General features: G+C 43.5%; 9 protein-coding genes, 1 long non-coding RNA gene and 1 other non-coding gene across 18 annotated transcripts; 4 read left to right on the forward strand and 7 right to left on the reverse strand.

The window, feature by feature from the left end:
* Window positions 1–429: 429 nt before the first annotated feature.
* On the forward strand, window positions 430–4,625 carry LOC120828954 (kelch-like protein 10). Its single transcript, XM_040192652.2, has 5 exons — window positions 430–677; window positions 1,264–1,750; window positions 2,351–2,971; window positions 3,435–3,584; window positions 4,042–4,625. The coding sequence occupies exons 1-5, from the start codon at window positions 559–561 to the stop codon at window positions 4,384–4,386; spliced, it is 1,722 nt and encodes a 573-aa protein (XP_040048586.1). The 5' UTR covers window positions 430–558; the 3' UTR covers window positions 4,387–4,625.
* A 471-nt stretch (window positions 4,626–5,096) lies between these two features.
* On the reverse strand, window positions 5,097–28,137 carry LOC120829446 (uncharacterized). Of its 2 annotated transcripts, none has more exons than XR_013451400.1 (25): window positions 27,804–28,137; window positions 21,037–21,234; window positions 18,665–20,891; window positions 18,339–18,542; window positions 17,821–17,941; window positions 17,593–17,686; window positions 17,105–17,191; window positions 15,963–16,079; window positions 15,788–15,886; window positions 15,504–15,655; window positions 14,932–15,070; window positions 14,223–14,345; window positions 13,952–14,149; window positions 12,705–13,411; window positions 12,165–12,611; window positions 10,860–11,109; window positions 10,312–10,401; window positions 9,705–10,031; window positions 9,442–9,612; window positions 9,117–9,294; window positions 8,905–9,021; window positions 8,038–8,297; window positions 7,556–7,755; window positions 7,195–7,253; window positions 5,097–6,703 (listed from the first exon to the last, which is right to left on the reverse strand). XR_013451400.1 is itself a non-coding variant. In XM_040193546.2 (25 exons), the coding sequence occupies exons 3-24, from the start codon at window positions 20,490–20,492 to the stop codon at window positions 7,215–7,217; spliced, it is 5,973 nt and encodes a 1,990-aa protein (XP_040049480.2). In that variant the 5' UTR covers window positions 20,493–20,891; window positions 21,037–21,234; window positions 27,804–28,137; the 3' UTR covers window positions 5,097–6,703; window positions 7,195–7,214. The 2 variants fall into 2 exon arrangements, 1 of the variants encoding a protein (XP_040049480.2); XM_040193546.2 differs by having other exon boundaries at window positions 8,038–8,322.
* A 7,566-nt stretch (window positions 28,138–35,703) lies between these two features.
* kif5aa (kinesin family member 5A, a) lies at window positions 35,704–52,925 on the reverse strand. Of its 2 annotated transcripts, none has more exons than XM_040194300.2 (29): window positions 52,242–52,925; window positions 50,285–50,372; window positions 49,530–49,603; window positions 49,134–49,238; window positions 48,914–48,962; window positions 48,408–48,463; window positions 48,189–48,276; window positions 46,285–46,409; window positions 46,048–46,152; window positions 45,816–45,964; window positions 45,470–45,618; window positions 45,169–45,347; window positions 43,463–43,531; window positions 43,101–43,307; window positions 42,510–42,656; window positions 42,143–42,331; window positions 41,944–42,061; window positions 41,716–41,777; window positions 41,517–41,623; window positions 41,268–41,369; window positions 40,977–41,037; window positions 40,763–40,834; window positions 40,288–40,392; window positions 39,613–39,829; window positions 39,305–39,479; window positions 38,939–39,018; window positions 38,748–38,787; window positions 38,519–38,604; window positions 35,704–38,198 (listed from the first exon to the last, which is right to left on the reverse strand). In XM_040194300.2, the coding sequence occupies exons 1-28, from the start codon at window positions 52,368–52,370 to the stop codon at window positions 38,526–38,528; spliced, it is 3,126 nt and encodes a 1,041-aa protein (XP_040050234.2). In that variant the 5' UTR covers window positions 52,371–52,925; the 3' UTR covers window positions 35,704–38,198; window positions 38,519–38,525. The 2 variants fall into 2 exon arrangements, with proteins under 2 accessions (XP_040050234.2, XP_040050233.2); XM_040194299.2 differs by having other exon boundaries at window positions 41,517–41,626.
* Window positions 52,926–53,574: 649 nt separating this feature from the next.
* On the reverse strand, window positions 53,575–67,665 carry mbd6 (methyl-CpG binding domain protein 6). 5 transcript variants are annotated; one of them, XR_013451412.1, is made up of 14 exons: window positions 67,389–67,665; window positions 66,260–66,466; window positions 65,270–65,409; window positions 64,632–64,734; window positions 63,791–63,962; window positions 59,657–62,038; window positions 58,464–59,443; window positions 58,083–58,191; window positions 57,788–57,933; window positions 56,521–57,285; window positions 56,306–56,358; window positions 56,089–56,155; window positions 55,937–56,002; window positions 53,575–55,392 (listed from the first exon to the last, which is right to left on the reverse strand). XR_013451412.1 is itself a non-coding variant. In XM_078084429.1 (13 exons), the coding sequence occupies exons 3-13, from the start codon at window positions 65,383–65,385 to the stop codon at window positions 55,321–55,323; spliced, it is 4,965 nt and encodes a 1,654-aa protein (XP_077940555.1). In that variant the 5' UTR covers window positions 65,386–65,409; window positions 66,260–66,466; window positions 67,389–67,665; the 3' UTR covers window positions 53,575–55,320. The 5 variants fall into 5 exon arrangements, 3 of the variants coding, with proteins under 3 accessions (XP_077940555.1, XP_077940564.1, XP_077940558.1); XM_078084429.1 differs by lacking the exon at window positions 55,937–56,002; XM_078084438.1 differs by lacking the exon at window positions 55,937–56,002 and having other exon boundaries at window positions 66,260–66,321; window positions 67,389–67,662.
* Window positions 67,666–68,563: 898 nt separating this feature from the next.
* Window positions 68,564–73,759, forward strand: stac3 (SH3 and cysteine rich domain 3). Of its 2 annotated transcripts, XM_040194306.2 has the most exons (14): window positions 68,592–68,898; window positions 69,118–69,182; window positions 69,773–69,813; window positions 70,313–70,391; window positions 70,857–71,010; window positions 71,147–71,244; window positions 71,342–71,402; window positions 71,497–71,594; window positions 71,807–71,879; window positions 72,125–72,174; window positions 72,473–72,555; window positions 72,730–72,781; window positions 72,915–73,052; window positions 73,169–73,759. In XM_040194306.2, exons 3-14 carry the CDS (start codon window positions 69,806–69,808, stop codon window positions 73,274–73,276), a joined length of 1,002 nt encoding a protein of 333 aa, XP_040050240.2. In that variant the 5' UTR covers window positions 68,592–68,898; window positions 69,118–69,182; window positions 69,773–69,805; the 3' UTR covers window positions 73,277–73,759. The 2 variants fall into 2 exon arrangements, with proteins under 2 accessions (XP_040050239.2, XP_040050240.2); XM_040194305.2 differs by lacking the exon at window positions 69,118–69,182 and having other exon boundaries at window positions 68,564–68,898.
* A 1,188-nt stretch (window positions 73,760–74,947) lies between these two features.
* Window positions 74,948–75,061, reverse strand: LOC120829999 (U5 spliceosomal RNA). Its single transcript, XR_005713773.1, has one exon. It is a non-coding gene; the product is annotated as a U5 spliceosomal RNA (small nuclear RNA).
* A 2,341-nt stretch (window positions 75,062–77,402) lies between these two features.
* Window positions 77,403–79,203, reverse strand: LOC144384612 (uncharacterized). The gene is made up of 2 exons (XR_013451418.1): window positions 79,085–79,203; window positions 77,403–77,838 (listed from the first exon to the last, which is right to left on the reverse strand). It is a non-coding gene; the product is annotated as an uncharacterized LOC144384612 (long non-coding RNA).
* On the forward strand, window positions 78,384–88,702 carry LOC144383035 (uncharacterized). The gene is made up of 3 exons (XM_078084489.1): window positions 78,384–78,711; window positions 88,272–88,481; window positions 88,557–88,702. The coding sequence occupies exons 1-3, from the start codon at window positions 78,638–78,640 to the stop codon at window positions 88,591–88,593; spliced, it is 321 nt and encodes a 106-aa protein (XP_077940615.1). The 5' UTR covers window positions 78,384–78,637; the 3' UTR covers window positions 88,594–88,702.
* On the forward strand, window positions 82,406–84,866 carry LOC120829384 (neurexophilin-2). The gene is given in 3 exon segments (XM_040193424.2): window positions 82,406–82,595; window positions 82,597–82,752; window positions 83,834–84,866. Coding segments are annotated over 3 exon segments (1,047 nt in total). The 5' UTR covers window positions 82,406–82,550; the 3' UTR covers window positions 84,680–84,866.
* Window positions 88,703–92,032: 3,330 nt separating the features above from the next.
* LOC120829385 (NADH dehydrogenase [ubiquinone] 1 alpha subcomplex subunit 4-like 2) lies at window positions 92,033–96,775 on the reverse strand. Its single transcript, XM_040193425.2, has 4 exons — window positions 96,446–96,775; window positions 93,570–93,655; window positions 92,701–92,761; window positions 92,033–92,552 (listed from the first exon to the last, which is right to left on the reverse strand). The coding sequence occupies exons 1-4, from the start codon at window positions 96,488–96,490 to the stop codon at window positions 92,496–92,498; spliced, it is 249 nt and encodes an 82-aa protein (XP_040049359.1). The 5' UTR covers window positions 96,491–96,775; the 3' UTR covers window positions 92,033–92,495.
* A 3,361-nt stretch (window positions 96,776–100,136) lies between these two features.
* On the reverse strand, window positions 100,137–106,224 carry actr5 (actin related protein 5). The gene is made up of 9 exons (XM_040193422.2): window positions 105,069–106,224; window positions 103,557–103,795; window positions 103,194–103,363; window positions 102,808–103,025; window positions 102,364–102,528; window positions 101,877–101,981; window positions 101,564–101,703; window positions 101,290–101,422; window positions 100,137–101,092 (listed from the first exon to the last, which is right to left on the reverse strand). The coding sequence occupies exons 1-9, from the start codon at window positions 105,450–105,452 to the stop codon at window positions 100,754–100,756; spliced, it is 1,893 nt and encodes a 630-aa protein (XP_040049356.1). The 5' UTR covers window positions 105,453–106,224; the 3' UTR covers window positions 100,137–100,753.
* Between the last annotated feature and the right edge of the window lie 3,926 nt (window positions 106,225–110,150).

Below are 110,150 nucleotides of genomic sequence, written 5' to 3' on the forward strand. Positions count from 1 at the left end.
AATTCGTTGGGGACAATTGACAAAATGTCCTCCAATAATGTTGAAAAAAATTATAAAACGGTCATGACTCTTTCTCAAAAAGTCATAGTGTTGTATGTCAAAGAAAGTCTTAAAGTCATGTTATATTATTTCAAAAGAAAGTCTCAGTATACCACAAAATGTATTAAAAACAGGTCATGAGAAAAAAGTTTGAACAAGGTTGTGATTTTGATTTCCCCAAACGAATAACATTCATTATGTTCATAAGAGTTTCAGAGCAGCATTGTATGTCTGTGGATTAGCAGTTAAATAAACCACCTGGCTGCTGTTTAGAGGATTGCATCAACACAACTCAGTAAAGATTTGATCAATGTGCATTATGGCAAAAGCTGTCATCATAGAACCCTTTTTTATTAGAACTTTCTATTGGAAGGGCGGTTGCTGTTCTTCATTCTATGATGTCATAGAATTCCCTTCCAGAATTCTGCCATGAACTGAGAGTAGCATCAAAATAGTGAATTATAAGTGTGTTATAATTACAAGTCAGTGGACTCAGTGAAGAAACCCCCACACGGAAAGATGTCGGTGTACAATGAGCTCCGTCTGGAACAGCAGCTTTGTGACGCGGTGATCACAGTGGGCAGCGCTCGGTTTCACGTGCACAAGATCGTCCTCTGCAACTGCAGCCCGTACTTCAAGTGAGTTTTTGGATAAGCAGAAAAAGATACACAGGGAGTAAACACATGTGAATAGGACATTTTAAAAGGATGTACTCATACATTTTTGTTGTGACGGTCACGTTCACTGTCTGCACACGTTCAGCTCGCCGAAGGTGATTTGAAGCCACTGTTTCAGATAACATCCCTTTGAGTTGAATTTGTAATAAAGATGACTTGATATACGACATTACTTTACGAATGCCATCCAATCTGTGCAGTGACTGGTTATGGCGGCACACTGACGATTCTTTGACCGTATTTCCCAATGTCTTGATGTCTTAATGTGGTATTTCAATTTGATATCAATTATTTAGTTGTGAACAAATTGTTACATTTATCAACAAATCTGCGTGGCAAATTCTTGCCACAACTTAATCAATCATGTTAAACCCCCCCTAAAAAACAGACAAATATGTGTGACAGTGGGTTCAAGGGGGGAAATGCAATTGGATCACCCATCCCAATATGCGGTTTGCATGTATTACTATTTTAAGTGCTATTGTGAATGGAGTGAATGGACCTCCATCGTTTTCAAACCCTCATGTCCCTCGTTCCGGTCTCGCAGAGCCCTCTTCACCAACTGGTCAACCCAAGACAGGCAGGTCTTTGACATCCCCCATGTGTCTCCTGACATCATGAAGATCATCATCGAGTTTGCCTACACCGCCTTTCCCGCTGTGACGCAAGAAAATGTACAAGAGTCTTTCATTGCGGCGCACCAGTTCAACGTGACGGGCATCACTCAAGCCTGCTGCAGCCTCCTGGAGGAACATCTGGCCCCGGGGAACTGCATCGGCATCTGGCGGCTCACGGGTGTCTACCACACCCCTGAACTGACCAACAAGGCCTTCCTCTACACGCTGACCCACTTTGAAGAGGTGGCTTCCGTCTCAGAGGAGTTCCCGCTGCTGTCTGTGCAGGAACTGGTTCAAATCATTGAGGACGACCACCTCAACGTCAAGCAGGAGAAGACGGTGTTTGTCGCCATCCTTAGCTGGATCGCCTACGCCGCTGAGGAGCGCAGAGAACACATCTCTCTGCTTTTGTCCAATGTAAGTGACAGATAAATCATTTTTGATTTGTACGTTTGACATCTTGCTCTTGTGGGATCGTGAACAGCACGAGCAGGACTATTGTGGAAACAACCAAAGTATAGTCTGCAACGGTCAAAAGCGGATGTAGAGGAGAAAAAGCTATCGTTTAATCGTGGTCCAATTATTGAGGATCCTAGATTCTGCTGAATCCATGAGAAATTTTATGTTTAGGTGTCGGGATTATTATTTGTTCCTTTTTTTGAGTCGTCACAGTAAAACAGTGGTAAAGCCCGTGTTTAAATTAAGGAATTCATGATAAATGTAAATTGTGTCTAAAGGTAAACAGTCGCAAGATGAGCAATATTGAATGTAAGGTTTTTCCACATAATCTACCACAGTTAAAGTTACTTGATTATATATTGATATTTGAGAATTAAAAAAATCCAATTTGGCCTTTGGCCAATTTTAATTGGCAAACATAATTGTTTTTGATAATTATTTTGTAGATTCGGTTGTGAAAACGAATGTATCTGGTGTTAACAAAAGGCAGACATTTTTGTGTGTAATATCAGCCGTATTTTTAAACAATTTAATTTCTACTCATGTCTCCCTGTGTAGGTCAGGCTGGCTTTAACGAGTCTACAATTCATCACAAACAGTGTGAGAAACAACGAACTGGTGCTGGCGAGCACGGAGTGCCACACGCTTCTCAAACACTCCCTGGCGGCCATGCTTGAGCTCCATACAAGCAGGTTCTCTGACACTATTTTCTATAAGCCTCTGTCCCGCCCGCGACTGTCCCCGACCGTCCTGTTGGCTCTTGGAGGCTGGAGCGGTGGCCGTCCCACCGATGCCATCGTGGCGTATGATAGCCGCGCTGATCGCTGGGTCGATATCCCCAAAAACGGGGATTACACTCCCCGGGCCTACCATGGCGCCGTTTTCCTCGATGGAGCAGTTTACATTGTCGGTGGCTTTGACAATGTTGAGCGGTTCAGCAGCGTGCACCGGTTTGACCTGGCCACGCACACCTGGACAGAGGTGAAACAAATGCATTGGACCCGCTGCTATGTCAGCGTAACTGTGATGGACGGGTGCATATATGCCATGGGAGGTTATGATGGACTGGATCGACTCAGCAGTGCTGAGCGCTACGAGTCCAGAACCAACCAGTGGACTTTAATTCCTTCCATGCACAAGAAGAGGAGTGACGCCAGCTGCACGTCCCTCCGTGGCAAGGTGGGTGCAGCTCTGCAGGGATGACCTGGCTGTGTAGAGGCCAAACCTCAGTTAGCTTAGCATTGGTTCCCTCCACAAAAAGCTCATTGGAGTTTCAACTATTGCAGAAAACATCTTGCTTTTTAAAAGCCACGTAGAGGTTTTGGAATTCACCAAGGAAGGTATATTGTAGAACAAAACGTTAACTCATAAGCATTTATGAAGTCTCTCTGACTTTTAGTTGAGGGAACCTGGATACAAAACTACTAACTTATTTTCAGGTTTTAGGTGTCAATGCCTCAGCACTTTGTAACAGAGAGGGAGGGCGGGGAGGGAACAAGTGGATCTCTAGTTCGGTTATTTGAGCATTTGAGCTTGACTGAAAATCAGAAATGTAAATCAAGTAAATATCACATTATTATTTATAATATATACATTATTCAATTAAACTTTAATTACTTATTACCTCTAAAATTCCCCTCAGGTGTACATTTGCGGTGGCTTCACTGGGAGTCAGTGCCTGTCAACGGCTGAATGCTTCAACCCAGAGACCAACCAGTGGACACTGATTGCCTCCATGGGCCACAGGCGCACTGGAGTGGGGGTCATTGCCTATGCAGGCAAAATCTTTGCAGTAAGTACATTAAACATTGCTCAGACTGGAAGAAAACTCAAGAATGAAAAAAGGTTTTAAATAGATAAATATTTATTATATATAGGTACTTAGTTTAGGTTTTCCTAATGTTCCCACAATAGTGAACTAAATATCTTTTTGAGGATTTAAACGTTTTTTTCAAATCAATTTGGATGAGGAAATTGTGAAATTGTTACGCACTAAATACATGCAGTGTTTTTAAAAGATACATCTATATCAGGCCCTTTTCGTCTTGGTTTCCATTGGCAACTCCACCAAAAGCTGCCTTGAATACAACTTTGCGCAAAAGGGCTAGGTTTAGGTTCTACTTATTATAAATACTATGTAACTTTGTGTCCGTTGCCCTTCCTTGCAAGAGCGCTGCTGAGTATAAAGTAAGAAGAACAGAAAACTGGTTGAAGCAATACCGACATGTTAATCCTCTTCTCTCTTAAAGGTTGGCGGCTTCAACGGGTTCATCCGTCTAAACACTGCTGAGGCCTACAACCCCGACACCAACACCTGGCGCGCTGTGCCCTCCATGCTGGCCGCCCGCAGTAACTTCGGTATTGCCGTGATCGATGACCGCGTCTTTGTGGTGGGGGGCTACAACGGCTTCTCCACCATGATTAAGGTTGAGTGTTTTGATGGCGAAACTAGCATGTGGTCTGATGTCAGGTCCTTGAAAGTGGCCTGCAGCGCCCCGAGCTGTTGCATTGTGCACGGACTCCCTAACTTGGTCGAGTACTCGGCCCCGCGTCTTATGCAATGTTCTGATGTAGATGAGGATAAAATGGAATAATCCATTATTAGCTGTATTTTACTGTAAAAAAACTACAAACACTCCTCCGGTCTACTGATTCCACAAAGCTCAGTTCACACAAAGTACTAAACTAACACTGCAAATAGATATGTTGGCCGAAGGGGGTCTCCTGGTATTGATGACTTTGATATTGTTGCATCATTTCCAACTTTTTGTATCCTGTCTACTCTTTGCTGCATCCAACAAAAATAAAATATCCTAGAAATAAATGAAACAAATGAGCTACTTGTTCATAATGTAGCAGCCTAATCTTTACACATGCACAAAGAACACATTTCTCAGTAATGAAATCCCTTCATTGGTTCCAGTACAATACACCCAGCAGGTCTTGCGCTCTAAATTGAGCAAACTTAGGGTCAAAGGGTCAAGAGTCAACTGGGCACTTTTCCATTCAGGCCTATGATTACTGTGTGTAAATTCTATACTTTTTACTCAACATGTACAGAATGTAAAGCCTGTGCTCATCTGCAGTGTAACGGCCCCTCTATATATTTGCAACCTGATCTTGGCGCCCACATCTGACAATTTGTTGCACCACTAATTCGGTTTTTAATACTTCTAATACTTTTTCCCCCTTATTAATACATTTTACACCAACCTCCAAAAACCAAATCGGTAATCTGTTGTGTGTGTGGGTCACATAATATAGAATATAACACAAAGCAATAAACAGATCCACAGGTACAAGATGCCTTATAGTAGTTTTAGTCAATTATAGTCAACTTTTTCTGCAGCTGCACAATCTTCATCAATTTATGATTCAACATAAATAAAATACTATCATTCAACATTAATCACAAACTGTAAATTCTATAATGTAAAGAAGTAAATTACACACCATACATTAAACAATATCCGCAATTTAGCAGCTGTTTTTGTCGCAAGGCAGTAAACTCTGTGACATATCTCAGGCCATATAATAGGATTCTCCCTTTTACATCTTTCAACAACTGGGAGAAGTTGTAAAAAGGTCATGACTGCAACTCAATAGAGGAGGATGTGGGTTAATATCTCCTACTATTATTCCACAAAATGTATTAAAGCTTATTAGCCAGAGGAATACCCATAAAACATGAAATACAAAACTGAAGAAGTGATTTTAACTGCATTCGGGGTCCGCACCACAGTGACACCTGCACAAAGGAAATGAAAACTTTTGCAATAAGTGTCTACGGCGTCCTCCATGGAAATGACTGTCTGTGGAATAAGAAAGTGAAGCATCATCACAGTTTGGGGAATTATCTTCATTTTACTGCAGTCTGTCAGCTGAGAGGGAAGCAACCTCACATTACAAAACAAAGAAACACAAACTACAGTCAACTTGACTGCTAAATAAGCAAAAGTAATGTAACATATCAACAAAAGGAAAAAAGGTGAGTAGCTTGAAGATCAAATAAATAGAGGATGACATTATGAACTGATTCATTCATTCATCTTTTGTTAAGATAACAAAATAATCAGAAAAGATTCTTGTTGTGGGATGTTGGTATGAAACCATTAGTGGATCCTACAAAACTTAAGGTGTTTTTTCCCTGAAAGCTTCTCTTCATCTACTGTATCTGTCACTATCCAGAGAATACATGACAACCTGGTCTTTCAAATATTTGCTCTCTCTCTATTTACTTTCTGTATTAAATCCGTGGGTTACAGAGCAGTTAAAATCCAGATGTGAAAACACATATGCAAGTGGTCAATCCCATCTGGCAAATACAGAACTACTGTAAGGTTTCTAAAGTGTGGAGAAAAAGAAGTAACCTTCCATATACATGTATATAATTTTTACTTCTTTCTCTGTATCCACATGCCTCTCCACATCTTGTAACCATAACAACGTGATTGAGTTTTTAAAAGAATCATGTTGCTCTGCCTGATAACAAATGAAAAGGAGCATGCAACACAGAGCCATGCATGTGTGCTGATGCTGGTCCTGTGTGCTTCCCTCACACAAGCGGTTTATTTCCATCACAATAACAAATGCAACCTTTTGTGATCCCTGCACATTAATGACTGCACAGCACAGAAGATCCCACAAAATCCTTTCTCATGAGGAATCCGTCTACCACATCATCCATGTAGTATCCCCTTCTTTTCCTGAGTGTTGTTAAGTCCATAGGTGATGTAAGACAGCCACGTCTGAATGACCGACACGTGATACCAACACATCAAACCTCAATTGCTTCGGTAAATCATTAAAACAAGAACTTTTGACCAGACAAAGCTGACTTGTCTTGTGATCATCAAAGGACGTCTGGTGGCCACAGGATCTCCAACAGGACGAGCAGCTGCAGGAGATGATCTGCAACAATATTTAAGGAACAACTTGTGCTTACAGAGGACATTGGTAATAATAATAATGGAAAGCAAGTTTATCTGAGATGGATACTAGTATAAACATAGAAAGGATTCATTGGTTAAATTAGGACTACATCAAATAAAGGGGTTGGACTTACATTTGCAATATTTGAAAAGTCATCATTTCAATGTTACTGTGTGTATTGTTTATTTATAATAATAATAATGACAACACATATTTATATAACACTTTGAAAAGGCTGCCAAAGTCTCTTTACATGGTAAAAATAATAAAAACAATGACATTATGTACAAGGAGGATAATTTAGATTGTAACAGGAAGAAACAAAACGCAAAGATACATCAAAGCAGATTTAAACTTATAATTATATTCTACTTTTCAAGTGAGAAACTCAAAATTAAGATGAGATAGTGTATATCTCTTTTTTACATTACATTACATATCAATTTTTTCTTTTACATTTTCACTCTTACCTCCTGCAGGGAATCCAGTGTTAAACTTCTGTTGATTTTCCAATAATAATGTCATCCACCTGCAATGTAAGATTCAATATTACATCATAAGTCAAAAACATGGTTAAAAGAAAAAGAAACATGTTTAACTCTAATGGTTCATCTGTTTTGTGGATTTGATGTTCTAATAAAGCTACATTTTCATTGAGTATTATCTTGTGGGACTATCAAAGAGTTTTCTCATCTCATCTTGATACACATTCCAACCCTTTTCAAACAACCACAGCTTCGGAGGAACGACATGTGACTGGGACCCTTTTCAGTATTGACCCGTTGCTTTCAGTTGAAAAAGCGGCTGGTACGATTACACCTTCACCTGTACCTGAATGTTAGCCAGATGTGGAGGTTGGTGGACCCCTCCTTGATTCTTTCTGTTAACCAAAGGTGAGCTGTCTCTCTCCCTCAGGCTGGGGGTCCGACAAGGTGGTGGAAGGAGTTTTGAACTGTAGGATGCAGTTAGCTCTGCACCAATAGCAGACGGGCTGCTAAAGAGGTCGATGCATTCTCTGGATGGTTCAGATCCTTTAATAAACCATAGAAACAGAGAATTTCTCATTACTTGACACTTTGAGAAAAAGTACATTTTTCAAGCATCCAAGAATGTTCACATTTTCCATGGTCTAAAGCAGCGAGGACCTCTGCTAAAGTGTGGATGCTGCCAACAGGTGGAGCCAGACTAAAGAATTTTCAAATCAGCAGTGGTTTTAAAAATACTTTCTCCTATTCAAATGTCGTACTACTTTAGGTTGATAATCACATTAAATGTCACTGGAACTCATCTGCGCTATTTTTTTTTTAACCCACCCGGGGGATGATGACTCCTCCATTGTTCACAACTACGACAAAGAGGATGCTGACGAAGATGATGAATGTTGAGTTCATTTTCAGTTACACTCTCCGGGGAGGAGCAGACAGCGAAGCCGCTCTCCAAACCCTGGGACTGGTTCCCCGGATAACCGGCAGGGGGCAGCGAGCCTCGTCCAGAGGAGGAAGATGATTGGCTGAGGTTGGTGGAGGCGGTGCTGCCTGAGCCGACGGAGTGCGGCCTTGGATAGTCTATGCTCCTGTGTGAACAACAGGCCACAGGCACTGACCACACACACGGATAGATGCCATCAAGGAGAAAATGATGAGCGGGGTCAGTGATGGCACAAGCAGTTGTATCATGAAAAAGGATATATATTTTTGTATTTTAAAAAAATATAAAAATGGGAAAGAAAATAAATAAGGAAAAAAAATTAAATGAGTCTAGTCTAAAGCCCACTAGCTGCTCTGTGAGGGTGAACAGTATGTATGTAATCACAATGTTACCGTGCTGCTGCTGCTTAGGAAGTATACTGTTTTGATTTAGTACGTTAGCACGCTAAAATTGCAACCCCGTGTATCTTCAACGCATACGTCTAGCATGATTTGAGCTCTGCAGCAGTGGCCATTAAGCTCCAGAGGGAGACTTCGGTTTCAGTGTCTCGCTCAAGGACGCTCAGACAAGTAGGAGCTGTGGATTGAAACGCCAGACGTTGATCTATCCACAGAGCCTCAACCACCCATTGATTCACAGATATATTATGTAATACAAATGAAGCGTTACTAAACTCAGTTTGGAGTAAAAAATGTTTTCACTAATGTTGCCGGCAGTCTGATGGAAGTATTCTGTGTTGTTGTGCTTCTTACTTCTCCCGGGCGGAGCGCAGCTGACCGCTCGGTCGGAGATGGCAGCATCACTGGGTTGAATGTCCATGAAGGGCTTCCGGCCCGTTCCCATGAACACCCGCTCCTGCATGCGCAGCTCTGCAACGTGTAGCCCAGTTAAAGAAATCCTCCGCAGCACTTTGTAAACTTCATCATTATGCGAGTGCTTTATTCGTAAGACATGTTGTTAGTACCTCGACTGTGAGTGGCTTGATTCCACAGAATCCTCTCCAGGTCGGTGGTCCACACTTTCTTCACCTCCATGCTGGAGGCCTTCAGGGTGTAGGTGTCTTGCCGTTTTCTTCTGCGAAACCATATCTCAAAAGACAAGCTGTTCACAGTGGAGTTGTGGGTCATCCCGATGTCGCTCGTCTGGCAGATGAAACACAAACAGAAATTACAATGATGGAAACCAACATACGTGGTTTCCGTAGGAAGCTTTGCACCAAACGTAGACACGTTACAGTAGAAAACGCCTGTGATGTAGAGCAAACTGTAAGTATTTAGGCTGATATAAACCTTAAATGACTGCTTGTAGACATAAACATCGTTGCCAATATCTGTCCTCCTGGTCTTGCTGAAGAGGACGAGATCCTCAAAGAGAAAGACGCGGCGGACACATTTCTTCTTCCTAAAGAAAACGGTGAACTCATCTTGGCGAACGAGCTGGCCCTGCTCTTTTAAATTCACCTGACATATTGAGCACAGCAGAGAGAAACACTGTTAACTTAATTTAACTGATGTGAACCAGGTGCATCTTCTCGCTCCTTTTGATATCTTACGTCACACTCCTGGATGGCGTCCATGGTGAGCAGATCGTTGCCGTGTCGCATCTGAAAACGAACCAGATCTGCAGCAGCTTGGATCTCGGCCCTCTCCCGGTCCGGCTCGATGCTTGTCGGATCGGCCGCGCGTGAACCTGGGCCACACACACTTTGTGCGCACACACTGGATGCGAGCAGTGTGTCCTGGATCACGTCTTTTGGCCCGTACGAGCCAGCCAGGGCCAGCATGTCCTGCAGCAAGAGGCTGTACTTGCTGATCCTCTGGATGGGCCTCAGCAGGTACGATGAAAGGTCCATCATGTCGCCCAGCTCCTGCTGCTTCTTCTGCGAGGGGAAACAATATGGGGCTCTAAAGGCGAAAAGGTCAAGCATGACACTAGAACTCTACTGCAGCTAAAGTGAAACTTCTATAACAAACAAATTGGGTTCCAATGCAGGTTTAGTCCAGGAAAGTCTTACAATGAGATGTAAATCTCTGTGGAAGATGGAGCTTTACGTAGTGTAGCCACCAAAAATAAAGGGATGTAGAACATCTACTTGACGAATGGGAAACTCTCATGCTTTTATGTGTCGAATAAGAAAAAGACGAGACATGTGACCAGACCTTGAAAATGTCGTGGCGACGGTGGAGGATAAGAGCATCTGACAGAGGTTTGTTCTTGCTGTACAGAGCGTACAGGCCAAAGCTCTCACTCTGTGGAAACGGTTAAACAATGTAAGAAAAACAACCATTCACAAGCCAACCATTACTTTGGGTACCCACATATATCTATATTCATATCATGATAGTATGACTGAAATCCTTCTACAATAAATGTCGACTTCCCATCACGTCTTGAGAAGTGGGATGGGACTATTCTGGGATTTCAACTATACAATAATTAGAAAAATAACAAATACACAAAATATTGCTTAAACAAATCCAGTAAAAACTAGATTAAACACAAAAATCAAACATTACATAAGAAATAATATATATAGGTTTTTTTGTGATGTTCTCTCCGGGGTTGCATGCGTTCTCTCCGGGTTCTCCGGTTTGCCCCCACAGACCAAAGACTTGCTCAGGGGCTTAGGTTAGTTGGTGGGGAGGAGAAGCGGTATAGAAGATGACTGGCTGACATTTATATATTACAGTCGTACTGTTCGGCTCACATGTCTGAGGAAGCAGCGGGCCACCATGCCAGCCTCCCTTTGGCAGGCCTCCAGCTCTGGAAAGAAGTAATGACTGTGGAAGTCGTAAAGCTTCTCCAGGTTACCGAAGATGACCCCTCTCTTGCCCCTGAGGTCCTGGGGGATATCTGGTCTGTCCAGCAGGGGGAGGTAGTGGGTCAAGATGTAGCCCAGTGAGCGTACGTACTCCCTCTCTGTGAACACCAGCTCCTCCATGACGCGCTGCAGCCTCCTGGTCACACAAACGGAACAAATCTCCACCAGCTTCAGACACAGACAGTCACCTATGACACGACAGTACATCTCCAAAGGCTTTCTTACCATCGCTCCTTTAATATCCAACCAAGCGTCATCATTTATAACTCTTTTTTTTCCTCACTTCTGGTTCTCCAAACATGTTCTGTATTTTATTTATGTGTGTTGTGCGTTTTCTGTTGTGCACATTGTAATTGGGAACTTGAAAAGGGCTCTTCATTAATATTTCTTCTCATCCCTTGTTTTTTCTAATTTATTTTATATGTTTGCATCTGTACAAACCCCAAAATATTGAAAAAAGTCTCTTTTTAACTTTAAAAATGTCTAGGGTTGAAAGGATATTGAACAATTGACTTAAATAATACTTGGAGCGACTGAACACCAGGCTGAACAGCAGCGTTTTTGCTGCCTTGGCTGGGCCAAGTCTCGGAACGCCAGCAACAGTGATGTCAAGGGGTCATATATTATGTGTGCATCACTGCAGTCAGGTGAGAAGATAAGCCACTTTTACATTTCAGCACATAATACAGTGTCATGCTGTCATTTTACTCTCCGAAATATAATAAGTATGAATGGATTATGAGAATAGGTCCCTGTGCACAGACATCTAAGCACCTCTCGTGTCCTGCAGCTCTTCTGCCGCAAACATATTTAACTTGATCCACTAAGTTTGCTGTACACTGTAGCCCATAAAAATATGAGCAGCTCTATTCATTTGCAAATAAAAGAAGAAAAAAAACACATAATGCACATTCATTTGCTTGCTTCATTCTAAAGGTCTTCAATTGTTATCAGGTGCTAAAAATGTTACTGGGAAATTGCCAACTATCATTGATAGCCTTCACTGTAAACAGAGGGTCCGTGTCGGGTTCAAGTACGAAAAGAGAAGCAAAGAAAATCAGAAGAACAATACCTGTAGCACTTTACTGGAAGCTTACAGACAGAAAGAGCAAATGAAAAATCATTAAGAGTTACAAGATTAGTAAGATTAGAGGCATTCAACCACCAAAGTATTATATGGCAGCAACTTACAGGGCATTGCTGGCATTCTCCTGTGGAGTTGCCAAACAAAACGCCTCCTCGCATCTCCCGGCAGGCAGGCTGGCGTGTTTGCAGTATGGAGTCCTGTTACCCCCTGCAGCCCCCCCGTCGCTCGTACAGGACTCTGTCGAGCAGAAGCTCCCGTGGCGGGAGATCTGGAACTTCTGAGCCTCCTGGAGGATCCGGCAAGACGGCTGACCGTGATGGGAACAGGATGACGGGGGTCGAAGCGGCTGCTCCGGAGGAGCCGACGGCTCCTTCGTTGCTTCTCCTGTGGAGCAGGAGTCCTGGCTCGCCGACCTCGCTCTGAGACCCCGTCCCCATGGAAACCACTGGCAGCCGACAGTGTGGGACTGAGACAAAGCCGCCGCATCTCTCTCGCTCCTCGCTCTGCTCGTCTGTCTCCTCCTCGCCTCTCCTTCTGTTCGTCTTGCTGACCTATCGTTAAATGACATAAAGGCATAAGATGGGAATATTCTGTAAACATCAACAACTACCAAATTCTCCTTGAGTGAGACGGATAGAACTTACCTTTGAGGAGATTGTGGCGTGACGTTTGAGCCCTGGCTGGTTCCAGCATCGCTGTGATCCTCAGATGTGACGTTACAGCAGGCCGCATTTGTTGAGGTTGTGTTGTTCCTGCCCAGGATCGGCCGTCTCTTCCCCACATCCACCGCTCCCGACACGATGCCCTCCCACTGAGGGTGTCCAGGCCCGGGTGTAGATTGTACCACCAGATTCCGGCCGCCGGAGGAGGGCGACTGAACATTAGTGCTCACCACATCAACATAGTGAAGTTCACACAAGCTGCTAGAATCTGCTTGGTGTTGGGAAACGTCCTCCACACCCTGCATCCTCTCGTGAAGCTGCTGCCTGGCCTCCCGGCATCTCAGCCAGGCTACGTTCCAGACCTGCATCCCCCTGGAGCCCTGGAGGGCGCCGGCCTGGGCCTTCACCTCCTGAAATCGCTCCGTGCTGAACTGAAGGAACGTGTCTTGAAAAGCCTGGAGGACGGAGGTGTCAGTGCTTGGCAGGAAATCACTGGTGGCGGTTGGGCATGAGCCATGCGCTGCCTGGATATCAGGCGGGCAAAGGGATGCGGTGCTCAGTCCGGGGTCTTGGTTTTGACGCTGTATTGGCTGAGTGATTGTTTGATTGACAGGTGTTGTAGTCGGGTCACGGATTATGGGTTGAGTCTGATCCAGGTACTCAATGCATTCGCTGGCGAGAGCTGTAGCCTGTTTGAATATCAGACGGGTTTTCATTCATACATTTATATGCATTTACCGTATATATTGTGTCTCTGTGAAAGAGCAACAGAATGTGAATATTCAACCAATCTCTGTCTTAAGTGATGACCTAATTATTTTGAGCTTACTTTACACGACAAAGGAGCATCAAAGTAACATCAAATGCTTTACATGCTTCACAACAACATAACTGGTTTACTCAGCAATTATGGTCCATGCAAAAGCATTTGAGTAGATGTTCATTAATGTACTTATTTAACCAATAATTATTATTTTGGAAAGTTTTCAACATCTAGAACTTACAGTCATTAATAAATTACAGACAAACCGTAACCTAAAAGTCTCTGCTGCCAAAAAGGATATTGGCAAAAGAGTAATAAGAAGTTTTACATTATGAAAACCAAACAATGCTTTTGTTGGTTTGGGTCCAGAACTGGACAGAATAAAAGTTTTTGAGCGCACAAGCTGCATACTGATCTCTTTGAATACTCTTATGTATCTCTTGTATATTCAATAGCTTATACCAACCTGCTCACAAAAATCACACACGTTGACCATGATCTGAAGCTCCCTGCCACAAGCCTCCGCCCTGACCAGAAAGCTCTCCAGGCCCGACCTGAAGGTGCTGACTAGATCCCCGAAGGCCTCCGTCTCTGTGTACTGGGAGCCGCTCTGCTGGAGTCGCTCTGCCTCCGACACCAACGTCATGGCATGGTGCCTTCGGTCCTGCAGGGGGAGAGAGATTCAGACAGGCGGGCAGATAGAGACACATGGATACATGACGTGAAAACACACTCACATTTGCTTCAATGAGGAAACCAGTGAAGCTGTTGAGGATCTGCTCCATTTGTTCCCCAGAGTTGCTGACGGATTCGGCCTCCAGCAGGTGGCGCTCTCCTTCTATGTGAAACCACTGTTGCATCTGCAGTCATGAAAGAAGGAGAAAAATACGTACATTCAAGGGCATGAGCATGGGCTCAAATCAAATTGATCTCGTTCACTTTCCCAATTCAGTAAACAGCAGAGAGTCAGTTGGTGCTTCTTTTTTCCCCTCTCACTTTTGTTATGCGTTTCTCTTATTGATTATGCATATGTTTAAACAGCGTCAGTGTCCCATACAACAGCAACACGGTAAAAGAACATGCTAAGCAGCGTGTCCATCAGTCCCAGAAATAAATGCAATGCAGCATGCGCATTAGTGACATAAAACATACTACACACACAAACATATTACACACATAATGTCACAATTTATTCACATTACTAAACTGCAACATAAACATCAACACATCAAATAGTTATATAAAATATATTTTAAACAAAAATTACATTTGATCGACCCATAGCCATGACTACCTGATGGATATTTAGATCAGATCAGGTCGCTGGGTGTTCATTCATGTAATGTCCCATCGGTGGACAAACCAAGCCTAATATATTTTAAATGCAAGTTACATTCATCTGAACATCTGAAGGCAGTTATGAATGTCAGTTATTAAAAAAGGCACCTGCATTAAGTGTCCCTCCACCTCTCTGAGTTCCAGCAGATACTCCAGGTGTTCCAGGGACATGTTGGACCTCTGCACGAGGACATGAGCCTGCTCCTCCACCTGGTTGTACATGCTCGTCACCGAGTCCACTGCGTCACTGCATTTGGGGAAGAGACAGATTATACAAATAATAGATGAAGTAAACTGGCGTTCTGAAGGAAAGCTTATATTTAGGCAGCATATTTAGGCACAAATTGGTTTGGAAAACAATTGCTTTGGAGAGCGAACCAAAGCAATCCTTTGACCCTGACGATTCTTCCTTTTTTGTGCGTTAAGTCAGATTTGTAGCAGCATGATGGTGTTTCCTCTTCAACGGACAATAGGCTACTATTCATTTCTGTCCTGTGTATTGGAAATTCCCTTTTATCAAATTATACTCCTGGAAGTATGCTGCAGCTGCGCAATTGAATAATTTGTGCCAGGAATCATTGGTGTGGTGGACGGCTGTAATCCAGACGATTGTTTCTGAGCAAATACATGACAAGGTACCAAAAGTGCAAACAGAGAGCCTGTGGCTGAGCTGTGTTTACCTGAGGTTCTCACAATGCGGGTATTTGAGGTCGCTCTCCTTCCTCAGCCTCGCTAGGATGGCCCCGCCCTCCCTCTGCAGGCTGACTAACCGACTGTCCTCCAGGACATGTCTCATCAGAGTCCTCTGGTCCATCATGCACTGCTGCACAGTCTGTATGGCATAAAGACCTTTAAAGTATTTCATGTAGCTAAAATGGCTCTAAATATCATATATACACACCGTATTACCAATTGAGTTACATACTAAGGATAAAACAAGAGTGAGCATTCAGCTTTAAGGTACCTGTACAGTGTCCGTCCCCTGGGGCTCCTCTAACTCAGTGATGGCCCTCAGAAGAAGGCTGGCCGCCTCATGAAGATCAGACACAAATGGGAAGAGTTTCTAGGGGATAAAAGATGTGAGTAAATGATGCGTCAGTGCAGAGGAGGAGGGAGCTGTACCGATGCGACTGGCTCACCTGGTGCAGCTCTATCCAGTCGCTGTGGCTGTGCGGCAGAGTGCCACCCAGGCAGGAGCTCAGCTGACTCATCTCCACCAGCTTGAACAGGCCTTTCATGGATGTCACCACTTCAGTCTGCGTCGAGCCAAAAAGTCTCACGGTAGCATCAATGCGTTTTCACAGATACAGGGAGAATCTCACGTCTTCATTCACCCAGTAACCACTCTGGTCTTTACCTAACATACTGCCTGTCTGCAATGTTACTCCTTTTATTTTATTTAGCTGCTGCAATGAACTGGTATGAATTGGAACCGTAATGTTTCACTTTCATTTTTTTAACTTGCTCGTCAGCACAAAGGGAACACGTGGGGTCTGACTGCGCTGTTCCCCAGTAACTATGTTTATTATTATTAATCATTATTTTTCTGATTTTGTAGATCTTAACCTTCGGACCCTGACTTCTCAGGCCAGACTCTGTTGTGAAACCAAACTAATATCTTAGTGTCAAAAGTTGAGAGGGAAAAGTGACTTGTTTCATTGTATTTGTGTGCCAGGTTAAAACGGGTTGTTAGTAGCAAATTTTGTTTTCATTCATTCATGTTTCTCTTGCCAAAACAACTTTTCAAAAGACTGCAAAGGTATATCCTCAATGTGTATAATATATCAAGGCACAATTCTCCTGCCCATAGTGCTAGAGCATCCTTTGAAGTTAGAAATAGAAGCAAAGGATTTGATGGTAGTTTTTCACACAGAATACTAAAACCCAGTTGGGGCCTATTTTACATTGTTAATTTAGGATTTATTTGGATTAAATATTAATTATATATTGACAACTGTCTCAATATTGAATTCATATGTGATTAAATAGAAACAAAATCTGATGTGTTAATTCAACTGAAGACCTACTGTGGCTCCCAAAGTTGGTGTTCAGATGGTGTTGAGATATTTCACTGATCATTGTGTTATCGTTGTGGATGTGTTATCAAGATATTACAGTCTAGACTAAAGCGATAAGCCAATAAACAGACCTCTGTAGCTACACTGCTAAAAACACAGCTTGACCAAACAGATCAATGAAGCGTAGAGCTCGCTCAGATACATTATTGTTTATAGAGACCACAAAGAAAGCACTATTTGACATTAATATTAAACGAGCGGACCTGGATGCCGGGACACCTCTCTGGTCGAAGGCTGTTCTCCCTATTCACCAGCAGCACGAAGCAGTTTACTGCGTGGGGATTCTGCTCCTGTAACAGTAAAACACTCCATAAATCGTACCCACATTTGAGCATTTTTTGAGCAAGTATTTGTTTTGATCATCAAATACATTTGAGAATATTTTACCAAACTTAAATACAGGGGAAACAAAAGAAAATATTTTCCCTTTCAATGTCTTTTTATACTGTGTATTAAATGAATAAAAACAAACAACACGTACAGTACAATACACAATTAAGTATATTTTACATTTGATTACAAATGAGAGGATGAACATTGTATTACACTCTACTATTCCATAACCAGAGGACGTATATGCTGTTTATGCTCCGGAGATGATATATAATATAATATAATTTCACTCAGCAGTAAGCCAGGCGAAAATGAACACACAAACAGTCTGTATTATAGAACCTTCTGTGCTTCTTACCTGAAACGTCATCAAGGCCTTATAAAGTTGAGGCTGAGGATTTGTCCTCCTTGAATCAAAAATGAGCATCAGCCCAGCTTCTCTGATTTCTCTCCTAAAAACGGAGGTAGATAAAAAGTAAACAGGGGCCACAAAACAGACATGACCATAATGATGCTAAAAGTCCCTTCTACCATGAATTAGATCTACTGGTTGATTCCTTGATTCATTTGTGAAATACTGGCCTACCTGGTGATCGTGCGGAAGTAGAGCAGCATCTGTAAGAGCTCTTGACTGGTCACAGAAGATCTCCATCCCTGGTGGTGTCCATAGAGCTCAACTATCGCCCTGCCTGTCCTGTCTCTGCCACCTGGAAGCGAGTGCAGAAGGGACATACTCAGTCATTATTCTGTATGTTTAGACGCGGACAGATTCAACATAGAATGCAAACTGATACCAGCACATGAGAGGAAAACGCAGATCAAAGCAAAGGTGAAGAGAGGGTGAGAGCTTCTGCAGGTATCTGAGTTTTACTGTTACTGTTCAAGACTTGAGAAAAGACAGTTAAATAGTTGTTTTGCAGACTCTTTACTCTTAGCTTTTAAGTGAATCGATTAATGATTTACTTATTTAATAGATATATTTTATAGGTTTGCGTTTAACACACCTTAAAGAACTTTGTGTCTCTGCTTTTGAAAGGTTGCCAAACAATTAATCTTGATTATTATGATGATCCTGTTTTATTGTGTAGGTTTGTGGTGGCTTACCTGTGATGGAGGCCACTCCTAAGTAGAGGGGCTGGTCTCTGGGGTCAGGGGATCCCAGGGGAAGGTGGTCAGGTCTGGGACGACTAGAAGCCGGCGCGGAGACCTTCCGGGTCTCTGTTGCTGCAGGTGGATCGCTCTGTGAAGGGTTCTCCACCTGGTGGCCACTTCTACTGGTTATGAACTTCCTGCCAGGCTGAGCAGCGTCTTAAGAAAGTGGATGCACCGTAAGGGGGCTGATTTAAATGGTGGTAAATAGCAATGAATGAAACCCTACATGCTCAAGATCAAATTCAGATGAGATTATGAACAAGAACATTACTTTGTACCTGGAACGACCGTCTGCTTCCTGTTGATCTTGGGTGAAACCAATCCAAAGGCTGTGCTGTTCTTACATTTCACTACATGCAGCTGGGGAATCTCTGCACAGGACCCAGTATCGTCTCTTCTTCTAACGCTTTGACCTTCAACAATGACCAGCGCACACTTCTCTGAGGTGTCCACCACAGCTGTGGAGAGGGATGAACATCTTCCATCTGAGATGAATTCATATCTGCTCTGTGGTGCTGAAAGAGACTGAGGAAAGTTTGGACCAACTCCCTTGGAGTTGTTTCTACTTTGTAGCCTTTCACGAGGCTTGAGGGTCATTTTCATCTCCAAACCGTCAGTTGAAGTTAATGGTAATTGGTGGTGTTTGGCAGACGTTGCATCTGACTGGTTAGGATCATTCAAGCTCGTCCCATTCACATTGTGTGAATCCCTCGGTTCCCTGAAATGCACAGTGGTCCTTTCAGCTGTTTGTTCTGGTGGCCCACCAACTTTAGAAACATACGTCCCCCTATAGTCCTTACAGGGGGCAGCATTTGTATCTCCGGTTTTCCAATATGGAACTGTGTTCTTTTCTCCTGACTCCTTACCGAGGGCTCCACTGACAGAAGAAGGAGACATGTTTTGCATCCCAGAATCAAACCGCGTACCTGGAACCTTGCGCCCTGCGTTGGTCTCCAGTGCTCTTTTCTCCCAATGTGAGAAATCACCGCCCTCCTCCACCACAGCCAACATATTCCCCCTGTCCTTTTCCTGTCCAAAGGGGACGGGGTTTTGTATCGCAGCCTGGTAGGAGTCCCTGAATCGACACCTCAGCTCCTGAGATTTGGACGCCTTTGCGCCTTGTCTTCTCCTCATGCACGGCGTGCAGGGTTTCTCTGAGAAACGGACCGTACGGACACACTGGAAAGGTTCAGCGCAGTCAGGGTCCGGGTCCGGGTGATGGGATTGGGAATGGTGGAGAGCGGCTTCGGCGGACGTGTTGGGTTTTAATGAAACAGCAGCCTCTGATCCAGAATGACTTTGTGTTGGTGGTTTTGTAGGAAACTGCCCATGTGCTTGTAACTGTGCTTGGGGTGACGTCTGTGTGTTTGGCTGCCTCTGTGTTTGCCTGTATGACTCCATTTGTGCACATGGATGCATTTGAGCTTGTCTATGTGGATATCTTTGCATTTGCGGGTTGATTTCTGCACGCGATTGCATTTCTAATTTGTGTTGTTCCTTAGTTGCAGATTGAGCTTTACTAAAAAGCATAGTTGCCTGGAGGATGTCAATATACTCTCCTTCAGCAACAGTGCGGCCTGCTGGCTCTCTCCTTGTCATATCTTTAATGTTTGTATCTTTATGTTTATCTAGTGCTGTAATTTCTGAAATAATTACACCCTTATCTTCACGTTTGCAGGTAGCTTCTCCACTTGCAGGGGTGCTAGTACCTAAAACCATGCTCGGTTCATTTGTTGTACTCGGGCCTCTTCCAGGGAAGCAGCTGTCCCACGTATTAGGAGACACCCAGCCAATAGGCTTAGGCTCACTGCCAGTCTCTTTCACTGTAACAAGTCTAGATGAAGAAGCACCGCTAGTATCCACCAGGCAGAGTGACACAGCAATGCCGTGCCTCGCTGGACATATTCGCGTCTCCACAGAGAAGGCGGAGGGATGTGAGGAGGTTGATGCAGTAGAACTGGTTACAGGATGCTGCTTAGGTGAAGGTGTCTTTGGAGAAAGAGGGTGTGAACTATTGGACGAAGAAACCTCAGGAAAATGAGGAAGGGGTGGAGGATGAGGAAGCGGAGGCGGTAAAGGAGGATGCGTGTGAGGAGCAGAGGCCATACTACTCCCAGCACACAGTGGCACATCCACAAAATCAGGCGCGGCCACCCGTTCCCATGGCAACCTCACCACGCCCTGCTCCGAGGCGAGCAGGCACTAGCTGAGAGGCCTTCCATGGCGGCCCTGGTTGATCTCCTCTAACCAGTCGCAGGTAAAAAGACAGGGATAGGATGTATCAACGATCGGAGCCTCCTCTACAGCTTCCACTGTAAGGCCCTCCTCTTCCAGGAGGCTGCAGACCAAGATGCGAGCTGACTGGTTACAGAATGGTGCCACTCGGAGGTAGAAGTCGCCAGGCTGAAGTAGCGAGGGGTTGACGGGAGCGAGGTGGACGACAACTCGGTCACGCAAACACAGAGGCCAGCCCTCACACGGGAAAAGTACATCCGAGTACCGAGCCTACAGGGAGAGATGGACATTATAGGGGTTCAGTGTTAGAGGTCCATCAACATGTATGTGTATTGTTATTAGAAATGAAGTCCAGCAAGAACATCTTAGAGCAGCTCTATTTGAAAGTGAGAAAAATGTGGAGAACGTGACTTACGCATGCAGCCTGCTGCACGGTTTCTAAGATGCGTTTGGCTGGGACCAGAAAGTCCAGCAGGCACCGCAGAGCATCTCCCCGATAACGACTATCAATGATTTGGAAGAGCTGGCTGAGGAGAGTTGGGGCGGTGGCCTCAAAGGGCGCGTACAGCCCCGACAACAGGTACCGGATCGAGCCCTCCACAGAATCAAGGCTCTTAAAATGCAAGGAAAGAGAAATCAGATGTTTAAGAACAGCTTTGTTTGGTATCCTTCTGGTTAATTGTTGATCCCTGCTACACCAAAAACAAAAACAATGATCAGTGGTTACTGTATATGTACACCTGTATTACTTGGAAATCTAAACGCCGCAGCATTGATACAGGGAATACCATTATATGAAGGGAAATAGGGGGAAATGGAATTGCAATTCACGAAAGCCAGGGGAGAAGTCTTAAGACTTTATCCGACCAGCAAGAAATTGATTATTAAAATGTGTTATTAAACTATTCTTGAGACTGATTAAAAAGCATTTTTTAGATCCCTTGTAAGGTAGCAGTGCTACAATAGACGAAAGCTGAGGTCATTCACATTCATCTCACTGGCGTCTCTCACAGTAAATTACAAAGGCCCTTGTTCTCATCATTGTGGCCGGCTGGGGGAAAAGCTACACAAACACAAACCCTCTGTGCTCCTCATTAAACAGATCATCAGTCGGCCCGACAGCAAACATCCCAATAAACACAGTTTGTGACGGCTGGTCTCGGGGCCTCCCGGTTTAAAGCTTCACATTCCCTTTGACCTGAACCAGCGGCCCACAACCCGCTTTTAGGCTCTGCTTTATTTAGCGCCCGGCAAAGGCCACAGCCGAGGACCTCGGGGTTAATGTATACGCACGCATGGCCGCGGGGCTCTGTGGGGAGATATACGGCGTCAGGAAGGGTTTGCGTGTCAATGTCCACGAACAGCATGAATGTTGTTGCCCTTTCCACCTCCAAGACATGTGTTCAGTCTCATTTACTGTGTGAGAGGGCATCAATGTCGGAGTTGCTTCTTAGTTCAAAAATCTTTTGGTATACTGTAATCTTCCTCAAGTGTAGTAAATCATTACATTATACATTACATACACTTAATGCTTACTGGTGGAGTGAAATAAGAAGTGCGATAAAAGTCTTAAACATGTTTGTTAAAAACATTCTGCTGAAGTCACAGATTCCGCGGCTGAGGTGATGAAGAAAGACAGGGTAGGGTGTGTAAATGTGTGATGAGTTATGTCCTCTCAGATCAACACAACCTTCGCTGCACCTGCAAGAAAAAAAATGCAGGATCTGCAAGCAGACTCTGAATTCAATTTTCTTTTGTTACGTCTTGCTTTTAAGAAAAAAAAACAATTTTATAGGTTGACATTTTTTATGGTCATATGATTTACTGGATAAAAAACAGTGAAATGTTTTCTCTCTGGTGCAAACTCGGGCCATCAACCCTCTATCCCTCTGTCTCATCTCCCTACATTATTAGCACAAAATGCAGAACTCTCAGCCAATCGGCCCCCGCGGCTCCAGAAACATCACTGTGACTCAGCGCTTTCTGGTCAGTCCTGCCACAAAACGCTGGGACAAAGCACAGTGATGGTCATCGTGATGATGACACGAAGGAGGAGGAGGAGGAGGAGGAGGAGGGTGCTGGAAGGGGGGCAACGGGGGTTGTTGTTGAATGAGGACAGCGGTAGGCTGAGAAGCACAAATACAATTCAGTTTACAGCAAATATTGTTTTTACATCTTTAAGACGATATGCACCTCCTTCATCAGCTCTGTCATACGTTTTTTCTCAGATTTTTGGCAAAGGGCAGCTTGGATATTACTGAAATTTAAATGAATGTGACCTTAAGAAGAAGACTAAACAGAGATCTTGGGCTGGGTCCCCTTGCAGCAGCGATGGAACATGCAAATGCTTTTGGGCCTTTGCAGTGCTTACAAGAAAAGAACATATCTGTACTTGGAGAGTGTTTGGTAATACAAGTGAGCGGTGTGAGGTGCACAAGGGGGCCGCGTGGACCTGGATCAGCACCGGGCTGCTGCAGATTCACGAGGCCCTTTATAAACACACAGATCGCTCTCACTCAGTCACTGAAATAAATGACAACTCACATTACTGTGGGTAAGATGTCCCAGTGCGGGAGCTGAGCACAGTTTGAATGTCTCTGTCGGGTATTATGACACAGAAATAGTCTTTACACATTCCTGGGGTCAAGCAGCTTTCTGTCCGGACAACATCTAAATACTCTTTAAAAAAAAAATCCTGTGGGACATTTCTCCTGTAATAAAGTTTTACACTTTTGAACTACTTTTAATTTGAAACCATCTGGCAGATGATTGATGGTAAATGAGAGGTAAAGGCAATGAGTTGATTTGAGCGAGGTTACAATTACACAGTTTGCATCTTAGATCCCTAAACTATGACACCTATATGACCCCAACTGTGCCATTAGACGGCAACCACATTCAAACAGATCCATTCATATATACAAAATTAATGCTGGCAAGAATTAACACATTCACATTAAAGTATTAAAGATGTTTAACATGGCAGTATCAGGATTAGACCCTCAGTTCAATGAAGTGTGATATATTGTATACAAAATGCCTGAGAAAAATGTGAAGCACAATAAGCAATAAGTGATTTGACTTGGCCAAACTTGCCTCTACAGACACTAAATAAGCATGAACGGACCCATTTCCTGAGTTTATGTCTGCGGTTTTTCAGCAAACAAAAAAAGATTCCCCATTGGATTACACAGACTACTGCTGCCCACACAAAGGGAAGCTGACGGACATGGATTTATGTAAAGGGAGGAGTTCCTGTTTGTTATTACAACTTCTGGAAAATATGTATTTGAAACAATCGTGACTTTTCAGGAACTTTGAACAAAAGTCTTAGAAGTCATACTTCTAAGTTGTAACAATCTATTAATTTCAAAAGTGTTTAAAAAACAACGGTGTGCATATTATCCTCATACTGGACATGAAAATAGCCTCGACAAAAAGGTACAAGAGTTAAAATAACAAAACTACTCTGGTTAAACACATTATGTGAAGCTACTTAGTACATTGGACTTTAGATTGAATCTATGTATGTTAGCTTCACAATAGTCCTGTATCCTCCTGCTATGCCCTAAAAGCACAAATCAGACAAGGTGATCCTTAATGACACATTTAACCATCTGGAATATTCTTAAAGTACTGGAATGTCATTAATTTGCTTAAATCCTAATTTGCTTAAGTCCTATTCATTCAGTAAAATGTACTTCGTTTAGTCTAAAATCACAAAGTTGCTGTCTAGAATCTGTACACATGCAAGGCAAGACTATTTCATTTGTATGGCTCATTTAACAACAAAGTGCCACATAAAACCATTAAAAACATCCAAACATAAAGCAAGGAGATTTAAAAACAGTTAAGAACAACAATAAAATGCCAAAATGTACCAAAATGCAGAAATGGTAAATTAAAGGCAGCAGCAAACAGAGACGTCTTTAATCTGGATTTAAATGGGCAGAAGGACTCTGCGGAGAGAAGCAAGACCTGTGTGGCTTGAATGAGTGCGCTTTACGATGAGTTAACAAGGCAATTAGCCCTCAGGTTTTCGGTGTATAAATATTTCCTAAATATTGTGAGACAATTTGTGTTAATTAATCAGACTACGGTAGAGGTTGTGTCACCAAGGGATCAGCATGGTCGGTCAACAAAGCTCCCACATGGCAACGTAATTCTTCATCAGCTCTGATTTGACAAACAAATAAAAAGCGACTCCATCCGACAGTATTTGGTCATCAACCAGAGAAGCCGCTTTTGAGTAAAAGCAATTGACGACTTAATTTTATAAGTACTGTATGAAAACGGTGTGATAAACTGCTGTTTTCAGCTTGCTGCTCCGATGAGCCGTTCACTGAGAATAACAACTTCCTAAATGACAAAAGCTATCATGCCCGACCAGAAAACATCGACAGTGACAAACAACCTGAACTATTTGGAAATTTCGAGGACAATTCAATTGCTCAGTAAACAGATTAGTGAGTAACGCTGAAGTTGTGCGCAGAGGTCTGTGTAACAAAATATGTGGTGATGAAGAAACCCTTGTTAAAATACACTACGGCCAAATGCCTAAGAGTTAAGATTCTTTAAACGGTTTAGCAACAAGTCAAACCACATTTTCCAAACTTTTTCCTGCAGTAATAAATTACATGTCCAAATCTTTGAAGCTCCATTAATATAACACTGAATGTAATGAAGACTCCATATTTACAAAGGCTTTGTTACAGTTACAACTGATTCATTTTAGCGATTATTTGGATGTTTAATGCTACTCATTGGCCTCCTACATTGTTGCGACATCATGCAACAAGAGATTAGAGATCAGGATTCACACAATATGAAACTTCTTTTTTGTAAATAAATAGTGAATAATTATTCCGGTGCTGTTTACAGCTTGGAAGCTCCTTCATCAAGGAAGGCTGTACTTTTTGGGATTAAAGGGATGATACGGAAGTTTGTACCTTTCGGCGTAGAAAACAAGTTTTTTTTGTGAGTACATCGTTTTGTGGCCCTCTCCCTCACCGCCGCGTTGTCGTACGCTGACTTCCATGCGCAAGCAAAAAAAAACCAATTACACTGAGGTCAGACATAAACGCAGGCTGTGTGGAGGTACTGTACATGACCACACAGGCAGCGAGACGGCCAGACGGTGCATTTAGCGGCTTCACCGGGATCAGCGAATCGGAGCCTGCGGAGGGCAAACACTAATCACGATGGCCCGGATCTGCAGCGCGGTTTGGAGGCGGCCGTAAAGTAGCAGCCAGGAGGCCGCCAGGCACGTGTTTATGTCATTAAACACACGTCAGGGAGTTATGAACGAGCCGAGACTTTAAGCACATATTTAAACTCATCGTGAGTGAGTTAACGTGTATGTGTGTGTGTGTGTGTGTGTGTGTGTGTGTGTGTGTGTGTGTGCACGAGGCTTGTTATTATATCGAAGTGTGGCTCAGCTTTCACTGACACACTCATCTCATCTGTAATTAACCCACTGCTGTTGTTACTGTGCCGCACACTGGCATATATCATAGCAAACAACCAGAATCACTTAGATACAGGACAGAGGTAAAAAACACGATGATGAACTACACTCAGGTATTCTAATCAGACCTAACATTAAAATGTGTTGCATCAAATCTGAAAATGTATCTCGGTGAAGCTTAAAACTGTGCAAACACACACACACACACACACACACACACAGATAAAATCATTATCTCTCTAGTCTGTTTGAGTATATTCATATGTACATCTCCACAAAAACCTTTTAGATAAGTCTTTGATAAACTGAACCTCAAAGCTACGCAGGGAAATTCTCAGTGTATGTTTTGTTCAGGAAGTTGACGTTAACTCAACAGAGAAAACTAGTCAGCTCGATGTCACAGAAAATAAAAAGTGCTGCTGCGTAGCTACAATGTCATAATAAAATCTGCTCCATGTAACGGTGAGGTGACGAGTTGTAGTTCTGCAAACAGAGCTGTTGTCCATTTCCATTGAATCACCAGGACGACAAAAGACGTCTTTCTGCTGAGAGAAAAAGGATGCTCTGTGTAACCGGGTCAGCACAGGAACTAATAGCCAAACATTGAGGTCACTCCCAAAACCGGAGTAGTCAAGTTTATGGAATCTGGCTTCAACGTCACTGTAAATATGCAGGAAACAGGGCGGGAAAGGGACGGCGGTGCACACACACACACTCACTCACAGTATCCCGCCAATTCAAAGCTAGAGGAGAGCCGGGCGGGCATTTTAAAAGTCAGCCCCCTCCTTTACATAACATCCACACAGAGTGAACAAAATCCACTTTATGTGCAACCAGCCACACCCTCTGCAGCCCGGCTGCGACAACACACACATTCAGAAGCTTCCTCGAGACGATTTGCAGGCAGTTAAGTGAGTGTTTGTTTCAAATTCAAATTCGACGGCCCTGATTTCCAACATCACCTTCCTGCTGGTTTCTCCTCCTCTCCATGACTCACTCAGCCGATGGGCACCGAGGTTTGGGAAATCTTCCTCATCGCTTGGTAACCTGAGACCTTCACCTCAAGTCAAAATAGTCCAGCGTGGCGCGGCGGCCAGTGTGCGCCATGGCAGCTTAGTTGCACTCAGTCCGTGTACACGATGCGTGTTTCAACATAAGACTATTTTGTAAAAAACACCGGGCGCTATTTTAGGAGGAGGTCACGATGTAACTGGCAAGTCTTATATATTACATTGAAATTCTACAGAAATGTATCATTGGATATGTTGTGAAATATAAAAGGTGTGTATTATGAGATAATTAGGGCTATTTTTCAATAATTGATTAACCATTTAAAAATGTTAGAAAATAGGGTGAAAGGTGATGTCTTCACTAATACTTCTACTCACTTTGTCGGACCAACAGTTCAAAAACAAATTTAAATATCAAGATATTCAATTTGTATGAAAAGTGAAATGAAAAAGGGAAACAATACAGTAAGAGTTGAACTCCTGGAAGCTAAAAGTCCACAGGACGTCCAACACCTTTAGACAATTCAATCCAAGCTCAGTATCTGACAGAATTTGCGCTTATTTATATTAAGCTGTTAAATTGTTGGTAACGAATAGTAAGATTACGTTTTGCAATATAAATTGACAACTATACTATAATCCTGTTTTGAACAAACAGACAACAAAACAGAGGTGAAAGCATCTCAGAGCAGATCGTCATATTACCATCTTCCGTTGTGCACGCTGTCATCCCCATTCAATCCCAACAGCCGCCATGAAATAATCCAAAACCAGTGGCAGTAATTTACAGTTCTGCTGCTGCTCGGTGAACCAGGATGAAATCCCTTCTGCGACGCTCGCTCACAGCGCAGTGAGTGAGGGAAAACTAAAGCCAGTTGAATGAGCATTCATCAAGTCCTCAGCCGAGCTGCACTTGGTCCTTGATTTGTTTTCCTTTCCCTCACACGGCCTCTGATTTACTGTCCTGCCTCTGCTTTCTGCCTCTGTTTGCCCTCTCCCGCTTCCAGCACCTTGAGTGTCGGTCGCTGCGTGCGTCTGCAAGGGTCAGCGCGACCAAACATGAGGGGAGGCGGGGGAGAGAGAGAGAGAGAGAGAGAGAGAGAGAGAGAGAGAGAGAGAGAGAGAGAGAGAGAGAGAGAGAGAGAGAGAGAGAGACAAGCCTCAGTAAATCCAAATTATTAAGAGTTTGTCGTGGTGCATCTCCTTGGATTATGGGCTCACACATAAGCAAGCGACAATGACACAGTGTGTCCGTGTGTGTGTTTGTGTTTGTTTGTATTGTGGGGATGTAAATCTGGTCAAACGGTCATGTTTAAAATTGTCACCTTGAGGAAATTGTCACCTTGAGACAGAAATTGCAACCACAAAGAGCATCGTCCCCTTTCAGGCTGAGAGTAGAGCTCTCTGTGGCCAATGGGAGAAGAAACTAGGTTATGAGGTGTGACCTTGTGTGAGATTGATAATAATGGAATCCATTGTTAACATAGATGTAGTGATTATGGAAACTTTAATCTGTTTTTTTACATAATAAAACGGTAAATTCCATAATATATAAAAGTACATATGTACAGATTTTCACGGTAGATTGATATTTTTGCCATTTTGCCAGTTTCAGTTGAACCTATAAAGGTTCCACAGTTGAAACATAACAACACTTTTCTATGTGTTTTGGTGATTTCTAACCGTGATCATCTGCATTTTCTTTTAACTAGCGGTTGTCTCTCAGTAAAAGTGGCCCACTGCTTGGCCCGGTGAACCACTCATCAAAACAACATCAACACTGAGCGATACACCTGCTATGACGTACTTCTGTCAAGCAACCAGGCAGCAGCTACTTAAGTATACTCTGGTTCACCGGAAAAACCACAGGTCTGACTATAACGGTCAGAAACAGAGTTCAACACACAAAGCGGGTCTGCACAATTCCAAATGGTTGCTTTGTTTGACAGCAGTCCAAAACCCAAAAGACATTGGATTTACAATGATTGAAATGATGATAATCCTTACATTTGATACAACACAGATCATGTTAGTCTCATGAATGGCGTAGACGCTCTTTTGTTCATTCCATTTGATCAACTTGGTTAATCGGCTACTTGTTCCATCTAACGGGTGCTGAAACGAAGCTTATTATCATATCTAATTGATGCCTCGCTCTAATTGCGTGCATGCAACGGCTGCGAAAATGAGACTAGATGGAAACCTCCGCTGTTCTTTTTACCCGGCAACAGAACAACTTATGCACCCTAAAGCATCGGAGCGCAGCGTGTCCTCCGCCTCAACTTCTGGAGTTGAGAACATGCCTGGAGACAAACATGTGTGTCTTTGTTGATGCACTGGATCGTTGTTGTCCTTATGCTCCCCCATCCAACTCCCTTTCCTTTCATTTCTCCCTCCCCGTAGGCGGTCAATGCCCCGACTCTACTGTATGAGGATGGGAGGAGAACGCGTCAGGGAGGGAGGGAGAGGGAGAAAGGCTCGAGTGTGTGTGTGAGACAGCATGTCAGTGGTATTATGCTTGAGCAGAGCCAGCGTGTCCTCGCCAGAGGGGAGAAGCTCTTGATCAACTGGTCCCCGCCAAGGCCTCGTTGCCCTTGTCCTCATCCCCCTCTCTCAAAATCCTCTTCTTACCGAGTCACTCGGTTTCACTCAAATTACAAGCAGGACATTTTACTTAATCCCAAATCTCTGCCCCTCCTCTTTGTGAAATACAATCTGCACAGAACCGGTTTTCCTGGTTAGAAGGACTTAGAAAAAATATGTTTATGAAATTCAGTGTGTGTCCGCAGACAATAACTGGTCTCCAGAGCGGACGATGACGAACCCGTCGCCGGGACGCAAACTCAAAACATCCCCATTGCAACGAGGTCATTGCTACTGTTAAAAGCTTCTCGTTGTCTTTTTCTGCACATGTTTCGAACTCAAATTGAATGATAGATTTTTTTATAGCTCCAGATATAAAAAAAAATACAACAAATGCACTACTGTATTTGGAAGCATCGCAATCAGCGGTAGACTGTGACAAGACATTTTAAAAAGGCGCACACGTGTTCATGAGTTGTCCGTGTACTTTGTTACAGTAGCCTCATTGGAACAGAGTGTTTAAAAGCTGCTAATCCCAGCTGGTGATGGAAACAAACGCACCTCAAGCCTCAGCCTTCTATTTCTGCCTCTAGCATCCACAGCACTCCAAGCACGCATGGGCCCGAACTCCGGCTCAGGCACCTCATTACCGTTCTGCAAAGCAGTTAACACAGCTGAAGATGCCGTTCCTCCAGTGAGCACGCTGGAGTCACAGCCGGCTCAACAGGAAGTTCACATCTTTTACAGTTTTAGGAGCAATTGGTTGCTTCAGTGTTTCTTTCATTGGGAAAGGTATTTTTTGCGCTGTAAACAAAACAAACATATGATTCTGAATCCCATATAAACTCATCGTTTTGTTGATTTTTTACTTTATTCTGCCAACATTTAAAGGGAGCAAAAGCTCTACTTTCCCACTAGAAAGCAACATTAGATACAAGATTACTGGCAACATAAAATCAGCAACCTGCTCCAGCAATTGTTAAACCATTTGACGAAAAGAAAGAATGTGAAAATATTTGAGCTCTGACTCAAGATAAAACATACTAAACACAATGTTTCACAATCTGTAATCAGTGGTCGAGGAAAACAACTTGGAAAAGCAGCAACAACCACAGCTGGTCCTTCCATTGTCAGGAACATTCACAATGTGACAGATTGCTGAGAAAAAACACCAAGGCCTTGGTTTGGGGACTGAATAACCAAAATCCCCTGATGTTGTTTCCCATGGGCACCATTTATTTCACCATTTACTGAGATTTCACACCGTTGTCGGATTCTCCTTTTCAAGGAGACGTGGCACAAAAACAGTTATCTTCACTAATTGAAGGTAACGCGCGTGAGTGATTGATACAACAAATGGTTGGTTTAAGGATGAAGAATTTCTTTCAAGTTGATTTTCTAGCTCCAAAGAGGTCAATCCAAATCCAGTTTGGCACAGCTAGTACACAAGCAGCCCGGGGACAAACCCATACATGTCACGTACTGACACACTTTGCTAAGGCGCTTAACCGAAGGGCAGGAAAGTCATCATTATGGTCATTACCCCTACGTGACATATGTTACTAAACTGTCCGCTATTCCATTGTGTGCTAACATTCTGCACAAATGCTAAACTCTGAATGGACACAACGGCTCTAGAGTCCACAGTCTCTAGATCTTTTAAGGGTCTGAACCAGAGGACCGAGGCTGTGTGATTCAACACTTGTTTTACATTGACAGCTCTTGGTTAAGAGAAACGAATCGACCCAGTGGGGGAGAGAAGGAACGTGGTCTATTTTGGCCTTCCAACTGACCGCGTGACCCCTCACGGCTTCCTCGGGAGCCGACCCTGCAGGCCATAAATCACTGCTTGAGTCACTCTAAATGAAGTGCGAGGCTGCCTGGATTTCATTTAAACACATTGTTCTGACGGGAGCGTATGTGTGCCTGCATGTGACTGAAATACAGTGGCTACAGTAGACAGACGGACAAACAAAAGGAACAAGTAGGCATCACACCAGGACATTGAATAATAAGAATGAATGTAGCCTTAATTAACCAAAAAAAATTACCGACAATATAGGTCAAGATATTCGTGCTGATATAAGCTAATGACCAACTGCTGTCTAAGAGCCAAAAGCTTTGACCGAGTTCTGACCTGGTGGCGACGTCTTCTGGACCTTCATGTTTGAATCATTCAGTGCGTGTTCCCAGTGTTCTAATGCCAGAACTCCCGCATGATTAACATGCATCGCTGGCCCTGAATGTCAAGGAGAAAAAGCCGTTGATCATATCACCAACAAACTGCAGCAGCAGTACGCACATTTTCCTACAGTGCAATTTACTGCCCTGAGAGCAAAACGCTGACAAAAGGATGTCATCAATAGCACTATTTTTCTGTTTATACGTGAATGTGTCGATATCTCACAATGGGTGAATTGGATTGCAAATGGATGGAAAGAATAAGAAGATTCCTCACCATCTTTATCCATTAGATGAGGTTGTCTTGGAAAGGAAAACTAGCCATTCAGTGATACAGTAAATGCTTGATAATCACAACTCTTTTTTCTGCATGTTTTTGAAAACATACACATGTTAATACCATAATGCGAATAAATACTCTTTTCATACTCTTTCATTAGTAAAAACAAACAAGCTACGCTCTCTCACGTGGCTCAAAAGTGGATTGGACACTTTGGAGAAATTGAAAGATGTATATATATTGTTTACTTATTTTACAACCCTGATAAAGACTCGGTTTTTGAGAATTACTGCAGAACATGATAGAGACCAAGTCATGGTTTACACTGTGGATGTCATCAAGCTGTCAATATCTATATATATACATGTGACCGTCATTGCTGTTAGTTTTCCCTGCAACGTTGAGGCCACTTTCCCATGCTCCTTTCTGCACAGACGGAACTACACAACCACACACACACACACACACAACAAAATGCTGTAACTTTTCTTAGGGGAGCTGTTTTAAAGGTCAGAAATAGCACAAAGGGGGAATAGGACATCAAAAAAAACCATGAATAGACTGTGTGTACCATATATCGCCTGTCACGTGGCAGCTACACATAAATCGACATACAGGTTTTAAATGATCACACATTTGAAAATATGTTGCTGAAACAAGAGGAGCAAACTGTTAATTCACTCAACAGTAAAATATTTCATTCAAAATATCAATTTTTCAACAATACATTTCAAAAGGTCCCGGACGGCCAAAACAAAAGAGACAGGTTATGCTGAGCCAACACAAATAGACTAATCCTTGAGGTAAAAGCGGGACGTCACTCAGACTGCTGTCTGGGTGGGGACCTTAAAAAGGGCACGAGAAGAGCATCCAGGCCAGCGAGTACACCTGCATTCAGAGGACAGAGAATAACAAACCTTCCCAGCAGCTGGTTAAACAACACACACACACACACACACACACACGCGCAACAAACTCGAGCCTCTTATTTATAACCTCGCCCACACAGCAGAGAAGACACATCCACACAGACCGACAGCAACAGCTGGCTTTCGGTCACACAGGACGAACATTAAGTTTGAAAAAACAAACGGAGAGCAGTTTACGGTGTTTTACCATTATTATCTATTTATTATTTTTCCAACTCAAACTACAACCAAGATTAGTGTATGCTCCTGATATGCCAAACTACAGTATAATGGAATAGGTGAAGAACGATATATGACGGGAAAGTTGTTTCTTTACAAATATGTCATGTTCTGTAAATCCAGCAGAGGAAAAGAAGATGTAAAATGATCCAAATAATCATGCAACTGGGTCTAAGATACTGAAAGCTTGCAGCCATAAGAGTACACATCAAGGGCCTTTCCACCAACACCTCCTTCAGTAACAAAACTCTCCAAGCGGAATAACACCAGTCAACGATCAATATCACATATCAACCGTTTGAAGGGGAGTCAGACATTCAATCACTCTAATTCTGATTCGGATGAGTGACACTGGAGCACACTATCCTGCGCTGTCACATCATCTCACATTCATGTGACTGACTGCCTGCAGATCAAATAGTTGGGAAGGTGATCACCCTCTGGACTTCTAAATAAAAGGATATCTGCATGAATTATTCATCCACCATTGAAGTGCAACATAGTCCACGGGGTGTTGATGTGTGTTTGATACAAAACATAAATGAGTTATTATTAATAGAGGATCTGGACACAGACCTGCAGTACGTGCATTTGTAACGGACGGTTGTAGCTGCAGTTTCATTGTGACAAACACCACATTCCCCTTTTTTACAGTTCTGTGTGCACATTAACGCACAGCACATTGGGTCTTTACTAACTTTAGTGCCTCGAGACCACAAAGACGGTAACACATGACATAATGAAACCAACAAACCGAGACTTCGGTTTCGTTCTGCAATTAAATCTGACTTTGTGCGACTGACCAAAGGGCAAAACATCGCGGGTCCCCGTCATGCAACAAGTCACTATTTCATCAAATGTAAACACAACACACTATTCGGTGAAGGATTAGTGTAACAACTCGTTCCGTTGTTTAGCATTTTAAGATGAAATCACATCCATGAACGACCAGGTGCGCCTCTGAACGCGCTCACAGCTCATCCACCATCAGCGGCCACATCGCTTTCTCTCGCTATGAATGTGGGATCTCTGTACCTCGTCCTGCTCCTCGTGTCCGGGTGGAGGCCGCGTCAGTGGCGCAGGAACATGCGGGAGCAAACTTCTCCTCTCTGGAAGCTGAACCTGCTGGAGACTCTGCGGCACCAGGAAGACTACAGACTGCAGGGCTTGGCAGGACGCTCCCCCCCCCCCCTCACCCACATGCACACACATACACACACACACACACACACACACACACACACAGGTTGACACACAGAGGCACACAGGCGCCGATTATTTGAATCGGCGCCTGTCAGTTACAGAAGCTTTGCACATTTGAAATGCCTTATCTCCATAATGAGTCCGCATGGTTGACTGTAAAAAAGTATTACCTAAAAACTTATAACCAAACAAAATAAAGGAGACGAACAGGTCAATATTGATAAATCAAACAGGCAGGCTTAATATCATTTAATACACTCATGAACCAGAAACTTTTAATATTCTTCACAAGTCATTCGAATGAATGTCTAATGTGTAACAGCCTGATCTTGAATTGATCGAAATGTGGCTTCATTTGACGTACGTCTGATACATGACATGATAGTTTCCAAACTTGTGACAGATTACATTTTCTGATCCAGCCCAGTCTGGTCATCTCTTAGGAATGCAGTGTGTGTTACTGTAATGCAATATTTGTCTCTCTCACACACACACACACATGCACAAACCACATTAGGATATTGCCTCTCATGCTCCTGCTGTTTACATCAATGCTTCCTTTCTCATGGGAAAAAAGAAGAGCAGTTTATTTTCATTTCAGAGGCACAAAGGAAGCTCCAATCGCACTCTTCTTCTCATACGACGACAATAAACGCACGTGGTGTTTCACCTGACTGACCTGCAGTTTTTTTAAACTCCTGAACACTTCCTAACGACATGTCGATTATGAAGCAAAGCAGTAGAAGAAGTTATGCCTGCGTGAACATGGTTTTCACATCACAGATTCCTTCTCATAACAAATTTTTAAGAAATGCATTTCCTGTTGAGGTTAGAGGTCGTATCAACAACAGAGAGCACCCAAATCACCAGCAGGGACTGATGTTAGTGAGATCATAGTTTTTAGGTCAGTTGCAATACACTGTGATGGGGGACCAATATGCTTGAAAATAAGTCATATATAAAACATCCCTCTCGTTAAATAAAGCGACTTTATCAAAAAAATATAGTAGAGGGATCTGATGGCAGAGAAGATGTGCTGAAAGAAGAAGGAGAGTGATTTAACGGGAAGGAACTTTCATTCAATCTGTATCAATGCCAGAATCTTCTCAGTCCACCAGGTGGAGTCATCGACATGGTGGCTCCACCTGTGTCTTTTTATCTCACACTTCAAAACTTCATTTCTCATTCTTCATCATTCATTTGGACAAAGTTCTTTCTACAAGTTTATTGACCTTTTTACTACAACACAATGGTTCACATACAATACAGCATAGTGGTGGGCCTATATATACAGAACTGTGATTCTTCATAATCATGTTGACGCTACGGCATATGGAAAGAAAATCAAACAAACATTTCTCTGAACAAAGTTAGCGTGTACCTTTCTTTTGCCTTTTACTATGTCATGGCACGCTGTTTTACTTACAAGATTAACAATATATAGCACATGTATTTTATATATGTTGAAATCAGACAGTGGAATAGAAGGTGACGATATAATACACATCCCCCCTCTCCTTCAGATTTATTTATTACATTTAAAACATGACGGCAAACAGAGGGACAGTAGGCTCTGACCAGAGGGATTTCACTTTTTTTTTGGATGTCACATGCTGGAATGGAGATTTTATACACTGTGCATAAAATAAAGTTAGATCTGTAGATGTATCATCCCTTCTGTTTAACTTCAAAGAACACAACCCGGCCTGAATGTACATGAGAAACTCCCTCCGGATGACGGTGGCGATGACGCGTGGTGGCTGTGAACGTGAAGCCCTGAGATGTTCTTGATGCCAGTTGAGACCTGTCGTGGATGCGGCTGTTAAGGATCAGCTGACCTTCACTTAACATTCTTGGGTCCTATTTGGGCTAATTTACAGTCAATGAAACGCACTGAACTTTAACATTATTCAACGTGGAAGGTTTAGTCGCGCAAAAGCTGGTTCATTGTTCTGTTTGTTTCCTTTGAGAGCGACACACTTTGGATTTAATCTGTCCTTCAATCCAGTGACTGAGCTTCGTCCAAACACATCCACGTCTTTGTGACGCACCTGAGACGCGCTGGTTTCTTCCCTCCTGATTGGCTGGTCAGGATTTCTGACAGAAGAAACGCAGCACGACTCGACATGCGACAAACAGCTGCTGTGTGTTCGTCCCAGACTGGTACCTGCTCAGCTGGAGACTTGTTTGCAGTCACTCAGCATTGGACGGGATTGTTTGATCAGATTAAAACGCACAAATCACTGAATAAATTCCAGTTAGACCAAAAGGGGTTACTTCACTTCTGTTTTTAAACATAACGCGACAGGGATTGTTATAATTTCAGTGCTAGTCCGCATCATATACCTTGACACTGTCAGATCGGCCCTGATGTAATGAACCAAACTACATCTCTGCTGCAATAGAACATTTAGCATTTTGTTCTTCAGTCCTGATCTGGTTGCATGATGGAGGAGGAATCTGTGTATAAATGAACTTCAGGAGAACATAACTACTGCTCTAATAAGATCTGTTAAATCCACTCACAGCTATTGCTGCTTTCTACAGAAACTCTAAGACCAGCTTCTATTAAGCGTTTGAAAAGATGTTGGTGTATTAAGCTTATATGAGCAGCTCTAGAGGTAGTAACTACAGATGTATGCGCTTGATCATCTTGAGAAGTCATCTGCTGTTAAGGCTCGCTATGAAGACTAACAAGGTGTGGGCGCAAAGCAGAGGGAGAAAGCCGGGATGCATTGATGCTGGCGTCGTTACCTGAAACGTACAACGGCATCACACGGCTGCAACATCGCAGTATCGCTGCAGCTTCCTGGACACATGCTGTTCAGTCAGGGCTGGGCTTCCCCGACACGGCCGCATCATCTATTTAATTAAAACTAGACCCCAATGTGTTTAGTGTGGTTTCTTCCAGTGTTAAAGCCACATTTACGCAACAGCCGAGTTTTGCTTTAAAGTGGAGAATCTAAAGCACGGAAACCATGATCGGGATTAAGGAACGCCAGCTCTCTCTCTCTTTCTCTCTCTATTACACCTGTCGAAGTCGATCGGACTGTCCACCCGCAGCATTCCAACTCCCGACTGGAATCAGGACACATGCAAAGATTTGAAAGCTAACCCGCAACGCGACATGCAGTGTGGGTCTTCTGTTACAAGCCCGGCGTTAAACACTATACTGTTATTTACGACAGAGAAATAAAGGTCACGTCTGCCTACAGTGTGTCATTCACATGATGCCGTTAAGAAGGTGTGTGCAGGGGACGAGGGAGGCTGTGCATTCACACAAACAGTTGCTGGTCAGAAACCTCTACTGGAGTATACAGCTCTATTATTTACAACATCCTAAATCGTCAGGGATGGAGTTAGCCCTGTTTCAGTTCAACCACATCAGGAGGTATTCGGTGTCAGCGATATCTTGTGACAAATTGATTGACGGTGAGATTGGTGGAGTTGAAATTCCTGTTTTTATAAGAGGAAAACAAATGTGATTAAATTTACTTCCTGTGCTGGCTGAACTGGAAGGAGACTGGACCTCAAACCTGAAGGTGGTGACCGTAGGAGCAGGAGGTTAAGTCCGTTACGTTTGAAGACTACAGGGGCTACAGGTCTTCGTTGTCATCATCTTCATCATTGATGCAGTGGAGGGATGGGGAGACAGGCTGCATGCACACGGAGGATCCTTGGACGGAAACAGTTTTTGGTCATCTTCTGGAAAAGCAAATAAAAGGAAGTCAGCGTTTGGAGAATTACAGAAATCCGGTAACAGTTCTGTCGGATGTTTCTTATTAAAGGACCATCGCAATGTTTTCTTTTGTTTCCTTTGCTTTTTATCCCCACAGATTTTCTAAAGTATGAAATAACGTTGGACGCTGATTCTTCAAACTACCCAGCAGCCGTTTTCAAGTTCACAGCAGTTTTCTTAAGAAAACCAATTTGCTAACACTCTTCTCCGCTCTCTTGCTTTGGCACGCGGACAAAGAAGATTTGCGAGTGTGCCTGCGTGTGACTTTGTGTGGTTAGTTAGTTACCATGGCATTAACTCGCAGCGGTCTCCTGCTGAATGATGTAATGCCTGTTTGAATCATCCACCTCGCTGCCACAGTGAACATCACTTCTGTTATAGAAGAAACGCAACAGTCATTACGCAACAAACTAAACGTAAATTGACAACAAAAACTCCAAAATTGATTTGTTCCAAGCTAGATAAAAGTTATTTAAAGTGACCGGAAATATTAAACAGCTAACTGACATCCTCACCTGTTGTCATTGATGTCTCTCGTTTCACTTGTGTTGTTACCTGTTGGAATAAAAACAATACTTTAATTTCATTGATCAATTATTTATAAATCCTATAAAATAAATAAAGAGCACAAAAAGGACACTGATCTACTGACAATAAATATCTAGGATGCTTAACGTGATCTGTGTACATGGGCTTTTGTTCTTACCGTTTTCAATGTTGAGTGGGAAGGACTCCAGTATGTCTCCAGTGTATCTGCCTGCTCTGTAGCCCAGCGCTGTGGACACTCTGTGGAAATACCACAGGAGAAAAGGGAAAAAAGACAGTTAAATATGAGGGACACTAAAAAATCTAAAAGGAGTAAGAGTAAAAAGGAACATAATGTTAAAGCAATACTTAATATCAAAGGGAAAAGCTTGCCAGATTTAGGCTATAATCAAATGACTCAACAGTGCATCAAAAAAATCAGATAACACAACGGGATGCTCTGTGTGGTGAAGACCACAGCGACTTCTGTCGCCTGTCACACACTTGACTTGGCTTGGAAACGGTGGAGGGAAGGATTTGGACTCACGCGTTGCTCTGCACAGAGTTGGGGTTGCAGTGGACGCTCGGGGCGCTCGGCTGTGTCTCGTTGCCCTGGAAGCAGGCGTTGCTGTAGGTGTTGGCCTGTTCGGTGGCACGGATGTAAGTGTAGAACGGGTTGGTGGGGGAGCAGACGGGCACCTGCTTCGGTCTCACTGGCTTGGCTGTCAGGATGATAAATTCAGGGCGCAGCTATGATGCAATGGGTAACTGAAGTTTAAAGAGGTTAAATAAAAGAAAGTCACATCTCAAATGTCGTGCAAGAGCAAGTCAAACGAGAGAGCTTCGCTGCAGTACCGATCTGTGCTGCGTGCGGGCGCCTCAGGGCGCTCTTTGCCCTCATGGCATCCTTGATGCGGTCGACCTCCTGCTGGTAGCGGCGGCGGTCCATCATTGCGCCCTCTTTGGCGTCCCTCAGTGCAGTCTCCAGGGCCTTAACTCTCTCAGCAGTAGACCGAAGACGTTTCTCCAACTTTGGAAGCTCACAGCGCAGATCTGCATTGTCACGTACCAGCTGGGAGGGGTGAATGCGGGAGGAAGAATAGTGAATGAGGAGATATTTTGCCAAATATGACACAGACAGATGCTCAAATAAAAACACAAAACAACATACAATTACAGTAATGTGATGCAATACGTTGATGTTTAGTAATTTGTTTACATCACAAACAACTTGTGGGCTTTGAACATTATTGAACCTTGTTGTAAGTCGCTTTGGATAAAAGCGTCAGCTAAATGACATGTAATGTAACATACTAATTACATGACTTGAATTAGGTTCAAAATAGCAATAAATGTGTCATTCTGTTATGCACCCTTAGAGGTCACTAACAGGGAAATGATCTGCAAAAATGGCCCCACAGCTTTATTGGTGAAAATATCACAATTACATCTGGTTTTATACAATCTAAACTGCGGACTGTGTTTACATCACTAAACGGACAGTTCCTCTTATCCTTTCTGCCTTCTCACCTGTTTGTGAACCTTTGTAAGTTGGTCCAGGTTATTCTCAAGAAAGGAAATCTTCTGCTTCTGGGTGCAAGACCCCCCGCTATCATCAGGCTCCATTTCGGAACTCTGCAGAGAGGAAGACAAAGCGAGAAAGAAGTACCAGTGACTGACTGATTACCTTAATTAAGCTGCTTTGAAGATGACTGTCGGACTGACATCACAAATTAACTAAACCACCTTATCAGAAATGTAAATATATAGTAAATTGTGCATAACAAAACAATCCATACCGTATAAACCTTTTAAAAGTGTTTCTTTAATCCACTAGTCTACGCAAAAAGTGAATGTATTTAGTTAAAAATCTAAAAGTCAAGGGAATGAGAGGAGTTAGAGGAATGTTGCTACACCATGCGATGTCTTTATCGGGGGTTCCGACCACACATGTTCCTTAAAACGATCCTAAAACTGCCTCCGCTCATAAACCGGGGCTGCTTACTTTTTTAACCCGCGACGTGAGGTCTTGAACGAACAGCTTGCGCAGGTTGTGGAGGGTCTGGAGTTCGCGGGCCTGGAGGACAGAGATGGGAAAAAAAGTGAGCAAGACAGCTCTGTAAGACGAAGGTGCTACAAGAGGAAGAGGACACACTGAGGTGACACAAGAGAGAAGAAACAGAGCAATGTTCACAGGTAGAGGTGTATATTTTACTCACGACAGTCTCCTCCAGACCCTTCAAGTCCTGTTTAGTCTGCTCATGGCGCTCGTGCAGGAATCTGACAGAAACAGCAAAACCATCTTTAGATAGGACAATATTTATATGCACTCCAGGACAATCAGTATCTATGTGCTACGGGCCATCTGCTGGAATTTAAGAGAAGAAAGACAGCAATTAATCACTTCCATACTTAAATGTTTGCACGATCTCTAATAAAACTACCTAGCTCTATTTCACATAAAGGACGGAGCTATTTTAACCACACTGGAAGACCGCCACAACACTCACGAGAGCTCCTCCAGGCGCTCCGTCTTGGTGGTGTCCTGACTCTTCAGGCGCTCAAAGTCAGCACGAACCTGAGCGAGCTCCAGCTCCAGCTTGGAGTTACGACTGGAGACGCGAAGCAAAAGCCCACGTGGTCGGGACGGAAAAGGAGAAGAGCAACAGCGAGCCGGGTTATTCAACAAACATTTATGAATGCAAAGAAAAACGTATAAAAAGACGAATGCGATGTTGTATATAATATTTGTCACGGACTCAGTGAGCTCATCAATGATCCGCTGCTTCTCATTGATCTCATCCCGGAGGCGGGCCAGCTGCTGGTGATGGAGGCCACGGTGAGACTCCCCCTGCTGGCGTGCAACCTTCTGGACATTGAAACCAATACCGTCCATATCACGACTTGAACCAATCAACTCAGATGCTCACAAATAAACAGCCTTACAACACGTCTCACCTTCACATTTCCCTCCTCGATCTCACCCTTTTCTCCATCCCTCTCCTCAAGCAGGGAGTTATCTGGCACCACACAAAGAGAGAGAACGCATTCATCACAGAGATGCAGCCTCATAACATCTTGAGGCAATTTCAGAACGGGGATGGCTAAACTGTTCCGCATTTCCTTTAGTGGACTCTTTAATATTTCAACAGTATTTTGGGTGCACATGTACACAACCCTCCTTACCCTGGTCTTGCAGCTTGGCCAGCTCTTCGCTCAGGGAGTCGTGGCTCTCTTCCAGCAGCCTCTTCTTCTGCTCCACGCTCTGCATGTACTCCGTCAGAGAGCGGATCTTAGCTTCATGCTGCATGGGGCACAAAAATAAGTGCTTTAGAAACACCTCAAACTAACTTTCAGCCATTGCATGTCTTCCATCCCTTCCCACCTGAGAGATGAGGAGCTGGCAGGAGGAGAGCTCCCTCCCGGTCTCCTCCATCTTGCGGTGGCACTCCAGCTGCATGTTCTCCAGCTGACGGCAGCGCTTCACCATGCTCTTCACCTCCGACTTGATCTTGCTGATGTAGAGGCGAGCCACCGTGAACTCCTCCTCGATCGCACCGCTGATCTCCACCGGCTGAGGATTTGGGGGACATTTTTTTTTTGTCACTTTCATACTTTCTCCTCCAGTCAGGACAAACATGGCACTCAATATAAAAAACCCTCACTCTATTATGTGTTGTACGGAGTACAAAGAGTTTATGGACTTTTCTACCCTTGATTTAAACATGTTTTTACTCTTAGGTCCAACTCACCAGCTTGATCTCCCCGTTGCCCACGATGGTGCTGAATTCGCTGAGGTCCCTCATCAGACCATTGAGGACGTCAGCGATGCGTTTCCTCTGCTGCCCGCTGACTTCCTGCATACGGGACAGCTCTGCCTCCAGCTCCATCAGACTGGCCTGTAGAGAAAAAGAGATGACGCGGAGAGGATCAGAGAAGCTTCACCCTTTACTCCAGTAGCGCCGGGAACGGCAAGTGGTCACTGGCAGAAGGAAGGAAAGCAAAAATTCAGAGACAGTCGGTGGACCAGAATGGAACTGAATTGCTTGCTGCTAGAAAAGACGCCGAGAGCGAAAAGTGGTCGGTGGCAGGTTCCTTTTTCAGAACGGCACAAGTCGATCTCAGTTGGTATTAAGCAACATGGACCCGCCTCCTTCTCCTCATGCAAATTACATATAAATGAGTATTTTCATGACCGAAAAAGGAACCTGCTACCGACCACTTTTCGCTCTCGGCGTCACTCCTTTTCAAACAGCAAGCAATTGAGCTCCATTCCGGTCCACCAACTGTCTCTGATTTTAGCTTTCCTTTGGTAAAGCTCACATCTCCTTGTTAAAACGTACCATCTTTTGGGACAGTTGGTCGGCCAGCAGCTGGTTCTGGAGGCCTTTCTCCTCCACCTCCTGGCTCTTGTGGTCATAGTTGATGGCCAGCTCCTCCAGCGCTTGCAGCACCTCTTTCACCTCAGCCTTGGCGCAGTCACTTTCCACCTGAAGCCTGCCGAGTTCGGCCTGCACCTTGTCCCCATCGCCCTTAGATGATGCCAGGAGCTGGAGGGAGGGAAGGAAAAGAGAGGGGGACAAATTACAGTAAAGATATTAAATAATCAACATTTTGTCGAATTATGCTATTCTGGAGCTTGGTGTTAAATATTCAATGCGCACATACAGTGTGTAGTTATTCGTGTGAGTTTGTGATGACTCACCTCATCCTGGTCCATCATCTGCTGCTTCAGTTTCTCCACCAACTGGCACTGCAGGTTGATCTCATCATCCTGTGTGAATATTATAGGCTTTCATCTACCGTTGTGACGACCCCTGCTGTGGAGGCAGCAGCCTTCCAATGAGATTTGGTGATTGAAGGCACCTGGGCCAGGTGCCCTGAGATTAGAAAGCCCTGTGTTCATTCATTGATTCTGTCGCTCTCTTCTCTCTCCAGCAGACGTCCGGTGTGGTAGGGCAGCCGTCTGTTGAATCCGGTTTTCCTTTGGGTTAAATGCCCTGGACAACACCCACCATTTACACTTTACCCTCATGCACATCCTACACTACCGATAATACTGACATTCGCATCCCATCTGGAATGGTTATGGTTTTTTGTTGTTTTGTGTGTTAAATAAAGAATGTTACACCTCAGAAACCAGTGTAACTCCAATCTTGTCATGGCCCAAAGAGCCAGGTCGTGACAAATGGGGGCTCGTCCGGGATTTGAACCCGGGACCTCTCGAAAAAAAAACCCTCTAAACGCTTCCACAACCAGAGCTACAACGGACCAACGAACCAGAGCTACAACGGACCAACGAACTACAACGAACCAGAGCTACAACGGACCAACGAACTACAACGAACCAGAGCTACAACGGACCAACGAACTACAACGAACCAACGAACTACAACGAACCAACGAACTACAACGAACCAGAGCTACAACGAACCAACGAACTACAACGAACCAGAGCTACAACGGACCAACGAACTACAACGAACCAGAGCTACAACGGACCAACGAACTACAACGAACCAGAGCTACAACGGACCAACGAACTACAACGAACCAGAGCTACAACGGACCAACGAACTACAACGAACCAGAGCTACAACTACAACGGACCAAAGAACTACAACGGACCAACGAACCAGAGCTACAACGAACCAGAGCTACAACTACAACGGACCAAAGAACTACAATACCAACGAACCAGAGCAAAACCTTCAAAATCCAGCATGACTCCCAAACTTTCCGCAACAGAGACAACCTGGCGATCACCACCAAACCAAACGCGCACCAACCGCTCACAGCTGATCCACACAAAAACACGCGTCACACGAAATCTACACACTTGATCATCAAACAAATCACTGACCAGAATTGGACGAGCCCCCATTTGTCACGACCTGGCTCTTTGGGCCATGACAAGATTGGAGTTACACTGGTTTCTGAGGTGTAACATTCTTTATTTAACACACAAAACAACAAAAAACCATAACCATTCCAGATGGGATGCGAATGTCAGTATTATCGGTAGTGTAGGATGTGCATGAGGGTAAAGTGTAAATGGTGGGTGTTGTCCAGGGCATTTAACCCAAAGGAAAACCGGATTCAACAGACGGCTGCCCTACCACACCGGACGTCTGCTGGAGAGAGAAGAGAGCGACAGAATCAATGAATGAACACAGGGCTTTCTAATCTCAGGGCACCTGGCCCAGGTGCCTTCAATCACCAAATCTCATTGGAAGGCTGCTGCCTCCACAGCAGGGGTCGTCACAACCGTATCTATGACCGTTTTACATTTATTTTCCGTTTTACATTTAACAAAATAACATCTTAATTTGCATGGTGCAATTGAGATTGCATTACTTAAATGTACAGACAGTCCGTTGTCGTTAGTATGTGCATGTTATGGAGCAGGACCTTGTCATCCAGCTGCTTGTACAGCTTGCGGATCTCCTCCTCGTACTTCTGCCGCTCCTCCTCGGAAATGCGGACAACAATGGAGGAGGTGTCGTTGTCCAAAATAGGACGCTCCTCGACTGTCTCGAAAGGGGTCACTATTTCTTGGCTGGTCTGCTCGGTCTCAGGCACGTTCTCTCCTGGGGACAAAGAGGACATCACGATAAGACAGTTTTGTTAGTGATTTCATCAAAGAAGAGCTAAAGTTACGCAGCTGAAATGAAGGAGTTCAGTTGGTCAGAAAACACTCAATGGATCTCACCGTTTCTCCAGCGGTTGAGCTCAATCTCCAGCTTTTGGATAGTATCCTTCAGAGTTTTGTTCTTCTCCTTCTCCTTCTCAAACTTCTTCTTCCACTGCTCCGCCGTCAGCTCCAGGTTGATGGAGGCGGTGTTCCTGATGGTCTTGGCACTGTGATGGAGGAAGGCAGAGAGATACGGGGTGGAAAGACATGAATCAGTTTATTAAGAAGTGACAGATCATCAGACTTTGTGTTTTTACTGAAAAACATGGCAGCATGTGAGAATACTCTGAAAAGAAGTTGGTTCTCATGCTTTAAGAAACATAGTATTTCCCAAGCTGCACTCGCCGTCTCCACATGTAATTACCGTTGTCCAAACATCAAAGTGGACTTGGTCTCTGCGTCGTTGTAGCTGGAGGGAGAACAGCAAATAAACATGGTGGTGCGACAGTTCCCTCCGAGGGAGTCCTGCAGGATGCGGGTCATCTTACTGTCACGGTACGGCACGTGACTTTTCTGCAGGAGATAAAAAGGGGGCGGTCTTAATTGTTACTCCATTGTCCATCCAAATACCGGTAGGTGGTGTTAAGAAAGCTCACCGTGCCCTCAGCTAACGCAGAGATGACATTTCCCAGAGCAGAGAGAGACTTGTTGATGTTTTTAGCCTCATCCAGGACGGCTCCTGCAGCTCCAGTCTTACTGACCTGGAGTGAAGGAGGAGAGTCAGCAGAATGAAACATGGCCGATTAACAGCTAAAGAAAACCTCACGGGAGACGGAATTGCAGGTCGGGAGTTGTTTATCCATAATCAATCTTTCCGGCAGAGGGTCTTCTACCTTCTCGCTGCCAGCCAGGTCCACCAGGTACAGTTTTCCACACAGTTTTTGCTCCGTCTCCACGTGCTCCTGCTTGATGTTGATCAGGAAGATGCTGTGGCTGCGAGAACTGTGCTCGTTCATGTCTGGACAAAGACAGAAGAAAAGCGACCGTTGGTTGGTCAGAAGAAGGCAGTCTTTGTTTTGTGGTTCAAATCTGTGTTTAAACCCGCTTTTCAGAAGCATAAAGAATTCTTGAAATGGATATAACCAAACGATAGCCTTTAGGAAGCAAGTTGAGTGAAGGAACAAAACATACAATCTGTTATTTACCTTCCTCTCTCTAAAGTAGAACCAGCACATTTTAGGATAAATGCAACTCCCTGTAGTAAAAGTAATAACTGATTCATTTGTAGTAATTTATCTCTGTATTTGAAGTCATCCACATCTTTTCTTTCCACCAGGACAAGACATTACTGCGGAAGAATAGCATTGTCATTTCACAGAGTAAGACTATATCTGTTATCAGCGCAGCACTGTGCAGTGAGTCAGCAGCCCTCCACCGGGAAGCAGAGACGACTGCGCTGCTTGTGAAGGAAGCGTCGAGCCGCTCGCAGGCAGCTGCTTTTCAAAGACAGATTGTCGTAGGATTTCATTATTAGGATATTTGTTATTATTGCTGCTCTAATGAGCTAACTTTTTTTTTAATTTAAGTAAATATTGCATTAGTATGTTGGTCTAACATCTATCTAATTTGTCACAATTTAGAGATTTGTCTTTGCATCCGCTCTGAAATCTGTAGAATCCAAAAATAATGCCTAATCCCATCTATGCCTAATCCCCTTTATGCCTAATCTCATCTATGCCTGCCTGTTATATAACACTACAATGACGCTCTTTATTAAAGTTGTATCATAAAGGTGGATATGAATATTTATTCCAATTTCACATGAACAGAGGTCCTTTGGAGCCACAGTTCAATGTTAAAAGTATGAATTGAGTCTGACACTATTTTCTTGTTCTGACTGGACGAACTGCTCAATGGATAGATGATCATCAGACCTACACCAGCAGTCTGAGCTTTTCATCTTCAAATTACAACCTTTTCTTTTTTTTGAGTCCACTTGGCTTCTTTCACCCTTTAAGACACAAAAAGCTCTGGAAATGACTTCCCCCTTTCTAATTAATTAAATATGATCCAATTAATCACATGTTGCATGTGGTGCAACGTAACTACGAACATTCATCAAAGTCATATTGACTTTTTTTAATGGTGAGCAACATGAATTCTCTGAAGACCTGCATTAATTGAGGCATTAAATAATTATAAATATTACTTAGGTATATAATTTGTAGCCTTTTTTTCTAAAGTGTCGCCAACTTTACTTTGTTTGAAGTGTGAGTCCACTGTGACCTGTGATTCATCTCTTATTACCGGCAGGCTGAGACCATCATGCGTCATCGTTGTCAGGAAGCCGGAGTGCAGGGATTCAGTTTAAAGTGATTAAGGACTCACCCTGATAAGCAGGAATATTAATGCACAAAGGTTTTATTTAAGTGACACAAAATCTGCCTCAACAGTAGTGATCACTGAGTTTACTGGTAATTAGGTCACATGTTATTTTTAGCTGCGTTTTTATACTGTAATGAACAGTATTGGAACAAAGATATTATTAACGAGCCTAAGCGCAGCGCTCTCATTTTAAAGATGCTAGACGAGCGGATTCTGTTTGTTAGGAATGATTTTATTGGGATGATGGCTGCGGGCAGAGATTCTATTCTTCTTCTGTTATTGTGAACATCTAAAAATGATATACTGTGAGCTGTTGCCTTTTGTGATGTTTTTTGTCAGTTATATTGAAAATATTAATAATTGGAAAATGTACTTTATAGCTTGTGTTGCAACAACATATTTTTAGACTCACTGGTCACAGCAACGTGGCGAGCAGCTTTCCCCTCGTCGATCACATCCATCACCTCGTCAGGGCTGGAGACGAAACGCTCAGTGCATCCCTGAGGAGAGGAGGGAGGGGACGAGGGGAGAGGAGGGAGGGGACGAGGGGAGAGGAGAGGATTCAACATCATGTGCGCGACGAACCTCACGGGAAGATGATCACCCAAAAATACAAAGGACCTTCACAAACCTTGACAAACGGCACCCGATTCTTATCCTCATGCACAGAGAGGTTGGTCTTTGTCACTAAAATAAAAGTAAGAGAGAAAGTATTGAATTAGAGGTTTATGTTTAGGGAAACACTCCATTCAGGTGCCAGGTGACTATTACAAATATGTACATACAATTCAATATATATATAAGTAAAACTCTATGTATTACTTTTTCAAATAATGTGTTTAAGTGCAAATTAACTTAACTTTTATGTGATTCTTGTTGAGTTAACACACACGTTGGCATTATTTTTTACTTGTTTACTTTTTGTAGGTAGGTGAAGTAAACTCTTTGAATGTGTATATGGCATCTATACCTTATTTAATCTATAAATAAATGTAATTGTTTTAGCAAGATTTCTGCACATCCTCAAAATATTTCAAAGCACATCCGACAAACAGCTTTTTGGATGAAAACAATTGCTGCGGACAATTCAGAAGACGGGATATTTTACATTCCATAAAAAGTCAAATTTACACTAACCATCCAGAAGGTCACGGATTTTGTCCATGTAGATTTCAAAGTAGGAAACCTGTTGGAGAAGAAAGAAAAATAGGTGTAATTGTGTAAAAGAAATTGTTTTTTTATATAAATAAAAAGTGAACGCACGTTTTCTTTTGTTGAACTGTTTGCTGACAGAAGATATTGATCCAAACATGGAAGGAAGGATTAACACAAGAACAACACAGCACAGATACCCCACCTTGATGTGGAATTCAAGGTTTTCATCCATGGCAAAGATGTGGTTGAAAATGTCCTCAGCGATGCGAGGAATGATCCCCATCTGGTGAGGGTCATGCAGCTTGCCCTGAAAGTCACAGATAATGGTGTAAGACTGAGATTGTGATTCTGACAGGAGAACAAATGGCGACTATATGCAATAATGCTTTTAAATTCTCATAAAACGACTGTTGGATCCAAGCTGACCAAAGTAAATGTCGCGGCAGAAAAAATTCAAAGTGCTATTCTGGTAGCTGTGGTGTCATAGAAAGACACTGTGAGACCTGCTACCAGTCTCTAGTGAGCCTTAATAGGAGATGGGGAAAAAAACGTAAATCAACGCAGACATCAAGTTGCTTAATTGCTCTGAACACTGTACCTCCATGGTGTGAGTCTTCCCGGAGGCGGTTTGTCCATATGCGAAGATAGTGCCATTGTATCCACCCAGAACATCTATGAGAAGAAACAGGACAAAAGAACAAACAAACAATCATCTTTATTTGTATCTCATTTTTCAAGCTGGGAATAGAAAGTGCTTTGATTAGAGGGTATATTAACACCAATACAAAATATAAAGAAATGCAAGAAAAATACATGTACAGATAAATCCTTCAAACCCATTAAAGGTTGGAGAGATTAAACTTTTCCAACAAAATTAAAATCAAGTGTTTCACAACAGGGCGCCGTATGTGTCTTGAGACGGGATTAGACAGCGGAAACCGTGCCAGCAGATCGATACGTGGAAGAAGGTACCAGAGCTCAGGTGCCAGTACAGAAAACGCTTATTCACCCTCGGACCGCAAACCTGGACTGATCCGAGAGGCCTTTTTGCACAACTGGGAGTTAAAACCTCACTGATGTATTCTGCCGCCTGGCAAAGCAAAGTCTAGTAAGTAGAATGTTAAAATGGATGCCAAAGGAAATTGGCGGCGTTCTTACTGCGGGGCAGGTGTCACATCACCTCAGCAGCTCTGTAGTTAATCTGCTTTATTCAGAGGGTTTAATAGAAAGCTACAACTGTGTGTCATAACTTGTAAATTAGATGTTCAGAATGATAAGACCTGACTTGGGCGTTTACAGAGATGTGATCTGAACACTGCAAACATCTGACATAACCTGCCCAATCATCCGTACCCTTGACAATCTGTTTGGCGCAGGTGTTGTAGACCTGCTCCTGGGTGGTGTTGGTCGGAAACACTCGATCGAAGGCGTAGGACTTCCCCTGTGAGTGAACCACAACAAACAATTAACAAAAAACACAACATAAGGTGGTTTATAATGGAGACCAGGATTTGGTTCTCAGTGCATTCAAATAAATGAAAGGTGCAGTAAGTTTGAGATGTTTCCAAATATTCTTTCCAATAGCCAGTTACAGGTTACAGTTACAACAACAAACACACAAATGTTCCTTGATTTTTACACTGATTTCTGCTCTAATGTTATATGACCGTAAGAAACAAAATCTGCAGGAATACTTGCAAAATAAATCAGTTCTAAAACAAAGAGCAATCTTGCATGAAACACAGACGATTGAGTCGGCCCCGATGAGCCACTGCTGCAGAAATCACGCTATTAAACCCCCTGAATGTGACAGAATGGCACAATGAGCTGATAGAACAGGTGCAGTATTAAATGTCATCATGGGAGAGGTCACAGAGTGCATGAGATCAATTTTCCCCAAACGTCATTAACAAATTGACTCATCTGCAGACCAGAGTGATTTACCAGAGACAGGGAGGGACGGATGGGGGGAGGGACTGAAGAAGGGGGAGGAAACGAGAAATTAAAATGGTGACGGGTGGAGCAAAGGGTGAGGGTCAAAGTGACAGAAACTGGAGCGACAGAAACAGTAGAGTGAGACTGCATGGAAGAGGAGACGGTCGAAACCAGAGACAGGAAGGAGCAGTTCGACCTGTGAAGCATTAGATTGTCGGGTGATTATTGATCTTCTCTGTGAGCAATTTGAGAGATCAGTTTCTGACTCTGTCGTCCATCGTCCTGCTGAGAGGAGAGACGGCGGTCAGGCCGAGATGGCCAAAGAAAGTAAAATCATGACCCCTCCCTCCGCAGAACCAAAGCTTACTATCGCTCTCCTGACTCAAAGACGAAGAAAGGGGAGATGTTATTAGGGTATCCAAAATTATTCTATTTGAATTTAGTAGTTAATGTAACATTTATATCTGCAATACACCTTTGGGCCGCTTGAGATAGCCTGAATATGTGTAATGTTCTGAAAATTGTGATCTACTCATAACATTGAATCTAATATGAAAGGATGATGTACGTTCTGTTTGTTTTAATTATTGGAGGGAACGAGAAGAAGGAGCTTGTGTACGCCATCTAAAAGTATTTGTATTTCCATGTGTGCATATTTTCAATACAACTTGCATGAAACAAAGTTGTGATTTATGTGTATGCTGATAGTATTTGAAATTATTTGGGGATTGTTGCTCGGATAATTTCTCTGAATTTCAAGTCAATGTAATAATAATAATTGCCCAATTATTTATATGTGATGCAACAAAATCTAAGATGAGCGTCTGTTTCTTTAAAACATAAACAAGTCAGTTTGTTCCCTTGATAATTCTAAAAATAACACCTTAAATTCTTAGAATAATTCAATTTGTGCAAGAAAGTTAAGTTAGCATCACATGCTTCCATCCGTCGTTACGTCATGGATAACCTAACTGTATGAAAATCATTTTCTACAATTTTGACTGAAGATTTGATTCAACTGTTGTGAAAGTGTGTTGTGTTGTGTAGCATCTCGCACGATCCATTTTATGAAGTGATGTGTGTTTACAATAACAAGGCGCACCATCGCAGGCCGCAGAGTGCTGAGCGCATCAGCTGATGCGGGAGGCCACGTTACGCACTATGTGACAACATTACACGCATTTATGCTTCGTCATGTTAAGGAAAAAGATTATTTTTGGTGTGGGGGAGAGGGAGGGAGGAGGGGGGGTATCACACTTCACTGATCGTGGTGTTTTTTTCCCCCCGTCCGGCCACGACCCAAAACGGATGAGTGGAGCTGATGATTTATTGATGAAGGGCCCGCGTGCACAACAAAGCGCCTCCATTGACTCACCCCGACGAGGACCGTGTCGTCTCCTTGGAATTTGGGGATGAACTGGTCCCCACGAACAATCTCCGACTGGTTGAGAGGACGAAAGCGACAAAGCACTTTTATGTTACACTCCGCAGGGACGTCGGCCATGGCGCAGATTCGAGGAGGAGGAGGAGGAGGAGGAGGAGGAGGCGGCGGCGGAGGAAGGATGCTGTTTTCTGCTGAGCGCAGAGATGCTGCTGGAGATGGACGCTGATCGGGCCGATGGCGCCGTCAAAAATAAACGACGAGCCGTGCGCGGTGACTTTGTCCTTCTCCGTCGGATGGACCGCGTGGACGCTGGACGGCTTCGAGAGGATGCGACTTGGCTCGTGCGCAGCTGGACGGTCTTTCCTTGTCGCAGAGAGGTTCGGGCGGACTAAATTAGATGTCAAAGCAAATACCGACTGACTACATCATTAAAACCACCGACTGTGATGTTGCTCTTTTCTCTTCTCCCTCTCGGTTCTGCTCTGCGGCGGTGGACGTGCGTCGGGCCGGGCTGAAGGTGAGATGCTGCTGGAAGGGCAGCGGGGTAAAGCTGCTGCTGAGGAATCGGCCTGCGATGGACGCCACAGAGCCCCCTATCGGCGAGGAAAGGAAGGGCGTGGTCCGCATCCGTCTCTTTGAGGTGGTACCCACGGCATCACCTCCCTCGCGTGTCAGGCGGAAGCGAGGTGGCGTCACGTGCTTTCCGTCCGTCGTTACGTCATGGATAACCTCGCTACTTCACGCGAAGCGGCCGAAAGGCCCGATGATGCGGGGATTCATTCAGTCGTGCTTCGGCCCTTCTCCGACACGGCTGCATTTCTTGGAAGGTGTAAAGATGCTGTGGAGATTAGTGATTAAATGACCTCATGTGTGGGTCGTTGAAGCAGCATCAGTGTCCGGTGTGACTGGGATGATGCTGCACAATGTCAAATCGTCACCAAGAAATACTTAAAATGAGTGAACAAAGGCAACAGAGCTTCCATTATATATTTATCTGCATCCCCATATAGATTGGTCGAGTTTTAATTAAATGCGTTATTATTTAAGAGAACCGGAATAAAAAACTGGTCCAAAAACACAGCTTAATGAACTTTAATTGCAATTGTGGTTAATAATAAGAATCTTTGGGACTTGAGCATATTGAATATGTCCATTGACAGTAATGCCGCAGATATACTGCTATGTTAAGCTCAAGCGTCTTAATATTTTGTAGTAACAGCCTGTTACAGTGTTATTCCTGTTGATGACAATCCTTAACTCACAAGGTTTGAGAGCTTGAGGCAATTTCCTCACATCCTATCAGAAGAGAAATCAACACAAGGTGCATTTTCTGTAAATAGTTTAATATTAAATAAAAAAGACTCCCATATAAAAAGAAAGCTACAGTCCACAATTTAATTGTCTTTTTAAACATAAGTATTGAAAGCAAGGGGTAGAATGAGAAAAATACTTAATTACAATTTCCAGAAAAATTCACAATTCATTGTTTTCTCTCTCGTCTCTTTCTCTAACAATATAAAATCAAAATAAAACACATTAACTGTACATATATACAAATCTCCAAGTGTAGAAATTGCATAATCTGCTTTCTTTTTCACTTTCTTTTTCTTTTTTATCTTTAAATACAGCAAGAGATGCCAGTACTTTTGGGCAGGGCAGTGTGTGGAGGAGAGCTCAAACAGTGACATGAAGAGACAGAGGGAAGATATTTCTCAAATATCCACAGTAACACACAGACTCAACAGATCTACATCAGACGTTCTCGCTCACTGTGTTGAATTCATCCAGCCATTCATTCATTCATCCAACCAACCAAATCACATACGGTACTTTATATGAAATTAGGTTTCCTGCAGATATTTAATTTTAGACTGAAATACCCTTTTTCCAGACATTTATCTCCCCGCCGAGGAGTGAACATTTGGGTGTGTGTATGGTCCATCACACCACAGCTTGGTGTAATTATTCACAGTGACAAATGACAGCATGTGAAATGCAAGTGGGCTGCTAAAAAGCGACAATTGATGCTCAAAAGTTTTTCTGGATTGTTCCACATTCATCGTGGACCTTAAAAATATTAATAAATGGAGGTCGTCAGATTCACTCAGTGACCTGCCAGGGTTTCCTGACGGGTTGCATTTCATGAGTCAAAGGTGGTAAATAAACTTTAAGTTAATGATTTCTCAGTTCAGAGAATTATTGGTGATGTACAAATCACAAGGAAGAATCTCACATGGAATCATGATGGAAATGGCTGATGTAAACGCATTCATAAACCTGATAAGGAGAACATTATTTCCTTGGCTTGTCCTATATAGAGGATATTCTTTACTGTGACAGAAAAAAACTCTTTTTATATTCTCTTCCAGCACCTTCCGAAAACCCTTCAAAACATTTCCTTGCATTAGAACCACTGTGTCGCTCTGCAGAGAACCCTTTATCGAAATAACAGATAGGGCCTCATTTCCTAGAATGAAAATAACTTCCACGGTCGGACAGTGAAGGGCTCAGCAGCAGCAGCACTGTTGTCCAACAGACACAAAGACACACACACACACACACACACACACACACACACACACACACACACACACACACACACACACACACACACACACACACACACACACACACACACACACACACACACACACACACGTTCAACAGAGAGCATCGTTCAAGTAGTTGGGCTTCAACCTGACTCAGTTATACACTGATGAGAAGAGAAAGTTCATGTTTTTTTAACCATAATTAACAGATCTCCGATCAAAATGTTAAGCAACCATTACTTTGTGAACTAGACCTAAGAGAAAAAATATCCGCAAAACTTCAGTTAGTTTTTACACATTTTTATAAATTAACTGATCAGACTAGATCTCTCCTATGTGTTTTTTCATAGTGGTTGCCATGACAACGGTTGACATGACAACGGCATAATATTAGTGCAGTTGAAGTAAAAAAAAAAATAATAATAATAATAGTGAAGATGATGGAGAGTTGTCGGGGGAAAGTGAGGCGTCTGGCGGCCTCTGATTGGTGAACAGCTCTGACCTACAGCTCCCTCCGCCAATCACTGCCTCTGAGACCGGGCGCCACGCCGCCTCCTGCCGCGCACAGACCTCTCAGGCTTCAGCAGTGCCGTCTGGAGGATGACAGAGACAGGAATCACAGTCACGTCAGCAGTATTCCCTTCCATCCCCCCCCTGCGGTGGTCAGAACTGCAACATCATTCCCATTACGGAACCAAAAGATTCATCTTCACATCTTGCTTTGGTTTCCTTCACAGGGTCGTAAGAGTACAGTTTATGAGACAGAATACTACCCCTCAAACTTGTGCAGATTCTGTGCCTTGCTTTTGCAGTTTTAGCAATCTGGAGCTTGGAAACGGCAATTGTGAAAACAATCTCACCACTAAACCCATTTGAAGTAAAAAAATAAATGAAATACAGCAACATGGACAAAAACAAAAGAAAGTACAAATGTATGACAACGCGGCAACTTGATCTGCCAACCAAGATAATGTGGTCTTATTTAAAGCTCATTCAAAAGAGAGTAAAGCATCCATTTGATGCTGCGAAAATACTCATGATACTCCATGATATTACAATGCTAACGTACTCCTGCTTAGCAGATATGTTTACCATCGTCACCGTAATTGGGCAGATGAAAAGTTGAAAAATACTAACCTCATGGTGGAGCGAGGGGAAAGGACACTGATTTAGGCGTTAACGTGGGAAAGAAAATCAAGACCTCTGGAAAATACCAGTAAGATTGTAGTAACCAACAACAGGTCAACAACACCATCTGATAATTAAAGAAATACATAAGCGAGTCTCACCGTTGCCTTGGTTTCCTCTAGTGCTGTAGCGTCCATGTCTCTGAAGTCTTCTAACACATTCTGTAGCCTGAATGGAGAAGTAGGAAGCACACTCATAAATAAAATACACCCAATAGTCATTATGTCAGTGGAAGAACGACCGGAATTTGCTTTAAACGGGGAATCCCTCTGAGAAGTATTCCCTATAATAGTAGTAACTATTAAGAAGACAACTTACGTTTGTTTCCTTTTCCTTCCTCTTCTGGCTCCACCTGCTGCTCCCACCTGATCCTTTGAGGTAAAATCATAATACAAATGCAGTCATTCTGTCAATCACACAGTCATTGGTCTCTACTAAATGCGGGTGTCTCAGCAGGACAATCATGCAGTCCCACTTTGTGATATAAAATGTTGTTTTGAAGTTGGAAGCAAACAGGAGACCCAGGCGCTCACCCTTTCCTGTTCAGGGCGCAGCAATGTCCCTGCAGCCTCCTCATTTGGCCTCCCACTGCATCCATCCCTGGGACTGAGGTACCCCGCATGGGGAAGATGCCCCTGCCTATCTACCCCGGCCTCCACATAGGGGCAGACAGCCGCAGCAGGCCCTGTGCAGTCTGTCTTCGCCTCCTCAAAGTACATGGATGGCAGAGGAGGCTGAGGATGTCCATGTCCCTCTACCATGAGCGGTTTCCTTTGTAAAGGGGACGTAGACTCGCCCTCTGTGGGTTTGGGGGTCCCTTGGGCCGGGGAATGGGCTGCTGCTGCTTCCAAGCTGAGTCGGGATAAGTCTGTGTTGTGGAGGGAACAGGCCCGACGGGGGCTGAGGGAGACTGGAGCACTTGCCTGGGGCAGAGTGTGAACAGGGGTGGACGGGGTGTGATGTTCCACATGGAAAGAAACCGGTGGTAAGGCACAGAAGGGTGAAGTGGGGTCAGATGGCCCCATGTGGGCCCTGCCTTCCTGCTCTTTAGCACTGACTTGAAGGAAGGAGGTATAGATCGTGTCCATGAAAGAGGTGTAAGGATCGATAACAGACCTGCCCTCAGATACCCGCTGTGGGGGCGGGCTGCGTTCATGGGCCGGGGATGAAACGGGATCGGGACTGGGTTCTCCTTGGGGAGCCGTCTGACTTGCTGGAATGTCTTCCTGTGGGGCGGGATTTTGCGTTTCCTGCAATGACATTGGCTTGTCTCCTTCGGAGGGTGGTGCAAGGTTTAGCTGGAGGAAAAATGTAAAAAAGAAAAGAAAAAAAAAAATCAGCCTTAACGAACAAACATTGCATTTCGACATTGTTAAATAAGAATCCAATGGCAAATTACCCACCGTTGTTGCCATTTAAGTAAATCCTGCAATAGACCAGCCAGAAAAACAGTCCTGGTCCAAAACTATTCAGTTCATAAAGGTAATAGCCTATTAGCACAAGATGAGTACGTAAGTAAAATAGGTTTCACTGGGTGAACGCAACTCGACCCGATAAGGAGAAGACCGCTCACTCTGACTCGCAGTCCACTCAGTTTTAAAGTGGGTAGCGACTTAGAGAGCACCGCATCAAAAGCAAAATCATTTAGTTACTTTTAGAATTACCTTCAGCGACAGCTGATACAGCCGGCCACTGTGACGTCAATCAATTTAAACAACAAAAGCAACAGTCAAGGCCACTTCAAAATGCGAAGCCGCCCCCTGAATGGCTCGGCCCCGGAGCTACAAGCCAGTCACCTACCTGGAGGTTGTTCAGCAAGCTGATTGCTCCATCGTGACCCTGCAGCAGGGGCATGCCCAAAGCGGAGGTCTGGACTGGGGGCAGGAGGATGGAACCTGCTCCAATCCCCAACATGTTGTGGAGTCCTGTGATGCCAGCAAGATCTCCTGCAAAGAGTTTTCATAATTGTACTGATTTAACGGCTTACTAAGACAAAATATCTGCAATGTTTCAAGAATTAATACAGAGAACACATTTTTGTACAGAGGCTATTCTTAAAATAAAAATGTGCTACACAAGGTGTGCATCGACTCACCTAATAGAGCAGAGTTGAGCAAAGTGGGCAGTAACTGTTGGAGGATGGGGTTGTCTTTGCCTTGGAGGGAGAGGGGGATGAGGGTGTCAACACCAGCATCAGTAGGTACCTTTAAAAATAGAGTAAAGTACAGGACCGATGAGGAGTGAAACAAAAGTATCAACGGGGTCAGAAATACAGTCTGGCAAGACGGACACATTCTTTGATTGTCTGTAAAAGACCGGCTGTAAACAACCCCCCAAAAAATGGGAGGTAAATAATTTAGCTACAAAGGAAAAACAGTTTTTTTAAAAAGGAAAATCATGGAGCAGTTAAGGAAATGAGCTCATAGGGAAACTACAGGGAGCTCAGAGGAAACCACCATCGGGTAGGGAGGCCTACCTGAGGTTGGGTATGTTGGGTTTGCTGTGCAGAAGCTAATTGGGGGTGGGGAGACGGGTGGAGCTCGGCAGAACTCAGGGCAGCAGAGAGCAAGGCAGGGCTGAGGGGCAGGAAGGCTGCGTGGGGAGGAGGAAGAGCGCCAGGAAGGAGCAGAGACTGTAGGGCTTGGATAGCGCCCTCGGCTCCTGGGGGAATGGGGAGGAGGCCTTGGGCGACCTCCAAGAGCCCCGCCACCGATAGGCTTGATGGATCCAGGAGGCCGGAGGCCTTGTCCAAGGTGAGGCCTTCCAAAGTGGTAGTGATGTGTTGTGGCTGCTGGAGAGGAACTTCCAAGCTGACCTGGCTCAACTGACCTAGCCCGGATAGAGGTAACAAAGGAGCATGCTGTTGCCCGAGCAACCAGGACGCCATTATCAAAGCCTGAAGGCTTGGTTTATCGTTTAGCCCTAAATCAGCTTCCTGTCCCGGGCTAGGGGTTGAGGCCGGATGTGGGAGTGGATTCAGCAGGCCCAAAAGGTTCAGAGGCAGCTCCCCTTGTGCACCGGTCAACAAGGGCAACAAGGGAAACAGAGAACTGCTGTTTAGCTGCTTCTGATCCTGGTTGTGCTGCTGTGCCTCTTGTTGTATCAGTAACTGCTGCTGCTCGGATTGCTGCTGCTCTGCAAGAGTCTGTGGTGGTTGTGGTGCAGTCGCAGGGGGTAATTGTGCATGTTGCCCTCCCAACCATAGCCCCCCTAGGGGCAATGACGCCAGGACTGTTGGGTCCAGGAGGGACGGTAGACCCCCTGTGGATGACAGCAGCTGAAGCAGCTGCTCTTGGTTCATGAAGGGGAAGGCCTCTGCCAGAGGTAAGGGAGAGGGCGCGTCACCCACAGCTGAAGGTGGATGATGACTGGGATTATCCCCGGGGCTCGTGGCTACTGGATGTTGTTTGGTCACCATGGAGATCTGCGGATCCACACATCTAGGATCATCTTGCCCTGTGAGAGAGACATGAATCATTCACATCTGGTCAGGGCTGAATTATCAATCAGGAAACACATATTAGCGCCTGGAGGTGGGTAAATGTGCTGTGTTTTACACAGGATTTAAACCGGATTGTTGACACATACAGGTATGTAATAGTTGGCTAGAAAACAGCACGTGCACACACATCAATAACCTATGAGAAAAAAAAAACGTAATATCTTCACCTGCAGTGGGATTTCCTTGAGAAGACATCCCAACATCGGTGGTACTGTCAAAGGAGCTGCCCTCCCCCTGGGGCGCGGTGGAAGATGCTGCCAGGAGGGCCAGTACATGGTTGCTAAGATCAAGAGGCTTTGGGGAGCTGGATATCGCCGTAGAGACACTGCCTTGAGAATGGCTCAGGTCCACTGATGAATGTATGCTGTTAGTACCGATCTCAGTGGCCCCAGTGCCCTGTAGTGAAGTTTCCTGCGATCGTTCCTGGGAAACGGACTCCATTGTAAGAGCGCGATTCTCGGTTAGTTGCTGCTTGTCCGGAGTCTGGAACGCGTGCTGAAATGGGCTGCAGCTGTTGTGTAAAGCTAAATTAGAGTTGGGCAGTGTCGTCGAACCAGCAGAATGTCTCAGTAGAGGACTGGATTTAGAGGACAGAGGACGCGTTGGAGACTGCACCGATCTGAACCGAGGGGAAGTCGGGGGAGGAGAAAGCGGCCGAAGCGCCGAGGCTAGCGGGTTAGTGTTACTGGTTGGGCACGGTGAGCGAGTCTGCGGCTGCCTGGCGGTAGAGTGAGAGGCGGGAGACGAGGGCGACCGCCTCGGGCTCTGTTTGTTAGTGTGTCCACCTCCTTCAAGAGCCACAGGCCCTGGCTGAGCAGAGTTTGATGCCGAGGCTGCGGCCTGCGCGTTCTGCACGCTGAGCAGGCGCAACAGAGCAGACAGCGGCTGGGTGGGAGGGTCCAAGCCCAGAGGGGTGGGCGGCAGGCCTGTGGTGAAATCCAGAGCCTCGGTTTGTCTAGGAGGCCTGGGGAGGTGCGCCACCTGTCGAGAAACGGGGAGCCTCGGCGTCTGCCCGGAGAGATGGTGGTGGTGATGGTGGTTTTCTAGAACGGCCGCATTCTGGTTGTGCACAGCTGAGGTAGAGGAGAAGTGTGAAGAGGTGGGGAAGGAAGAGGAAGAGGAGGACAGGTTGATGACTGTAGCAGAGGAGCCGTCTCCCGGAGGGGTCTTCTGCAGCCCATTGGCCAGCTGCTGGGTGTCTCTCAGCATGCTGAGCACAGTGGGAGATCGCCGCTGCCGCTTCCTGTGCGACGCGTTGCGCTCGGTTGTGGGAGGTAGGTTGGGCAGGGAGGAAGCCAGCGACTGGGATGGAGGGAAAAGGACGGAGGAGGCTTCTGCAAGGGAAGGGTGGGGAGGCCTAGTAGAAGCTTTGAAGGAGGGAGGGTGGCTACTGTGTAAAGTGCTGTTCGTTACCTTGGATGAGTGTTGCTGCTGCTGTCCGTCTTGCAGGACCTCCAGAGAAGAGGGCAGGCTCACCAGGTTGCTGGGCCCCTTTGAGCTCTGGCCGTGGGTTATCTGGTTAGCCAGCTGAGCCTTGGCAGCCGCGGAGAGCAGGCTACTCGCAGGGAAAGAGGTTGGGTGGGACAGCTTCCCCTGATGGCGGTGATGGTGGCTCAGAAACGGCCCCAGAGGTGAAGGAGAAATGGGGCTCATGGGGCTCTTTGAGGCCTTTGAGGGGGGAGCATTCGGGTTGCTACTGCTTTGGTTGGTCAGTGAGGAAAGGTTAGCAGGGAGTAGGAGATGGTGGTTATTAGTGCTGCTGTTGCCTGAGTTCTTGAACTGCTCCAAGAGGTCTTCCAGCTTGTACTTCGGGAAGTGGGGGCTGGGGTTTGGGGAGCCACCGGGGAGTGGGGAGCCGGGAGAGGAAGAGGTGGATTTCCTCCTCTGAGACATGTTACTTCCCATCGGCCCTCCTCCTGCAGCCGTTAGGCCTCCTCCCTGATCAGAGAGAGGAGAAGGAGAGGCGGAAGGGTGGCGGGACCGCTGGCGAGGAGACACACAGTTCATGTTATGAACCGACGGGGAGAGGGAGGGAGATGGAGAGAGGGGGGAGCCTCCCACAATGACACCATGAGGAAGATGAGTCTGCACTCCTCTTCCCCCTGCACCCATGGTCATAGGGCAAGAGAGAGGCGGCGTGGAGAGGGGCCCGAGCCGTGGAGAACCCGGAGTCTCTGGAGTTTTGGGAGTTCTTTGACCTTGAGGGGTGGGGGTGCGAGGTGACCTCTGGGCAGTGCTGTACGCCGGGAAACAGGAGGTGGAGGAAGGGCTGGAGGAGGCAGGAATAGGAGGAGCATGCTGAAGCCTTCTTAACGCATCTAAGGGGTGGTTAGAGTGTGTGCCTGCGTGGAGGACAGGGGAGGAGCCATTGTTGGGGTAAATGAACTGGTGGGGGGAGGATTTGGGGCTGGCAGAGGGGTTCACATGGAGGTGGCTGCGGGTTCGAGCCGGGACCGGATGGAGTTTGGAATGGTAAACGCTGTGGTCGTCTTCTTCCCGATCCACAAGTACTCGCTTTGGATTGCGGCTGTCCACTGCACCGCTCACCTCTGAAAGTGGACACACAGGCACACGTGGGTCATGGTGAAGTCACGTTAAAGGCTTTCCTAGCAGATCTTGCATAAAGTAGAAACTAAATACTGAGAATTATTTATAAATAATTCTTAATAAATGTCTGCGTGCTCCAGTGGAACTTTTTTTTTTAATGCTAGAGGTAGTCGGTGAGGAGGGCACACTCATTCTTTAAAAGCCTACCTTTCAACTCAAATACATTATCGACCAACTAGAAATACAAACACAAATGGATACGGTTTGACGGGAACGCATCAATAGGACGGTTCTTCTGAGCGCTGTCAGACTACGGAGCAAACAAAGTGTCCATGAAACACGCTTCACAAGTATCGCTGTTTCCATTTAATTCTGCATGGCAGACGGCTGCCGCACTGACCACAGCACTTGTTTATTCGGACCCACGCCCACCTGCTTCCCAAAGGACCAGCGACCATCACGGACTGTGGGGGAGCGGATCGCACGCAACATCCAGAACATTTTCTATTGAAAATCCTTATGGCCCTCACAGGGAAACCAGACACATTCAGCTCTTTCAGTCGTTGCTTCAAGGGAAATCCATAAAAATATATGCAAACATGGATACGGAGCATTTTCTGTTAACGTAAGTTGATTTTCATAAAACAGACACAAACCAGATGGATAGGACTTCAAGGAGAGCGAGAGAGAAAGAGACAGAGAGCAAATGGGAGGAACAGCAGCGAGGGACAAAGTAAACAGAAATATCTGAATAGGTCTTTTGACGGCATGTGGTTTTTTGAAGGACAAAGAATTAGTGGTTTAACAGGACCGCTGGTGATCCGGGATCAGTACAAACCCCCCCCAGCGCGGTTTGACACGCATGTGAACCGCAAATTAATTATACAGGTTAATCTGCATTTATGCTCTGTGGTGTTACTGTAAACAACAAAACCCTGTTTTAAACTGACATGCGGAAAGTGAAGGTTTGGAGTATTAGGCAACAGAAAATGACATTATCATATGTTCACATCTCAGGGTGGTGAGAAACGTGTTAGAACAATATGTTTTCACAACTTCAGAAATAGCATTTAGAAAGGGAATTATGAGCCGTTTAACCCGACTAGCTTATAAAACATCATTACAACTATTAATGACAAGATTTTAATCCATAAAAATTACAAACCTTTATTTCCTGACCATTTAAATTGTGCTTTAAATGAGAAAAAATTGTTTTGGCATAGTGGCATGTGCCTTGTAGACCAGCTGTATGAGCAAACAATCTGGATCAGCATTTACTATGAAAAAAACATGATAACGGATCTCTAAAAAGTTACATTTGCTGCCTTTTTGCAGAGCGGCTTTGTGATACGATCCGAAACGGTTTTATGATCCGTAACAACACTTATTTACATGCATGGTTGAGCCCAATAATAACAGCCTCAGTTAAATTCTAATTCATCCCATCACGATGACGATACGGACAAAGCTCTCCCACAGAGTCACTTTGGGTTGGGTCGGGTCCTGGGGGGGGATTTGTGAGATCATGGTCCCATAAGAGCCCTCTTCACGAGGCGGATACTACGCACGCAGCGCATGCAAACCAGCATCGATGCTACGTGGTCAAATCTAATACACATGACCAGGAGTCTGGAGAAACCTTAACAATAATGAGGAATATGTATAGAAAAGCTATTAATAGATCATTTAAAGGGTTTTTTTCTATGTGTGATTGTCCACAGGTGCAGGAGTATCAGGCATGACTCGGCGTTTACCTGGATGATGGAGGTTGGCAAAGGGCAGCTGTGAGGCCTGCATACTCCGACACAGCGCTGCCATTGCTACCACTTTCCGGCGGTGGTTACACAGTTTGGTCATGTCCTGCTCGGCTTTGCCTATTGGCTGGCTGTGCTGCTCCACCTTCACGCCCACCGTGAAGCTGAAAACCTGCACGTCGCCAAACAGAAGAGGATTGGAGAACATCCGGAGAGAACTCTTTGCAAAATATTGAATCAAATGCATGACTGTTAAGGCATCAGTGGCGGTATTATAGACTTCCAATGTGCGCACAAAGACTGTTGCTTATTGCAGACAAAGTGCACACACATTTTTTATGAAGAAAAAGGTCAGCCATGATTCTACAGTTGGACCAACTTAATTCAAAAAGTTAGTCATAGATATTCCATTCAACACACGTGGGTACGTCACATGCCTGAATCTTCCAGTGCTGCCAATAAGTAGTTTTCTCCTTTAATATCTCCACGAGTTTACAGTTTGCAAACAGGATTCCTGATATTGGAAGCATGTTTAAATCAACAGCAATACCAAAACACTTGCGGTTAACACAAGGACATGTATTGATATTCTCAGTGTTCGAACAAACAATGTTTGTGGTCAAGTGAGTTTGAAGGGGCCAAAAGTCATCGTCCTGCTTATATAAATATAAGTTCACATTCAAGTGTCACAGAGTTGCTACGTCTAAAAGCTCAAAAGTCCAGATATTATCTGGATATCTTTAACTTTATACTTAGACTATTTTGCCGGTTTCTGTGGCGACCTTAATGTACGAGCACAACAATAACACATTTAAAAAATAATAAAGAGCATAGACTGTACCTTATTGACGATGAGTGGACACTCAAGACCACATTTGCAGGTGCCATCAGTCAACAGGTAGGTCTTGACCTCGTCCAGAGAGCACAGAGCAGTGCCACTGGGACTATGAACAGAAGACGGGGAAAGATTGGAACAGAAAACTTCAGATATGTGAACAACGAGAAGCTCAACGTTCAGCACACTCATTGCAGTCTGTGTCATAAGAAAAATCACCACCAATCATGAGAAAATATAAATAAATCCGTTATCATATCTGGGAAATATTGATTAACTATTAAGAAATTCAACCCCAAAACGTCCAGCAAAGATTAAGAATGACAAGGGCAAAATCTTGCAAATGAACAAAGTAAACTAAAAATATCAGAATCTGCTGCCCACCTTTGAAGCAGTGAGAACATAAGCCTCCAAAATACAGGAACTGATCAGAATGTGATCAGGTTCCTGACTCCCAGTCAAATTTTTAAACGCGAGCCAAGCCACTGACCAATGAAAGATGTGGTGCAAAACCAGCATCCCTATTTCTCCAGAATAAATGAAACACTCGCAAACATTCATAAGCAGAAACATTAAAATCGCAACCGCAAGTACCAATAAAAGCAGGAGTAATGAGTCTGCGTCTGCTTACTGAACCAACCCACCTGACATAGATCACCTGCCCGCCCTCCATTCTCCTCTGCCAGCCGATGGGGACGTGTATTGCTGTGGCGTGGACCCCATCCTTGTCCCCACTGACGGTCTCACTGCCTCCCATCATTTTGTAGCTGCGGCCTGCCAGCACCTTCCAAAAGCAGCAGAGTCTTGATGCATCTTCTCTTTACATGCAGGTCGAATTTGTTTAAAAGACCTGAGGGGCTTTAAATCACTGCATGCATCAAAAACAATGACATTTTCCTCAATGCTGTAGTCCTCTTTTTAGAAGTTACATACTAAAGGAGTGTGGAGTATTCAAAAACTAGATAAATATTCAGCATCACATTTCAATATATGTTAGTAAAGACACCCTGACTGAGCTTTAAAATAGTCACGTTTATTTTCAAGACCTAAGGCTTCAAAAGAATACTAATAAACGTACAAGTTACTTAAAATTAATCAGCGTATTTTGTTGTCGCCTCAATGCAAGTCTCGAAATAAGCACATGAATGATGCATAGAATGAATGAACAAATGTCTGTGCTGTGAAGTCTTCAAGTATATCAGGGTTAACACGTGCATCCTAAATGTGGAACAGAATTTTAAATGTTTCCTGTAAAGATAAGGAACTTAAATGTATATGCCATGATTTAGCTGCGTCACACATTCATGTGATTACACAACACCAAATGTCAACATAAAAGACGACGAAACGTGACCATCATCGACAGTCTACTAGAATTTAGAAGCCTTTATCTGTACGTTAAAGGCTTCTAATTAAATGTAATGCACTATTTCAGTGTTCAATCTTACTTTCCAACCGTCTCCCATGTCCCCACAGAGACACTAGACTTCTTAAATGTATGGGGGGGTCCTGACAAATCAAGAGTCTACAGTGTGGTCTCTCATTCAATACCCCCAAAATCACCACTGGGTGGTTGGGGGGGGGGTGAAGAAAAGAATGATTTGGTTTGATGTCCGGGCAGTGTAAGTGCTTACCTTGTCATCTTTGAGAAGCCAGGATCTGTTTTGGCTAGGGGATCCACTGCCCAGTGCACATACTGCTGGGTTAGATGCACACAGGCTGTCAGTGAAAGCCGACGTGAAGCCCAAACACCCAGATCCTGAGTTTAGAAGATGAAGAGTCTTGTGGATCTAAACTGTTCAGTTCACATTCGAGTAGTATCTAGGATGTAGATAAAGAGCCTGCAAAAGGAAGGTAGTTGTATTATGTAACGTGACAGGGGCAATCAAGGTAAATGTCTCGTGTGATGAACCATTTCCTGCGGATGGTGAGATCAAATAAAAAAAGATCACATGCGATGCATTTACTCTCTGCAGAAGAATACAACTTCACAGAAAGCTGCGGCTACTTTGAAGTGGGAGGGTGTGTTTGGAAAGGCCCCTGGTTCACTGGGTGTTTAGCTAACGCTCCTAAACGAGCAGCTCGCAGCGAACGAGCGAGCGAAGTGAAAATAACAGATCTCGGGAGGACATTGTAGTGGTACTCAGTGGATACATCCACAGTGTGTAGCCACGGTGCAACATCTAAGTTAACTTATACGACGGATAGCAGGAAGGCTATCGGCTAAGCTAACAGCTAAGCTAGTAAGCTACCCTACTTTGTACTCTGTTGTCGTGACAGCTGTCAGGCGCACTAAACACTCCGATGGAAAACTCTTGCGTGTTAGCTACACGTTACAAGACACAATACCGATCGGTAAAATAAAAACGCGTTGGGTTCGATCAGGTTGCACTTACTCACTGACAGTCAGCTAACGTTAATGTTAGCAGGAACCTATCGACCTTTTCTCTGCGTCAAGCTCTCGGTGTTGGCGAAGTTTTGGAGTCTCCGCTTCTCTCGCTCGCGGGAGAATCGAGAGTTAGCTGGCGAGCTAACGGACTAACCACAGAATGTTTTGAAAACGGCCGATGCTAATAAATAGCCGTAAAATAAAGAGTACCATGATCGAACCCCGCGCATCGGCGCGACCCGCCAGCGCTCGGCGTTTATGTAACGTCTGCCGGTCCGATTTAAAAACAAAGGGGCACTAACGCTTCATCTTACTGCGCCTGGGCTTCGGAGGCTAACGCTAGCAGCTAACGCTAAGCTAGCAGAGCTACTCACTGGAAAAGACTTGATTCTGTAGGGTCCCAACAAGGCTGAAGGATGTCCCGCTCCCGCTGCACGGTTATCCGGCCGCTGCTCGCGCTCTGCTTTGCTAAACCGTCGAGCATTCAAATATATTCCGACAACCATAGCGATCCATGTAATCCCAAATTTCACAGTTTCCCACTGTTTTTCTTTTTTTTTTTAACAGATTCCGAGCGAAAAAAATAATAATGGAGTTTTGTGTTGGGCATGCGCACTCAGCGCCCAGGGAGTATTGTACCCGACATGCAACGGGACCTTTGTAGTGCTCCAGACGGATCAATGCAGAGCTCCTTCATAGAGGACATGGAGACACTGGACAATAAAACAAGTGTTCCTTCCTTCATCCGCAATAATTCTCCTTTATTGCAATATGTATTTAATAAAAAGAATGCAGCGGCAATACCATTTTTTTTATCTCGCTCATGTGTGGTTGTTAGTGTCTGGATACACTATGATTATTGCTGAAGGCTGATAAAAGAAACAGACAAACTTACTAAAGCTGCCTTGCCCAATAAAACGTGCTCAGAGCCCTTTGGTTCAGCTCATAGCAATTAGTGTGGGGTCATGAGATTCATTACAAATCTGTTTGGTAATGCTCTATGTGCCATTGACGCTCAATGGGGGCCTTAAAGGGACGTCTTATTAATCCATGCTCTTGTAGATCGGGCCCTCAAAGCTCTGAGTGAAAATGTGCATCCTATTAAGTCACAACAATGTAATTGGTAGTCACAACCTAGTTCATACACACTGCACAGAATGTGGGGAGAGGTGAAGTAAACAGAGCCCCCATAGACCCCCGGTGAGGTTACCTGATAATGTTTCCTCTAGCACCTCCATCAGGACAAATCTTACATTTTCAAAGTGAATCATTAACAACATTTGTGGAGCCATTTTACGCTCCAAAAATAATTGGAATATTGTTTTTTATTTTTTCAAATACCCATTGACCCTCTTCGTAAAACCTCCAAAGTCGGTCAGCTTCACAATGACTTACAGGGGACCTGAACATGTAAATTATCATCAGGTTTTTGTATTGTTGTCTGTCTCCAAGCAAGAGGAAGGGAAAAGTATCTGATTTCGCTTCATTGTCAGCGCTCACACTGAGGTCCCCAGCTGTTGCAAACAGTCAGCTTGACACACGCACACACACACACACACACACACACACACACACACAAGCACGCACAAAATCACACAGAAGTACTCAAAAATAGAAATACGTGTCACAACCGAGCCGGAAATCACCCCTGGAAATCACCTAAAAAGCCATAAAGGTGAAAGACAAGGGACCCAGACTTTGCAAGAGTTGACACATAAATCTGAGGGGCCTCGGTCGAGGCGGCACATTGGTCGCCTGCTCTCAGATCCACTGGTTGTGCAGCACTCCGGTCATCGGCAGCAGGTGAAGGACTCGTCCACAAGCAGATCTGCCCACACCGGATACTGTCGTTTCTTCTCGTAGCCGCGTGGATCTTGACGAAAGGTATGTTCCAGTTTGAAGTTGGAGGTTATTTGGTCACTAAATGTGTCCGTAACCAAGTCAGTCTAATCTATTTCCTTCCATCAAGGTAGTATAACATATAGCTTTCAAATACCGGTTGAATAACTTCTGTATTAAGAATGCCGTTGCCAATTCACAAGAACTGATTTTTATTGCCTTTATACTTTTGAAGAGTTTTGCTGTTCTTTCCCTGACTGGCAGGAGCAGCCACATTTAGCTGTGATGAGATTGAATTTCACAACCCTAGAATAGTTTGGGGCAGACCGGTAAGGACATTTGTCCAGTGTGTGCGTCTGCGAGTGCAAAGCTTGATGTAACTTTTGTTGTTAACACAGACATACGAATACATCCGGTTTGTGTCTCTGTATGTGCTGTGTTTCTAACAACACTGGACTGGTCTGTTTTCTGCATCCAACAAATACTGCTGTGTATATATTAAGTAATTATCCTTTTATAGAAGAAAAAAGATAAGAAACAAAGACACAATTCATACATGACAAACATAATAGTGACTGTATATATATATAACTATAAACACTTACTTTTTGTAGGCCCATTTATTGCGGATAAATAAAGAGACAGGGGTTTAGTTCATTAACAACTTCCTTCATCTCTCAAAGCCCTTTTAAACGTTAACAGAGGTTTTAACCACAAACTTTTCTTGTAACCGTGGGGATCAACTTGGTCATGTCTTGATGCCTTTCTGATTGTTTGATTATACAATATTTGTGTCGATTCAACCTCTTTTGTCTCATCATGTTGAAAGGATTTGACCTCAGTTGCTTTCATTGAATTAAATAAAGGTTATTTCATTATCCCACTGATCTAAATTACGTTTTCCAAAACCTCTTTGTAGGTGGGAGAGTGGTGACTTCATCCGCCCAACAACATGGACCAGTGAGTATATTTCCTGCACACGGTTAATTTGCCTCCCCTACACAAAATGTAATGCTTGCCCTACTTTTCCGGCTTTTATCTCTTCATCGTGTTTCCATTCAAATTCTAGTGAGCTAAATGTTACAGTCTTGAGAGAAAATCACAGAAGCCTCCTGTCCAACGTAGTCCTGCCACAGTATGTATTCAAATGCAAGAGGAATAAAGTGGAAACGTTCATTTGAGAAAACGTGTCACACGATTTGTCCCAGAATGAACAATCAACTCAACTATTTTTAGGCGGAATGGCAATTTGATACGGACACAAAGCATGCCGGTTCATCAGGTTACTCCCTGAGGTCGTCCTGTGGAAGTATTTCAACCCCAACTATGAAAGTACTATTCAAGCTTTACATGTTTAAAAACCAATGAGAGGGAACCTTTCCACAGGTAACGATATGTAGCAGCACAACTTGATCCAACGCGTGCCTTTGTGTTGCTTTTCTTTGTGTCCGTGCGTCAGGGAGGATGACAAAAACTCCGTTGATATCCATGACAACCCTCCGGCTCCTGAAAACGTCGTGAGAGAGGAAGGAGACACTGTGAGTGACAGGACCGCGTCGGCCCACCAACTGTTGGCGCTGCCGTTCCCGGGCCTGGTTTAAAATAGCCACCGGCTGAGAAAGGAACGCGGTGCAGCGTCAACTGTACATCACATGAAATAAATACTTTACTGCAGCTACGGGCAAAGCCAATAGGGGGTTTATTTGATAGGGGGGGCAGTTCAATGAGAGTCTTCCCTCGGTGTGACCTCAGGCGTTGATGGTTTTTGGCCAAATTAAAATGTTTGAACAAATCATTTTAAGTGGTCATTCGGTTGGTAAGTAGATCCGCTAATAACAACTTTTATGTAAAAACTCGACATAACGGAAGATGTGCAGTATGATGAAGGACGCGAAATGATGAAGTGAAGTGAGCGTCATGAGCAAGAAAACTCCTACATAAATAATGTATTTTTGACACTTGCCCTTTTATGTCGTTTTTGATATAACTTTTTATGTGACCAGGTCTATTTCATATATGACGAGGAGGTAGAGGTGGAGGAGAAGGAACCAGAACCTCCTCCACCTGTTGTCCGAATCAACGACAAACCCCACAAGTTCAAGGACCACTATTGCAAAAAACCCAAGTTCTGTGACGTCTGCGCTCGCATGATAGTCTGTATGTATTGGAAATCATGTCAACAACACACACACACACACAAACGTCAATAACCTTACATCATGCTGTCTTATACATCTGATTGGTCTCCGCATGTTTAATATTGGTTCATGCTCTTCCAATGTTTATTTTTCAGTGAACAACAAGTTTGCTCTGAGGTGCAAAAACTGCAAGACCAACATCCACCACTCATGTCAGTCCTATGTTGAATTCCAGAAGTGCTTTGGCAAAATTGTGAGTCCTGTTCCCTCTCTGTGAAGAACAGTAAAATCATGTGTACAGATTCCCACCAGCTTAACCGCCCCGTCCCCCCCCCGGCTGTTTCTTGCAGCCACCTGGCTTCAGGAGGGCCTACAGCTCCCCGCTGTACACCAGTGACATACCAGATCCAAGTGAGTCCACTGAAGAACAATGTGCCTCATATACTAACAATTCATTTAGTTTGATTAATTTAATAATCTGGTCAACTACTTCGTCCGAAACCAGACAACCCGAACCGGAACGACCTCGTCTTTGACACCCTGCGGGTCGGCGTCATTATGGCAAATAAGGAGCGCAAAAAGAATGAGAATGACAAGAAAAATGTAAGTGTGCAGTTAACGTTTATTAAATTTGCAAAATCTAAAATCCTCGGACAAAACTTCTACTGATTCATTAAATTTGCCGAATGCCAGTAGAGAAAAAATATTTCAGTAGGAATCTAGATATTATGCTTATCATTATTATTAAAAATAATGTTTGGAAATATGTAATGTGATGTTATTGTTGAGTTTTGCTGAACAGCTTTTTTGTCTAGATGATGATGATGATGGAGGAAGAAGAAGAAGAGAATAACCAACAGCCCAAAGAAAATGAGGAGGGGGGAGAAGGTAAAGTGTTCTCCGCACTACAGGCAGTACAATAAAAAAAACTAAATCTTAAAAATAGGAATTTGTTTATACTTCTATATGCAAAACAGAAAAAAAATCTAAACGAAAAATACTATTTTTAATACAAAAACAACGATAATGTGACACATCCCAAATAGTGAAGGAAGAAAACTAATTTTGGAGTTTCTGGGACCATCGTCAAAAGAACAGGATTTGTTGGTGACTGACGTCCGATGTTCCTACAGGGAAGCCTGATGATAAGAAGGAGAAAGGAGGAGACAAAGCAGATGAAAAGGTAAGACAATCATTTCAAAAACATCTTTTACTCCCAAGCAGTCAAAGCAGTGGAACGTAACTAAGCGCCCACCGCGTTTCCTTTTCATACCACTTTAAATATCTACTCCACTTCTCAGAGGCTAATATTATACTTTATTCCACCACATTCATTTTTAACCTTTAGTCGTGATTGTTTGCACATTTAGATCAAAATCACCAATTTGCCTCAGAGACTTGTCAATCGGTACACAGAATATGATTTATTTCTCATGAATCTCTTGTCATGTACACTAGCATCGGTGCGGTTTTGTCAACAGAGCAAGGGTACATTCTCCCAGAGCCACTACTACCTGGCTCTCTACCGCTTCAAGGCCATAGAGAAAGACGACCTCGACTTCCAGTACGTTTGAAAGACGCATAGAATTCCCAACATGCAGTAATTACACACATTATAATACATTACTTATTCAAACATACCGTTTTTTTCAGTCCACCACACTTTTATAATATTTAAATGTATTTGTTGACCAAAAAAGCAGCGATAAATGAAATGTATTGTGTGTTTGTGGATTAGCCCGGGTGATCGGATCACAGTACTGGACGACTCCAATGAAGAGTGGTGGAGGGTGAGTTGACATCGTCTCTTCCTGATTCTTTTAGCTTTCACCTTTTGTAGTGAACCAGTTTCAGTCATGTCCCTTTTTTGTTCTCACTTCCCGTGAAGGATGAACTCAAAGCTCGTCCTCTCTCTGTTTCCAGGGAAAGATGGGGGAGAAGTCAGGCTACTTCCCCACAAACTACCTCATAAAAGTGCGTGCATCGGAAAGAGTTTTCAAGGTGACACGTTCCTTTGTAGGAAACAGAGAAATGGGACAAATCACACTGAAAAAAGATCAGGTAACTGCCCCATAAGTTTATTTTAAAAAATTGTGTATGCATGGTCACTGGAAAGGACTTAGTGGGGATGTATCAAGTCCCTATTCAAACTAAGATGTTTGTACTGTGTGTTTCAGATTGTTGTGAAGAAAGGAGACGAGAAGGGCGGCTACCTGAAGGTCAGCACTGGACGCAAGCTGGGCTACTTCCCTGCTAATCTGCTGGAGGAGATCACTGTGACATGAAGACACAACGTGCACTGAAGGAACCCGAAACACACATCAGCGCATTCGGATCTCTCGGCCATTTTATATATTCGTTACCTTAAGACGCATCAACAGTTGATCTGTAAAAGCAGAAATGTATTTTGCTGTGATATTTTTGGGACTTTAAGCCGGAGAAACGATTAATGCGTACATTAGTAAGCTGAAAGAGACAATCGGATGATATAATGGCTGCGATTGGATGAGCATGGGAATGAAAATGCTTGGATGATTTTAGTTACCATCCGATCAAACATTAGTATCAGAGAGAAGTAGAGGTAGCCTGAAGGTAGAACATTAATATTATAGATTGAACAAACGCACCAATATATTTTTTAATCAATTTGACTATTCTTTGAATGAGAGGATTTGAGAGTGAGATTTCCTGTTACTCCTTGCAGCATATTGGTTAAATTGGGCTATAAATAAATCACTAAGTGCCTTTCATGGACTTTTAATGTTAAATACATGAATTTAGATATTTATTTGCTTTGCTATCTAACCTATTCCACCGCTTATTTACCACTGCTTATTTAGGTATGATACAGCAATCAAATCCTTTACGTAGTATCTATATATCCGTATAAGAAATACAGGCATCGTAATCATAATTGTAGAATAAAATAACTAAAAACATCTTACCAACTATTTGCAAGGGTCTCGGACATATATATATATATATATATATATATATATATATATATATATATATATATATATATATATATATATATAAATTCCAAGGCATTTTCCTACATCAGGCTTAGTTTCACAAGTGATCCTGGCCAAATGAAGAGAAGCTACACAAAAACTAATTGTATATAAAACAGCAATGCTGGATGAACCACTGGACCGTCCTTAACGAATGGAAAAGGAGATCATTCCGTCCCACAATTCTTTGCGGCGGCAATATTTAAATAGTGACGTATCATTCGGCCGTTCACGAGAAATAACGATCATGACCGAGAAACGCAGATCATGTAAGTAATCGTTTGCATAACTAATTTATATTGCAACCTTGTTAATAAAGTAATACTTTTAATCTGGTGGTTTTATGTCGTCTGCATGACTGTAACAACACATGGAGGAAGGCATCTAAGCTTTTTTGTAGTCCTTCGGGAAAAATGTCGACGCTGCTGACTGACGTCACTAACACGAGTATCCCGTCGCATCATAACTGCGTAGCTTGGGCTGGAGTCATATAGTGAAATATAGTCAAATTTGCTTGACCTGCCTCACTCAGGGTTGAGTACAAGGTCTCCCTCCTTACCCACCAGTGCATCCATGGTGACCACCTGAGGACACCACAGACTGTGGATGCTTTTAAACGTGGCCTAAAAACCCACCTTTTTAGGAGAGCTTTTTAGTGAACTCGTTTTGTTTTTTAAACTCTCCGTGTGCTTTTATTGTTAGCACTTAACTGTTTTATCATGTAGCACTTTTGGATTTTCTTAAATATAAAGTGCATTACAAATTAAATGTATTATAACTGAGTGAAATGTCCCGGCATTAGTGGAAGTGACCGCCGTAGCAACGGCTACTTCTCTAATGTTGGGGTCGTAGACTTCAATGTTTCCGCTCTCTGCCAAGCCATCGCTCAATGGGAGGAGCCATTGCCGAATATGATGATAATTTATTTTTACAGGATCAGAAAGCCCCGCGTGAGCAGGGCATCAAAAAATTATTTGAAACTCTTATTGGTCCTCTCCACGGAAATCTTTAGTAAAAGGCGAAAGATTTATGCGATCTGAAGAGAACCAAGAGTGTGTACCGTACCAGCGAAAGACTGCCTGACCCTATTCTCCGCCCTGCCACTCTCGCTTACGGTTTCTTGTTTAAATGTCATAATTGCTACATTTATTTGACATTCAAATACACGTTATACAACAAATGCTTTCAACATTCCTACCAAAACAATATGTATGAGAGTTAAATGTAAACAGTTTAGCTTAGAATCACCGCAAGTACGCAGTGCATTGTGGGAATTTTGTAATGTCACCACAACTTGAATCTGAATTGAAAACTCTATCTAGGATAAACGCTTTATTTAACTTTTCGCAAAACGATTGTACACATGCTGTATGAAGCGAGGATGTGGAGTGTTTTCCTTAACATATGAATCGTGCTTCTGCTCTGCTGCGTTTACGAGCATGTAGTCAATGCGCATGCGCAAACCCGGCTGACCTCCAGTCTACATAATCGAGTGTTGTGTGTGTTGTTTTCTTCTTTGCACAGTATTTTGGCGCAAAAAAACAAAACAAATCCAACGAGAAGATCCCGGAACCACCTTTTAAAAAGTACAAACAGTTCTGACGGACGAGGAGACTGAACAAACAGATGGACTAGATCTTCACGCTGAGTGCAGAACAAATACCCCGCCCCCCAGCTCTGGATCGAGGTGCGCTCTGTACCCGTTTGCAGCCATAAACCCATGGCTTTTTCACATTTTTGCCCGGGGAGCAATTAGGGGTTAGGTGTCTTGCTCAGGGACACTCGACATGGAACATGGGGCAGCCTGGACTCGAACCACCAACCTTGTGCTTCCCAGCACTCCTTCTCTAACCCCTGCGCCACGACGACCACTGGCCGAGCAGAACCCGGCTCATTACCAGCCGACTGACTCGACTGACTCGAAGATTTATGATAACAGAACCTGCCTGAGAAGCATTTCGGCGGCGCACTTTCGACATGAATGAAGCCCCGCGTGAGCAGGGCGTTCCAAAAATTTCAAAACTCTAATCTCGTTGGTTGTCACAACCGTTTGAGGTGCTGGTAAGCAAGTGAGATTGTTCTTACCGTGAGGTGCAAGACAGTCTGAAACCATTCTCCGCCTTACCGGGCTCACTTACGGGTTATTTTTATAATGGCACAATTGCTAAACTTGTTTGCATTCAAATACACGTTATACAAAAACAATAAAAAAAATATTTCAACACTCGTACCAACACAAAACTTATGAGAGTTAAATGTGAAAAGTTTTACGCAGTGCATTGTGGGAATATGGTAATGTGACCACAACTGGAAACTGAATTGAAAACTCTATCTAGAGTAAACGCTTTTTTTTACTTTTCGCAAAAACGATCGTACACCTGCTGAATGAAGCGAGGATGTGGAGTATGAAGCGAGGATGTGGAGTGTTTTCTCACCGATATGAATCGTGTTTCATCTCTACAAGCATGTAGTCAATGCGCATGCGCAAACCCGGCTGAACTCCAATCCAGATAATCGACTACCGGTTGAAGGCGTCCTGCATCAGTGTCTCTTTTAGATCCGACAGCGAGATGTTCACAAATGAACATTTTCTCAACAATATCTACGAGTACTTGTTTTAGTACATATCTAATAACTTTTCATTGTTCTCTTACACCGTAATTTACACCATGATATTATAGCCTTTTCACTTCTTTCAAAAAAAAAAAAGATCTCTGCTTTCAACATGAGTTTTTGAGTTTTCAGATTCCTATTATTGCACCATTTGAAGGGAGACACAAACTTTCATTGTGTCAATTCAGCCTTGAAAATTAATTAATAAATTAAAGCTGCAAGCAGCGATGAACGGACCTCCGCCGAACGGACACGCCGTCAAAAAGACAAGTAAATCAGTGCCAGGTGTGGGATTCTAAGTCTGGCTTTGTAAACAGAATACTTCACCACTTGGATAGTTGCCTTGCTGTACAAAGACCTGCAAAAGGTAAACAAATAAGTAGGATCCCCTCCATTCATTTGAGGCAAAGAACGTGAGCTAATCTCAAGTATTAAATTGTGAAGTCTGGCAGATATATTTTGCGAACTGAACACATTGAATGTGTCTCTGCAGAACACCCGTATTTTAACATGTCCACTCATGTCGTTCACAGACAACTTGACCAACTTCATTAATTATTCTCAAGCCTACTCTGCTGATATGGCGGAGAAATCTGCACAACTGGATCATAGCTGTAGCCTCCGAATGAGTGCACCTGGATCGAAGCAGTTGCTGGGGCTGCTTTATAGTTACATTACATGTCATTTAGCTGACGCTTTTATCCAATGCGACTTACAATAAGTGCATTTCAAGCCGATTTACAACTTGCTATAGCTAAGAGCCATTATAAGTACGATTAAGTGGTACAATTCATTAACTGTTTTTAATCAAGGTATAGACTGAAGAGGTGTGTCTTTAGTTTGCGGCAGAAGATGTGAAGACTCTCTGCGATCCTGATGTCATCAAAGAGCTCATTCCATCATTTAGGAGCCCGGACAGCAAAGGGACGTGATCTTGTTGAGTGTTTTGCTCTCAGTGGGGGAGGAACAAGCCATTTGTCAGATGCAGAGCGGAGTTTGCAGGTTAGGATGTAGGGCTTGACAATGTCCTGGATGTGGACTGGAACCGATCCATTCACAGCATGGTACGTGAGATCCAATGTTTTGAAGTGGATGCGGGCAGCCACCGGTAGCCAGTGAAGAGAGCGGAGGAGTGTGGGAGAATTTAGGCAGGTTAAAGACCAGTCGAGCTGCTGCGTTCTGGACGAGCTGCAGAGGTCGTAGAGCTGTAGGAGGGAGGCCTGCCAGGAGAGAGTTTATGAATACGTGCAGGGGGCATCAAGCCAAAATGCAGTTTGGAAGCATTGAAATCATATGAAGTAAATACATATTTAACTTTAAATGTGTTTTCCAGGTTTAGTAAAGATTGGAGCATATTTAGTCCCTCAAAAGGATTTCTGCTTTGACCTTGAAGATCAGGTTCCTACAGCAACAGTGTAACACAAAAAGTTTTTAATAACTTTTAATCACCAAGGCCTTAGGATTGCCCCGCAGGGAGGGACCACAGCACCCACACCCATCGGACCACTGGTCGAGCAGAACTGGGCTCATCATCAATGACTCAGTTTGGCGCAGCCGACCTCCCTGAGTCTAAAGCCTAGTTTATGCTTCTGCGTTTTCAGAGCGACGCAAGACCACCTTGCGTGTTGTAGAAGCGGGTTGGATTCACGGAGGGAGATCGCCGCAAACGCCGGTTTGCAGGTCGAGAGGTGCGAAAAGTTGTGGAGGAAAATACGGGACAAATGTGTCCGCGATGAAAAGCAGCAGTGGCGATGCACGGGGCAATAAAGTCTATGATAAATAAATAAACAAACCAACGACTTCCACACACAAAGACGTGACCCTCTAGGTCGTCTTCAACAGAAACACGTTACTCCCCCTGTTGTTCTGGAGGCGAATTGCTCTGCAACGCACGCAAGACTTGAAACGAGTGCGTCGACACAACAGTGCTTAAATACGCAGAAGCATGCGCCAGTCTTCATTCGCTGACTATTATTAACAGATCCTGCCTGAGGAACAAGCTGCCGGTGAACTTTCGACATGAATGAAGCCCCGCGTGAGCAGGGCTTTCCAAAAATTTCGAACTCTAATCTCGGGATTTGGCTGGTATGCCGGTAAGTAAGTAAGTATTGTGCGTCAGAAACGCGGGGTGAGATTGTTTTAGTCATGAGGTGAAAGACAGTCGGAAACCATTCTCCGCCTTACCGGGCTCACTTACGGGTTATTTTTAGAATGACACAATTGCTAAACGTGTTTGCATTCAAATACACGTTATAAAAACATTATTTCAACACTCGTACCAACACAAAACTAATTAGAGTTAAATGTGAAAAGTTTAACTTAGAACCACCGCAAGTACGCAGTGCATTGTGGGAATATGGTAATGTGACCACAACTGGGAACTCTATCTAAACGCTTTTTTTTTACTTTTCGCAAAAACGATCGTACACCTGATGAATGAAGCGAGGATGTGGAGTGTTTTCTCACCGATGTGAATCGTGTTTCATCTCTACAAGCGTGTAGTCAATGCGCATGCGCAAACCCGGCTGAACTCCAGTCCAGAAAATCGACTACCGGTTGAAGGCGTCCTGCATCAGTGTCTCTTTTAGATCCGACAGCGAGATGTTCACAAATGAACATTTTCTCAACAATATCTACGAGTACTTGTTTTAGTACATATCTAATAACTTTTCATTGTTCTCTTACACCGTCATTTTTAACTAAAAACACACGTTTAAAGTTAAGTCTGCAAAGGACCACAACGAACGACCGTTTTTAGAATTATCCTTTGAGTCGAATCAGATTCCCATAGCGGCCAACCCTGACGCTTTTGCGTGTTTTCACACGCACTCACGCCAAACATCCAGTTTCTCACGCAAAAAAAGAAATCAGATTTAGGACCGAGGCGCGTTCGTTCCTTTGCAAATTCCCCGACGGTAGATGGCGCCAAGGAGCGCATCTGTAACCTGATTCGAAACATCCTTTCTCAACACCCACGGCGGACTTGCGTTCTCGGGAGAATAGACTCGGGAGACGGACTCACGGGTGCTCGAGGGCGGAAAACGGTCACTTCCGCGATTGAAACGGCAGCTGCCTTGATGACGTCACCACGTCAGCTGGTCTTTGCTAATACATTTTATTACAGTTCTTGACAGTAAAATACTTAACAGTCAAGCTTGTTTAGTTTTCATTTAAAATAAAAAAATGGGATAAATATATATAATATTTAATTATTTTATAATATTTTATAGAGTATATCAAATAATTAGGCAAAATATCTCAATGGATCAGATCAGAATTGTTAGACCGCTTTCTAAAGAAGATGAAGAGGAGCAGCTCTAGTTTGTGGTGCTGCTAAACTTTACTGGATTACACTGACAGGTATATTTTTAATATTTATTTATATTGAATGGAAGAAGAAGGGCTGTTGTATTACTCTTAGTGTGGGAGTCCTTGTACAGTTAAATGTATAGAGATCACTATAAATTAAATTGAAAATGTACTTATCTGTGTCTCATTGTCTCATATACCAATAGTGATTAACCTCATAGTATTTTATGTATATAATATAGTGATCAATGAGGCTACATACTAGATAGATGACATCATTAGTTATTAACGTCATCGTATGTAATATCTATGATACAGTGATCAATCAACCTTGCCCACAGATCTTAGAAAATGACTAACCAGCTTCTGATCTGCATCTGATACCTCATTTTTAGTTATTTTTGTCATGATCTATTGTATTGCTTACAAAGGCTACTGTTTAAGCACTTTAAAAACTTTCTTTGTTTGATGGGACGTGTGGTGGGCCTCCCTAACTAATCTTGTGTCATTTTTTGCTGAACATAAATCATTAAGTGCTCTTAAGAATACAATTATTAACAATATAGGTTAGGTTTCAGTTAGGAATTGGTTGAATACGGTTGTAATCAAGATGTCAATCAACATACCTTTGTCAAATCTTAAACACAGCTCTATTAATTAGATTATATTGTGGTACATAGACCTAGTTTTCTTGTTCAATGTTCAGCTCCAGTCTAGAAGGCCCTACAAGTCATGATCAGATGAACATATACCAGTAACATCTCCTACCAAAATTCGCTGGGGGTGAACCATCATGTCTTTGCTTCTCAGAATGTAACCAATGTTGTTCATCTCTAGGCCGCCCCTCAACGACTTTGGGCCCCACAAACCACCAGATTGCAGGGCACAACATGGGTACAATCCCAAATTAATTCCCTGATATTTTGGTCACCCCCGACAAAATCTCACTCCAATGTTTTTTGAAAAGTTGGCAGCTCTGGATTCATAAATTTGTCATAGTGTCAAAAGGAACATACAAACATCAAGAGGGAGGACTGAACATTCAGAAAGAAGACCTCCTCGGATGTGTCGTCCAAAATCAGCTGCAGCACAATCATCAATTATTACACATGAAAGTCTAATACGCTCCTAATATGAGACGCAGGCCCTCATTCCCTCTGGTCTCAGTGTTAGGGACACTTCCAATGGCAAGCTGAGGCGCTGGCAGAATGTCCCCCTTAGTAATTTAAACATTTCCAGGAGGGGGTCCCGTCATGTTGTCCTCCTCCCCGTGGATACAGTACGCGGGGAAGGTTCCCCCCCCCCCCCCCCCCCCCGTCAAACTGTGCCCGCCTGAGAGCGCCTTTCACCGGGTTGATGAGTCATAATAAGGTGTTGAAAATTGAGCAGAGGCAAGTGTGATTGACGTGTGTGCGTGCATGTGTGTTTGTGTTTTTAAGCTCCTACTTCGCAAATTTGCCAAGTACAAATTCAAGTTATTTCAAATTGATTTATTACAATTTTCCTCGTGAGTAAATATTTATAGAAATTTCTGTGTGTTAAGGAAAGAGAGAGATAGAGAGGGAGGGAGAGAGAGGGAGAGAGAGAGAGGGGGGAGAGCGAGAGAGAGAGCGAAGGCGCACTGAGCCAAGCGTTCACACCAGATTATGGGGATTTTTGGAGCGTCTCTTTGTGGAATGTCTCCAGTACTTTTGAAGTGAGTGTAAGCTTAAACTCAGTAATTCACCACTTATTCAGCCGGGCGAGTAGCTTCCAGGACACGCAGGCTTTCTGCGTGGAGAAGCGTTGCTGCAAAATGAGGATGCTGTGTTTGAACTTTGCCATCACCTGTCTGTGTCTTCTCCCTTCTGCGGTGAGTACGATTTCTTTGCATACGTGTTGCTCGTAATTAACGCCAGATGTTGTTTCCTGCAAATAATTTGCGTTGTATTCCCTTATCTTATAGTTCTGCCGCTGCTCTTGCCTTATTGCTGCCAAATCCAATGTTTTTTTTATTGCTTTCAATAACTGTCTGTTTCTGAGGATGTGTTGTTTTATTGAGAAAAGAATATCTAAATAAATAATAATCCGTTATATGGCAGATTTAAAGGATGATGTATGTCAGTCGACAGAAGCAGTTAACTAGTCTGAAGTAGAAATGTTTTGATCTCATTTCAGAATCAATCTGAAACAATTCTCTCAACAAGTTTTGCAGCTCGCTGTTTTATTCTTTTGTTTCGTTGTGATTTGTTTTTTTCATGCAGCCTTCCTAACAAAGAATTCATATCTCATGATGTGAGACTGCAGGGGACTTGATCAAAGTTCACTCCTGAAGGCGAGATTCAGACAAAAATTACTCTTTTCCATCCTCCAAATTTTACTTTGTTCCAGTGTTATGGTTTCTAATTCTCTTTTGAGGATAATTGTATTTAATTGGATCTCTTGTCTTTAATTCAGCTTACTTTTGCTGCATGGGCAGCAGCCTGCAGCAACCTTCACATCAAAATTGTCAGAATACCTAAAAAAACTCATTTGTGCTTCGTATAGCTGAACTATTACAGTGCAGCTGTTTGTCAGTTAAATAATCTCCACATCACTTTGTTAAAGTGGTTTAAAATGCGCACAGTTAGTATCTCGTTAGCCGATGGCAAACATTTTCTCTCGCCCCTTAAAATGCAATTACTGCTCCCTGGTTGGTTTCTCAGTTTTTTCTGCTGCAGGTGCCTTTGCACAGGTGTCGTGTGCGCATCCACTCCAGCGCTGTTGCTCAGTTGCACTCACTGTGCTGGCGTCTTGACACAGAAACAATGTCATGGCTGTCACACAGTGGGCTCCAATTAGTGAAGGTGAGAACAGCACACAGCTGGAGATTTGGGCTTTGTGACAATACAGCTGCAGCTCACTTGGTCACAGGAGAAGACAGAGATTGTCACACAGGCTTTTGCTGAATGTGCTTATGGTGATAATGGAAATGTAGAGGCACTAATTTTGACTTGTTTTCCACACAGCATCCCAATACTTTGACTTAACGGAAGTTTGTTGTGAGAGATGATAAAGTCTTGACATTTGAATTAATCTGTGCAGTCATTTTTACACATAGCGCTGGCTCAATTTGTTAAAATTGGTATTTTATTATTGTGCCTGCACACTTCGCTACAAGTAAATTTCTGAAATATCAGTAAAATTGCTGCCACGTGCCATGTAGAAGGTCTCATCAGTTTTCTTTATTTACTCATTTGTATACAGTGCTATTGTTTAGAGCAGCTATTCAGTCCATCATCAAGGTGGCATTGAAAAATGGATTGATGGTTTTAGCAAGGGAGCGAGAGAGAACACAAAGGGGGCCCTTAAAGGCAGCATGAATGTGACTCTGTGCTCGTTCTTGTGTGTGAATGCTGCTTATAGTCCTTGCCTGAAGGGGCTGATCTATTGATCGCAGCCAATTTGATGACGTTCTCAGTCAAAGGACATCAAACCGTAATTATATTTCAATCGATTATCTGCTACCTTGTAATGCAGCAACAGCGAAACTGTCCTTCATTTATGTCCGACCTGTTCATCCAGAGGCTTCTTTGTTCTCTATTCGTCAGTGTGATCTGGAAGAGGTACATCGCAAATTCCTGGAAACCGGCAACCAACTTGTGTGATCTGTACTCTGCTTTTAAAAAAATGTATATTAGAGCTTTAACGGTTGCTGCTATTTGCACTGTTAGCTACCAGCGCAGGGTCAGCCACCGCCGTATGAAAGCAATATGTATGGTTTTTGAGATCAACAACTTAAATGGAAAACCAAATAATCTGTAAAGGGGTAATGTTAAATGAGCAATGTGCTTTTGAGTGTTTTGTGAGATTTAACCCATTGCATTAAGAAAAAAAAGAGTACTTGAATCTGAAGGCTTTTTGTAATTGACATAATGTTCTCCACAGGGCCAAGAAACAGCCAAAGCCTTGGAGATATACAGCCAAAAATGGCAAGAGGAAGAAGGAAGGGCAGAAGATGCTGTGGGCGCTGCTTTGAAAGTTAAACATGTCTTCAAAGACCTGCAGATCATCTCCACCAAGCAAAAGACACCTGCTTACGGCGTCCTCGGCCCGTACGGATGGCCGCAGAACTTTTCCCAAGCCCTGGATCAGTATCTATACCGCCCCCCTTCTAAATCCAAACCGCCGGCCAAAACTTCCCCAAAGACCAAGAAGATCCTGGGCTGGGGCGATTTCTACTTTAACGTAAAGACAGTGAAGTTCAGCCTCCTGGTGACAGGGAAAATCGTTGACCACATCAACGGCACTTTTAGTGTGTACTTCCGCCACAACTCGTCCCGTCTGGGGAACATATCCGTCAGCATCGTCCCGCCCTCCAAAGCGGTAGGATGGGAGGTTTTGGATCCAGCGGCTCAGGCCGTTCACAACAAAAACTCAGTCCTGGTCCCAGATGTGACGTCCCAGTTCCACAGCTCGCCTCAGTCCACCAGCTCGGCTACTCCTGACCATCAGAAGCAGCAGCCAGAGATGATGATGCCGGGGACCGAACTCAACTGCCGGATCGAATACCAGAGAACTAACCGGTCCAAGAAGACCAAGCCCTGCATGTATGACCCAGGCCAGACCTGCTACTCAGAAAACACGCAGTCCCAGGCAGCCTGGATTTGCGCCAAACCCTTTAAGGTCATATGCATCTTCATCGCCTTCACCGGCACCGATTACAGGCTGGTGCAGAAAGTCTGTCCGGACCACAATTTTCAGACCGAGCAAAACCAGCAGCACTTCGGATGATCAATCGGCAGAAATCAAACATTGACTTCTCCTACATCTTTCAAAATCACGTGTTCCAGTTTTTAAAATATGTTGATTGTTGACTCTGTTGATTGTTATTTTATTTTCCACCAGATCCATTTGTGTGTTGTGTTTTTGTGTTGACATGTGCGGGAACATGAAATAGACGCATCTTCAAAACACAAAATTGTGCAGTTTTTTGAACCATGGACTTCAAGTGCTTTTATTTTATGATAAACTGAACACCTTGCCTGTTCAACGTAGAGGCTGGTCAGCTTCTACCTAGAAGAACTGACGCAGAGTGGGATGAAACAGATGGTTTACTTTAATCAGTGACACAAGTACAAATGTGCTCGTCTTTTCTCCAGTACTGACTTTGCTTTCGACCTTTTGCACTTCGAAGCGTTTTTTTGTTCAGCCGTCTAAGACATGCTTTCTCTGACACTACGGCAAACAATACGGCTGAGTACATTGTGCTTTTGTTTGAGAGGTTTTCTAAAATGTACTCCTATATACATTTGTACCTTTTTTAGAATAACTATCCCCCCGGTCACTAAGAGCTGTAGTAAATAATTCACCTCTTACAGACAAAATAGGCAACCTTGTCAGCCTTGTCCCCTCCACCAAGACAGAAATGTGTGGTTCGCAGGAGCTCGATGGGTGTCACTCTGTGTTGTGTTTTCAATTTGAATTTTAAAATGATAACTGTGATTATCGCAGGTCATTAAGTAAATTGAGTGTGGCTGTTTGTCCGAGGATATTTGAAGGAAAGTTGACTGTACATTTCGCCCTTTGTGCAAGATTTAATTTAATCAAAGCTTAAAATACACAACAAACACAATAGATGAAAGACTTGCTTCAACATGCATAATGGCTGAACAGTAATCACTGTATTAAGCCAAATAAATAGTTATGTGACTATCATGCAGCTACAAGCTGCCTTCAACTAACAAAAGCCTGATAAATAAGTCACTGCCTGTGTGGTCACATATCAATTTTCCTGTCCAAGCTTTTCCATAACCGCCAGACTCTATAGCGCGTTTGTTTTTCCACTGCCTTTCCTTTAATGGATTGTTTAGAACATCAAAAGGCCCATTATTCTAACTCCCTTGTTTCCAAGCCCCCGGTGCAAAGCATTATAATTCTGAGTGATGAAAGTGTGTTTTGCAAAAGCTCACTCTTCCCGAGGTTTTCCAAAGACACCAAAGGAGCGATCCAAACAACAACAGAAAGCCGCAGAAACTTTTGCTTTGCACGGACAGTTTATAACAATGGAGAGCTGCATCAAATCCTTTGTCTCCCCATGCAGGTTTTGTTTACTGCGCACAGAGTTGTTAAATAGAATAGTAGGCCTTTAGAAATACAGCACCATCTCTCCAGGGGTCTTACCAGAGACAAGTATATTGTTTAAGAAGTGGCCAAAACGATAATGCTGCGTGCCCGTCTACCCTCCGCCCCGTGCAGCATCTCTTCCTCAGGGCGTCCGAATGTCCGGGCCGAGGGGGGGCAGGTCACAGCGGAGCCTCATCAGCGGGCGGGTGGACGGGTGGACGGGGCAGGAGAGCCTGGCCCCCGGGGACGACGTGGAGATGCGGAGCCTCCTGCAGCAGGAGAAGGGCGGCCAGCGCCGGGGCCCGGAGCTCACCGCCTCGGGGGTAAAGAGGAGACAGACAGGAGAGGTTGAGTTTCGGTGTTCAACAACGACCATGTCAGTAGCTACGTGGCTTTGGGAGCATTTAGTATTTGGAAGAAGGAGGAGACCCATACTGAGATGGATCATGGGTCCGAAAGGAGGATGGGGGTGGAGGGGTTTTGGGTGAAGGGATCAGGGTCGTTGGATGTCGGTTTGGTGTCAGCTGGAGGGGAGCAGTTTCTTATCGAGCTGCAATCCCCAATTGGTTTCCAAAATGGAATCAGAGAGAGACAGAGGTTTACAAGCATTGGGTTTGCCAATTTAAATTGCTTCCAGCGATGACACACGCCATTCCAACTGCACCAGGGATTACGTTTCTGGAATTCATTGTTTTCTTCGGAAAGTTCCTTTTAATTGTTCCCTCTGCTGGTGGAAGCCGTCTTTCTTAAGGTTCCCTCGCAGATCTCTACTGTTGATCACGAGGACAGGAGATCATGCGTGTGTGTGCGCGGAGATGGTGTTTCGGAATGTCATGGAGCGAGTTTTGTGTCACACGGGGGACTGGGTTTAAATCTCAGTTGAATGATTGAGGGATCCCAGAGCAGTGACAGGTTTAGTATGATAATGAGGGAGAGGGGGCGGCTGAGGAGGCCAGAGAGGGAGACAGAGAAAAGATGAGCAGAAGTGGGAGAGGGAGAGAAAAAAAACAGACTGACACAGGGAGAAAAATTCATTTGCATTCATTTCTTTTCCTGCAGCTCCATCTCTCCTCTGACTCCCAAGTATCTGGACTATTTGACAAGACTGAGATCCTTCCTTATTTCTCTTTTAATTTGAATATACCCTCTAATCCTTGATGAACATTCTGTGATTTATGAAACTCATTCAACAGATTAAAACATGCTTACCATTCTCTGACTCTGGTACTTGCCTTATTATTGTGTAATTGGTTTGGTTAATGTATAGAATGTCTATTGCATCCTGGAAAAGTGAAGTCTGGACTGTGGTAACTGGGCCGTGTGGTAAAAGAGTAGGGATGTTCAGTCACTCTCTATATATAGTACATATATATATATATAGACATATATATGTCTGGCTGTGGGTCTGGGACACAGTTTGTTTGTCCTGTCAGAACTTCTGCTGCGCTTGAAGCTCAGGGCTCTTGTCTGAACAACAAATACTTTGAGGGACAAAGTTAACCACACAGACAATGAAAACATTAATTGTTATAATATTTTAAAAAGCCGAAGAGCACAATTTTGTCGAACTTAATTGCATAGCAATCCTACTCCCCCAAACTAGAACTAGTAATATCATTATACTATACTAATATCATTACTGTAAAACATAGTACACTGTTATGCAATACGGTATGAACCATTTATGACGACATAATAAATAGTGGTATAATACAATACATAACAGTGTATTACAATAAAAAACACAAATCCGAGTCATTACTGCAGGTTTTTGGTAGCTTATGGTAGCTTATAGGTGAATGATGACATGCAACTTGTATATGCTGCACACTTAACTTTAGAGTTAGTTACAAGTATTCTGATACAAATGTACACAAATAGTTTATATTATTTTTCATAGAAGAAAGGATGGAACAGTACACCCAGAGTACAAGACAAGAGCATTTTACTTCTCAAAAGTAAGAAAATAATATAAAGAAATATCTATTTCTCACATGACCAGGTGAATTACATTGAAATATACAAACCACGCCATAGCAGGGGGGGCTGTCGCCCTCAAACAGCTCCAAACATCAAAATGCATCATACAAATGTAACAATAGCCAGCAAGACAAAAAGAGACAGAAAATCCTGATCCTACACCAACTTAATTCCAGCAGTTTATCTAGTATATAACACACAAGTTATGGAGGGCCAGAGGGTGCTGATATGGTCTTTCTCCTTCCACATGCAGCTTCCACATGCACTTCTGTCTCTGCAGGCGTCCACTCCCATGTTCAAACGGCTCATTGCTCAAGTCCATGGCCAATGCTCTGCTGAGGAAAGGCTACACACTGCTGGCAGGTACTGACGGTGCTCGAGCTGAGAGGGTCTTGGAGTTGGTGTCCATCACCGCCAGCACGAACACCTGCCCTGGAGACAAGAGCGCTCTCACTCCAGGAGGACTCAGAACTCAGAGGAGTAGATACGAGTAAAGCTCGCACATGGTGTGTTGTTCTCCTTAGCCTCACCCTAATATGTTATAATTATGTATTTTTTCTTACAGGAACTCTGACCTCCAGACCGTTCAAGGAGGCCGGTGAGCAGAGAGGGAGGGAGTCGGGACCGAGGAGAACCAGAACCAGAGATCAGGTGTTCAGGAGTTACGTGATGATGTGGATTCAAGGGAATAAATGGTAAAATTTGAAATAATCTGTCGAGCTTGAAGTCCTTCCTGCTGGTGACAAAGAGACGGCGATGCGCGTCACGGAGCTACGCCAGCGGGTGGAGCTATTCGCCAGACGCTTTCCCGTGCCGGGGTTCACTGACCACAAACAGCACGTCCCACAGAAAGGCAGTTGCACCTTTACTACTCCTCTACTGCCATGGACGCTGCCATGGGAACAAGTTTCATGTTTAAACAGGAAGGTGTAGTCAGCCACTCACCAGAAGAGATTATCTACCAAATATCACAAAGACTCTAATATGATGTATCAAAGCCTAACAAATAGAAAGTCACGTAATGCAAATTGCCAGGTTTGACATGTAAACTTTCTTAATTTATTTGTAAGGAAATATAACCTCTTATGAGGCGTTTAACAACCGGTGAAATAATATCAAATATATGAGCATAGGAGAAGTTATGCTTGTTGACAAATACTGTATTAGGAAGATTTCAATATCTGCATACAACTATTTTATTATGAACCATTTGTTAAAGTGTATGTAAATGCTTAATGCCAAATGTTACTTGAACTAAATGTAATTTTCACACATTTTAGCAGGTTTTGTTCTATTAGCAACCTGTTTAGGATCAGTTTAAAATGTATTTCAGTTGGACAATTTATTACAGTGATTTGCAAAGTTGTCATTTGCCGCATTGGGAAATCATTTTTGAACCTACGAGATAAGAAAATGATTTGTTTTGTGCGTGTGATGATGATGTTGATGAGGATGCTTTTCCACTAAGAATGTAGGAACCTAACAATGTTACATGCACAGTAACTTACTTCTCGTGCAGTTAATACATTCACATCCGCTGCAATCATTCTAAAACGTTCCCCACTTCAACATTCTGTTGTTTGCTGCTCGAAGCCAAGAGGCACCGTAAGTGTTCAAGGTATTTGGCTTTTTGTCAATAAGTAGTGTTTAGAGCCTTCAACGGAAGGCTTTGTCGCAGAAAACCTGCAGCAGCTGCGTTAGGAATTGAACACAGGCTCAAAACCACAAACTACAAGGGCAAACTGCAAAAACCTTTGTTTTAAGGCTAACGTACTATTTCTCCTTCTCTATTTGTGAACATAGTATGTTAGGCTTAATAAAATTAGATGCTTAACGTTTTTTTTGTTCAATTTTCCAACGCTCTCTGTGGTGAGTTGCACCTTGCATTGTATGAACAGCTGCTGTCATCTGACACATACGCATTTGTTAGGGAGGCGGTAATTTATGTTTACAGGTCTGTGAAGGGAGGAGACTTGCTAGAGACTTTATAAACATTCATCTGTTTTCAACCGATGGCATTTCCTCCCGTTTCCTCTCAGTGTCAACTTCAGGGAGACGTCCAGAAAACAAAAATAAAAGCTAGATCCAGGCCAGATCTCCACACGGCGAAAAACGGCGTTATTTCAAGGGGCTTAAAACGCTCAATTTGTCCAAGGAAGACTTCTTGTCTCCAACGAACAGATGGTTTTGCTACTTATGTCTACGCCTTGTTTCATGACGTTAACAGTAACTTCCTTGCATGAAGACAGTTCACCAGACAGGCAGGTGGTCGAGGTGAGATCTTCCTCATTTTTATTCAGAATGTCTTTATGACACTCTATTACCCCACATTACATAATGCAGGTAAACACAGATAGTTCTTTATATACTGTACAAGGCGAGATAGGAGCACTATGTAACAGCAGAGTCCTTCACTGTCCTTCCACTACCTTCAGAACTCGGCCGTATATTGATCTACACACGTTTGTCAAATTGCTGCAGTCACATCTGTATACTGACAGACGGATAAAAAGAGCAGGATTCCTCTTTCTTTCACTGCTGGATGAGACTTTGTTGTTTTACTTTGATTTATGCATTTCTTACTTTAAATGATCAGTTTCCTCTGATATACAAAGTATTTTATATAGCAAGTTTAAAATGAACGTTGCAACAAATGATGTCAATTGGAGCGTAAATATTGAACTAAACAGACTTTTTTGGGGCGTTGTCCTTCTTTTCGGTCTGTCTTTTAATTTTTCCGGTTGAAGGTCATTGCTTGGGTTCGTGCCAGAGGAATGTGTCCCGTCCACAGGGACCGGCCAGCTGTGTCAGAGATCACAGGTCAGAGAAGCTCTCACAACTCTGTCGCAAGAAAACACACACAAACAAAATAAGGACACACAGATGCATCATCACAACGCAAACAATGATTCCTCCTCTCATCTCTGTGGCAGTTTCTCATGACCTGACAACTACTTTAATCCACTGTGTGTGTGTGTGTGTGTGTGTGTGTGTGTGTGTGTGTGTGTGTGTGTGTGTGTTTTAAGACGCTTAAGTGTCCTTTCGGAAAATCACGTAATGTCTCATGCACCATTGTCGTTTTGAACCATCTCCATATTACCCCAATAAACTTTGTGTATAAAACTTTTTTTACTCGCTTACTCTTGTTGTTGTTTTACACGGAGAAAAGAGATGTAACGAGCGCGGCGAGACCCGAGGGGCGTCTGAAGGATTCTTAAGAGTCTCACTTTCACTGGACAAATCAGAAATCCTGTCAGAATCTAGAAGTTTGTTTTAAATTGATCCTTTGGAAGTAGCAGAGGTCTTACTGAGGGAGGGATACATACTGTATCTCCATATTTAACATGACATGTCTCAAGTTAAAGACAAAATCTGTCTCCTGGGAGTTACCATGAATTTATTTTACCATCACTCAACTTTATTTAGGATATTTTGGGTTAAAATCTTAGTTCATGAGTGGTTTGTTATTTCAATCTGCAGAGTTATAAAGTAAATTGACCACCACATTTCTTCTCTTTATCCGTGGCTTCTTTTCAAGACAGATGTGGATATTGATCATAAAAGTCAATGAGAAAGGGAGAAAGAGAGTTGTTATCTGATTCACCTCCTCATATGTAGTAGTAGTATGCATGTATTCTTGAGTCTCTAGAGCCTGGTGTGTGTGTGTGTGTGTGTGCGTGCATTTGTGTGTCTACACTTAGATTGTACACACTGTGCTGTCATACATCAACACCATGCTGGGAGACTGCTCAGCATCCTGCCACTGCTGTCGCTGATCAAAGAGGGCACAAGGCTGCTGTCACACACACTGCTGCACACACGCAAGCTAACACACGCACACACACGCCATTAAATGTGGTCATAGAAGCAGCAATCAGGCTGCAAAGTGACAGCTGCACTGCCGACAGATGGACTTGTTCTATCAGAGTTACTGATTGTGTATTTCGATGTGGAAAAAGATCCGTATCTGACTCAGTTCCCTGCAGGTGGTTGAGGAAAGTCACAAAGCAGGTTTGCAACAAAGGCTCTCGTTCAAACATGAAACATACAGACTCTTTATTGGAAGAATCCAGCCCAGAGGTGTACAGGAACCAACAGAGGCTGGGACATTAAAAATGATACACAGACATTTCTAAAACCACAGCATCATGCTGAGTGAAAACAGTTATCCGTGATAAAAATAATAGCTAAAAATGCAATACCTCTTGGGTGGGGCATTGCAAAGTACGTGCATAGGTGGGTCACGTCTCTCCTGCATGTGTGTGACTTGGAAAGAGTGCATGTTAAACTTTTTCAATATCCATATGTGCTTTATGAGTTCATTCATTGACCACGATGGCTCCATTTACCGGATCACCAGATGTTTCACAGACACGAAAGGTTTACGGACGTTGACCTTCGATGCATTTCACCTTCCACATACACAGTTCATAGAAAGGGGGAGGGGCAGTGGATTCAACCCCAGATCAGGATTTTCTTATTATATTTCAAGCCAGCGGGGGATTCAGAACTCTGGTCCGTCTTTCTTTAGGTTTTTGTAATCGGTGCTGATGGCCACCAGCTGGGGAAGAAGAAGAAGAAGATCAAACTGAGTGGAAACTTGCTTCTGTTGTTCTCAGAAATCATTTCTGTATCCCATCGCTCGTGCAAACAGAGATGTATTCATCAACTACAGGATGTCATCGCTCTTTCCCAGCATGCGGTATTACCTTGTACTGGTACGTGGGATCAAGTTTATTCCATGGCTCAGGGTTGTTGGTCTTGTTCCAGCTAAAAACAAACAGATACGGACAACATTTGTATAATTTAGGCTATTTGTTGATCTGAGACACGTGAATAAAGCTCTCATTTCAGACCAAGCAAACCAACATTTAGTTAAGTGATTTGATACCCCTGAGAACCCAAATATCTTATACAGAGAGAGGTTGAATAAAAAAAAGTCACGTGAAGTCGTGGGTCAGATTTAACGTGCAGTTAGCCTGCTCTGCCATCAACAGGAAAATGTCATTAAGATGTAAAGAATCATGGCCGCAAATCAATGATGAAAGACCTGCAAAGACACAACACAGTGCACCTGTGAGCTCGCGTTAAAAGCCCTCGCTGTGTCTGCTGTTACTGGGCTATCATCAAACAGTTCTGATAGCAGCGGGAGGAGAAGAAGTCCCGGCAAGAGGCGGCTGGAGGGGGAAATATAAGCGAGCCGGGATCCGCTTAGTCAGTAACAATCATAAAACAAATCCCTCCGTTATGGTTACGGAGTGAACGGTGTTCCTGGGCAGTGGTGTATTCCAACCTGGGGCCGTCCTGTAGGGGGTCATGGATTCTACTTAGTAAATATTTTGTTAGTTATCCTCAAGTGGAAGAGATGTCAGGAACAGGAAAACACACCTGTTGAGATCATTTGCAGATTCCTTGACATGTTGACCCATGTGATATATTAACAAAATATAGATGTTCGAACAGGTAACAGTTATGTCATAAACTGCTCAAGGAGGCCACCTCCAAACTTTTTGTTTTACCAGATATCTTCCTGAGATAAGACACATCATCTTTATTGCATCTCAGCAGAGGTCCTTACGTGACATGGGGTCCTTTAGCCAATCGAAACAGATACAGAGATGCCCCACCGATCCCCAAGCAGATGAAGAAGAACTGGGGGATGAGCTGAAGACACAGAAAGAGATAATCCAAAGATTACAAATCACATGTGACACTGTGCTGCTGCTGTAAATGGCAACGCAGCCTTCTTCAACCTGGAAATTAATTGATTTTTATGTGGATACTAAAGGACCCTCACAAACCTTTGAAAGTTGCTGAAGTGAAATGAGAAAAAAGAAATTGCTTTTGCTTTTGCTAATATTTTTTAAAAATTAACGATGTATTCATCCCCTGTGTGCTAAATCCATTCATTAACATTTGTTTATGTGGCTTTTACCTTTAGACGTCAAATCCTTTGTTAAATAAACTTCCACCTGTGTGCAGCCTGAGCGACCATTGATCCATCGAACAGCCTACCAGAGGACCAATACCTTGATTAGTGAGTACTGGTGCTTGGATCATTTGACAGATCATGTGACACGTGTACACAGGTGGACTGATGATGTACACAAAATGTGTAGAAACGAAACTCAGTAAAGTGCAATACTTTGACAAAGTATTCCAGGTAAAGGTTGAATCAATGCTCTGTTACAATTGTGTATTTACTTCTTTCAACTTTAACTGTTGTGTGCATTATGTGAATGGATTACTGGATTAATAATTATGCTATACTTGCAATGTGGACTTAATATGGAACCGTCATGGTTGAGACTTCCTTGCATAATGATTGGAAATATGTCGGCTGCACAGGTGTGTACCAAGCTGATTTTCCTCTCATTAAAACCAAAGCAATGCCTGCTGAATAATAAGCCTGCGTGCAGTATAAAAACCATACCCCCTTTTATAAACAGCGTCAGCCTCAGTCAGCTTCAACCTTGTGGCTCCTAACTCTAGGATTTCTAGGAGATTATGCACATATGAAAGCATATTCTCAACCTACCTCTTCAATTGAGAGAAACTCTCCTCTAAATCACATATCAATCAACTATAACAACATGTACGAGTTAAATTACCTATTATTTGTCATTTTCTGTCTGCAGATTACTGTTACAGTGAGGGTTAACTACTGTATCCATATTTAATTTAGTCCACGTGCTTTTTTAATGAAGTGGGAAATGTCTTTGCTGAAGTGAAGCATATTTTCAGTAGCCTCTGGTTAAAACGCGTACATACTTTATTTGTCACTTCCTGTCTGCAGATTATAGTTAATCTGCAGACTACAGGGCGGCTCTTACTCAGTCACCCTGCATAAACCTGCTGACACAGTAGTGTGTGTGTGTGTGTGTGTGTGTGTGTGTGTGTGTGTGTGTGTGTGTGTGTGTGTGTGTGTGTGTGTGTGTGCGTGCAAGGCAGCAGTGGAAACTATACAAGTAATGCGCTTAAGTATTTAGGCTACTTCATACTTCTGCTCGACTACATTTAACAAGAATAAAACACTTTTTACTCCACTAAATACATTTGTCTGCAGCAGTTAATTTAGCTGCTATGCATGCCTTTACTTAGCCTTTACTTTATTTTACTCTGGTAAATAAAACACTGAAAGAGAGGGAGCAAGTGAAAATAAACTTTTTTAGTTTAAGATCTACAGCGAAAATATTAATTTTGTCTAGGTGTCAATCTGCGTGTTTGTACCGGCATGTCCGTCCCTCTGACTTTCTGATAACTTGTCTCTTTACGGGTGATTAAATGCCTGCAGAGTGGAATGTGATGCATTGTTCGCTGTCTGTCTGCCTGTCTGATGGCGTGAGGAGCTCTGCTGGAGTCTCAGAGGGATTTTCCTCCCTGCAGCTCTCTCTCTCTCTCTCTTTCTCTCTCTCGTTCTCTCTCTCTCATGGGAGGTTGATGACAAGAAGTTAACGCTCTTGTCACTTCGCTCTCTGACAGCAGCGAGCTGGTTAAAGAACGCAGAAATAATCCTATCCCCTGTTGGGACAACTCACATTTTGAATGTATTTTATTCCACGTACTCATCTCCTTAAAAATGATATTTTGTCAGTTTGGTTTTAGGAGGTTTGTTCGTGTCACGGTGTGTTGTTGAATCTTCAGCCTCTCTCAGCTTGGCTTGATTTCAAATGAGCAACTGGAGAAACTTAACCTGTTAAACCGAGATGAGACCAAATTAGTTTGTGAACGCGTCACTTAATGTGCTAACACTCTATAAACCCACCAGTCAACCATGTGTCAGCTATTGCATTCGGTTAACTCATATTAGCTTTGTCATGTTTTGTTGTGTTACAGTAAGTAATGTTGTGTCTTATTGTAAGGCGCTTTGGATAAAAGTGTCAGCTAAATGAAAATTGAACTAATTTGCTTAAAGATAAAATGTGAATATATTACATGTGTTTGTATGTGATGTTATCTATATTACATGGTTATTGTAGAAGACATGAGTACATTGGATAAGGGGCCTAAACAAATAATTTGAACCTGAATTCCAAACCGTAACTAGTGACGGAGCATCTAATTGGCTTCAACTAGACCAACAATACATAAAATAACGACACTTCGCCTGTTATAGTAAATCATCAAACAAATCAATTCATAAAAACTATAATACTTAACTTTTAGTTAACTAAAATGTATTTGGAATGAGTGTTGAATAGTGTGCAGGGAGAAAAATCTACACCTGCCTCGTTATTAGAAACATTGGATCCAAATAATGATTCAGAAAAGCACATCAACATTTTAGGAATGTCACGTGAGTTAATTATTTAATTATTTCAAGAAAATGAACCACTCCAAACAAATCCAAACGTCAGCCACACTCACAAACTTTTTTGAAATGAAAACAGGTTGTTTTCACTGACAATAAAGTGCTAAAACGAAACAAACATGTAAGATATGGCGGTGACTTACCCCCGGGTGCCTCTTAGCGTGCTCTACTGCCGTCCGAAAGATCATTGCTGCTGTATTTATATGTATATTCAGGGAGAATGCAATGAAATAAAAGGACTCAGATGCAGCGTTTGAGGCCTTCGATATCTGCAAGTGGCCGTGCACAGACAGGATTTAGACCTGCTGCTCTCTGCGGAGTGCAGGGAGGGAGGAGGGGAGGAGGAGGAGGAGAAAGAGGCCATTTACATCTGATTAGAGCAACTGCACCTCCCTTGTTGGGGTGATTACTCTGTGCTGGACTGGTGCAGTTTATATTCAAATCATTGTAAATATTCATTAAATATTCCAGCCAGAGACATTGGTGTTCCACTCATATTGTATTCAATCAGAAGGAGCTCAAAGGTCGCGTCTCCCTCACTTCCTTTGCTGCATCTTGAAGACTTTCGGCCCTTTGGGAGCTGAGTGGAGGAAATGGAAAAGCATACAAACACTGTGTCCCAGAGGGGAATACATGTTCTATGGGCCTCTTCGGTGGGCCAAATCATATCCGTAAGGATGTATTCATTACATATCCCGCCCCAAAAAACAATTGAACCGAAATCTGCTCAACTAAAGAGGAAACTACTTGAGTAAAGTGAAGCAAATATTCAGTAGTGATGAACAAAACCAAGGTCAATGCAAGAAGGCAACAACCTCCAATTCTGTTGTTTCTGATTCATTGCACTCTGGTTAAACCAACAGTTAAAACTAATACTAATACGTGTGTGTGTGTGTGTGTGTGTGTGTGTGTGTGTGTGTGTGTGTGTGTGTGTGTGTGTGTGTGTGTGTGTGTGTGTGTGTGTGTGTGTGTGTGCATAAGTATTTCAGTGTGGTCAGGTGGACTATTCACTGGACAATAACTCATTCAACCAACGTTTCACAGCTGCTTTATAGCAAAACTTCAACTAAAATCTACAGTCCCGGTATAAAACACCCACTGGACCCCCGGCAGGGTGACAGGTGGCTTTGAAAGGTTTGGCTTTATGTCACTTTCAAAGGTTGCAGTAGTGACAGGTTTGACTGAAGTAAAAAAGTATTTAGGAATCTGCAGAAACTTCTGAAACAGCTCCTGTGGAAAATTCAACTTTTCCTCTCAATGCAGATTTCATTTATGTTCATAATAATTCAATTTTTAAATATAAATAATAAAATGTCAAAGATATGGACTTTTTGTAAATCTTTGGTCTTAGGAAAAACCTTTCATAGACACCTTTAAAAACATACGGGAGAGCTTTTCATAATCAAATGACTTTAAGTGTAATATCCCTTAAACAGAAATCCCTGTGAACTCTTACCAAGGAATACTGATTGGTCGGTAATGAAAGTACTACACTTAAGTACGATATTTTCATTTGATGCTACTTTATAATGAAACATAGAACTTTTTTTTCATCTGCAATACAATTTGACAGCGATGGTTAACGTTTACCTTTTGGATTAAGAATGACATGTAGATTATTACCTATAATATAATAATTCAATATGAAACTACCCAAAAGTAAATCTCAAGCACAATAAGTAAGACCAGTAAGCCATCATGCTATAACTCCATTTCCACCCCCCACCGTTAAGCCGCCCCATCCAATTAGAAGTCGCTGGAAACAAAGTCATGATCCCTCTCAGGCTTCTCACCCTTGAACACATGGCGTCTGTGTGTGCGATAGTCTGCAGCGTTTTTTCCCCTGTGCAGAGGGGAGGGAGACAGGAAGCATGGAGAGAAAGAGGTGATTGTTTGTAACATTGGTTTTCAACCTGTCTTCACCTTGTGTTACTGTGACAACGGGACATTCTGTCAACAGGCTATTTCGAACTCTGTAACTATCAAAACAAGACCCCAAAAAGTCTTGGAGTATGGATCATACTGTTACCTCCGGAAGTATTCAGAACGTGTGACACGCAGGCTCGAGTTTTTTCACAGACAAAACAAATTGAGAAAAAATAGGATTGCCCAACCATTTAAAAAGCCCTCAATGTGCATCTGTCACTCCTCATTTTATCCTCCCCTCTGACACGGGACGGTGTGACGTGAGCTCAGTCCTGCCTGACCTGCAGCGCAGAGCTCACAGACAAACCCTCCTAATTGGACTCTAGCCAACACTATGGCACAAGCAGAGCCAAGTCAGGTCCATTACACCGGGCAGACAGAGTCCCAAGAGATGCTTGGTCGAGAATCCATTTTAAAAAGCTAATGATGACGCATATTGGTCCAAGCAGCCGATTTGACTTGTTCCTCGATGACACCTGACACGGCAGGTGTTGAGGGAGCTGACGGCAGGTAGAAAGATGGATAGAAGTGGGCACAATGTCCACCCGTCGTATGTGTTTTTCTTTTGTTTTGAGCTGGGACAAATCCTGAAGGGCTCAGAAACACTATAGGCCAACACACAGCCACAAAATGCTGTAATTATAAACTACCAGAATTTTTCCACCAGCTCGTTATACAACAAACCAAAAAGCCACACAGTAGCATCCCCCATTAGCCGAGCACAAACGTAAGCTGAAAGGTCGGGAAACCCATGATCCATTGACGCCTTTGAGTTGCACCTGCAGTTTCCTTCTCCCTGAGTATCATTAAGAAAGTATTGTTGAAATGTAGTGTAGCCATAGAAATTAATCCTGTTTACCTGCTTTTCAAAGGATTTCTTCTTCCATTTAATCCCTCTTGTTGAATTTGAGCCAATCCCCCTGCAGTGGAAGGCCTGTTTTGGCTCTGATTAGCCTTGCTCTGGCCTGCTGTGCAAACCAGGGAGTGTGTGTGTGTGTGTGTGGCTGCTGTTACTGCTGCTGTTGTTGCTGCTGCTTGAGGAGAAACAGAAGAAGCTGGCAGACTTTTGAACCCTGAGTTGTGGCACATTTTGTCACCGCATGATGCCATTAGACTGCAGAGGTCTGCTGGGTTAATAATGTTAAAGAACAAAGGGAACAAAATAGTGCAGAAAAAACACCTGCAAGTCACTTGACAGTTCTGACAGTAAGCGTTAAAACCTTTTGAACAGATGAGAGAGAGAGAAAAATATTTAGGGTTTTTGGCTGATTAAACTGTGGGTTTGTAGATTAGTAGTGTAGATACAAAAAAAAACCTTTGTTTCAACTGGCACTCAGAATCCTACATGAGTTTTTAGCATTGATGTAAGACAACAGAGAGAATGTCTCCTTCAAAGAGATGTCTGACCAGCACTTTGCTGCAGTTCTCGCATAAATCAGTCTCAGAGGAACTTTGAAACTCTTGAATTGAAGCAAATCTACTAGACATTATAGGTCAATCTAATTGTGTTATATAATAGATCTGCCACTGTAATATGCCAACAAGCTGTCAGTTTATCTGCGCAGTCTAGTGGTGTAAAATTATACTGCACACCCGTATCATAAATGCTTGCCTTCATAAGGGTCAGTTCACCCAAATAAAACAATTCCCCTAAATGTTGTTTGTGGAGCAGCAAACATTTGTTTGGGAATCAAATCCACACGTCTCTTCGTGGATGGATACAACTCAGGCAGAAAATACGTGACTTCCATAAACTAATCCTCTAATTGGTTTAAAGTGCGCTGCAGTGAAAGAAACAGAAATGACAGGACTGAGGAAGTAAATGTAAGACTTGTCATCTGTAACCAGTCATCAGACAGCTGCCTGACTTTCATCTCAACCAGTCATTCAATTAAAAGCAAACAGCTGTTTCTATCAGTGAAAATATATTTTATTAAAAACATGCAAACAACACATTCTATTTACATTGTCTACAAAATATTCCCACGAGACCTTTTCAGACCATTAACTTGGTGACCATTCAATATGAATGGCCTCTTGTGGTATCAGCAAACGTCATGGAGATGAAATAGAGCTGTTCCTTCAACAAAGTTCCAGTTATGAGTTACAAAAGTCACAGGAAACAAAAATGGATGAAGATTGAGAACAGAACAGAGGTCCATTTGCATTGATGAATAGTGGACCAGTTGGTTCAAAATAGGGAAACTCCGGTGTCTTAAAATGGTAAAAACAGCTACAGCTGTGGCACCGTACACGTGCTGCGCTTCATTACCTTTCTACAGGTAAACACAACAGATGCATTGCAGTTACAATCATGCGTGGGCAGGACCACTGTTTTCTGTTTTTAAACCAGCTGAATCAAAGAGTCTATTAAGTTTATTCTTCAAGGTAATCTTTATCTTTGATTGACCGGTTAAAAAGGTAAAAGATTACAAGTCACAAACCAAACCCAACTGGATAAAATGCAGTGAAATCCAGTCCAGACACATTGACAGCATAGACTCAACGATAACGGAGATCTCAGTTCAGGAAGTAACCAGAGTAACATTAGCAGCCACAGTAGAACAGGAGGGGGACAGGGCAGACGTAACCGTGGTGACAGCGGCAGAAGCCCCGGTAGATGTCAGCGTGGTAGCAGAGGGCTCGGTGGGGCGAGCAGGGACGGGTTTGGTGATTTTCATGGGAACAAAGACATTTGAAGCGCAGTGCTCGCTCAGGTACTCGCCGCCTTTCTCCTCGTACTCCTGTCTGCTGATCCAGCCCTCCGCTGCTGCTCCTCCCTCTCCTTCGCTAGGTGGATGCTGCATGGCCCAGTCTCTCGCCCCGTACCAGGCGTCCAGGGCCGGCCGAGACGCCATCGTCACCTGAGACAGAGTCGGTCAGAGATAAAAAAATGTGTTCACAAGATTTGGTTTGGAATATTTACAGCAGTAACGCCTCGTTAACTGGATTTTACTAGATGTTCAAGCTGTGTCAGTAGATGAGTCACATAAAATGACAAGAAACCTGACAAGCAGGAATGTGTAATGCTCCATAAGGTTTTTAAAAAAGGGCCTTGTACCTTAAAGTGTGACTGGAAGGGCCTCATAGCCAGCAGTTCTCTCTCCACTCTCTCCTTCATACCGGGGTACTGCATGTTCCCTCCTGTCAAAAACACATTGCTCACCAGCGCCTCCTGCTGCTCTGGTGTGTACCTGTACGTGGTCCAGAAGATTTATGAAAGACATCAATACCAATGTATCAATTCAAATAGTAAAAATGTCAATTAACTATCAGTTCCAAACATGATTTTTTTTTTAAAAGACGTGTTTTCCATGTGCATGATTTGTCATTACCTGGCAAGGACGTACTGCAGCGTCTCCATGAGTCCCATCTGATCCTCTCCAGTTGGCGACGGCTGGAACATGATCTCTGGACACCGCAGTCGCTCCGTCCCTACAAACAGCTGGTGGTACTCCGCCATGTTGAACACAGGCTGGAGATGAGGTGAAAGATAATGAGCGGTACCAAATGCATCGTATCATCAGCAAAAATGTCCCAGTTCCTTCACTGTGCTGGCAGATTAACATAATACGGCCCAAAATGTGTTGCCATTATTGAGGATCTAAACATCTTGTCTCGGAGCTTCCAGTGTATCTGTGCCACTACCTGAACCACATTTGCAGGTTTTTCTGGCAGCGTGTCGTCGGGGAAGTCAGAATCAATCAGAGCCACTGCGTCTCCATCGTCCATCGGTTGCTCCAGCTCGGACACCTGGCAGAGAGCAACAGAACAGCCTCAGGCTCCCTGTCAGCTGCAGCACATCGACTGCAGCAAACAAGGAAGGAGCCAGTGACGCCCCGATGACATGTGGACCTAATTAATAGTTGGTACGTTTGAATTTGACCTCAGCTCAGTGGTTCTGAAGTAGATTAGTTGCTGCCATTACTTTTGGGTCCACTTTCTCACTTGTTTATACTTCAACAATTAAATCTCATATTTTTACATGAAATACTTACAAAAAAGATCTTTTTTTATACATCCAACTGTTTTGCCAGGCAAACAGCCTCAAAAGGCCCAGATGGTACTTACAAGTTAACAAGTGATCCAGATTTTCCGATTCTGTTTCTCGCTTATTCGGTGGAGTAACACTCACCTCAATCTTTCCCTCCGCTCCGTCGCTATGCAGCAGTTTCTGTCTACCCTGCTCCACCGCCAGCTGCAGCTTGTTGATGTACGACTGCAGCTCCTCGGCCGAGTCCATGTTGAGCTCCACCAGCCTCTTGTGAAAATGATCCAACAGGCCGTCCTCCAGCAGTTCCTGCACACAAAGAAACTCTTTGATCCATGTGAAGGTCACACCTGCTACGTTCTGCTATGTTCAGCTGTGTTTCAGGCGTGTTAAAGTTATTGCTGGAGTGAACACAAACCGTCATTAGTGGAACAATTAGCCCTTAAGTGGTTCATCCATTTTTAATTGCATGTAAAGGGCTCCAAAAGGTCTTCCCTACTGTATGTGGAGTCTTATGCATATCCATGGCATCTGAAGAAACCAAAAAGGCTGGAAAATAACTAGCAGATAACGCATTAGGCCCCTTGCCTGCACTGCCAGAAGTCTGTCCAGCCTCTCTTGGTCCTGCAGCAGTTTTTCCTCCCGGCGGCGAGCGTTGATCTCCTGAAGCCGTCGAAGCTGCTGAGCCCGTCTCTCCTGCCTCTCCTCCGCACTCACACAGCCGCCCGGCACCTTACCAGAGAAGGGAAGCTGCATCCGGTGAACTTCCCGCTCATAAAACTCTGGGCTGCGCCACTTTTCCAGCTCTGTGGAGAACACAATTTGTAAAACATTAAAGGGTCAGTGGGGAGGGCATAAATGTCACTGAAGATGAAGGTCTTCAGCAATTCCAAAACCTGAACAGATTTGTGAACTTGTCCGGAGAAGCTCTAAATGCATCAACATATATGTATGTTCACACCGACACAAAGTACCTTCATGGTAATCCACAGCAGTGTAACTGTGTTCATGCAGTAGTTCCTCCACGCGGCTGAGTGTGATGGCGGCGAGGTGACCTGGGTATTTCAGCTGGAGGAGCCGCTGCAGGTAAGACGCTGCCTGACTCCCAGCCACGTTCACGCGCTTAGAGTTCACCGCATCAAACCTTGAATCGGGAGAATTTTCAAAGTTACACTCTGCCGAGCACGCAAAATGCGTGCTCGGCATGAATGCTTTGAAGAGTCTGAAACAATGGAACTAAATGGAAAAACAATGGAACTGTAGTGCAAGGAAGATGTTGTCAAAATGAACTTAAAAGAGCGAATGCAACACAGAAGCAGTTGCCTGGGAATCCTCACCTGCCGTCGATGACCGGCAGGATGTGAGAGCAGTGGTATCCTGAGGACAGAATGATGCCTGTGTGTGGTGGCTGGAGGCTCCTTTGAGTGTTGTTGTTGTAGAAACTGTACAAGCTGTCCACGCCGTAGGAGACGTACGGGACGTGGTAGCACTCAAACAGCAACTCTGACATCATCTGACGACAGTGCAGCGGGTTGCAGGGTGCCTCTGTCAGCACAATGGGGTGTGCCACGCTGCCCTGGGACAATAGGGAGTAAATAAGGCTGGTTGACAAACTGGGTGTCATGGGGAGTTTGTTTGAAATAAAACAGAAAGGCCTAAATATTACCAGCCTGCCGTCCTGTAGTTAAAACACACCGTTACTACAAAAACACTGGTTATGACTTTCTTTATTCATTACAACGTTTTTTTCTCGAGTCCATCCTCTGCTCCTCCATCACCGTCTGGTACGCTGCAGCCACAGCCAAGGACAAGGGCAGGCTGCAGCGTGTCATCCGCTCTGCGGAGAGGGTGATTGGCTGCAATCTGCCGTCCCTGCAGGACTTGTTCGCTTCCGGGTCTCTGAAGCGAGCTAAAAAGATCGCGGCCGACCCCTCCCACCCTGGACAAAAACTGTTTGTGCCCCTTCCATTTGGCAGGAGGCTGAGGTCCATCAGGACTACGACCTCCCGCCACACGAACAGTTTCTTCCCGTCAGCAGTCGGGCTCATCAACAGAGCCCGGTCCCCCACTGTCTGACTATAACACTCCACCGGTCACTCCCCCTCACACTGCACATGCCACTTTAACTGCAATTCATCACTTTGTCACTTGTCACTTTGTCTCTTGTCTGTTACTTGTTTGTTAGTGCACTTTATGCTTAATACTTTTCTTTAACTTTTTAATATTTAACATTTTTTAACTTTATTCCCTTGTTTTATACTAACCCATAGCCTTAGCCATATTCTACTAACCCATTGCACTAGCATTTCATTCCACTTTATTTTATTACTTGTGCACTGTTGTCTTGTCTGTCTATTGTCGCGCACTAACCGCCAAGACAAATTCCTTGTATGTTTGACATATTTTGGCTAATAAATGTTTCCTGATTCCTGATTCCTGATTCATGGTCTATTCTTTCCTCTGCGTTCCTAATATTATTATATTATTAGTTTTAGCATGTACAGAAAATCTTTTTTTTAATGACATTACTTTCACCAAAACATATTGAAAATTAATGAAAATAATAATGAAAATATTCATTAGAATGCAAATAATCATCAAATAAAAAAGAACACATTTCTTCAAGTAGAATTAGTTCATGTAAGTCCATTAACAGTCGGTGTAAGTCCAAAAGCAGTGGGATCAAGTGGAGAAACGAATTTAACTTTAACTGTGTATTTGAAAAGGCATTGAGATGGAAACTAATGAGATAATAAAACCGCCGAATTCAAACCCAACCCGACGTCACGTTTCTATCGGGCAGTAAAGGACGTGAGTGATGCTGCACGTGGTCACCGTCCGCCACTAACCTCCGAGCCGAGGCCCAGGTGAGTGAACACATAGTCGAACATGAGCTCCTGGATCTCGAAGTTCACCACAACGTTTCGGTCAAACTGGCTCTTCAGCAGCCACCGCAGCGGCTCCAGGTTTGGGATGTCGTTGCCGATCTGGGTCTCGCTGCGGGCGGCGCCTCTGCTGCGCGCCGCCACCGACTTGAAGAGCAGCCGCGGGGAGTCCGGCTGCGCCGCTGCGGAGGCCCAGCCGGCCCGGGTCTGGAAGGAGCCGTTGTCTATCACTATGGCGGCCGGTGTAGGTGCCAAGCATTGGTCGGGGAGGTCAAAAATCGGGTCGGGAGAGGTTTTACTGTCTCGAAATGAGAAGATTTGATAGACCGGATCTGGTTTGGAAGCCATTTTGAAAGCGCGTCACTGCAAAATATGACCGAGTGAAGACACGATATTGGTGACTTTTGGTTCCCATTGGCTTTAAAATCCGCCGTTCTAACAGGCATTCAATCTGTACACAGCGACATGTTAAAAATACAAAAAAAGAGTACCACTGTTCAATATGGACTAATACAATAAAATAGAGGCCTTGGCTTTGCTATTGCAAAATAAAATGTTTTTTTTTAATAATAATAATAATAATAGTGTATGTGCCCTTTAAACAGGTTTGAAACATTAACGTATTTCAAATCTGTATCTCTCTGTATTCGGATTTGACACATGGCTGTAGCTGCGACGTTGAAGGGGCCCAGCAGGGGGCGCTAGTAGTAAAGGGATGCCGTCCACTCCGTTGCCCTCAGCGTTTAGTGGACCACTGCCTTCCAATCTGTGTCAGCCAAATATAAAATAGAAGCATTTCAAATATATAAAATTGTCCCTCTTTTAGTCTAAAACATGCCGCATTGACACAAATTAATCTGGTGTATAATCCAGGGTCGTTAATTATCTTTCTGTTAATATTGGCATCTCTTATTTTAACTTTGATTTTATTACAATAAATGTAAAATTGGACTATGTCATCCTTGTGACACCAGAGGTCGCGCTACACCCCATTTGGGCAAACCTCTTTAGAAATGAGAAGCACTCCTCTGCGGCACATTTTAAATTCCAGGCGAGACCACAAAGTTTCCATATATGATGAAGCCATAAGAATAAAAATAAAAAAAAATGAAAAAAACCTTCATCTCAATAACCATTTGCAGTCTGTTTACAAACTAAAATAGTGTTTTGACGTCTCTCTGCCATTGTCTTCTACTTGCTCGAATCGGTGGTCAACTGAATAAACAAGGAAATGGATGAGTCCATTTTGAAGCTACATCCAAACCATGTGAACAGACATTTTCCCTTCAGGCCGTGAGATCCCAGATTTGTTTTCGCCTGCCATCCTGCTACTCCACGCTGGCCGAGTGAAGCCTCAGCTGGAGATGTGGGACACCTGCATTTAGGCTACTGTACATCCCCGTCTGCTCCACTGCACAACATTCACTCAATGCACATGTTTATGTCGGGGATCTCACGCTCTGAATTTGATTACAGTTTATCTCCTGAATGCATTCCTGTATTACAGTTAATAAACAAACTGAATCTGAGGAATGTATTAAAAAGTCTCACACGTTGTTGAACACATGAAAACACCAGTTCTATGGTGTCATTTTTTTGTACATTTTTTAAATGTCTTGTATATTAAAATGTAAATTGGAATTATGGCAAACTGTTTTGGATGCAATTGATTTTTGCTGTTCAGATTAATACATTTTAATTCAATTTATATTCTATAATATTGCAGAAAAGGTGTGGTGTGGGTGGATTTATTTCCTGGATAGCACAGATATTTTGGAGCAAATGATAGGAAGGAAAGTGTGTGTGTGTGTGTGTGTGTGTGTGTGTGTGTAGTGTTACTGTATGATGCTTGATGGTGTGTCGATGAACCACGAGCACAGTTCACTGCTCAGGCACAAAGCTCTAAGTGACTGCCGTCCCCCCCTCCTGATGCTAATAAGCAGATCTGGGTCAGCTCACCCTCTCAAACACGCACACACACTTGGTTACATTGGTAAGACGGACACATCCCCACTATCCACACATCCTCACCCACACAAACAAGCACACACAGTCACAAACTCAACTACAAATACACCCACATGTATTTCCTCTCCTCCAACACACACACACACACACACACACACACACACACACACACACACACCGACATCCATTCTCCCGATAAGGCAAGACCTGACAATGTGTAGCTGTCTGTGCACGACGCTCGCAGCTCTCTTCTTGTTGTGCTTGTCATCCCGGCATCGGTGATGAGGCGCAGGGGAACTAATAGGCTACGAGCACCCTGGGACGCCACGCGTGATGCAGAGCAGCCTCCATTTTGTGGAGGAATGAACAGACTGTTATTTCCCACCGACAGGCAGGGGAGGGAGGGGGATTTACACGTTTGGAACAATCCTGTTTAGTGTTCATGAATAATATTAATTATTTGAGATAGTAATTTGGCATTTTTAGTCTTCATTGTTCAGCGTTGTTCTTATTTAACTATTTCCTTTTTTTAGTGGCGTATGAAAGGATGTGATTTACTGATGAAATAATAAAAGTCAGTAGAAAATGTTGTAAATATTCAATGCTTTATAATTTTCTGCTTTTTAAAATAGGCCAATGAATTTTTTTAATTCAATTTGGAGTCCTGCTGTGTTTGAGTTACGTGTATATTTCTGTTTTTATGCATAAATCAGTAAGAAACTGTAATACACCAGTTTCTCCGTGACCACACAAACACTGAATATGAATGTGTAATATATATATATATGTATATATATGTACTGAATATGTAAATGTTGCAATGTGCCAAAGGCTCAATTAACCATTTTGGTATACCTGTCCATCAATAAAAGTGCAGAGGTGTGTGTGTGTGTGTGTGTGTGAGAAAGAGAGAGAGAGCGAGGAAGAGGGGGGGTGACGGATGGAGGAAGAGAGCAGTTTATGTAACAATCCTAACTCTGAGCATTTCTGAAATATCAGAGCCACACTGCGGACAAAACCCCCTGCAACCTCCATGACTCTCCTCTACACCCTGCACACCCACGCACATGCACACACAGACACACACACACGCACATCGTCTGTCACTAATCTCTTCAGTCTCTGACTCTGTAAGCCCAGCAGATCTTTTTTGGCCATAGAGTGATTAATGTGTTTGTGCACCTGTCACTATTCATGCATTCATGTATGGGTGTGAAAGTGTGTGTGTGTGTGCGTGTGTGTGTGTGTGTATTTCATGTTAGCAATCTATGTATTGTTTTGTGAATAAGATGCATATGTGTGCACAGTAGACTGATTAAATCTCATGTCAGGTTGAAGGAGGGAGTTTTGACCAAAGCGCTGCCAATGAACAGCAATGGTCTAATGAATCGTAGCTGGCGTGGCCCCCAACTCTGCATTCATAAAGTGATATTAACTCTGCTACCTGGTATTTATGGGGCGCAGATCTATTGGAGCTTTTATAAAACCAACAGAAAAAGAACACAAAAAGAGGAATTGATCACGCTGTGTCCATCTTCTCTATAACCATATCAGATGTCAGCATGCCTTAATCCAGCAGTGCTCGCCATGTGTTTTCAAAGACAAAGATAACATCATAAAAATACAGAATTTTTTTTTTGTGGTTACAAGTTAGAAAAAGCCCCATTTAGGTTTAGGAGATACAGATCAAAGGTCGGTTGCTTTAGCCAGACTTGTGTTAGCAGGACCTTAGATGAACTCAACGATTAATTATTTTCTCACGTAAAGGTCAAGTATAGGCACTGTTTGTAAAACAGTCTAACCACTTATTCTGCTGGGACGAGAAGAGGCAGACCATGTGTGTGTCGCGAGGATCTTTGGCCAAACATAGTTGAAGTCATCTGACAATGTTCCCGTAGTGTTGAATTTTTAATGTTTAGTTGCCATTTTATTTACCTAGAAAGAGGTTTTGCTGCTGTGGGACCAGGTTTGAACTCGGCCTTCCTTTTGACCTCAACTACACATCTGACTGCATCTGGCCAGCTATAAAGGTTAGACAATATTTCCACACTCAATTAACACCTACATAAAAGTGCTTCAGTGGTGCGGTACATGTCTGCAGGATATTGCCATGATGACTCACGCACAGACGTTTCAGGGTGAAAACAATTGGTGATAATACACTTTAATTGTATGGTTAACTTTATACACCTGATGAGAAGAACGCTGCACGTAATTCCACTACTGTTGACATTGTAAAATATGTATTCCATGAGAGACCGGGAGGCTAAACAGGCCTGGCAACAGGAACGGGGAGGGGGGGGCTTACAGGGTTGTTCTGCATCAAAACAGTGTGAGGGGACGAAAGTGGGCGAAATCTTAACTGACTGATCGAAATTGAGTAAACTGAAGCTCAATCTAATTTGTCCAGAAACACTTTCTTTGTTCATGGAAATCACGCCCATTTTCACCTAAATCCTATTTACATTTTTGTAATAAAAAAAAAAGAAAAACATTATATATTTTTTACCACTCACATCAATCACAAGTTAGACATTTGGGACGTATTTGGTTGAGAAGTAAAGAAAAAAGTATTTATTTTGACCTGTCACAGTGAGCCAGCATGCACAATGCCAGGACTCAAATGGAATTCAGCCATCAATGATGTTATAATTTAGGTTACAACTGTGCTGTTCTGTTCAGGTACAAATCCAATTGTGTGCGCTAACAAATTCCATATTTTGTAGGGAAGGTGTTTTAACACAAAATGGGAGACTCGTTTAAGACATTTTGCACACTTTATTGAATCAAAGATATTCTTAAAAGACCATCGTCACAAAAAAAACGATCACCATGCATTGCATTCATCTGCTCATTAAAAAAAAAAAAAATCATGAGTGTGCTGCGTTAGAAGTGACAGTACAGCTGTTTATTTTGACTCATTCGTCACACGAAGCGGTCGAGATTTGCTTAATTATTTCAATTCTCCTTCCAAGCCAACAACTGAGTCAAGTCTCTCAGACACAAATAACCTGTGCACAGGAACAAAATGTTTTCTCTCAAATCTCAACACACACACACACACACACACCCTGTCCA

The sequence above is a fragment of the Gasterosteus aculeatus genome, chromosome 2 (genome assembly GCF_964276395.1).
Source record: "Gasterosteus aculeatus chromosome 2, fGasAcu3.hap1.1, whole genome shotgun sequence".
Lineage (NCBI taxonomy): Eukaryota > Metazoa > Chordata > Actinopteri > Perciformes > Gasterosteidae > Gasterosteus > Gasterosteus aculeatus.

What these genes read in the sequence shown, in the direction of transcription:
- LOC120828954 (XM_040192652.2), top strand. Translation starts at nt 559, where the DNA reads ATGTCGGTGTACAATGAGCTCCGTCTGGAACAGCAGCTTTGTGACGCG. An exon ending in GCACGTCCCTCCGTGGCAAG is followed by an intron (nt 2,972 to 3,434) that starts GTGGGTGCAGCT and finishes AATTCCCCTCAG; the next exon opens with GTGTACATTTGCGGTGGCTT. An exon ending in ATGCAGGCAAAATCTTTGCA is followed by an intron (nt 3,585 to 4,041) that starts GTAAGTACATTA and finishes TCTCTCTTAAAG; the next exon opens with GTTGGCGGCTTCAACGGGTT.
- LOC120829446 (XM_040193546.2), bottom strand. Translation starts at nt 20,492, where the DNA reads ATGGCCTCTGCTCCTCACACGCATCCTCCTTTACCGCCTCCGCTTCCT. An exon ending in AGAGGTGTCCCGGCATCCAG is followed by an intron (nt 16,080 to 17,104) that starts GTCCGCTCGTTT and finishes GGCTCGACGCAG; the next exon opens with ACTGAAGTGGTGACATCCAT. An exon ending in TGGAGGGACACTTAATGCAG is followed by an intron (nt 14,346 to 14,931) that starts GTGCCTTTTTTA and finishes TCATGACTGCAG; the next exon opens with ATGCAACAGTGGTTTCACAT.
- stac3 (XM_040194305.2), top strand. An exon ending in CTGCGCTCGCATGATAGTCT is followed by an intron (nt 71,011 to 71,146) that starts GTATGTATTGGA and finishes TTTATTTTTCAG; the next exon opens with TGAACAACAAGTTTGCTCTG. An exon ending in CAGTGACATACCAGATCCAA is followed by an intron (nt 71,403 to 71,496) that starts GTGAGTCCACTG and finishes GTCCGAAACCAG; the next exon opens with ACAACCCGAACCGGAACGAC.
- mbd6 (XM_078084429.1), bottom strand. Translation starts at nt 65,385, where the DNA reads ATGATGGGAGGCAGTGAGACCGTCAGTGGGGACAAGGATGGGGTCCAC. An exon ending in GGGCAGGTGATCTATGTCAG is followed by an intron (nt 64,735 to 65,269) that starts GTGGGTTGGTTC and finishes TTCTGTTCATAG; the next exon opens with TCCCAGTGGCACTGCTCTGT. An exon ending in CCCAACATACCCAACCTCAG is followed by an intron (nt 58,192 to 58,463) that starts GTAGGCCTCCCT and finishes CTATTTTTAAAG; the next exon opens with GTACCTACTGATGCTGGTGT.
- kif5aa (XM_040194299.2), bottom strand. Translation starts at nt 52,370, where the DNA reads ATGGCCGACGTCCCTGCGGAGTGTAACATAAAAGTGCTTTGTCGCTTT. An exon ending in ACAAGCAGCTGGATGACAAG is followed by an intron (nt 43,532 to 45,168) that starts GTCCTGCTCCAT and finishes ATATTCACACAG; the next exon opens with GATGATGAGATCAACCTGCA. An exon ending in GCAACGGGGAGATCAAGCTG is followed by an intron (nt 42,332 to 42,509) that starts GTGAGTTGGACC and finishes CCAAATCCTCAG; the next exon opens with CCGGTGGAGATCAGCGGTGC.
- LOC144383035 (XM_078084489.1), top strand. Translation starts at nt 78,638, where the DNA reads ATGAATGAAGCCCCGCGTGAGCAGGGCTTTCCAAAAATTTCGAACTCT. An exon ending in GGGATTTGGCTGGTATGCCG is followed by an intron (nt 78,712 to 88,271) that starts GTAAGTAAGTAA and finishes CTGTCTCTGCAG; the next exon opens with GCGTCCACTCCCATGTTCAA. An exon ending in ACTCAGAGGAGTAGATACGA is followed by an intron (nt 88,482 to 88,556) that starts GTAAAGCTCGCA and finishes TTTTTCTTACAG; the next exon opens with GAACTCTGACCTCCAGACCG.
- actr5 (XM_040193422.2), bottom strand. Translation starts at nt 105,452, where the DNA reads ATGGCTTCCAAACCAGATCCGGTCTATCAAATCTTCTCATTTCGAGAC. An exon ending in ACCTGGGCCTCGGCTCGGAG is followed by an intron (nt 103,796 to 105,068) that starts GTTAGTGGCGGA and finishes CTATTGTCCCAG; the next exon opens with GGCAGCGTGGCACACCCCAT. An exon ending in AACCTGCAAATGTGGTTCAG is followed by an intron (nt 101,704 to 101,876) that starts GTAGTGGCACAG and finishes CCTCATCTCCAG; the next exon opens with CCTGTGTTCAACATGGCGGA.
- LOC120829385 (XM_040193425.2), bottom strand. Translation starts at nt 96,490, where the DNA reads ATGATCTTTCGGACGGCAGTAGAGCACGCTAAGAGGCACCCGGGG. An exon ending in ACGCTAAGAGGCACCCGGGG is followed by an intron (nt 93,656 to 96,445) that starts GTAAGTCACCGC and finishes CTGTGTCTTCAG; the next exon opens with CTCATCCCCCAGTTCTTCTT. An exon ending in GCTAAAGGACCCCATGTCAC is followed by an intron (nt 92,762 to 93,569) that starts GTAAGGACCTCT and finishes GTTTGTTTTTAG; the next exon opens with CTGGAACAAGACCAACAACC.